The 121,896-nt window shown below is 44.0% G+C and overlaps 2 protein-coding genes across 3 annotated transcripts in view; both read left to right on the forward strand.

Moving 5' to 3' along the window:
• Lyrm7 (LYR motif containing 7) overlaps positions 1–1,242 on the forward strand; it is a 31,356-nt gene extending 30,114 nt beyond the window's left edge. The window contains exon 5 of the mRNA XM_038327302.1: positions 941–1,242. Coding sequence (XP_038183230.1) covers positions 941–987 — 47 coding nt within the window. The 3' untranslated portion in view covers positions 988–1,242. The remainder of the gene's footprint in view (positions 1–940) is intronic.
• A 50,699-nt stretch (positions 1,243–51,941) lies between these two features.
• Positions 51,942–119,847, forward strand: Cdc42se2 (CDC42 small effector 2). 2 transcript variants are annotated; one of them, XM_038326365.1, is made up of 6 exons: positions 51,942–52,054; positions 80,930–81,080; positions 96,153–96,466; positions 113,013–113,114; positions 117,134–117,249; positions 117,678–119,847. In XM_038326365.1, the coding sequence occupies exons 3-5, from the start codon at positions 96,413–96,415 to the stop codon at positions 117,230–117,232; spliced, it is 255 nt and encodes an 84-aa protein (XP_038182293.1). In that variant the 5' UTR covers positions 51,942–52,054; positions 80,930–81,080; positions 96,153–96,412; the 3' UTR covers positions 117,233–117,249; positions 117,678–119,847. The 2 variants fall into 2 exon arrangements, with proteins under 2 accessions (XP_038182293.1, XP_038182294.1); XM_038326366.1 differs by having other exon boundaries at positions 80,930–81,058.
• Positions 119,848–121,896: the final 2,049 nt, after the last annotated feature.

A 121,896-nucleotide genomic window follows, 5' to 3' on the forward strand; every position in this document is an offset into this window, starting at 1 on the left:
AGGGAGGGAGGGAGGGAGGGAGGGAGGGAGGGAGGGAGGAAGGAAGGAAGGAAGGAAGGAAGGAAGGAAGGAAGGAAGGAAGGAAGGAAGGAAGGAAGGAAACAAAAACCTAGAACCAGGTAGTGTAGTGGTGGCAGGGTAGGCAGATCTCTGAGTTTGAGGTCAGCTTGGACTACAAAGCAAGTTCCAGGACAGGGGTCTGATAATAGGCTTTCTTCTTCCCCGCACCCCCCTGTTTCTTTTTGCAACAAGGTTTCTTTGTGTAGCCTTAACTGTTCTGGGATTCATTCTGCTGACCATGTTCAAACTCACAGAGATTTGTCTGCCTCTGCACCCCCGCCCCCCAGTCCTGGGATTAAAGGTGTGTACCACCACTACCTGGTAAATTTAGGCTTTATGAATGAATGAATGAATGAATGAATGAATGAATGAATGAATGAATGATTACATGTCTCTGTGTGGACATATGCACGGATATGTATGTGGCTGTCAGAGGGTAATTTGCAGGTGTCATTTCTCTCATTCTCCAATGTAAGTTCCAGGAATCTCTCTGCCTCTTAAGTGCTGGGATTAAAGGCATGAGCCACCACACCTGGCTGTATTTCAAGACTTAAAACTTACGCTATGGGGCTGGAAATGTAGCTGAGGTAGAATGCTTTCCTGGCATATACAAGGCCTTAGTTCCATCTCCAGCCCTGAAGGAATCACCTTCACCGCCATCCCTGCCACCTCCACCACCACCACCACCACCACCACCACCACCACCACCACCACCACCACCACCACCACCACCACCACCATCACCACCACCACCACCACCACCAAACACAGTCTTGGCACAGGTTGCTCCCTGGTCTTTATTGCCTGTCTTTATTGCTTATTCTGAGCACAGCTCACTGTCCTTTCCAGATAAACTAAAAAGTCTGACTCGTTTTTCCAGGAACTGCACTTTATTGCCTCCCCCACGACAGTGACCAAGTGAACTGAATCGCCCAGCTCATGAGATCGCTCATCATGTACCCTGGGCTGCTGTAAGGTCACCAGGACAAGATGCTGTGGCTTTGATCACACGCTGGAGAGGGACTAGTTGTGGGTTCCCACGGTAATGGCAATGTGCTTGACTGTATCTTCCTAGGATCATTTAATTCTTCTATAATTTATATCACTTTGGCTGAATAATGCTTGCTACAGGAATTTCTTAGAAGTATTGAATGTCTATAAATGGAAGTTGCCGGTTCACGATGCCCTGGTTCCGTGCTTGCATTTAATCATGCCACTCAAGAATGACCCTGCTTCAGATTTTTTTTTTTGACCCCTTTCTCAGGAAATATTTCTGAGCAAGCAGCAAATAGCGCATATCTTCAGCTGTGAGGACATTCAGCTGGTGTGGCTCGGGCACCGTGATAGATGGGGGATGAGGCTGGAGGACAGCAGAGACGCATTGTTTCAGCTCCTGGAGTGAACTGGGGCACGACTATTACTGGAATTTTGCTTGGAATGAGGCACTCGCCACATGGTGTTTTGGGAACTGTGAGAAATGAGGTCATTTCTCCAGCCTCCTTCTGCCGTGATTGCCTGTGTCGATTTGACAACAGTTCACACGCACATCGTGCATACTGGCCGTGGTCTGCGAAGCAGAAAGGTCTCCAGAGACTCTCGCTGGCGACTCTACCTGGTCTTCCATCCAGTCTGCCTCTTCCGCAGATCTCTACAGAGCACCTGCCTGCACCCAAAGGGCAGCTGTGGAGATTGTGCAAAATACAGAACAAATAGGAGATTGGAGTCCACCCCAGAGCTCACCATGGAAGCATATAATTAGCAGGGTGAGGGACCTTCTCCGAAGGGTGCCCCTTCCGTTCACAGTTTCAGTTACAGACCAGGGGGTGGTGCTTCCCACCTAGCATAATGGCTTCTATTCTCCATCACACACAAAGTTGCTATTATTTTAATTTTATTTTTACTTTATGTGTGCAAGTGTTTTGCCTGAACGTATGTATACCACATGTATGCAGTACCCACAGAAGCCCAGAGAGGGCGTTGGATCCCCTGGAGTTGGAGTTATAGGCAGTTGTAAGCCACCCGACATGGGTGCTGGGAGCCAAGCTCAGGTTCTCTGAAGAAGTGGATGTACTCTGCACTACTGGGCCATCTCTCCAGCCCCTGTCCAAGGTATCTTTAAATATGTACACATGTTCTGGCTGTAGAATATGTACTGTGAAGCTATTTCATAGAGCAAAATGATGAAACCAGCCCAAATGAAGGCTGTATAATAACAATCCTGGTACAAGAGAATATTTTCACAGATACTACGATGGGAAACAGGGGTTCTTTTTTTTTTGTTGTTTTGTTTTTTTTTTTTGTTTGTTTTTCGAGACAGGGTTTCTCTGTAGCTTTGGAGCCTGTCCTGGAACTAGCTCTTGTAGACCAGGCTGGTCTCGAACTCACAGAGATCCGCCTGCCTCTGCCTCCCGAGTGCTGGGATTAAAGGCGTGCGCCACCACCGCCCGGCTGAAACAGGGGTTCTTATTTGCTAGAATAGATATACCCAGCTTAAAGTCAGGGATGAGGGCCTGAGGAAGTGGCTCAGTGGGTAGAGCTCTTGCTATAAAGGCCTGAAGACTTGAGTGAAGAGCCAGGTTCCCATAACCCCAGTGTGTGTGTCAGGGATTCCACAGACCCACCAGCCAGCCAGTCTAGTAGAAACAGGGACCTTAGGATCATTAAGAGACCCTGTCCTGAAGGAATAAGGCAAAGCCAGGTGTGGTGGCACACCCCTTTCATCCCAGCATTCAGGAGGCAGAAGTGGGAAGATCTCTTGTGAGTTCTAGGCCAGATAGGTCTACATAGTGAGAACCTGTCTGAAAGTTAAGACAAGGAGTAAAGCAGACAGATAGAAGACACTTAGGGTCTTCCTCTGGCTTCTGTCTGTCTGTCTCTCTCTCTCTCTCTCTCTCTCTCTCTCTCTCTCTCTCTCTCTCTCTCTCTCTCTCACACACACACACACACACACACACACACACACTACAAAATAAAAGAATAAATACAGAGATGAAACTTCGTAATTTATTTATTCATTCGTTTTTATAGAAACTGTCTTCCTATGTAATTCGGGCTAGCTCAGAACTGGTAATCCTCCTGCCTCCACCTCTCAGGCATGTACCACTATCCCCAGCCACATCAATTTTCCACCCACCCCTTTCCTTAGGTAAACTGTGTAACTGCAGCTGTCCATAGCTAAATGTTGGTACTGAAGGGAACGTGACATTGTTTTTCTGTTGATACACACACACACACACACACACACACACACACACAGATCCTTACACAGTGTGAGACACTAGATGAGGAGTGTTCGCTGTGCTCGTGTGTGCTGATCTTCTCAGCCACCTGAGACAGTTAACACGCAGACACCCTCACTTCCTGAGCCATCCTACACCTCTAACTCAGCTCACACAGAATTGTTTTCCTACAGCAGAGAAAAGGGTGGAGGGTGGGCATGATGTGCACACCTGCCATCCCAGCATGTGGGGGTCGGAGGCAGGAGGGTCCCAAGCTCAAGGCCTGCCTGGGCTGCATAACAGGAGTCTTTCTCCAAACAATAGCAATGACATTGTTAGGTTTCTTACTGTGAAGTCTCTGTGTTGAGATGACAGTCTCAGGAGTTGGAGACAGGCTCTCATTATGTAAGATACAGTTCCCCGTGTTTACAAGCCAGCGGGTTCTTGGCCATCCAGAAGTCCAGGTGATAAAAGCAGGCTGCCAGGTTTCCTCGTGGTTTCTCCAAGGCGCCCAGCCTCCTCTCCGCACCAGTAAAAGGAGAGTGGTGCTCCCTCGGAGAGTGGTGCTCCCTCCGAAGTTAGTGAGTGTATTTGAACTGCTGGGGTTGGAGAGGTGGCACAGTGGTTAACAGCATGTACAACTCTTGAAGAGGATGGAGTTCCCAGCACCACATTGGGTAGCTCAAAATTGCTTCTAACTCCAGCTCCCAGGGCTCCAACGCCCTCTTCTGGCTTCTGACAGCATTTGCACTCTGCGTACATTACACCCCAGACATAATTAATTAAAAATATTTTAAAGAGAGATTATTTTTAATCTTGTGTGTGTGTGCATGCATGTGTACGTATGCATGCTTGATGTCTGTGGAAGTCAGAAGAGTATCAGCTGAACTACAGCCCTACTAAAAGGATATATATTTTTTCACCCGTCTTTGCTTCTGACTGCTCTTTGCTACCCATGTCTCTAACTGCCCCAGATTAGAGTTCCTGGCTCTCTGCCCCGAAAGCCATAATGAACACTGACTGGTTTCTGAGCTAATGTAATGAAATCATCAGCACCTTATCCACTTTCTTAAAATAGGTTCTTTTCTCTCCTCCTTCCCAGCACTGTTCCTTAGCCAATTTAACCTGCTCATCCTCGCCCCATCCATTTACTTAAAATAGAAGGTGGTTTTCTACCCTCCCGTTTGTCATCCTTTCCAGTTCTAAATGGAACTCAGTTGACTGTAAAGCATAATTGCTTTTTTTCTCTGCTCTGTTCCCACCTGACATTCTAATGTAATCCGGACCACCAGTGACCTTAAGAAAGTCCCCTTCTCTGGGTATGCCTGGGACATGTGTTTAATCCTGTACCTCAACTTCCCCTCCCTGGGAAGACGGTCCTGGGGGTACAGCTGACGTTTCTGAAACCGATTTTCTGTGGGTCTGACAATGCACTTGTTGTCTGATGATCAATATTATAAATCAGATTGAACATGTGATTCCTGGCCTGGAGAGAGGGTTCAGTTAGGAAAGTGCTTCCTGCAGAAGTGTGGGGATCTGAGTCTCAATTCCCAGCAACCCAGGGGTGGGGGGTGGCTGCATATGTCTGTAACCCCAGTGCTGGGGAGAAGGGGACAGACTATGGGTAGATCCCAGGGGCACAACGGCCAGCCAGTCTAGCCAAAATGGCAAACTTGCCTGGAATGCATGAAGCCCTTGTTTCAGGCTCCAGCGCTACATAATAAACTGGGCATGGTGGCACAAGTCTGTAATCTCAGCCACTGGAGAAGGGGGAGGGGCATCAGAATTTCCTGGTCATCCTCAGCTACCTAGTAAATTTGCAACCAACCCGGGATACATGGGATCCTGAAAAGCCCTGTCTCCATTTGTCCTCGTCCTGCTGTCCTCTATCCTACACCAACAGTGTTGCCTACTCCAAACTCCCCTGCCAGAGCGATCCTGTCGATCATGCCAGTGGTCCATTCCCAGTTCTCATCTTTCCCAACCAGTGGCATTTCATGCCATTGGTCACATCCTCCTTCACTATGTCCGTTTTGCCTTTCACTTACAGAATAGAGTGCCTGCTTGGTTTTGTTTCCACCCCCCTAGCTGTTGGTGTTATGCACGTATGCTTACATGTATGTATGTGATGTATACACACACAGACACCACAGTCATTTCCTTCTGAGAGTATCAATGCATTTTTAAGAACCCTGCAGTGGAGGAAACATTCAGAGTGGAGCGAGGCCTGTACCACCAGCTGGGTCTCTGTACTCAGGGACTGGGCCACAGTGAAGACATCTAGGACAAGTGCTCGAGCTCTGTCCAAGATAAGAATGCAGCTCCGGGAAGCCTGCATAAAGGAGACGTGGACTCCGCAGATCCTGGGAGAAACCCAACATGATCTCAACGGCAGAAAACTGCCAGGCAAATCAATTTAGTAATGAGATTTCTGGACGAGTTTGAGGTGCAGTTTAATGCTTTGGAGCCAAACTCCTCAACCGCCACAGCCTCTGAGGCCACCTGAATGGCCATCATGGACCTGTGTAAAGAGAACAGGTGGCAGATGCCAAAGGCACTGCCACCTCATACTGTAGTGGCACCCTGGTCCTAGGCCACCCCTTCCCTCATAGGAGGATGGGGAAGAGGAAATTGTATCCCAGCCCATTTTAGACAAGAAAGCGGGCCAGAGGGTGGCGAGAGTGAGGGAGATCGTCTGGGTGCATGACCTCAACAAGAAGCACCAGCCAAGGCTGACAGCTGGGCAAAAAAGCGGACCCAGCAGAAGCAGTGTTGGGGGAGGGGACACCACTGTGCCCCGTCAGCCCTCATGGAAGGGCCATACAGGGCCACACGGAATAGTGCAACCACGAGGAGCAGCCAGATTGGGGATCCAGGTGGAGCAGCCGTGCTCCCAGGTAGCATAATCAGTGACCTTGTGTGAACAGTATCCCTCCTCAGGGCAGGTCAGAATTGCTGCAGTGCCAAATGGAATCTCATAAGTGGCCCTGAGCCTATAGGACCCCAGAACAAGGTAGAGGAATGTCATACACAGTGACTTCGTCTGATGTGTGGCAACTTCCACAGCACGATGTGGCTCCAGAGGAAAGAGTCTCTGGGAAGGCTCAGGGCTTTACCCTGGTGCTGAGAGTTCCCAACCTAAAGAAAGTTAGGCCTGAAGGCCAACACTCAGAAGGTGGAGGCAGGAGAATTGAAAGTTAGAGGCCAGTGTGGGCTATAGAGAATGACCCTGTCCCCAGAGCAAGGGCTGGGAAGCAAAGGCACCCTGCTTGCCTAGCATATGCAAGGCTTTGGCTATCAGCCAACACTGCCCCCCACCCCTCCCAATTCCCCCACCACCACACACACTCCTCCATGTTAAGGTGATTTTACCCCCAAGCCAGGGTATTTTAGGGAAATTTGTAATACCTTGCTTCTGACTTTCCTTTAAGAAAGCCCCATTTCATACAGTGGGTAGGCTCAGGTTTCTGAAAAACAAACCCAGGAGCTAGTTCTGTGGGTGACTGAATTAAAGGACAATGTGAATTTACAACCTCAGAGAGTCCTTTTGTTCTCATAAAGCACTGGTTGGGAAGAAGTGGGACTTTGAAATTGGTGCGGGGTGTCCATCGGCAGAGAAAGCCACCTGCCATTCTTGCCTGAGAAGGATTAGAAATCAAGGCTGGCAGATTTATAGGAATGAAGCTGGGCAGCATTAGACGTCTAAGGTGAGCCTTATGAGAAGAGAGACAGCATCAAGGCCGTAGACAGCCATGAGATCCATCTCTCTCTTCCGTTTCCAAAGAAGCGCTGCATTAGGGGTCCCAAAGGGAATCTTCAGGCCATGATGACAAAGGGCATTTCTTGTTCCAACCGATTTCTGGGGCTGGAGGGGGTCCCAAGGAGTCACAACACAGGAAGGCATGAGATAAAAAGTAAAGTCATAATTCAAGGCTGTCCTGGGCCTTGGTATGGGAGGCAGTGGCCTTGGCCTGCAAGCACCAGCGGGGAGGGAGGCCGCAAGGACACACAGGCTTGCTTATCTGTGCAGAGACAGCCACAAAAGGGGAGGAGGGCTTGATTTCTAAGACAGGTTGCTGTGTCCTTCTGAGCTGAATGAAACATTGCCTACCAGAGGGAAGCTCATTAAGTTCTAGAAATTCTATTCTAAAGCAATATTTTATGACCCCTTTGGGGATCAGATGACCCTTTCACAGGGATTGCAGAGCAGATATCCTGCATGTCAGATATTTACATGAAGATTCAGACAGTAGCAAAATTATAGTTATGAAGTAGCAATGAAAGTAATTTTATGGTTGAGGATCACTACAACACAAGGAACTGTATTAAAGGGTGGCAACATTAGGAAAGTTGTTTTTCGAGACAGGGTTTCTCTGTGTAGCTTTGGAGCCTGTCCTGGCATTAGCTCTGTAGACCAGGCTGGCCTGACAGACATCCACCTGCCTCTGCCTCCCAAGTGCTGGGATTAAAGGTGTGCACCACCACCACCCGACTGAGAACCACTGTTCTAATGAAAGGCTCTTAAAACCAGGAAGTAGCCAGATGTGGTGGCATATATCTTTAATCCGAGCACTGGAGAGGCAGAGGCAGGCAGATCTCTGAGTTTGAGGGCAGCTTGGTCTTCAGAGTGATTTCCAGAACAGCTAGGACTACACAGAGAAACCCTGTCTTGGGGGAAGAAGGGGACAAGGAAGTAAACAACAGAGAAGCCTCAGGAAGTCCCCGAAACCAGATTCACACAGTTCCTCCCTTCCTTAGGTTATACAAGCAGCAAGGACTACTCAGGAGACACTCTACAACTTGTCCAGCTGCATGCTAGTTTGGAAGCAAGCTCCAGGGACGTAGCTTTTGTGAGTCATCACTCATGCTGGTGTGACTTTTCAGTGGCCTGGCTGCCTATGAGTCAGCCATGCTTCTGTAAGTAACTTCCCATTCGCACTCCTCCAAATAACCCCAACAAACTCACTGGCTCACTAAGGCAGACTCTGGATTATCTTGGTATAGACGTTTTTCCACCTCTACCTAGGAAAAGCCAGATAATGATGCATTATCTAAAGAAACGGAGTAGCTTCACTGTTTGCTTGACTTTCACTGAATCTTTGAATTGAAGGGTGGGGGCTGAAAGGAAGAGACCTGTAGTTGTTGGGTCAAAGACCAGGCTGTCCTGGTGGATGGCAAAGCCGAAGCTATGACTAGGAAGGATCGCTTGTGCGAGTCCTGCAAACATCACGGCGGACAGGGGACAATCCAGGTGAGATAAGAATGAAATTCTGAGAACTGGAGAGATGGCTCAGCAGGTAAGAGCACTGACTGTCTTCCCAGAGGACCGGGGTTTGATTCCCAGCACCCACACGGCAGCTCACAATTGTGTGTAACTCCAGTTCCAGGGCCTCTGACAGCCCCCATACAGACACACATGGTAAAACACCAATGCACATAATTAATTAATTACTTAAAAAATGAAACCCCGATTGTCTTAGCAGCCGTTGAGCCAAGACTTCTAGAGTCTGACACCAAGCAGTTTATACTTTACGTAGTTAAACTCAGTAAAACCTTGGAAAAAGTTTTCTCATGACAGTTATCACAATAAAGCTTTAGGCGTGGCTACATCGAAACTCCCTTGCAAGCATCTCTCTTTAGCAAAGCACCAGAGATCTCTTCCAACAGAATGGGTTCTATTAACTGAGAAACAGTGCCTGGGACAAGGGCTTAGGGATGATGGGTTTGTAATGAGCACAAGAGAAAACTCTTTTGCAAAGTACAGGGGACCTCTTTCCTCTTTCATGAGGTTGAGTTCTAGTTACTGAGAGACAGTGCTCAGGATTCTGGGGATTCCATGAGGACTAGCTTTACAGACTAGCAAAGATTAGCAGGTATTAACACATCCATCCCCAGACTTCTGGATGGAAAACAGGTGTCAGTATCTTATATTGAAGAAAAAAGCCTGTGTTTAACAATGCCGGTTTCTCTAGTGTTTATCTGTGAGCTCCTGCCCACTATAGTTGCCTCCAGAATTGTCGGTGCCAGCTTATGGTGTCCACACATCTGAGTTAGATGGGCAGCTGACGGAAATCTCACTTCCATACAGTCGTTTAGTGTCATTTGGAAGTTCAAGGGTTGATGGGCAGAATGTGACTTGAGTTGCGCAACAGACTCTTAGCCACTTAACCAAGTCTTGAAAAAACAAAACAAAAACAAAACAAAGCAAAAAAACGGATAAAAGAAAGAAAACCTTTCTAGACATGCCTATTTATAAGCACATTACTGATTTTTGTTTAACCATTTAGCACTCTAATGTGAAGTTGACATGTATTCTTTCTGCTCTGGTTACAACTCTGTTGTCTTTTTAAAAACTCCATGTATCAGACATCTGGACTTCCCCCATTGGCCAGACTAAGGCTCCAGGACAGCACTCACTGGAAAGCACTGAAGGAAGTCACCTTGGTCCTATGTCTGATTCCACAGGAAATCTTCCCAATGCCTCACCCCTAAGGGTGATGCAGGACACTTGTTTTACTTAGCCACTAATTAAAAACACTGAAGTGGCTTTAGATGTTTCAAATAGGGACTTAGCTAATTATGAAATTATCATAAAAGCAAAGGAGCAAAAGATGCAAGTGCCATTGCCCGGAGCCCAGGGAACCACACCCTGAGCGGTTGGGGTGCAGCTGCTGCTGGGGTCAGGACCATCAGAAGAAACCAAATGGCTTTTTAAATGTCATGGTTGTCCCCCACTGGTGGCATCTAACTAAGGAAGCTTAGGGAACATAACTGCCAGGCTTCTAGCCCTGGTGATTGAGAAGAGAAAGCACAAGCAAAGGAATGAAGCGACTAGCTTCAGGTTGTGGGAGCGTCTGTGTTTTCCTGGTAACTGAAGAGTTTACAGCAGGGGTGGGTGGGTGTATGAGCTTGTGCAGGTGCATATGGAAGCTGGAGGTTTCTGCTGGGATCTCCTCTGCGTTCCTTCCACATTGTCATCATCGTCATTATCATCGTCGTCGTCATCATCATCGTTGTCATTGTCATCGTCATTATCATCATCATCGTCGTCATCATCATCGTTGTCATTGTCATCGTCATTGTCATCATCGTCATTGTCATCATCGTCGTCATCATCATCGTCTTCATCATCATCATCGTCATTGTCATCGTCATTATCGTCATTGTCATCATCGTCGTCTTCATCATCGTCATCATCATCGTCGTCATCATCGTCATCTTCATCATCGTCATTGTCACGTCATCATCATCGTCGTTGTCATCATCATCGTCATCATCGTCATCATCATCGTCGTCTTCATCATCATTGTCATCGTCATCATCGTCGTCGTCGTCGTCGTCATCATCATCATCATCATTTTGAGACAGGGTTTCTCACTGAACTCCTGAACTTTTGGCTAGACTAGCTGACCAGTCCAGCCCTGGTATCCTCTTGCCTCATTTCCTACCCCTCAGTCCCAGCACTGGGGCTATAGTCACATACCTGCCACACCCCGTATTTATGGGGGGTTCCAGGGATCCATACTCAAGTCCTCATGCTTGTGCAGTGAGCACTCTATCAGCTGAGCCATTGTTGTGTGACACTGTGGAGACGTGGACAGATGTCTTCTCACTCCTGATAGGGAGCTGATGACAGATTGAAGTCCAACATGTGCCGGGTTTGTTTTTTGATCTGGGTGCTAGAGATCAAACTCAGGTTCTCAGGCTTACAGGACAAGCACTCCACCAACACAACTACATCCTAAGCCCATTTTATTCCTTTAGAATTAGAAGTAAAAAAAAAGAAAAAAGAAAAACCTTGTAAAGGATTTGAAAAATTGCTCTGCAGAAATACTTCTGTCGTTCATGTTGCTCGTCCATCTGTTCTGTTTTTGTGGACTGCACTCTAATCTCATGCTTTTTCAGGTTATCGTTTTTGGTTTTTGTTTTTTTTGGGTGATTTGTCTTCTTTTGATTTTTAGCCTGCGTGTGCATGTGATGGTTTCCGTAAGAGCTCTCTCACAGAACAGTTTGGGTGACTTCTACAGGGCATTGTGGCATTTCCCACAAGTTGCAGCACCAATTTGAGGATCAATGCCTCTGCTTTGGCTTCCCTCACACTCTGGAGAAACTGCACCTTGGGTTTTTGGTTTCTTGTTTAAGGAGGAGTATGGCTTTCCATATAGTTCTGTGTGGTGCTTCTCCTATGAGGGGAACCTGGTCTTTGGGCCATTGCTTTCCAGAGAAACTTATTCGTTTCATCCTGGGCTTGAAAGGGCCAAGGCTGTCTGTTATCTTCCCCTAGGACTGGTGAGCACAGCCCCTGCTGTCAGGGTCAAAATTTGTATCCGGTAATTTGCCTTTACAGTAGCTCATGTACTTCCTGCCCTCAGGAGTGAGCTATCATTTCTTTTGCCTGGAAGGCCCTTTAAAAAAAAAGTTCCAGCCTTTAATCCCAGCACTCGGGAGGCAGAGGCAGGTGGATCTCTGTGAGTTCGAGGCCAGCCTGGTCTACAAGAGCTAGTTCCAGGACAGGCTCTAAAAAAGCTGCAGAGAAACCCTGTCTCGAAAGACCAAAAAAAAAAAAAAAAAAAAAAAAAAAAAAAAAAAAAAAAAAAGTTCCAGAGGCCAGCCTGGTCTACAAGAGCTAGTTCCAGGACAGGCTCCAAAGCTACAGAGAAACCCTGTCTCAAAAAAAGTAAGTAAAACAAACAAACAAACAAATAAAATTCCAGTTACAGATTTTAAGCATTTCTCTGTTTTATGCAATGTTTTTCTGACATAGAAATTAATCTTAAGAATTTTTATTATACCGTGGTTTAGCATCAACCCTGCTTCCCTCTCCCTCCGTTCCTTCCTTCATCAACAGTGTGGGCATCTTCTGTTTATTTTTGCTCAGTAATATGGACCAAAGCGCACATCTACAGCAGACTGACATCAGAATCTCTAAGAGGTCCTAGCAATGTGCATCTGAGCATCAAGCTGCAACTGACGGCACCCTTGCCTGCTGCCATAGACTGGCACGTGCTGTTCAGAACTGGTGAGCTCCCCAAGGTCACTTTGAGAACACAATGGGACTCTCTGTTTTTTTTCTCTACTTGGTGTTAGCCCTCTGCTCTATAAAAATGCAAATAGAAGCTCTTTTTATTGATTAAACATAAAGTAAAATGGTTTCTCTTTGTTATCTAATTCCCCTTAAATCTTAAAGAGTCTGCAGTAAATTCGTTCTAAAGATTAGGTTTGAAAAATTGTTTGTATGTATTAATGACTTTGTAAACATTCTTCTTTTCCCAACTTTAATTCCATTACATTTTATTTATTTGTTTTTATGGGGTGTGTTGCATGTGTCCCACTGTTCCATATGGAAGTCAGAGGACAAATTTCAGGGGTCAGTTCTCTTTGTCCCATGTGGCTCATGAGGGTCAAATTCAGGTTGTCAAGTTGGTGACTTCTGTCCTTATTCCATGAGTCATCTTGCCAGCCCAAGTGAATACTTAGTACTGAAGAAATCATAAAAGGATCCAGGTATGTCATATAAATAAAGATTATGGAGCAGTGGGGTTTACTGGTGTCCAGGTCACCTTTGGGCAACCATTTATTGAGAACTTCTGATGCTTGACATCTGTTTTTAATTCTCATGACAGGAGTACTGTTCACCAGGTGACGAAACCATTCCAGTGAAGTGATGGAGTATGGAGTTTCAGAGGTCCAGTCCATTATCATCATAAAGGGGAGCATGGCGGCGTAGGGGAGCATGGCGGCGTAGGGGAGCATGGCAGCACGCAGGCAGACATGGTGCCCGAGCTGAGAGTTCTGCATCTAGACTCAGAGGCAATAGGAAGTCGACTGACCGACTTTGTAAACATTCTTAGCTCAGAAAATGAAATATTAACATAATGCCACAATGTAATTTATTTCTGCTTAACTTTTTTTTAACATTTATTTATTCTTTTACACGTGTGTGGGTGTACATGGTAGGGGTCAGAGGACAACTTTTATAGGCCAGTTCTCTCCTTCCACCGTGTGGATGCTGGGATTGAATTCAATTCGCTGGGCTCGGCAGTCAGTGCCTTTACCCACCAAACTGTCATGGCAGCCCCATTCCTGCTTTTACACCCAAGAAATTTCTGTTGTATGTTAGATAACATGTGTGTTTATTCATCTGTGCATGGGAGAAAGGACTGGAGTCAGCATAAGACATACCAAGACCAAGCTCTCAGCACAAAAGAGATTTATTTACCTCGTAGGGACAAAGACAGGGATCAGAGACAAGAGAGAAGGTAGAAAAGGGGGAAGGAGAGGAGGAAGGACAAAGGACTGTCTCTTTAGAAAGTCAAGGCAAATGTGACCCGTAGGCAAATAGCAGTTTATTAAGGGAAAAGAAGAAACCCGTGTCAGGATGAGTTGGTTAATTTTGATTGGACGGATTTGGTCAGAACAGCATTTTGATGGCTGGGCCTTGGTGGTCAGCCTCAGGAGGAGGAAGTTGCCAAATGAGGGGATAAACCTCGGTGGCTGATTTCAGGACTGTAATCTAATGTTGAGCAAGGGAGAGAGGGTGGGGGAGGGTAAGACCCACCAGAGTCGTGTTTGTCATCATCTGGCCAGCTAGAGCCCTTCTGTGGGTGCACAGTTCACCATGAACACGCAGAAGTCAAAGGATAACCCTGAGTGTCCGTCCTTGGGTACCTTTTGTTTGAGACACCATCTCTCACTGGCTTGGAATTTTGCTGTATAAGCCAGGCTACCTGGCTGAGAGCTTCCAAGGATCTGCCTGTCTCACCTGCCATCCAGATGTCACCAGGACCCAAGGCACATGCACAAGAATGTCCTTGTAATACTGAATATTTTTTTTTTGAGACCAGGTTTCTCTGTGTAGCTCTGGCTATCCTGGAACTAGCTCTGTAGACCAGGCTGGCCTCAAATTCACAGAGATCCTCCTTGCTTTGCCTCCCAAGTGCTGGGATTAAAGGTGTGCACTACTACTGCTGAGCTAATGATAGCAACCACATGGTGGCTCAAATTATCTATAATGAGATTTGGTGCCCTCTTCTAGCCTATAGGCAGAACACTGTATACTAAATAAATAAAATTTTTTTGTGGGGGGCGTGTTTTGAAACAGGATTTCTCTGTAGCTTTGGAGCCTGTCCTGGAACTCCCTCTGTAGATCAGGTTGGCCTCGAACTCAAAAATCCACCTGCCCCTGCCTCCTGAGTGCTGGGATTAAAGGCATGCACCACCACAGCCTGAAATAAAATCTTTTTAAAAATTAAAATCATGGGATTATTCTGCAAAGCACCTCCTTTCTAAGTTGTCATATTAAAAATCCATTAAATTTGAATTTGTCCTTGTAGAAATATTTTCGTTTTTGTGTTAATGCACAGTAGACCCAGGGCCTGTGCACGCTAGGTAAGTTCTCCACCATTCACCCACCGCTCTAGCTGGCGGCATGAGCCTGGGAGAGCAAGGCCTAAGGATGAGGCGGACTAAAGTCTCATGCAATAGCCAACTTTATCCAGAGCCTCAGACAGTTTACATTCTGTGGGTTAAGAAGAGTCACCTGAATAAAGTGTACAATTATAAGGACAAGCCCCACCTGGCAAAACACATGTTTTTCCATAGAGGCACATGAATAGCAACAGTTGAGTAAATTCAGTCTTACCTGCTATACCTGGGAGAAGCCCAAAAACCCATTCCAGGAACAATTCTGTGTTTTTGAAGAAACTGAAGTCACAAGACTCTTGTCTTGTTTTTTTTTTTTTTGGCATTTCCTCACAAGCACTCAGAATTCCCTTTGCACGACTCCCTTCTTGAGCCGTGTTCTGACACTACCACTGAGCTACACCTCCAGCTCATAATTTCCAGTGAGCTCTACCCTTACACTATGTCCTCAGAGTGATGTTTGTGTTTGTGATAGAGTTGCATGTAGCCCAGACTGGCCGCAAGCTCCGTGTAGCCAAGGATGATCTTGAACCTCCGATCTTCCTGCCTCTGCCTCCCAGGACTGGGATTACAGACATGGGCCACACACCCAGTTTACGAGATGCTGAGGATCCAGCCCAGGATTTCAGGGTGCAAGCCCCCTACCAACATGGCTGCATCCCTGGCCCTAATGCATTTTAAAGTGAACTTCGTCTTAGAAACGACTGGCCTTTTCCTGCTGCCAGAGCCGGCCTCTGCCTTTGTCCCCCAACCCACCACCTTTCTCACCTTTCGCACCTCCACATATTCCTCGTTATTTCTTCTCTCTTTGTCAGTTTCCTTCTCCTCCCAAGCAGACTCAAATTTCAGGATTCCTGCTGCTTCTTCAAGCAAGAATTTCCTCAAACATCAGTGTTCTCAGTGAAGCCAGTTTTGTAAATTTTTAACCTCAGCAGGGAATGGAGACTCACTCCTATAATCTCAGTGCTTGGGATGCTCGAGGCACGAGGCTCGCATGCGATACCCTATCTCAGACTAAATAATAATAGTGATATGAATAAATAGGAAGTTCTTGGCCTTAGCGCCATCGTCCTTGAAACTCCTGCGCCACAAGAGGGAGGTGGAGGAAGAAGCGAATGTGCAGGCTGATTCGAGATGAGGCAGAGGTCCAGGAAAACTAGCTTGTCCGCACACGAAGGCCTAAGGAGCACAAGTAAGCGATGGTGAAGGCCGGGACGCTGGTACACACTGTTGGACTGTGTGCTACCGTCGGTATAAGTCCCAATGGACCTACAACACCACCATCTGCTCGCAGAGACCACCTGAGAGACTTGACTGCCTTCACTGCAACCGAAACAGTCCCGCTAGCCCCCTGCCCTGGACCTGTGGCTTTCTGGACTAGTTCGGTTCTCACTTGTGGCCGAGTGTAACTCGTGTACAATAAACCATTTTTCTCACTGTCTCAGCTGAAGAATCAAAAAAAAAAAAAAAATCAATCAATCAAGTCCAACCTGGGGTTGGAGCGATGGCTCAGTGGTTAAGAGCACTTGCTGCATTTGCGGGAGACCGTCAGTTCCCAGAACACTTGTAGCAGCTCATGACCGCCTGCAACTCCAGAGCCTGGGCATCTGACACCCTCTTCGGGTCTTCCCAGGCTCTGTCACAGATGAGGCACATATAAACTCATTCATACAATTCAAAGTTCAACCCCTTTCTATGCCCACTCGTTAGACCTGCTCCTCCCTACTAATGTATGTAGTGAGTGTGTGGATGTGGGGTCAGGAGTACCACAGTGCACAGGTGGAGGCCAGAGGACAATGTGGGGCCTGCTTCTCTCCTTCTGTGTAGGTTCTGGGGATTCAAACTCAGGTGGTTGGGGTTGGCAGCAAGCATCCTTACCAACGAGCCGTCTCACTAGCCCTGGACCTGCTGATTTTCTCCTTAGCACTAACCTCTGAGACATGCAGTCCTTCCTCACTCCCCCAGCGCTAAGACCAGAGGCACCGCAGTGATTAAACATTTGTTAGAGGAACAAGTCATAGCATCAATTTTCATTTGTCCAATGCAACAAAAGCAGTTTATTAGATATCTAAACATTATCAGTCGTTAACTGATGTTTGTGCAATGGGATCTCATTATACTCCCAGGCACGTCTCAAGCTCTTGAGTCCAAATGATCCTCCAGCCTCAGGCTCCTGAGCTTGTCTACAGGAGTTCACCACACAGCTCAGCTCAGTATCTAAGTGAAAACTGTGCTCTATAGTCTTGCGTGTGCACATCATAAGTTATTATTTATTCATTTTTGTGCATTATCACATTGAAAAAGATCGTGTCTATGGAAAAACCCGAAGACTGGGCTCTAGCTGTGGGAAGATGCTCAGAAAGGGAAATTGAGTTCTGGATTCTTTTCTCCTTCTGTCTCAGCACCGCCTTCCTGTGGGTAGTAATAGATGTGGTAAATAGAGCAGAAGATGCCCTTCTGCCTCTGACATATCTGCTTGTGTGTTATGGTCAGGGAATGCTGTCTTCTGCGCCCAGCAGCTGAGAGCTCACATGCTTATGCATTCTCTCTAGGAAAGAAGACTTCACGTATGTTGCAAGAAGATTGTCCATTTTTTTTCCCTTTAGAAAGTGTCTCATATAGCCCAGGCTGACCTCAAACTCACTCTACTGGCTAGTTTTTACATCAGCTTGGCCCAAGCTAGGATCATCTGGGAAAAAGAAATCTTTTTTTTTCTTTTCTTTTTTTCTTTTTGAAAAGAAAACGAACTATCTTTTAAAATTTTACATACCAATCCCAGTTCCAACTCCCTTCCCTTCTCCCATTCCATCCACTCCCCACCCCCACATCCCACCCCTCATCCACTCCTCAGAGAGGGTAAGGCACATTGCTTTGAGGAAGGTCCAAGGCCCTCTCTACTATTTCTAGGCTGAGCAAGGTATCCATTCAAAGAGAATGGGTTCCAAAAAGCCAGTACAAGCAGTAGGGATAAATCCCAGTGCCACTACCAGTGGCCCTGCAGTCTGCCCCAGCCATACAACTGTCACCCACATTCAGAGAGTCTAGTTTGGTCCTATGCTGGTTCAGGAAGAAGGAATCTAGAAAATGTCTCTCTAAGAGTGGCCTGGGCCAGGTGATGGTGGCACACGCCTTTAATCCCAGCACTCGGGAGGCAGAGGCAGGCGGATCTCTGTGAGTTCGAGACCAGCCTGGTCTACAGAGCTAGTTCCAGGACAGGCTCCAAAGCCACAGAGAAACCCTGTCTCGAAAAAAAAAAAAAAAAAAAAGAGTGGCCTGTAGGCAAGCCTGTAAGGTGTTTTCTTGATTATTGATGTGGGAGGGCCTGGCCCACTAGGATGGCAGTCCTGAGGTATAGAGGCTGAGCAAACCATAGGGAGCAAGCCTGTTAACAGCTCTCCTCCATGGCCTCTGCTTCAGTTCCTGCCTGCAGGTTCCCTGGCTTCCCTCAGGGATGGACTTAAGCTGGAAGGCAAAGATAAACCTTTACTTTACCAAGTTGCTTTTGGTCACGGCGTTTTATCACAGCAATAGAAAACCTAAGGCACACACTTGCTTTTAGCCAAGTATGGCCTTGACCTTCTGATCCTGAGTGCTGAGATTACAGCCTGGGAAAGTACACCCAGTTCAGGTGATGGGGTCTCCAACGTAGGACTTTGCGCATGCTGGGCAAGCACTGTACCTACTGGGCATGCCCCCACGCCTTTCTTTCTGGAGTTTTAGAAAACATTTGTTGTGAACACTTCTCCTTTGATTCGCTTGCAATCCCGGTGGGGCAAGTGGCTAGTACCAGAAATACTGGGCTGGATCAGCACTGGGAGTTTACCTCACACGGGGTCAGCTTCCTGTCTGTGCTTGCCTTGACAACTCGAGAACCCAAGGATGAGAAAGGGCACTATAGGTTATTGCTTTGCTGTTACTGCCTGCAGACACATGTGTGTGCGTACATGCACATGTGCATGGTCCTGGAGATGGAAATTATGCAGGGCAAGTGCTCTACCAAAGAGTCAACATCCCTAGTAGTTTTTTGACATGTGTTTAAATATTTTTAAATTATTTTTTTACTCATGTTTCAGCGTGTGGGTATTTGCATATGTGTACAGGTGTCTGAGGAGCTGAGGCAGTTGGGATCCACCTAATGCGGCTGCTAGGAGTTGACCTTTGGCCCTCTGTAAGACTATGTACTCTTAACCATTAAGCCATCTCCCCAGCATACACTCTCCCCATCTTGATCTTAATGATCTCCACATCTAAATTTCGTACAGGGCCCTCAGAATTAGCCAATTCCCCTTGGAGACTTTGGTAACTTCCGCACTGATAATTCTTGGTGAGAATGGAGAAGTTGTGAGGTCCGTAGGGGTGTAAAGTTCCTTGTAAGTCGAGCTGTGTCTTCGTGTCGCCCTGGAGCCTCTTAATCTGCCCTGACAAGTGGACTTTGATGTGGAGACAGTTGCTCTTTGTCTGCGTGCAGCTCCTGTGCCTGGCTTACACCTGCACTTTATCCCTTCGCCGGGCCCTTGGTTGTGTAACCGTCCTTGGATATCAGGCTCCTCAAACAGTGGACTCCAGGGAATTGCTATTCGCCAGGCTACAGGAGGGAAAGACTGAACCCAGTGCCAGGCAGAGGGGGAGTTTGTATCCCAGCAAGGGGTTTTTACACAGTTCTGACAACTTACAGGGACCACCTTGAAGGTCTCTGATTGGAGCCCAGGGGTGATGGGCGGGCCCACCTCTTGACCAGGACTTTTAGCTTTAAAGTCTCACGTCAGGTCACCAAACCCCCTCCCTCATCCAGTCCTCTTCCCAGTACTGGCCTCACCAAGTGGCTCTCTTTTCTCTGCTTTTCCCTATCACTTGCCTTGTGGAGTACTGGGGACAGGTGACTGAGCCCGAGCCCAGGATTTTACCCTAAAAATTCCAGTTAGATCCCGACAACAGCAATGGATGCTGGGGGACAAGGGACTGATAGAAATGAGCTGCGAACGTAGAAGTCAATGAACTCTCTTTTCTCCTAGATCTGAAGTTGAAGGCAAAAGAATGGGAAAGGTGTGCACATGCAACCTGCAAGAAAGCAGATACAGCTTAATCACCGCAGACTCTGGGGCGGGAAGCACTACCAGGGCAGTAGCCCATGAAGGTAAAGTATCCAGGTCCTGTTTACCAAGGTCATTGTAGCCACTCAGACTGTGTAAGGACTTACATTGGCCTCGATATTTAAAAAGGAGAGGTCGCAAGGTTGAGCCTTGGGGCAAAGAAATATCCCAATGAAAAGCAAAAATTGAAAATGCCACAAATACAAATCAGACAGATTATAAATGGGAAGGGTGGAAGTGATGCTAATCCACCTTTCAGCGTTGACAGAATGAGCAAACTCAAAATACCAGAAAAGAGGGTCCAAGAAGATGGCTCCGTTCATAAAGTGCCTGCCTCACATGCCCGGGGACCTGAATTCAGATCCCTGCCACCATGTGAAGGTTCAACCATGGAGCACGAGAGAGAGCTCACTGACCTGTCGGCGCCTACATCAATATCAAGCTGCTCACAAATGCCTGTAGCTCCAGCTCCCTTGATCTAGTTCATGGGAATCTGCAAACAAACACACACACACACACACACACACACACACACACACACACACACAAAGGGAGACAAATTTTTAAACAACAACAAGAAAAACTGGATAGGGCAGACACATTTGTAACTCCAGTGCTGGGGTGAGGCAGAAGCAGATGGTATCTTGGAGCTCTTTGGCCAGTCAGCTTAGCCAGATCATGATTGGTCAATCAGTTCAACCAAATCATGAGGTCCGGGTTCAGTGAGAGACCCTATTTTGGAAAGTAAGGTAGAGAGGGCTGGTGAGGTGACCTGGGGTTAAAGTGCTTGTTGAACAAGCCTGATGACGGTCTGAGTTTCAGCTCCTGGAAACCCAGGTAAAGATGGAAAGAGTGAACTGACTCCACAAGGTAGTCCTCTGGCCCCCACCCATGCACATGGCATGCAGACATACATCGCCTGCACACGTAGACCCACAAACACACAAATGGTAGATAAATGCAGAATGGCTAGAACTGCAGGTGCATGCCATTGGGCCTGGATTCACACAATAAGATGGGCAAGCTTGAATGAATGGACCCATGAAGAACACTGTGCCCACAACTGCTAAAAGTGTGTGTATATCAAGCCCATGAAGAACATCTTCAAAAATCAGAAATGAACCAGGTCAAGTATATGAAATTACAGGTGGAGCAGAAGGCCGAGGGGTCTGTTAACCCAGAAGCCAGTGGGGTAATCAGAAAGTGCCAGAATGCCGGAAGCAAAAGAGGCTGTGGAGGAATCTGCTCTGCATCCTTTTGACTTAGGTTGTAGTAGTGTGGTCTAATCACCCTCAAAACCTTAAAATCCTCGAGTTCTTTGAAGGAGGTGAGTTCACTACAAACCCACAAGCCAGGGGATCCAGGGGAACCATCAGAAGTGACAGTAAGCACTAACAGAGCAGATTTAAGGATCTGTGGCAGCGTTGGGGGAAACAATGACAAGCTAACAGACTGATGGGAAAATGTAGAGGATTTAAAAGCTACAAGAGCCAAGAGAGGAGAGAGATAATGTCTGGGAGCTAGTCTCCAACTCTTCTTCTCCCAAAGAGGGGGGTCCCAAGCATCTTCAAATCGACTGCATACCCAAGCTTACAGACGTTATTAGCTTAGGTGTATGTTTTAAAGATTCTTCTTTTCATATATGTGTATGTGAATGTGTCTGTATGTACCTGAGAAGGCCAGGAAAGGGCATCAGATCCTTTGATGCTGGATTAGAGATGGTTGTGTTGCCACCTGACGTAGGCGCTGGGAACTGAACTCAGCTCCTCTGAAAGCAACAAGTGCTCCTAAGTGCTGGACCATCTCTCTAGCCCCTGTCACAGGTTTTTCTGATTTTTTGTTTTGATTTGTCTTGCAGTTTTGGGGTATCCACCCAGGGCCTCCCCAGTATTGAAACAAGTGTTCTTCACCTGAGCTACACCCTCTTGCCTGGTCTGTTAATTTCTAAAACTTAGTTATTTGTGGTCTGTGTGGTTCTTAAGTGTTTGCCACGGTTTTAGCTGTCAACTTGACGTAAACCTCGAGTCACTTGAGAAGAGGGAACCCCAGCAAAGGGATTGTCTAGGTCAGTTTGTCCTGTGGGTATGTCTGTGAGGCGTTTTCTTAATTTCTCACTGATGTTTGTTGGAGGACCAGCCCACTATGGGCAGAACCGTTCCTAGACAGGAAGGCCTGTGCTGTATTAGACAAGTAACTGAGCAAGCAAGCCAGTGAGCAGTGATCCTCCATGGTTTCCACGTCAAGCTCCTGCCTTGAGTTTCCAACTTGGTTTCCCAGTATGATGGGCAGGAACCTATAAGCCAAACAAACCCTTTCCTCCCTCAAATTGCCTTTGATCAGTGTCTTACCACAGCCACAGAGAACAAACTAGAACAGTGTTCTGTGGCCAGGTGCAGACGTTATGGGGACAGGAAGTACTGGCAGGATCCACTCAGTGTAACTCTGGCTGAGACTTCTCTCTCTTTCTCTCTCTCTCTCTCTCTCTCTCTCTCTCTCTCTCTCTCTCTCTCTCTCTCTCTCCCTTCCTCCCTCCTTCCCTCTCTCTTCCCTTCCTTCCTTTTCTTTTTAAATTATTTTTAGTTTCTTGAGACAGGGTTTCTCTGTGTGACAACCGTGGCTGTCTTGGAACTCGCTTTGTAGACCAGGCTGGCCTCGAACTCACCAAGACCCGCCTGTTCTGCCTCCAAAGAGCTGGGATTAAAGGCGTATGCCACCACTGCCCGGTCTGGCTGGTGAGTTCTATGACAACTGGCTAGGTTCACAGACTAGAAGAGATTCTTCTTGCCATGACTGTACCTTGAAGTAATGTGTTCGACTAAGCAGGCAAAGGCACTTCTTTTTCGCACACGAAGTCTGGATGTGGACTGTCATGTGCTGCTCTGGTGCTCTGACAGCTGGGGTAGACATTTACTGTGTGTGGAGGGGGAATAGGGGGTAGGAGGGTGGGAGATGGGGTGGATTGCTGACCACGATCCACTGAGCATTAAATGGGAGAGCACATATCCTTTCCATAATGCAGTGGTTCCCATGTATTAGAATCACGTGGCTAACTCCTGAGACAATCTCAATGCCAGGAGAATTTCTTTAAAAAATTTTTTAAACGTCTGAGCTAGGATCTCAGGTATTGCAGGTTGACCTTGAACGCCTGGTTCCTCCTGCCTCTGTAAAGGCCAAATGTGTGCCAGCTGACTGGCAGATATTCTTAAATATATTAATTAGGTCTTTACTCTCCCCCCCCCACTTTGATTAAAAGTAGCTTTCTTTTAACGTCAGAACTTACGATATTTGCATTTTAAAAACTGGAACCATTTATACTCTTTCTTTTCGTTCCTTCACACCTCACTGAATTGTGGTTCACATTTTGTCCTTTTGTCATAATTGCCCTGTTCATTTCCCAGCTGGTTAATAATAAACCCTCAAATAGTTTGTTCATGAAGAACTCATGGGCCAGGGAGGTGGCTCAGCTGGTAGAGTTCTTACCTGACATGCCCAAAGCCATGGGTTCCATTCCTAGTACCAAACAAATGGGGTATGCTGGTGTTAATTTATAGTCTCAACACTGGGAGTTATCATTGGCTATCTATCAAGTTTAAGGCCAGCCTGTGACACATGGAACCCTGTTTCAAAAAAATGAGCAAAAACCAAGAAGGAATTATTGGAGTGGGAAGTGATGGTCTTTGCCAGCTTCTCCAACACTTGAAGGCAGAGGGAGGAGGACGTCCATTTGAGTCAGCCTGGACTGCATAGCCAGAGCCGAGAGAGGGATGGACGGTGGGAGAGAGGGATAGAAAGTCAATAAGATGGCTCAGTCAGTAAAGGCACTTGCCATGGATCTGAGTTTAATCCCCAGAAAAGGTAGAAGGTGAGAACCAGTTCCACAAAGTTGTCCGCATGGACTCCGTGGGGTCTATTCCCGCATCACATTCACATATAAAAAAGAAAATATTGAAAGAAGAACTTGTGGAGATTATGTTTTCTGGATTTTTCTACATTCAGAACTATAATTCCATTGCTTTCATATCTGCCCTCCCCAAGAGGGAAAATAAAAAACCATTTAAGTCAACATAAAACAATCAGCCACACTCTCTTTCCCTGGGGACTCTGCCTCCTTGGAGGTCATTTTCCTGACTGTCTCATTAGAGCTGTGTGTAAATCTGAGCTACAATGAGTGTGATTTAAACTTTTACCAAGACAACCAAAATTTCTTTCTTTCTAATGTGTGTGTGTGCGTGTGCATGTATGAGTGTAGTATGGATATGTGTCAGGGTGCATGCGTGTGTACAGGTCAGAGGTCAGCTTGCAGGAGTTGGTTTTTTTCTCTACACCATGCAGGTTCTGGGAATCAAATTCAGGCCACTGGGCATGCCAACAAGCACCTGACCTACTGAGCCATGCTGCTGGCCCCGTCTTTCTGTATTAAGTAGGTAGTTATTCCCTCCCCCACCTCAACTATGAAATATTGTTACGTAGATACTGTGATGGTTCCTCTTTCACTTTCACTCGTCTTGGTGTGAATGGGGCTCTTACGGAAGGGAGATTGTAGTGACGCAGAAAGGGCTGCTGGGACCCAGGCTAGGAGACGTTCTTCTTAGGATCTATCCCTTTGAAAGCAGTGGCAAGTGTCCCTGTGACCATGCGGCATGCTCACTACCATAAAGTCTTTTTGCTTGAAGTTAGTGCTGCTGTAATGGCTTTTTATGAGCTCTGTGCTATTTCCTGATGAAATTTGAAAGTTGTCAAAGTATGTCTTAGATAAGCATAAAGCTTGGCATAGTGGCACACACCTACAATCCCGGCATTTAGCAGGCAGAAGCAGGAGGCCCAGGAATTCAAAACTGGCCTCAGTCCACGTAGTGAGTTCAAGGCAACCATGGGCTACATGAGCCCCCTCCCTGCCCAAAGAGACATAAAAACATAAATATCACTAATGAATTACTCTAAGTGGACAGCATCATAAGAAGAACCCAAGTCAGGTCAAAAAATGGAGCAAGGGCTGGGGAAATGGTTCAGTGGATGTGAGCACTTGCTGAGCAAGCATAAGGACCTGAGTTTGAATCCTAGCACCTACTTAAAAAACTGAGTGTGGCTAAGAATGCCTGGAGTCTCAGAGCTGTGGGTGTCAACAGGAGGATCACTAGGCCTTGCTGGCTGCCAGCCTAGCTCCAAGTTAATGAGAGATCCTGCCTCAAAGGTATAAGGTAAAGACATGTGACATCTCCTTTGGCCTCTGAAAGAACACTTCCCTACCATTACATATAACACACACGTACACACACACACACACACACACACACACACATGCTGGGAGGTGGTGGCACACGTCTTTAATCCTAGCACTCAGGAGGTAGAGGCAAGCTGATATCTGTGAGTTCGAGACCTGCCTGGTCTACAAAGTGAGTTCCAGGACAGCCAGTGCTGTTACATTAGAGAAACCCTGTCTTGAAAAACAAAACAAAAAACATTACACACACACCATTAATACACACACACACACACACACACACACATACTCACACACATACATACACATACCCCACAGTCCAAGTTCAAGACCCTGTCTCAAAAAATAAAATGGATATAGACAATGATTAAGGAAAACTCCCAAAGTTGGCCTCTGGACTGCATGTGCAAGCTAACTTGCATGGGCAGCCACACCCATATACACAAGCAGACATGTAAATATACATGTGCACACAAAGGGAAGGAAGACAGACATACAGATGGAAAGAAAAAGGAACAGGCAACTGGATTCCCACCTCATGTTACATCCCAAAGCTACTTTGTTTGATTTGACTTTACTGCTCAAAACAAAATGAAATAGGGTCTCGCTATATGTCTCCGGCTGGCCTGGAACTCACACAGATTCATCTGAGGCTATCTCTTTAGCATTGAGATTAAAGTCATGCACCACCATGCCTGGCTTTTAAAACAAAATAGTAATAAAATACTTCTTAATAAGCCTTTTTTAAACTGCTCACTGGTATTATTATTTGTTCTTTTTGGTTTTTTGAGACAAGGTTTCAGGTGGCTCAGGATGCCCTCAGCCTTGCTATGTAGCTTATGGACCTTGATTCCTTCCCCTGCCTCCTTTCCCTGCTTCCCTCTCCTGAGATCTGGAACAAGGGAAATGTAGCCCTATTTTTGTTTGTTTGTTTGAGCTTTGTCTGTCTGTCCTAGAACTCACTCTGTAGACCAGGCTGGCCTTGAACTCACAGAGATCTATCTGCCTGTCTCTGCATGCTCCCTAATGTTTTTGTAAAGATGAAAATAACGCTTTAAAGTTCAACCACGTGGGCTGGGGCTTCAGAGGTGAAACACTTGCCTACCATGTTCAGTGTCCTGGGTTCAACTCCCAACAATGACTCAGCAGGGAAAAGCAACAAGCCTGACTACCTGATTGAATGCTGGGACTCAACCAGCAAAAGGAGAAAACCAACTCCCACAAGCTGTTTTCCCTGAACTCTGCCAGGGCACATGCACCCCACTTCCGCCCCCCTCCCAGAAAACTAATAAAAATATACATAATAGCAGCATCTTTTTAAAGGACATGAAAAGACATACAGGAGGCTTGAGTATGTGTTGCTAAGTGAAACAAGCAAATCAGGAAATCAAACCGTACGAGTCTGGCGCCATGACAAAGCCGAGGACACAGGAAGGCCAACAGTTGCCAGGGACTGTGGGGCCAGTCCGGGAAAGGGGCGAGCGGGCAGAGCGCAGGGAATTTTCAGGCTCGGAATCTCCTCTGGATGAGACTGCAGTGGGTGTGGGGTATGGGTGTCATGCAGTTGTCAAAAAACAAAATGTTCAACAAAGAGAGTAGCCGTAGTTAACAATAGCATGTGCTGGGCAAGCTGCCAGGCATATACTCCCATGAGGCCTGCCCACACATAGTGAGTTCCAGGATTGTGTGAGCTCTGGAGTGAGACATTGTCTCACAACACAAAATAAATCAAAACACATAGCACTCAAGAGGCAAAGGCAGGCAGGTCTCTGAGTTCAACGCCAGCCTGATCCACATAGTGAGACCCTGTCTCAAAACAAAATGAAGCAAACAAAAGGTACACACACACATTTCTTACTTTTTTTTGAGACTTTTTTTAAAATGGGGAATTGTGGCAGCAGCAGACATGTTGGCTGGAGCAGCAGCTAAGAGCTCACATTTTGGTCTTCAAGCAGGAGGCAGAGAGGGCACACTAGGAATATTGCAAGTTTTTTTTTTTTTTTTTTGTCAGCTACATAGCATTTTATTTCTTTCTCACTTTTTATTTCTTTTTTATTTTATACTTTATTGTTTTTAATTGAGTTATACATTTTCCTCTCCCCTTTCTCCCTCCCCTCTCCCCTTCCAATCTTTTCCTGTCACCCATGCTCCTAATATACTCAGGATATCTTGTCTTTTCTCCTTCCTAGGTGGATCCATGTAAGTCTCTCTTAGGGTCTTCTTTGTTGTCTAGGTTCTCTAGGGTTGTGGTCTATAGGCTGGTTATTACTTGCTTTATGTCTAAAATCCAGTTATGAGTGAGTACATATTATATTTGTCTTTCTGAGTCTGGGTTATAATACTCAGTGCGGATTTTTTCTAGTTCCATCCATTTGCCTGCAAATTTCAATGTCATTATTTTTTACTGTAGAGTAGTATTACATTGTATAAATGTATCACATTTTCCTTATTAATTCTTCAGTTGAGGGGCATCTAGGTTGTTTCCAGGTTCTGGCTATTACAAGTAATATTGCTATGAACATAGTTGAGCAAATGTCCTTGTGGTATGATTGAGAATTCTTGGGGTATATGCCTAGGAGTGGTATTGCTGGGTCTTGAGGTAGATTGATTCCTAATTTCCTGAGAAATTGCCATACTAATTTCCAAAGTGGCTGTACAGGTTTGCACTCCCACCAGAAATGGCGGAGTGTTCCCTTTACCTCACAACCTCTCCAGCATAAGTTGCCATTAGTGTTTTTGATCTTGGCTGTTCTGACTTGTATAAGGTGATATCTTGAGCATTTCCTTAAGTGTCTTTTGGCTGTTTGAGATTCTTCTGTTGAGAGTTCTCTGTTTAGTTCTGTATTTTTTTATTGGATTTTTTTTTATTGGAGTATTTGTTCTTTTGATGTCTAGTTTCTTGAGTTCTTTGTATATTTTGGAGATCAGTCTTCTGTCAGATGTGGGGTTGGTGAAGATCTTTTCCCACTCTGTAATCTGCCGTTTTGTCTTGTTGACCGCATCCTTTGCTTGCAGAAGCTTCTCAGTTTCAGGAGGTCCCATTTATTAATTGCTACTCTCAGTGTTTGTGCTCCTTGAGTTATTGCAAGTCTTTTGAAATCTCAAAGCCCATCCCCAGTGACACACCTCTTCAAGGCCACACCCCCTTATTCTTCCCAAACAGTTCCACCAACTGGGAACCAAGTAGTCAAACATCTGAGCCTATGAGTGCCATTCTCATCCAAACCACCACAACCGCCTTGCCTGCTGTTAGATGTAGCTGGGACCCAACGCAGGGCTGTGCATGCTAGGCAAGCATTCTATCATCAGAGCCACATCCACAGCTCCTTAGAATGCACTTTAAAGGAATGTATAGAAGCCCATATGAAACAAGTCTAAGAAAGTATTAAACATATGATGTGGCTACTTGTTAGATTTTGACTTTTGAAGGTTTTTAAGATTTTATTTGTGTGTGTGTGTGTGTGTGTGTGCATACAAAATGTGTGCAGGTGCCCATAGAGGACAGAAGAGGGCATCAGATTCCCTGGAGCTGGAGTTACAAGCACTCCTGAGCAATCTCTCCAGTCCTGAGATTTTGCTTTGGGTCTCATGTATCTCAGGCTGGTTTCAAACTAACTCACCATGTAGGCCAAGGCTAGCCTCTAATGGACCCTCCTGCTCCCACACATCCTGAGTCCTGGAATTTCAGGCATATACCACCACACCCAGCTCTATCCACATTCTTAACAAATAAATCACTTGTACTAGTCATATATCTCATTTATTGTTTTACAGTTTGTTAATGAAATATGAAGGTAAATGGAAATCATTTCTTGATAAGGCAAAAGAATGTGTTGGGCGGGGATTGCCCTGGGGTAGGAAGCCCTGTTGGAAGCCTCCTGTCGCCTTCCTCTTTACTAGGTCAGGAAATGCCTGTGGAGAGGGTTCTTTTCAGTATAGACAACCATTTTTGTGAAAACTCGTTATGTTTGCCCCACTAAAAAATTTCCTAGGAATTTGTCAAACTGTGAAAGTGTTAACAACCTATCAAATGAGTTCGCTTTTCTTCTCAAGGTGGCAGCTTCTTTTAAGCGGTTCTCAGATTTAAAAAAACAAAAACAAAAACAAAAAAAAAACCACCAAAAAACTCTGACGTTTTTTATATTTTTTATGGTTTATTTAACTTTATTTTATGTGTATTGGTGTGAAGGTGTCAGATCCCCTTCAACTGGATCCTCAGACAGCTGTGAGCTGCCATGTGGGTGCTGGGAATTGAACCCGGATCCTCTGGAAGAGTAGTAAGTACTCTTAACCACTGAGCCATCTCTCCAGCCCCTGTTTTTTGTTTTTTGAGACAGGGTTTCTATGTAGCTTTGGAACCTGTCCTGGAACTAGCTGTTGTAGACCAGGCTGGCCTCAAACTCACAGAGATCTGCCTGCTTCTGCCTCCCAAGTGCTGGGATTAAAGGCATGCGCCACCACTGCCCAGCTCCCCATTGTTCTTTTTAAAGATTTATTTTTGTCTTAACTGTTTGAGTATGTGTCTGCTTGTGTGTGTACCACATGCATGTTGTACCTATGGAGCCCAGAAGAGGGCGGTGGATTCCCTGGGACTGGGGTTAGAGATGGTTATGGCTAGCTACCTTGTGGGTGCTAGGACTCAAACCCAGGTCCTCTGGAAGAGCATCATCAGTGCTCTTAAATGCTAGCTATATCTCCAGTCCCAGATTCCCATATTTTTATAGTTATATTTGCCTTACTTTTTAGTAGAGTGGGATATTTCAAGAAAGGGAAAACAAGAAAAGAAAAAAATTGTCTAGGAGACTACATACACATGAAGAACTGAATACTGCATGGAGTTGACATTGTCTTGGCTGTATCTCATTTGTGTGCAATTACTGTTCATGAAGAGATAATTCCAACTCATGGCAAACTGTTCAGACTAACTAAAAACAAAGCAAAGTCCAGAAGCACCTACCTGTAATCCAAACACTTGGGAGGTAGATGCAAGAAGGTTAAGAATTCAAGGTTATCCCTGACTATGTAACAAGTTAGAGGCTAGCCTGGGTTACATGATATCCTGTCTCCAAAGTTAATAGGAGACGAATAAATAAAACTGGAGGATGGGTCTTTAGCCCTAGCATAGAACAGTCTCTCTTGAGGACCAGGCCTTGGGTTTGATCCCTACTGTGAAACCAAACAAATGAAGAAATAAACCCGAAGGAAATTTAACTTGCAGAATAACCGAGGAAAAACAAACAGAACAGCAGTCATAACCACGGCATTCCTCCCAAGTTCCCCTATTCCACCCTTTATGAATGAACGCCACGTGGAGCTTATCAAGGAAATAAGTAAAGCAATACAAATTTAAAGTGCAAAGGTTATGTATGAGACATTAATCCTGCCTCCATAAATGCCACTCTTTTTGCTATGTGTGTTGTCAGGGTGTTTAAGCATCTGCCTTCGCATGTGACCATCTGAAGCTGATGCTTGGATCTGTTTTCTTCTATGGCTCTCCACCTTACTTCTTTGAGATGAGGTTTGTCACTGAACCTGAAGCTTGCTGTTTTGGCTAGACTGGCTGGCCAGCACGACCCAGGATTCATCTGTCTCTGTCCCCCAGCAGTGGGGTTATAGGTACCTTCCACAACACCTTGCTTTTATGTGTGTGCTGAAGATCCAAATCTGGCCTCAGGCTTGCAGAGCAGATCTTTTACCTACTGAGTCGTTTCCCCAACCCTAAACTGTAATCTTCAGGCTACATCACTGGCTCCTTTGGTCTTTCAGACTCCTTAGTGTAACTTGATCTCTCTCTCGCTGAAGGCCCAGCTTTGTTTCCTGTCTGTGCACACACATGCTTTATGATCTGGACTCAGTCACTAGCTTTTGTCACACACTCTCACAGCTCTCTGAATTCACGTGCAATTTTTCCACGCTTAAAGAATTCCATCCCTACATTGTTCATTCCTCTAAATTGCCTTTTAGGAACCTTTTCTGGACTTCCATAGTCCAAGTCCAAGGTCCTTCATCAACACGTTGTCTAGAATACTTAGCACACCAACTTCCTCCGCACACAAAGTCCTAGACCCGGAAGCTGTGGTGGCAGCGTCTTGATTCAGCAGTTTCCCGACTAGAGGGAGAGCCAGAACAGGAGGAAGGAGACTTCAAAGGGTGATGGACTCCTCTCCAGGGAAGGCTGACCCCAAGTCACAGTCAAGACCGAGAGCTGTTTTCTCAATGGAGGGTTAGAAGCAGATAAGAGGCAAGACATTTGTAGGTGAGCCTGAGAGGACCTCAAAGGCAGAAGGAGGCAGGAGTCAGGTGAGGAATCAGGGATGCTGTGTTGATGCTTTTGCTTGATCTTCAGAATTCTCCATTCCCCAGACAACAAATGCCATTGAATTGAATTGGATCCTATTGGATCTTCTCTTAAAGAACATCCTTTAAAAATTGTGTGTGTGTGTGTGTGTGTGTGTGTGATAGGTGTGTGCAGGTGCTTTTGAGGGCCAGAAGAGATTGCACAAATCTCTGGAGCTGGAGTTACAGGTGGTTGCAAGAGCTGCAAAAATGGGTGCTGAGAACTGAATTTGAGTCATCTGGAACAGCAGAATATACTCTTAACCACAGAGTCGTCTCTCCAGACCCACCCTCTTCCTTCCTTCAGTTCTTTCTTATGTTGGTGTGTATGTGTGTGTGTGTGGTGTGCACTCACGACACAGTGCACACATGGATGTCAGAGGACAATATGTAGGAGACGGTTTTGTCCTTCCACCTTGCAGGTCCTGGCTATTAAACTGAGGCTGTCAAGCTTGGTGACAAGCACCTTTCCCTACACTACAGAGCCATCTCATAGACCAATAAAAAATTCTTGTGTAGTGGCCCACACCTCTAATTTCCCAGCATTCAGGAGGCAGAGTGAAGTAATTCTCCCCAAGTTCAAGGCTCTATCTCCCGGCGATCTCTCACCGTCTTTTTCATTGTCCTCCCTTGCATTATACATATTTGGATGTGGCCTATATTTCTACCTTAGTCACCTCTGGGAGAAAGGTCACTGCTCTGAATCATCCTTTAAAATCCCTTGGGCTTTAGGTGCAGCTGAAGTGCTGCAGAGTATTTGTGTGTGTGTGTGCACGTGCGTGCGTGCATGTATGTATTGTATATGTATGTATGCATGTATTATGTATGTATATATTTGTTTATTTGAGACAGGGTCTTAAAATGTAGCCCAGGCTGATTTCAAGTCTTCCATCCTTCTGGTTCTGTCTCCTTAGTGCTAGGATAATAGGCATGTGTTGCTACCTATGACAAATCTTACAACTCTCTGTGTATGTGTGTGTGTGTGTGTGTGTAAATAATGAGTACGACTGGATATGTTGGTGCACACCTTTGATCCCAGCACTCAGGAGGCAGAGGCAGGCAGATCTCTGTGAGTCAGAGGCCAGCCAAATCTATATGGTGAATTCCAGGACAGCCAGGGCTACATAGAGAGACTCTATGTAGAGAGTCTACATAGAGAGTCTCAACAAACAAACATACAAACACAAAGAAATAATGATGAGTGTGGGTGTTCGTTGTGTGTTACTTATTTGTTCTTTTTAGTCATTTTTTCATATTGATAATACCAATTGAGGCAAAAACAAACATGTGTAACTGGAGGTTTCTCTCCAGCCTACCAGTTCCTGAATAAACACTCAGAGGCTTATATTAATTATAAAAGTTTGGCCAGTGGCTCAGGCTTATTAGTACTAGCTCTTACTTTTTTTTGGTGGTCACCCACTAGAGAACCTACCAGAAACCACAACACTAAAGTAAACTGACTTTCCTCCTCTAGCAGCCATTAACTGTCAACCTCAGCTAGAGGTTGGATATTAGTCTAGGATTCTATGGTAGGAAGACCTGTGCTTCTCCTATATAAGGTGATATATTCCTTTAAAAATTATGTATTTATTTTGAGTGTATAGGTGTGTGTGTGTGTGTGTGTGTGTGTGTGTGTGTGTGTGTGTGTGTGTGTATGTATTTGGGTTCCAGAAACATAGGATGAGCTGGAATTGAAGGCAGTTGACAGCTGCCTGACATGCGTGCTAGGACTAGATCTCAGGTCCTCTGGAAGAGCAGCAAATGTCAGAACTGTTAAGCCAGCCCACCTCCCCTCCACCTTATAAGCTGATACATTTTTCTGAATCTTTTAAATGAGTTTTACTTTTTGCTTTGGAGCCAGCTATATGCTCCAGATTAAAAGTTAACTAATATCCAGAAGAACATAGCAAGTATTTTTTCCAATAAGATAACCTATTACTGAGGTTTACTTGAAAACTGTTTAGTGAACGAATTTGTATTTTATTTTAGATTATTTATTTAATTTAAAATTTAAATATTTCAATCAAAATATAATTACAACATTATTTTCCTCCTTCCAGTCATTTGTTCTCTTGATCGCTTCGTTCAACCCTTCCCATATCTCTCCTACTCCTTCTCAACTGATGGCCTTTTATATTATTATTGTTACCTATATGTAAATACATAACTATAAAAATATAACCTGCTGAATCTGTTTGGTGTTGCTTATGTGTGTGTGATTTTTATTAAGCTCTACATTTTTCTCTGCTCCCCTCCCTGCCTCTCCCTTCTCCCCTTCAATCCTCCCCCAAGGTCTCCATGCTCCCAATTTACTCAGGAGATTGTGTCTTTTTTTACTTCCCATGTAGATTAGATCCCTGTATGTCTCTCTTAGGGTCCTCATTGTTGTCTAGGTTCTCTGGGGTAGCTCTTACTTTTAAATTAGCCCATTTCTATTATTTTATATTTTACCAGGAGGCTTGTGACTTTTGCCTCACATCTTGTTTCTCCCGGCAGCTGTTGATGTCTCCCAGACTCTGTCTTCTTCCTTTATCTTTTATCTTCCTTTATTTCCCATCTGGCTCTATTCTGCCTGGCTATTGGTCAAATTAGTTTCTTTATTAACTGGCGTTGATAAAACATATTCACAGCATATAGAGAGACATCCCACATAATTTCCCCTTTTCTGTCTAATCAAAAAGGAAGGTTTTAATTTTAACATAGTAAAATTACATATAACAAGACAGTTATCAAGCAAGAATTACAGTTATAGTATTTAGTCTATCTGTATTTGGCAAAATTATTGAAAAATATTCTATCATCTATCTTATCTTTGTGAGTCTAAAGTGTCATATCTAATTTTTATCATAACTAAGGAAAACTATAATTATAACTATCTAGTCTTTAATGCCATCAAAGGCTCCAGAAGGATAAAATATCACCTGAGTAACCAGGAAGTGCATTGTAAGCAAATTCCAAAATCCTAGAAATGACAGAGACATCTGATTGCCTGGACAGTCACCCAAAGTCCTTCTGCAATGTTGGGGCATCCATCTTCAGCCTACAGGCCCAGAGTATCTGGTAGACTTTTCTTTTTTCTTTTTTTTAAAGGCTTATTTCTTTTTTATGGTTTATTTAACTTTATTTTTTATGTGCATTGGTATGAAGGTGTCGGATCCCTGTGAGCTTTGGAGCCTGTCTACTCGCTCATATAGACCAGGCTGGTCTTGAACTCACAGAGATCCTCCTGCCTCTGCCTCCCAAGTGCTGGGATTAAGGCGTGTGCTTCCAGCGCCCAGCATAATCTACCATTTTTTTAATCATTTCTACATCATATCATCCTTTTTTTATTTAGAAAGAGATTGACTATGACTAATAACCATTTATAACTAACCCCCTTTAGATGAAAACAAATATCTATAAACAATATTTTGGGAATTTGGGTATAGTTTTCTGTACTATTTCCTGCTGATTGGGGGCACTGGATATCTTATGGGTATCCTGAAAAAAATTAGAATTATGGTTAAATCTTGGTTGTAGTAGTCTGTAAGATTGTATTATCTTAGCCAGTTGCCTGGAAGCTATTTTGGATGTTGGATCACGTGGGTCATCACTCTCATCAGAGACCTCTCAGGGGGTTTTGCTTGATCAAATCATATTAGCCTGGAAGGAATCCACAGCTTATCATCTTCTGTGGAAACAAAAGCAGAACCACTTTTCCAAAGAAAGACATTCTTGGACCCAAATTTTGAAGTCAAGATACTTTATATTGGTTTCCCCACAGTCAAATGTGTCTCTGTAGTTAGCTCATTAACAGTCATAAAGATAATACAATAGTATACATAATCCAGACTCTTTGTGTATTTTCCATCTTTACATTTTTTAAAATAATACTTTTACTATATCTTTAAAGACTTTATTTTTGTTTATTTATTTAAAACTTTCTTTCACAGGCAGTAGCAGCACACAGCTTTAGAAGCAGGTGAATCTCTGTGAGTTCAAGGCCAGCCTGGGCTACAGAATGGGTACTAGGACAAGCTCCAAAGCTACACAGGGAAACCCTGTTTCAAAAAAACCAAACCAAAACAAAAACAAAACCCCCCGAAAATCTATTTCTTTCTTTCTATAACTGCCTATACCCATTTTCTTTTTTCTTAAGCCTATGTACATTTTTAAAGCACATTGTGACCCATTTAGAGATATTTTTCCTCCTTTGTCTGAGTCTGTCTTTACTGTGTATCTGTAATCATTTTTGTAATCACTGTTTTAAACTGGTAAGCTGATGCATCTAGGACCAGAAAGTCCACTTTGACTGTTGGTTCCAGCCCTGCTCGGCTTTTCAACATGGCAGAGGTAGAAATGAGTGTCATGCTTACTCCCCAATGCTGCCCCCAGGTAACAGGTAGCTGGTCCACAACCTCTTTTGTCTGTATGAACCAAAGCTACATTGGCCACACAGTGTGTAGCTGACTAGATTCACTGTACCAAGGCCCATGTGAGACTGCAGAAACCCGCCATGCAGCTTAGCTCATGGCAGCTGGTGGCCAGCTCCATCTTGCAGGCAGCTGTTGGGAGCCATGTCTCTGTGCTGCTGGCATGAGACTATGAGACTAGGAAGCCAAGTATGGCTCCATTTCTGTGTATTCAGAAATGAATACACATTTTTTAAGGTTTCTCAGGTCTTATGTGGATCCACACCCCATATTGATTGCCATATGTAAGTGGAGGTTTCTCTCCCACTCACCAGTCCCTGAATAAACACTCAGAGGCTTATAATAATTATAAAAGTTTGGCTGATGGCTCAGGCTTATTAATAACTAGCTCTTGCTTTTAAATTAACCCATTTCTATTTTATTTTTCCATGAGGTTCGTGGCTTGTTACCCCACACCTTGGTTCTCTGGCAACTGCTGGCATCTCCCAGACTCCATCATCTTTTTCCCGTTATCTTTGCTTGGATTTCCTGTCTGGCTCTATTCTGCCTGACTATTGGCCTAATCAGCTTCTTTATTAACCAATGCTAATAAAACATATTTACAGCAAATAGTCATCCTATGATGGAGGACTCCCATTGGCTAATAAAGAAACTGCCTGGCCCATTTGATTGGCCAGCCCTTAGGTGGGTGGAGTAGACAGAACAGGAAGAAGGAAGTGAGGTAGATGGCTCAGTCAGATGCCACGCCTCTCCTAAGTTAGGCAGACTGCCGTGCCTCTCCTCAGGGAGAGAGATGTGATGAAGCTCCAGCCCAAGATGGACTTACGCTAGAATCTTTCCGGTAAGACACCACTTCGTGGTGCTACACAGATTATTAGAAATGGGTTAAAGCAAGATGTGAGTAAGAGGCTGAAAATAATGGGCCAGGCAGTGTTTAAAAGAATACAGTTTCCTTGTAATTATTTCGGGGTAAAGCTAGCCGGGTGACCAGGAGCCGGGCGGCGGGAAGCCGGCCCCGCCGCTCCACACTACAGAATGGCGCCCACGTGGATAACCGAATCCGCAGAAAGCTTGAGAAAGCTTGGGAAAGACTAGAGTAAAGCATGTTTTCTTGATAACAGCAACTTCTCGGGTCTGAGCAAGCGCTCTCATCTAAGAGAGGCTTCCTGACTCAGCTTCAGCTGCAAAACCCTGCAGCTCATTAAGAGGTCCTGCCACAAAACACTTAAATGGTGTTGATGAAAAGCTTTTCAGTTTTCAGCTGTAGCAGGAAAAAAGTTGTGCTTTTTAAACATGCTGGCTTTCTGGGCTGTCCTGCCACTGCAAACTCTGACTCTTTGAGGCAGGAGGGCCGGCTACAGAGAGAGGACTTGAGTGTTGTCTGTGGACATACTTTTGCAGCTTGCTTGCTGGCAGGAACCTCAAAACGCCATAGAGTTCTGGCCATAAACATGGCTACAGCTGGTACCTCTGCCATGAGGCTGGAAAGCTAAGGAATGGGCTGGATCCAGCCGCCAAAGCCACGGCTTTACTCCTACCGATATTGTTTCATAAATTAAAGACTCATGTGGTCACAAAAAGAGAGATATACAGTAAAAGAAAGATTCAAAGTAGAAGAAAATGTCTAAATGGTTTACTATGTGTTAAAAGATATGCATGCTAAATGTTAAAGTTCTTAGGGTAAAAAAGGAAGAAAGAAAGTAGTTGGGTGTGGTAGTACACACATTTAATCCCAACACTTGGGAGGCAGAGGTAGATTGACCTCTGTGACTTCAAGGTGTGGTAGCACACACCTTTAATCCCAATGCCTGGGAGGCAGAGACAGACAGATCTCTGTGAGTTCAAGGTGTTGTAGAGCACACCTTTAATCCCAACACTGGGGAGACAGAGGCAAGTAGATCTCTGTGAGTTCAAGGACAGCCTGGTCTAAAGAGTTATTCCAGGACAAAGATACAGAGAACCTGTCTCAAAAAAATAAAAGTTAAAAAAAAAAACCAAAATAGAGGTTAAAATAAAGTTGTATAAGATGGAAAATACACAGAGAATCTTGATGCTGTATGCTATTATGTTCTCTTTGAATTGTTTGAATGCTGAGGAAGGAGCAACAGCTGCTAAAAGATATTTGTTTATAAATGCTGCTGAACTAATCCAAGAAAGATATCTTGAAAATACCTTGACTTTAAAATTTGGATCTAAGGACATGATGCTTTGGAAAGGAGTTTCTTCTTTTGTTTTCACAGAAAATGAGACCCTGTGGATTGCTTCTATCCCAATATGGTATGATAGACCACGCCCTCCTGAAGGTTGCTGTGAACACCCTCAAAAAATTACTTTATGCAACTGATGACTGAGATGAACCTGGCACACAGTTTACACCATAGAAGATCAGATTAACAGCGCCCCCATTCAGCAGGAAGCAGTTTGGAGAGAAATAACTGCGCCCATATTCCCAAATATTGTTTATAAATGTTCTTTTACATTTAAAGGGGGAGATGATATAGATATAAGTAAGTTGGATTGTTGTGAATCTTGGTTAATGATATTAAGGTCAATCTTGTTATATGTATTTCTGATCTTGATTAAGGTATTGTGATTGTGTAGTTCTTTTAAAAATGCAATGTGTTATTAGGAAATATAGGTTGTTAATGGATAATCGTCGATAATAGTAAAGCTTTTAGTCATGTTAGTTAGATTTTCTAGATATATAGAGATATATTTTAGTTAGATAGGCATTCCTAATATCTTTCAAAGACTACAGAATATTCCACTTAAATGTTTTAATAACTTAAGGCTTTTCATGACAATGAGACATATCTGCTCCTGGCAGCATTAGCTACTTCAAGAGGAAAATGGGCATCGAAGAGGCTCCTTATGGAGTTTGATAGCCATTTGGACAAGAAACTGCTCTTGCCTGGACTGATGCATAGACTGGACACAGAGAACCCTAAGAGAGAGGACTGCTGAACTTGCCTATAGGTGAGATGATCTTTCGGGGTTCCTGATTCATGAAAGAGTCTCCAAGACATTCTGCAGGACACAGCAGATACTGACTGAACTGCCTTCGAAATTTCCTGCATCATGGAAATGTCTCCTGGAAACTATGGGCCTGTAGGCCGAAGATGGATGCCCCAACAGTACAAAAGAACTTTAGGTGACTGTCCAGGCAGTGAGATGTCTCTGTCATTTCTAGAGTTTGGAAGTTGCTTATTTCTTGTTTACTTAGGTAATATTATATCCTTCTGGAGTCTTTGATGGAGTTGAAGAATAGATAGATAGTTATAGTTTTCCTTAGTTATGATAAAAGATAAAGTAGATATAAATATTGTAACTGTAATTCTTACTTGATAACTGTTTTGTTATATGTAATTTTACTATGTTAAAGTTAAAGCCTTTCTTTTTTTGTTTAAACAGAAAAAGGGGAAATGATGGAGGACTCCCATTGGCTAATAAAGAAACTGCCTGGCCCATTTGATTGGTCAGCCCTTAGGTGGGTGGAGTAGACAGAACAGGAAGAAGGAAGTGAGGTAGATGGCTCAGTCAGATGCCACGCCTCTCCTAAGTTAGGCAGACTGCCGTGCCTCTCCTCAGGGAGAGAGATGTGATGAAGCTCCAGCCCAAGATGGACTTACGCTAGAATCTTTCCGGTAAGACACCACTTCGTGGTGCTACACAGATTATTAGAAATGGGTTAAAGCAAGATGTGAGTAAGAGGCTGAAAATAATGGGCCAGGCAGTGTTTAAAAGAATACAGTTTCCTTGTAATTATTTCGGGGTAAAGCTAGCCGGGTGACCAGGAGCCGGGCGGCGGGAAGCCGGCCCCGCCGCTCCACACTACAATCCTACACCACATGTGGGCTCTCAATGTCTAGTCCAAGGGCTCTGAGGAGCATAAATGTGTAATCATTTACTAGTTACTCAAAAGGCACTGGTGTATCCTCCCATGTAACACAAGACTTCATGATTGCTGGTACTACTCTCCTTTGCTTTTATTACTTTGTAATATAAGATTTGAAATCAGAAATCATTGTATCACTTATGTCTTGATCCTATGATTGAAGTGTGAGCCTTTATAACTAAGAACTGGCACATGCCTTTAATCCCAGTACTCTGGATGCAGAGGCAGGCAGATCTCTGTGACTTTGAGGCCAGCCTGGTCTACAGAGTGAGTTTCAGGACAGCCAGGGCTACACAGAGCAACTCTGTCTCAAAAAACACAACAAAACAACATAAAAACGTAAGTTTGCTATTTATCAGAGTGTAATGTATATGCATAAATATTCATATATCTACAATTATCCATCCTTTATTTATCCTTATTTTATAATTAATGAACAATGAAAGAATATTGATTAAAATATTTCTTTAAAGGTCTAATACTGAACTGTCGAATCTCATGACCATAGCTTCATGTTGTCATTGAACCTTTGAAGCATAAATATTCCAAACTGAGATATGTTGAAAGCAGAAAAAAAATACATACTGGGCAAGTGATGGCTCAGCACATAAAGGAGCTTTCTGCCAAGCCTGATGTCATGAGTTCAGTCCCTGGGACTTACATGTTAAAAGGGGAGTACTCATTCCCATAAACTGTTCCCTGATGGCCACATCTTTACGTTGGCGCACCAGTGCACCAGCATACACACTGTTGTCATTCACTGTTCCCTTGTCACAGTCTAGGATCACCTGGTTGAGTAACTGCCTTACTCATGCTGGTCTGCGGAATTGCCTGTGAGGCACTGTCTTAATTGATGCAGGAAGGCACAGGCCACAGTGGACAGTGCTATCCCTAGGCAGGTCCTGGGCTGTGTAAGGCAGCTAAATGAACAGTTGATTTCCGTGGAAGGGCGAGTCAGTTTTCTTTAAGGATATATATAACTCCTGGCAGGTCAACCATGCCTCAGTGGATGGCTCCACACCCAGGAGTGTATGGGAAGCACATATTTGAGTTGATGGGCCATTTAAGAAAAAGACAAGAAGTTGGGGGTTAGAGGCATGAGGGTGGATCTGGGAGGAGCTGGGGGTGGTTGGGGATGAATATGATTAAAATATGTTGTATGATATTCCCAAAGATTTCACTTTAAAAGGCGGCAGGGTCTACCTAAGTATGAGAGTGAGCCTGAAAGAAAGCACCCTCCTCCTTCGTTCCTCTGTACTGCCTTGGCCGTGAGAGAGTTTCGTGGTCAAAGGTGATGCTGCCTGGAGTTCCTGTCCTGACTTCCTCCAATGGTGGACTGTGGCCTGGAAGTATAAGCTTGAAATGAACCTTTTCCTCCTCTAAGTGGCTTTGGTCCGATTTTTTTTAAAGTGCAGAAACAGAAAACAAACACTAGAATACACACATACAAACACACACACACACACACACACTTACATACAATAAATAAATACAATTTTAAATGCGTGCTGAATTTTGAAGTCTTATTTTTAAAATGTAAGATGTATCTGTGTGGACGGAGGGCGTGGCAGCTCCTGGGTGTGGCTGAGGAGAAGGTTTCTATTGTAGATGTGAGGGAGAGAACAGCCAGAGGCATCTGGAAGGGTCCAGACTAAACCAAATCAGGCAGGAGATGGGAGGGGGAGAGCAAAAGAGGAAGAGAGAGGGAAGAGAGCCCAGAGTGCCTGGGAACCAAGAGAGGGAGTGAGTAGCCAAATGGTTGAGTTAAGTAGCAATCAGGAGCTGGGACTGGGAGGTGAAGCCCATCCCCCTGGGAGGGAGAGGTTCAGGGTGGGGGTGGGGTGAGAAGGGCTGGGAAGAGCCACCAGTACTGAGACTTGTCCTGGGTTTCTTTGATACCCAACAGTGTCTTCAGTACATTCTATATGGATTGCATGTTGAATGGTAAACGTTTGAGATACTGGGTTAGATAAACTGTATTTCTAAAATTTATTTCACATTTCTTTGTACTTTTTTTGACGTGACTTTACAGAGATTAAAGCTAATTCTGTCGCTTGCCTTTTGTAGAGCCTGTCTTCTGTCCTTCCTCTTTAGAGACCTGCACCATGTATTACCAGAAATTTTACCCGCCCCTCCTCCCCCGCCACAGTTTTGAAGCCTCATTGGCCTGTGACTTCAAAACAAAATCCCATTTGATTATGCATTTACCTAGATGAAAATAACAAGTTAAATCCAAATATGTCATGTTGTCAGGAAACACTTTGCCATGAGTTCCTCTCTCCCGCATACAGATAACCCAGGTTTGTGGGTTGATGCGTGAGCATTGGTACACCCATTCTTGTGGCTTGACTATAGTTTGGAACTCAGATGCTCTTGAGGCTTTAAACTGCCTCCCCACTGCCTAGAGAAGAATCGAGTCAATACCAGTGGCTGTGTTAGTTTTCTGTTACTGTATAACAGATTAATGCAAGTTTAGTGACCTGAAACAATACCCACTTATTAGCTTATATTCTCTGTTTGTTAGAAATCCAGTCCCCATGGCCAGAGTCTCTGCTGGTGGCTTCCGGCACTTGGTGTCACAGAGTGACATCAAGATGTTTGCAGTCTTACCTCACCTGACAGCTCCAGGTGGAGGGTCTACTTCTTTCTCGTTAGCACGATCCAGTTCCTTGGGGGTATAGGACTTAGGTTCCTGTTTCCTTGCAAGCTGTCAGTCATTGACTGGCCAGTCTCTGCTCTTAGGTAGTTTGCATTTTTTTGCTCAGTGTCCCACCCCCATCTAACCAGCAAGCCTAAATATCTCCAGGTTCTCTTCCTACCACCAGCCAGAGAAAGCCCTCCACTTTTAAGGGCGCCCGCCATTAAATCAGACCCATCATTCAAAGAACCTCTTTTCGTGGTCAGCCATGACTACATAACATGGATGGGAATGACATCCCCTCCTAGTCATAGGCTCTTGGGACTGAGGCATGGAATGCTGGGGATACGGGACAGCACGTTTTTAGCGGTCAGCCCACCAGTGTCCTGGTCGTCTGATAATGTGAGGAATGACCAGAGCGGCAGCAGTAGGGAGCAAGGTGCCAGAATCCTCCCAGCTGTGCAGCCTGGCTTGCGGGGAGGACAAAAGCTAGGTGCCTGTGAGGCAGTGGCCCTTTCTGGGTTGAGAGTGCCAATGGCACGAAAAGGAGTCGGGTTTGTCATCTTCTTTAGGAGTCTGGTTTACCATCTTTGTTCCCAGTGCTTGGAGGAAGTGACAGCATTTCCGTCTTTCCTTGTAGGAAACCGATCGCTAAGTGCTTGAGAGACACCTAATGCCCTTTGTCCTCATGCTGGGGCTCTGGTACCTGGAGACGAAATCCACTACCCCTCACTTCTCACTGGCCCCTGTGCACACTGACCCCCAGTACCCACTGGGCCCTGCTGCCCGTTGCCCCCACTGCCCACTGCCTATTGTCCTTGTAGCCCACTGCCCCTACTGTCCACTGACACCTGCTGCCTACTGCTCTCCACTGTCCACTGCCCCCACTGCCCACTGACTCCCACTGTCTACTGCCCCTCACTGTCCACTGACCCCTGCTGCCCACTGGTCCCCCGTCCACTGATCCGCACTGCCCAGTGACCCCTGCTGCCACTGGCCCCCACTGTCTACTGTCTCTCACTACCCACTGACCCCACTGCCCAGTGGTTTCTGCTACCTGACAACACTGGAATCAGTTTTGCTGGCTCCTGTGCGCCAAGGGGCGTTCTCCAGGTGCAGGCAGGAGCATCTCTCCCTGGGCTGCCTCCCTGAGCTGCGTGTTATGGCCAGCACAGCCTTCCCTCCTTTTGACTTCACTTTTGGGCTTCTTTCGTCCCGTGTTTAAATACTCATCTTGCTGGGCGGTGGTGGCGCACGCCTTTAATCCCAGCACTCGGGAGGCAGAGGCAGGCGGATATCTGTGAGTTCGAGGCCAGCCTGGTCTACAAGAGCTAGTTCCAGGACAGGCTCTAAAAAAGCTGCAGAGAAACCCTGTCTCGAAAAACCAAAAAAAAAAAAAAAAAAAAAAAAAAAAAAAAAAAAAAAAGAAAAAAAAGAAAAAAAAATACTCATCTTGTTTCAGCTTCCCTTGGTTCCGTGCAGCTCCTTGGGAACATTCCTTCAAGGTGCCAGTTTCTGCACCTTTCTCATTAAGTTTGCAGTGCTATGAGCTGCCTCTTCTCTTTATTACCATTATTACTTATTTGTTAGGTTTCTCTTATATTTCTAAATGTTTAAAGATGATGATGTAAGATCACATGTTGCCCAAATTGGCCTCAAGCTCACTTGGGAGTGCTGGCATTACGAGCGTGTTCCTGCTACCCCACCTCACCCCCACCCTCACTCCCACTAATATGGTGCTGGGGGTTGAACCCAGGGCTCTGTGCAAGCTAGATAGGTATCCTACCAACTGAGTTACAATTCTCAACCATGATTTACATTTAGTGTGTGTGTTTGTTTCTGTGTGTGTGCATGTTCATGTGCATGGGGAGGCCAAAGTTCAATCAAACCACAGGTATTGTTCCCCAGGACTCATCCACATTTTAAAAAACTTACTAAATTTTACTTATGTGTGTATGTGCATGCGTGCCATGGTGCTCTTGCGGAAGCCAGAGAATGGCTTGCAGAGTTGCTTCTCTCCTACCATGTAGGCCTCAGAAACCAAACTTGGGTCTGAAGGCTTAGCAGATGGTTCCTTTACCCATGGAGCCATCCCTCGAGCTCTGAAGATTTATTTACTTTTATGCATATGAGTGTCTTGCCTCATGCATGTATGTGCACTACATGTGTGCCTTGTGCTTTTGGAGGCTAGAAGAGGCATTAGATCCTCTGGAACTGAAATTACAGAAGGCTTTGAGTAACCCTTGTGAGTTCTGGGAATCAAACTTGGGTCCTCTGCAAAAAAAGCAAGTGCTCTTAAACCCTGAGCCATCTCTCCCGTCCCTCACCCTGTTTTTGAAATAGGGTTTTCCCCTTTTACCTGGAACTGGTCAATGCACCTAGACTGATTGGCAGGTGATTCTAGAGATCTGCCTGTCTCTTCCTCCTGTCCTCCCTCCTCAGTGCTGGCATCACAAGTTCACATCCGGCTTTTTTACATGGGTTCTGGGGTGTCTGTCAAACTCAGGTCCTTATGTTGTTTGCCAACTGAGCTTTCTCCTTAGGTGTCCCCAAGTTATATTTAACTTAAATTTTTGTTAAGAATCCATACATGAGAGGCTATATTTACAACATTTCCATTCTTCCCTCTTTGCCTTACAACTTTTCCTATGTTTCTTTCAGTCCCTCTCAAATTCAAGACCTCTTCTGTAATGATACTGTCACATATATCCATATACATACACACAGGCAGATAGATACCACCTATTGAGTCCATCTATGTGTGTGTTTGTGTGTGTGTGTGTGTGTGTGTGTGTGTGTGTGTGTCTGACCAACTGGGACTGGATAACATATCAGAGACCAAGTCCCTGAAGAAAACTGATTTTCCTTGCAGCACCATTGGTTGCCCATAACTACCCATCTGGGACAAGGCCTTGTGAAATTAACTCATTACGTAGGTTTTGTTGAGATGTCATGGGCAGAGCATCTCTATTATGTTCAGAAGACACTATTTAGCAAAAGACATGTTGGTCCTCTGGCCCTTAGAATCTTTCTGCCTCCTTTTCCTAAGGTGTAGGGGTTGCAATATAGCTGTACCAATTAGGGTTGGGCACTCCACAGGCATTTATTCTCTACACTTTGACCGGTTGTAAATCTCTATAATAGTCTTTGCCTATTGTGAAAGGGTTGTTTTTTAATTCCTAAAAATCATTTTATTATTTTATGTGTCTGAGTGTTTTGCCCATGTGCATATATGTGCACCATGAGTGTGCCTGGCACTTATTGAGGTCAGAAGAAGGTGACAGATACCCTGGAACTGGAGTTACAGATGGTCGTGAGCCTCCATGTGGGTGCTGGGACTTGAACCCTGGTCCTCTTCATGAAGAGCAAATGCCCTTAACCATGATTCAACTCTCTGAAGAAGTTCCTTAAGGAGAGGTGAGAGCTACACTTTTCTGGGAGGGCTGGTGCCCCCATTTAACTCACATTTAACTTCTTTTCTTTTTCTGAGACAGGGTCTGTCTATGTAGCTGTGGCAGGTCAAGAACTCACTATGTAGAACAGTGATCCTTAACCTTCCTGATGATGCAGCCCTTTAACACACTCCCTTATCTTGTGGTGGCCCCCAACCATGAAATTATTTCATTGCTACTTCATATCTGTAGTTCTACTACCGTTCTGAGTTGTAATGTAAATATATAACATGCGACCCCCAAGGTCATGACCCACAAGTTGAGACCTGCTGACACAGACCAAGCTGGGCTTGTAATAACAGAGATCCACTTGCCTTAGTCTCCCAAATGCTGGGATTAAAGGCGGAGGCCACCACACACAGCTCCTTATTTTTTGCTCTAACAAATGTATAAAGAAAACATTGCTATCCATTGGGAGAATCTGCAGCTCTTCCATATGTAGGTGTTAGCAGGAAGGAAGGGAGAGAACTGTAGCGCTGTAGAAAGGCACCTGCCTCACATGCTAGGTTCAGTCCCCAACCCTGCTCTAAGAGAGAGAGAGAGAGAGAGAGAGAGAGAGAGAGAGAGAGAGAGAGAGAGAGAGAGAGAGAGAGAGAGAGAGAGAGAGAGAGAGAGAGAGAGAGAGAGAGAGAGAGAGAGAGAGAGAGAGAGAAGTTTCTAGTTGCTGGTGAGCTCTGATCTGACTCAGCATAAAGCCAACCTCCCACCCCCACCCCTTTTCTGACTGTTCCCAAAGGCATTTTTATTACAGTTCCCAGCTTTTTGCTGGGCATGACGGCATAGACCTTTAATCCCAGCACTTGGGGGACAGAGGCAGGGTGATCTCTGTAAATTCAAGGTTAGCCTAGTCTATCTACTTAGTGAATCCAAGGCCAGCCAGGGCTATATAGTAAGATCCTGTCTCAAACAAAACAAAACAAAACAAACAAAACCCTCCAATAACAATAACAAAAACCTAACTCTGAACTCCTCCTGCCTTACCCCCCTGGGTCCTACAATGCATTTAGGTTGTAGGCTACACATGGTATTGAAACTACTTAGGCTGTACGGACCCTAACCCACCCTTCTCTGTCCTTGCCACTCAGGCAAGGACATCACATCATCTCACACAGCATCCCAGGTGTGTTCTCTATAGTACAGAGGTTGCCTCTTCCATATGAAGAGCTGACTGCCTCCTTTACACCCTGAATTCCTGTCCTGAGAAACCTTTGCTACCTGTACAGACACCCGCTGTCTCCCTAAGGCTATGGTGTCCAGTTATGTGATGTTGCCATGGGATATTCTATGGAGGAAAAAGGCCAGGGTCTATCCAGCTTTCCCCAGCACTTGGTACCCTACCTTGCACACAGTGGGCCTTCAGTGACTACTTGTGGTCTGATGTGCAGTAAGGATTCAAGCAAGTCTGAAGCAAAGCTAGTTATGGGTTCCCATCACAGTGCTTCAGGCAGGAAATGTCTTCCAACATGGTCATTTCTTTCTGTCCTTATTGAGTTCCACAAGTTTTCTGAGCTTTTTCCGTCTTCTCAAGGCATGATTCATTCAATGTGCATGTATCCATTATCCTGTCAGTTAACTGGCTATTTGATGTTTGCTATTTGCCTCTATGTTTTTTTTTTTTTTTTTTTTTTTTTTTTGGTTTTTCGAGAGAGGTTTTCTCTGTAGCTTTGGAACCTGTCCTGGAACTAGCTCTTGTAGACCAGGCTGGCCTCGAACTCACAGAGATTCGCCTGCCTCTGCCTCCTGAGTTCTGGGATTAAAGGTGTGCGCCTCCACCACCTGGCATTTGCCTCTAGGTTTTATGTCGTTTGACTGAAGATACAGCTCAGTGATAGAGGTCTTAGGAAGCGTGAGGTCCTGGGCTCCTTCTCTAGCACCAAAAAAGAAGAAAGTCAAAAAGCTACTTAAGTTTCTATAACTTTACATAGATTGATGGAGTATTCTCTTTGTCCTGAACAGTTTATACATGCTCCTAACTAGAGAGTGGCTATCTATATTAGAGAGTCACTAAAGCTGGATACAGCAGATAGTAAAAGGGGGCAAAATAATGAATAAGCCAGGACTAGAGATGGCCCTGACAAACTCCGAAGTATGGTCATTATTATGATTGTAGTTATATATTGAGCTATTCAGCTGATCTAGGCTGACAAGAATCTTACTTCTCTTTCTTTTCTTTATTGTGTGGGGCTATGTCTGTCACATGTTCCTGTTGAAGGACTTTTGGTGCCTCTTTGAGAGCATTCTTTTGCTCAGTGATTGAGCCCTCGCCTAGCTTGTGAGAGGCCCTAAGTTCAATTCCCAGAACTGCACATACACAGCAAAGTTCATTTTATTGGTTCTGCTATCTTTAGGGCTCAAACAGTTCCACACAGTGCCTTTAATGAACCTCTTTCTCAGTGTTGTTATGAGCCAGGAGCTTAATTAGATACTTGCATAGTGATAATAGTTAATATTTTCTTGTTGGTACTTAGCTTGAGCCTGAGAGTTCTCTCAATAATTTCCCACAGCAGTTCTCAAGGTAGACATTATTGGTCCTATTAAATGAAAACGTAGGTTTAGAAAGAGCTTTGATCTGAGCCACCTTGCTAATTATGCGCCAGAGTCTGGATTGAACTCCAGATTCTGATTCCATACACCATCTCCTTTCTAAATGTGGAAATATTGCTGCTATCAAGTTTTGGAAAGCAGTTTTAAAAAAATATAAATAGCACACTTGTCAGAAAATTCATTTGCTTTGAGTCGTGGATGTGCATGCCTGCATGTGCAGTGTCTGGATGTGGATGTATGCAGAGGACAGAGAATGACATCACATATCTTTCATCATTCTCCGTTCTGCTTTAGAGACAGGGTCTTCATTAAACCTGGGACTTGCTGACTGGGATAGTCAGGAATTCTTTCTGTCTCTGCCTCCCAGTGCCGGGATGACAGGCTTTTTCCATGGGGCTGGGATGGAGCTCTGTTCCTACGCTTGCTCAGCAAGTCCTTTCCCCCACGCAGCCGTCTCTCCAGCCCCAGCTTTGAGCTCTTCAAAAGAATATTTATTCAGTTTAGTAAGATTGCAGAATCAGGCCAATGTGGCAGCTATGTGAGCTCAGAAGCGATTAGGAGCTGGTTTGGCCAACGTGTTGCTTCCTGCTGTCCTTGGTGTTTCCACTTGTTGTGGATTAGGAAGTGCGCAAGACAGCTCCTTTTGTACTTCAACAGCTGTGGTACTTATCAGTATCTTTAGAGGCAGGCAGGTCACCGTGCGAGTGGAGAACGGTCCTGTCTGTTTTCAGTCCTTGTCCTTCTTTGGGAACAAGACTGTACTTGGGAACAGTCTTGAAGACAGCGAAGACACATCCTGTCTCTGACTCCAGAAAATTTAGTTTCTGGTATTATTATAATTACAACCTATATTTTGACATGATGAAATTCATTGATTTTTTTTTTTGAAGAAGAAGAGCAAAATTTAATCTCTCTCCCCCAACAGGGCCTCACTATGTAGCCCTAGCTATACAGCCTCACTATATAGCCTGGTTGGACTTGATCTCACATAGATTTGTTGGAATTAAAGATGTGTGTCATTGTGCCTGGCCTAAAACTTAACTTTATTTTAAAAAACCTGAATCATAAGGTATAATTTGTAGCTTTGTTTTCAATCATGAAGGCTAAATTAAATATGTAAAGAGACTGCTACTAATATTGAGCAAACTATCATGTATACATATGCTGTTAAAACAACAGTATTATCTAAGTTAAATCCATGCATTTACTCTCATCCCATGAGAAACAGAGGCAGGAGGATTGCCGCAAGTTCAAGGTTACCCTAATTTACAAAGTGAGTGCCAGGCCAGTCAAGTCTATGCATAGTGAGACTTTGTCTCAAGAAACCACAACAACAACAATAACAACAACAATAATAACAACACAGTAGTCATCCAATTAATCAGAATGGTTTCCCTAGCAACTAAAACTAAATGTTGTTCAATAACAGACTTTTATTATTTATTTTTTTATTTGCTCTTTTATTTTTTTCAAGACAGAGTTTCTTTGTTTAGCCCTGATTGTCCTGGAACATGTTCTGTAAGCTAGGCTGGCCTTGAACTCACTGAGATCTGCCTGCCTCTTCCTCCCTAAAACTGGGATTAGTTCCTGTGCCACCATCACCTGGCCTCACACTTTTATAAAAGTATGAAATAATCTGTAACCATTCCCATAAGGATTGTTACCTTTTATAGATAAGTAGTAGAAAATATTGTATAAGGTGACCACATTTGCATGTCAAGAGCAATGCAAGCACATGTATGATACTTGGGAAGTTTTGGGTTTTTTTTCCTTAGGGAAGTTTCTTGAAACAATGTGTTTTTAAGTATTATATCAAAATTTCTTTACTCTATCACATTATTCTTACTCAGTGAAATAGGATACAAGGTTGTCACTGGCCAAAAATTGTATCAAATGTTAATTAAATGGTTACTGAACATGGAAGAACTGGGAAGCCCAGATGATGTAAGTTAAGACCTAATGGTTGGTTGACGGGTCAAAAGTGGAAAATAAAAATGGTTGTTTTTGTTGTTTTAAATTTGCTACTATCTTGGGGATGTTTAATTTTTTCATTTTCTCTAGGTGCTTGGGACGCATCAGTTGATTAAACAGCTATCCCCAACCTCAAAGGTCTGCGTTTGTAGCTTGGGGTAGCATCCACCAAGAGCAGGTCCCTGGGTTCTGACCATACCACCGCAGAAATTAAAACCAGCCAACCCAAATACCCAGCTTCTACTGAAGAAAATAGCCACACAAAAACAAAAGTATGGAATAAATTGTGAAGCTTGTTCCCGGGAGAAGATAACGGGGGCAAGATGGGAAGGATTGAGCCTGTAGCAATTTAAAGTAGTATATTTAGGCTAAGTGTCATTGCTAAGGGAGATCTGAGTGGAGTTGTTGGGTGAAGGTAGACATTAAAGAATGTTCCAGTCCCTGAGTAGCAGTCTGGAATATGCAAGCAGCAGTTGGAGATGAATTCTGAGACCTATAGTGAAAAACCAAATCCCAGGGACTTTGTTAGCCATTGTAAGATCTTATCTTCTACAGTAACTGGAACTCTGGTGGATTTTGATCAGGTGAGACATGAGCTGACTCTCCTTGAGGGAGGATATTCTCCCTGTTGTTTTGACAACAAGCTGGGTTGATGGTGGCCAGGGGGCCACTTAAGAAGGCCACTGAAGTATGACTGGGGACACGGATGACAGAAACAATGTAGGTGAAAAGTTGTCTCATTTTGGTTTATTTTGAGTGTAGAACCATACCAACTTTTCTTATCGACAGAATGGATGTAAAAATGAGAATGAGAGGAACCAAGGGGTACTCCAGTTTTGAGACTGAAGTGCTAGAAAATGCCTATCCATCGTGATGGGCAGCTGGCTCCATCTCTGAGTACGTCCCGCTGGATCTCAAGTGAAAGACGTTCCACTCGTTTCTTGCTTCTGAGTACATAAAGTGTACAACTAATGTAGTCATAAAGCAGAATGTGGGGGCTGACACAGGAGGACTCCTGTGAATTCCAGTCAGCCAGGATTCTACCCCAAAAGACTTTGGGCATGTGACACACTCTTGTAATCTCAGCATTTGGGAGGAGGCTGCAGGAGGATCACGAGATCCAGGCCAATCTCAGCTACTTAGTGAGTCTGACGCCGTTCGGGGCCACAAAGAGACCCCGTCTCAAACAACAAAACAAAACCAAAAAATAATCCCACAAGAAGTCATTGGACACTTTTCACATATTTCAAATGACAGGTAGATAGATGTTCTTGTCTCTAAGCCCGCCAGTGAGTCAGTGATTCTGATTCCTCAAAAGTAACGTGACCGAGGGTTTCAGGCAAAGAATTCTCAACTGCTACCAGCTGAGAGACACCTGGTGCTGGCCGGCTCTGCCCCGCAGCGCCCTCGCTTGCCCGGCGCGTCCATTTGCCGCACCTTGATGGGAATGGGCTGTGGCCCGTGGCCGGGTCCTCCATCTTCCCCACCGCCCACCCAGCGGGTCACTCTGTGCGCGCGCCTGGCATCCCCTGGGGTCTCACCGCTCCCCCCCATTGGGCGGGGCCTCGCTGCATCCAGCCCGCCTACTAGGGGGGCAGGGCGTGTCCTTGCGGTGGGGGCGTGGCCGCGCAGCCGTACACACCGCCTGTGGCTCCGCCTCTGCGCGCGCGAGCCTGGGCGGGAGGGCGGAGCCCGAAGCAGGGAGCGCAGCTGCGGGTGTGTGGAGACCCTAGGAGCGGCGGAGCCGGGCGCTCGGAGCCGCGCGGCCGGAGCTGGCGACCGAGACAAAGGCGACGGTGAGTGTGGAGAGGGCCCCGCGGTGGCCCCGCGGCCAGAGGCGCCAAGTGCAGAGCCGCCGTCCGGAAGGCTGAGAGCGAGGGCGGCCCGGGCCTCCCCGCGCTGCGGATCGGGGCTGCGGGTTGGGGCTGCGGCTGCGGCGGCTCCATTTTCCAGGTCTGGGCGAGGTCCTCACGCGAGGACCGGCGTGTGGTGCTCTTCATTCTCTGGGAGGCCGGCTTCCACCGTAGCCTGTACCCTTCCGACGGGGGAGGCTCTGCGGACCCCTCCCCCAGCCCCGCCAGTCTGGACCGGCGCGGAGCGGCCGGGCTCCGGGACCCCGACTCCCGCCCGGCCTGCCGGGGACCCCGGGAGAGGAAGCCGGGCCGCCGCCTCGCAGTCGCCGCCGCGACTCTTACAGGTTGTTGCACCGGGAGCTCGCAGCCGTGGTGGTGGTGGTGAGCATTACTAACGGGTGTGGTAGGTAGCGGCTCGCTGACGTCGCGTTCCGAGCTGAGGAGCAGCCCCTGGCCGGCTGATTTCGCGTAACCCCGGGAATTCCTCTTCAGCAGCTGTGATTGCTGCTGATAACCTTTCGCGGAGGAGTTTGGTGATAATGCGCGGAACTCAGAATTGAAAGGTTCTGGGGCTGGGAGTGAGGCTCAGTGGCAGAGAACTTGCCTCGCACTCCGGAGGCCCTGAGTGGTTCAATGCTCAGTACCCCCGCCCGCCACAAAGAAAAAAGAAAAAATGTAAATGCTTTATTAAAGGACCTAGCGTATAATACGTGCTCAATAAAATACTGGTGCAATGAATGAATCTCGAGTCACCAGGCAGAGCAGCTGATCCTACTGGTAAGATTAGGCACACAACTCTTGACTCAGGTGAAGGACGATGGTGGCTCCCGCTCCACGCACACTATTGGTAACTTTTTCAGTCATTATCACCAGCTTTGTAGACAGTATGCTTGGGGGAGTTTTGAGGGAAGTTGATTTACAGTTTTCTGTTGCTTGACAGGCCCTATTTCTCATCTTCTTTGAAAGTGAGAAACACCTTCTGTAAAGGTGTTGGGGTGTGTTTTGAGGCCTAGCTTTCTGTTTCGTAGAAGTAAAGAAGCGTGTGTGCTTTTGAGGGTCTTGAGAATCTGAACTTGCCAGAGAGAGCTCTGACCTTTAGGGGAGGTACCGAATGTCTTCCTGGTGGGTAAACATCGCTGAACACATATAAAGCGCAGAGACTGCTCTTGGATGCTCTTTGTGGAAGGGACAGAGCCCAAAGCCATTTCTCTCTTAAGCTTGAGCATGGCGTTCATTCTGTGGTGTCCATGTAGCAAATGAGGACTGCCTCAAGCCTCGGCCGCTCTTCATTTAGTCAAGATGGCTGGTGAACTTCAGGAAGTGTTAGTTCATAGCAGTCTGCTTGAAAGTTAATAAGTAACTCTTTAAGGCTAAGATTATTGGGTTATAGTTTCATTTGTCCGCTTAATAAAAATCCGTGTAGATTTTAAAGTGACAGGAAGAGTGGTTTCAACAAGATGGTGTTTTTTTTTTTCCTCCTCTGAACTAGATTTGGATGCAGTGTTTTCATTGATAGTGTGATTTCAGATGTGTTTCAGTAAGAATCTTTGTCATAACATTTTCTTTAATTAAAAAGAAAAAAACCCGAAACAACCCTGGGTGGTGGTGGTGTCACATGCCCAGCACTGAGGAGGCAGAGTGGGTCCGTGTGATTTTGAGGCCAGCCTGAGCTACAAAAGGAAAAAAAAAATCCCCATCCAGTGGTTAAACAAGCACTTACTGGTCTCCTAGAGAACTGGAATTAAGTTCCCAACACCCACACTGGATGGCTCACAACTGTCTGTAACGTCATCTCCAGGGAATATGACGCCCTCTTCTGCTCTGTATGGAACACTTGAACATAGGTGACATATAGACACGATTCCAAAACAGTGATTAAAAAAATCTTCAAAGATGGGCAGGAATGTGGGTTAGTTGATATGAAACCTCATTCAGTCACTAGCACTGCAAACTGGTGTGATAGTTTGAGCCTTAAATACCAGCACCTGTGAGGCTGGATGAAGGATCACGAGTTCAAGGCCCTCTCTCTTTGGCCTGTTTGGCAAACTTGAGGCCAGCTTGAGGTATAATCGACTAAAACAAACAAAAGCAAAAAAACCCAAGCGCTTGAAGACAAATTGGTAGCTTTATTTTCTTTTGGATATTTTAGTCACTATTTTAGTTCATTTCTTTTCAACAACGCTGGTATCGTGGCTTACACTTGCCTAGCATGCACGTACTATGCTCTGGGTTCCATCTTCAGTACCACAAAAGAAGGCGTTTGGCTCCCTGTTAGCCAGTTAAAAAGACTATACTATTGACCAGGTAGTGTTGACAGGAGAAGGATTCCTAGCAATAATACGTGGTGCTGTTTGGACTTCCCTGCTAGTATGACAGCTAGGAATGATAAAACTGCTCTTTAAAATGAGGGTGTGGGCTCGGCATCGTGGTGTGCACCTTTAATCGTAGCATTTGGGAGGTAAGAGGTAGGTGGATCTCTGGAAGTTTAAGGCCAGCCTGGTTTACATAGACAGTTCCTGGCCAGCCAGAGCTGGAGAACAGAGCCCGGGGACTGGCGACAACAAAGGATGTGGGCTGAGGATATGACTTAGTTGCCAGTGTGTTTAACATGCATGAGGCCTTGAGCTTGAGCCCCAGTACTGTGTAAATTGGGGTACATATCTGCAGTCCTAGCACTGAGGAGGTGGAGGTAGAGGCGGGAGGATCAGAAGTTGTTAAAGGTTATCCTTAGCTGCTTGTCAAGTTCTAGTCCAGCCTAAGCTACTTGAGACCCCATTTCGAAATAAAACCAACCAACAAAATAGCCCCCTCAAAAAACCAAACCAAAACAAACAGACAAAAAACCAACCCCCTCCGAAAACCAACCCAAATGGCGAAGACTATGCAGCCCAGTTGGAGTTTTCCTAGCACGCACGAAGCCCTGGCTTGGATCTCTCAGCGCTGTGTAAAAGAAGGGACGGTGGTGTGTGATGCACTGCCGCATCGCCGTGAAGAAGGAGGTGGAAAGTAGCATTGCCTTCCTTATGAACGAAGTTTCTGTTGTCTGTTGTTGTTGTTGTTGTTTTTAGGTGAGATCGAACCAAAGCCTCATGTATTCCACCTTAGTTGCAGCTCTAACTCGTTTTCATTTTGTTTTTATATTTTCATGTAGAGTTGAAAAACAGTGAAATTATGTGCCACATTATGACTTTCTGGTAAAAAGATTTGAATTTTATGACTGTTCCTAGTAACAATAAGTGAGGTGTATGTTCGATTTGAATATATGTTTGATTAGAATGTTTTGATTTTAGGTATGTAGTGATTCAGTTTCCAATGGGGGCTTTTTTTTGTAGCAGTAATACAAGTAGCCCCACATATTATTGGTAGAATCATAATAGTTTTCTCTCTCTCTTTTTAAAGATTTAAAAAATTTATTCATATATTTTGTGTATATGAGTGCTGTATTTGTATATACCCATGCATGCCAGAGGCATCGGATCCATTATAGATGTTTGTGAGACACCATGTGGTTGTTGGGAATTGGACTCAGGTCCTTTGGAAGAGCTGCTGATGCTCTTATATGCTGAGCCATCTCTCTAGCACCTTTCTTTTTTAAAAATTATTTTTAGATTTTATTTTGGGTATAAGAATGCTTTGCCTGCATGCATGTATATATACTTGTGCCTGGTGCCCATGAAGGTTAGAGGGGGGGTGTCTTTTCCTGGAAGTGGAGTTTTGGATGGTTGTAAGCCAAGCCATCAAATAAGTGCTGGGAATTAAACTAGATTCTCTGAAAGAGCAACCTGGTGTTCTAAACAGCCGAGCCGTCTCCCCAGTCCTTAGTTTTTCTTTTAAAAACAAACAGACAAGTAAATAAAAATTAAGATTTCTGTTTTTATTTATTTTTAATTTTTTTAATTTTATTTTTTGAGACAGGGTTGTCTGTATAGCCCCAGCTGTTCTGGGAACTTGTTCTGTAGACCAGGTTGACTTCAAACTCAGAGATTCCCCCTGCCTCTGCCTCCTGAGTGCTGGAGCTAAAGAAAGGTGTGTGCCACTACTGCCCGGTCTCTGTTTTTATTTTTAATTATATGTATTTATGTGTCTGGGTGTGAGTATGTGCACATCAGTGAAAGTAAGTGCTGGCAGAGGCCAGGGGAGGGAATGGAATCCCCAGGTAGTTGTGAGTTACCAGATGTGGGTACTAGGGATCAAATTTGGTTCCTCTGCAAAAGCAATATGTGTTCTTAACTGCTGAGCCATCTCTCCAGCCCTGTCAGTTCTTTAAATGTTATATTTCTTGTAGGAAGAGTTATATGGGGATATACACTACATAGTCTCGGTCTGTAGAATGCTGTAGTGCCTGGGCTTTCATAATGTATACTCTTATCATAGTCATATGGTGAGGGAATCACCTAATGATACATTTTGCAGAATGTCTCCATCATTGAATGATGTTTGACTCCGTCAGAAGTTTAAATTAATGTTCTGCAAAGTCCCTCTCCCTCATTACAAGGTAATGAAGATTTAATACGGCTTTTACAGTTAGCTTTTGAAGTTAGTTGGCCCTTGTGACTTGCCAGTGCCTGAAATTGTGTAGACTGTGCAGACATTCAAATAGGACTTTCCAAGTTTAGACATTGGCTGTTAGCTTTTTATGGCTATTCTTAGGAGTAACAAAGGAAGTCGTGAGTACCTGAAAACAGAACTTTCTGACTTTTGACTTACTGGCTGTTCACTCTTTCATTGTGGTTGTTCTTAGGACCAATAGAATAAGTATAAGTAACCCCTCAAGTTTTAGTGGTAGAGAGTTGTGATAGTTTTAGAAGGGTTATTTCTTGTAGGAAGTTATTAGATAACATACCATGACTGCCCTGTAGTGTAAGAAACATTAAGGTAAGTGATTACCGAGCCAGTAAAGAGCATTGAACGGACTGTGGTGATGTCTGATATAAAATGTCTGAGCTTCTTGCTCAGGCCAGGCGGTGGTGGTGCATGCCTTTAATCCCTGTGCTTGGGAGGCAGAGGTAAGCGGATCTCTGTGAGTTCGAGGCCAGCCTGGTCTACAAGAGCTAGTTCAGGACAGGCTCCAAAGTTACAGCAAAACCCTGTCTCAAAAAACAAAAACAAAATGCTTCTTGCTCAAGGGCTGATCCACAAGAGTGTGGTCTGCATTAGTTCCCCATGGCCGATGGAAGGAGGACTCTCGTTTGGTTATTTAATAATCCCACAGAGATCTGAAACCAGTGATTGTTACTCAAGAGATTTCTTCTAGATGCTTTTGAGCCTGAGTCTCCTTCCTGTCTGAGAGTTCCAGATGGACAGTCACCTGGGCTGGTGGATCACTGTGGCTTGAACAGCAGCTTGTATGTGTGCGTGTGTGGGTTGTCTTTGTGACTTATGCTATTTGCATTTCTTCTGTAAATGTGAGCAGTGTTCAGAAAGAGAAGGTGAGGGTCATGAGGTCAGAGGATGAACTGTTCTGTCTGAACGTGTCTGTGTACTTATATGCGTGTGCGTGCATGCGCGCGAACAGAGGGAAGAGGGAGGAAAGGGTGGAGGTGGAAAAGGTAGAATAAACAGGAGGTAGAATTCCTTGGCAGAAAGTACTTATTAAATATAGATGTGTCTGGTTCTAGAGCACTGACTGCTCTTCCAGAGGACTCTGGTTTGATTTCCAGCGCCCACACAGCAGCTACCAACTGTCTGTAACTCCAGTTCCAGGGGATCAGATGCCCCTCTCTCTTCTGGTCTCTGAAGGCACTGCACACACGAAGGCAAAATGCTCATACATGTAAAAATAACAACAAGTAAGTTTGAAACAATAAATAAAGTAATTAAATATAGATGTGACTGATGAAGAGTAACTTGATGGGTAGGGAATTTCTGTTTTGCAGATGAAAAGTTCACAGTGCGATTGCTGGACATAGCTCCCAGTGCACTGAAAACGGCTAAGATGCTGAATAAAAAATTAAATTAGTGGAAATTTTGTATATACACATTTTTAAAAAAATAAGTGTTTCGATTTATTGACACAGCATTGAAACATGGTAAACAACTTTGCTAAGAATATAAGAATTCATAATTTTTGGTATATTTAAAAAATACTGTTTTCAAAGTACTACCCTATCTTTGAGCTTTTCTTTGAGTTTCAGGATGATCTTATTTGTAACTGTTAGAATATTTGAAATGTTGAAATGTTAGTGGAGAGTTTTTCCCTTTTTTCTCCTCCCTTCCCCCTCCTTCCCCCTCCTTCCCCCTCCTCCCCTCTCCCTCCCTCCCTCCCTTCTTCCTTCCTCCCTCCCTCCCTCCCCCCTCCCTTCTTCCTTCCTCCCTTCCTTCTTCCTCCCTTCCTTCTTCCTTCCTTCTCTACCTTAATTGGTTCTTTGAGAATTCTGCACGATTGAGTTTTGACATATTCACTCCTTTCCTCAGTTTCCATGCCCACTCCCCTTCCCAACCAATGCAACTTTTTTCCCTCCCCACCAAGTCTAATTTGGGTTGCCTCTATAGTCATGGGTGTATGACCTGCTGGATTGGTGACTAGTGACAATACTTAGGGGAAATTGATTCCCCTCTCTTAGAAGCTGCTAGGAGTGGGACTTCACATTCACCTCCCCTCCCCATGCTGGGATTTTGTGCTAGTTTGAGCTTGCACTGGGCTTAATGAATGTGGTGGCAGCTACTGTGAGTTCATGTGTGGAGCTGCTTGCCTGTGTCTGATGGACATGTTTCCTTGTGCTAGCTTACCACCTCAGGCTCTTAGTCTTTCTACTCGTTCCTCTGAAATGGATCCCTGAGCCTTGGGAGCAGATGTGTCTTTTAGGGCTGAACATTCTGTAGTCTCTTATTATCTGCACCTGGGTCACTTGTGGGTCTCTTAGTTAATCATCTACTGCATGAGGGTTGAGAGATGCATTAATGTATAGGTGTAACAATATGTCTGTTTAATACTTTGTCCATTTAGCAGAATAATAGTGGTGGGTTCTCCCCCAGCGCCTGTGAGCAGCCACAGGTTCTTAACCCAACAGTAGTGATGCCAGGTACGGGTTTCATCTTATGAAGCAGGACTTATATCCAGTTAGAAAGTGGTTTGTTGCTCCTATAATGTCCTTGCCAGACTTGTTATTGTTGTTTGAAAGGCTCACAGCTGGTATGATTGATGACTACTTTTTTGTTCCAGTAGCATTCATAGTACCTTCTGGAATTATGAAAGCTAACTAGTAGTGATGAAATGTTCAGATTAATACCAACTTAATATCTCCATGTTCTGTGGCTCATCAGCAATAGAGTCTTAACATCAAGTTCTGGAGGGTAACCAATAGCATTGGCGATGGTGTTATTTATTTTCATGTCTCATAGTTCAATGTGGATCTTTTTTATAACATTTATTATTTTTTGCATGCCAATCCCAGTTCTCCTTTCCTTCTCTCCTCCCACTCTCCTCTTCCTCCATCCCACCCCCCACCTACTCCTCAGAGAGGGTAAAGCCTTCCCTGGGAACGCAACTAAGTGTGTCCCATCACCTCCTTGTGGCAGGACCAAGCCCCCTCCCCTCCCCCCTGCACTGGGTTCTTTGTTAGCTTGAAGTGTCCAGTAGGGGCATTGTTGTCCTGTTATAGGGACATTCTCATTCTCTCTCTCTCTCTCTCTCTCTCTCTCTCTCTCTCTCTCTCTCTCTCTCTCTCTCTCTCTCTCTGCCCCCCTCTCCCCCCCCCTCTGTGCGTATGTATTAGGAATCTTCTACAATAATAGGCTTTCTTATGACTTTTTGAAAAGGTTATTTATCTACATTTTTCTCCTCTACCCTGCCCTTCCACCCTCCACCCATTTCGGTTTAACCCTTCTTTTTCCATTAATCCCTTTTAAATCTTTATACACTTGTTTTCAAGGCTTTAAAGGGGGTGTGTATCGGTTGGGGGCAGTAGTTCATTTTTTGTAAGAGTGGTTTTTATATTTAGAAGATGTTTCTTTTCTCAGTTGTTAGCCCTAAAATAATTAGAGATCCATCTGCCTCTATCTCCTGAGTTCTGGGAATAAAGGTGTGTATCACATGGCTGGCCTAAGTTTAGGTTACATTTAATCATGAAAATGTTTATTTGCTTGAGGATGAGACTAGAACATTTTGTTAATTTTTAAAAAATTTAATAATTTTTATGTTCATTAGTGTTTGAACTGCATGTATGTCTGTGTGAGGGTGTCAGAGGCCCTGGAACTGGAGTTGTGAGCAACCATTTGAGTGCTGGGAATTGAAGCTGGGTCCTCTGGAAGGAGCAGCCAGTGCTGTTAACCACTGAGCCATCTCTCCAGCCTTTTATTAAGGTTTTATAAGATAAATATATTTAGATTTATTTGATATGTTTGAGTGTTTTGCTTCCATGAATGTTCATGAACCACGTGTGTGTGGTGCTTGTGGAGGCCAGAAGAGGGCATTGGATCCACTGGAACTGGAGTTTTAGATGCTTGTGAATCTTCATGTGGGTGCTGGGAATTGAATTCAGATCCTCTACAAGAGCAACTAGTGCTGAGCATTTTGCTAGTTCTCTTAGAGGATTTAAAAAAAATTGAAATGTTTATTTTTGACTTCTTATAGATTGATTGATTCATTCATTTAGTTTTGAAACAGGTCTCAATGGTGCCTAGGCTGGCTTACAGCTACTCATGTAGCTGAGGATAACCTTGAATTTCTGGTCCTCCTAGCAGATGTTAGCTGAAGCTGGTTTGTTGTCCCATACAAAGGAGATTCTTTTTTCTTTTTTTTTTTTATTTTTCAAGACAGGGTTTCTCTGCAGCTTTTTTAGAGCCTGCCCTGGAACTAGCTCTTGTAGACCAGGCTGGCCTCGAACTCACAGAGATCCGCCTGCCTCTGCCTCCCGAGTGCTGGGATTAAAGGCGTGCGCCACCACCGCCCGGCTTACAAAGGAGATTCTGAACTGGAGTCCTGACCAATTTTGTTTACTGATCTAGAGATTCATGCTACAATTTCTTATGATGTTTTTATGGTAGAATTTTTGAAAGTGTGTATCAAAACTCATTTTTTGGTTTTATTTGGTTTATCAAGTCATTACTTTGACTTTATTATTTTTTCCCTTGTTGGGGATGGACCCCAGGGTGCCCTGGGTGTGAAGCAAGCGCTTGCTATTGAGCTGCACCTCTGTCTTCTGTTGGGACCTTTTGCATAGGAAAGCAGAGTGAATCTGGACTCTGTGCAGCACTGTGTGTGTTTACACCTCCCTGCCGTGGGGAACCACAGGTCTCTATGCCGCTGGTCTCAGTGATGGCACCTGATATGGTTTAAGTAGAAGCAAGGGTTCTTTCTCACTGGGCCATCAAGCCTTCCATGCAGATTGATCTCTGGGTCTTGTGAAGAGTGTGTAGCTTTTCTAGGCACTTAGATAATAAAATCTTCCAGTGCCTGTTAGTCAGCACTAAGCACTAGTCTTACATTCTTTTCTTCCGAGACAGGTTATCACTATGTAGCTCTGGCCAGTGTGTACCCGGCTGACCTTGGACTCACAGAGATCTGCTTGCTTCTGCCTCCTGAGTGCTGTGGTTAAAAATGGTCACATCGGTGGTTTTATTTTTTGTTTGCTTGTTTCTTTGTTTTATAAATAATGTTGCCAATTGTTCAGTAATGGTATCCTCCCCAGTTTAGAGATTGGGGGAAAAGATGAGGTTTTAAGTAGTTGGTTCAATTGTCAAAATTGAACATTGCCATTTTTGTTGAGTAGTTTGTTAGATGAATATGGCCCTAGGAATATAGTTAAGTCTTGGATATTCCATGCCCAGGAACCACCCTCTACTGAGGCTGGGATTAATTATCCAACGTACTGTTCTCAGTATAGACTCAGTTTGCTGAAGGAGTTTTATGTTAGCTTCTAAATTAGCTGATAGCATGTTAATAGAACTAAGTATAGTCCATTAAATTGACTTCATACAGCATAGATCTCAGCATTTCCTGGGGTCTCAACATCCTCCCTTCCCACCTTCTTGGTAATGCCACTTTCAGGGTACTTCTTTGTGTGTGGAACTCACAGTCCATTGCTGCTAGCGTCGTTGTGCTGTCAAGGCCCCTTTCTCCGTAACGTCTCTTGAGTATTCATCTGGTTTGAACCCAGCGTGTCCACTATTGTTTTGTTTTCTCTCTACACTCCATCCTTCTGTTATTGCACTCACCCGACCACACTCACCCACAACCTTTATAGCAGTTTTCTTACCTGGACCATTCCAAGTTCTTCTCAGTTCATGCCCACTGGCCCCGCCAGTCTTACATGCTCTCACAACCTGTAATCCCAGTGCTTTCTTTCTCCTAAACAACTGTTTTCACCTCTGCATCATCTCTTGCACCCGCCCCCCCCTTTTTTCCGTTCCAGCTGATGACCTTGTTTTTGTATACTCAGAATGAAAGCAGAGAGAAAACATTTCCTAGCCATTTTACATCTCTGCGCACATCTACATCTTATTTTGCTTTTTTCACCCTTATGTTCCTTTTTTTGGTCAAGAATACTAATTGCTCCACTCTTCCATCTTATCCAGCTTGTATTTCTTTGTCCTAGTTCTACTGGGTCGCTCTAATCATATGTAGATAGTGCTGAAAAATCTCCCATCTTCTAAAAAGCCTTTCTCAACAACATGTTCATCTTTTTCCTTAGTTACTGCTCTAAAAAAGTTGTGTTTCTTGGTTAACAGTAATTGCTTGTCTCTCCCGGGACCTCACCTGTTCAGTCTGCCATAGCTGCTGCTCTTTTCAAGGTTGTTAGCAGTAGCCTTAGTGGTAGGCTCCCTAGTCAGTTCTCCTTTCTGATTTCAGTGGAGATGGCCGTATTTGGTTTGACTGATAATCCTGTTTTTGAAGCCTTTCTTTCCTTTGCTTTCTGGATAAAACTGTGTGTTTTCAGCTTCTTCTTCTGGTTCCTTTTTATTGCCCTAGCTTTTTAAAAAAAGGCAGTGTTCCCAGGCTCTATGTTTAGACCTCTGATGTATTTATATTTAGACTCTTGTGATCTCATCCTATCTAGTGAGAATTGCTATGTATTCCAATCCGAGAATTTTATCTTTAGTCTGAATCTTTTTCTAACCTCCAGTCTTGTACATCCATATGGCTACTCAACATTTTTAACTAGGTAGCTAATAGGTTTTTCTTGTTTAACAAACATCACAATTAAACTCATTTTCCTTCCTCATCTTCCCTAATCATTGTTTCCGTTCTAGTCTTCCTCATCTTGCTAAATGTCATCTTTGTTAGTGCCTGTGGCTGAAAACCTAGCAGACCCTCTTGGTACTCTACATTGAATTCAAATACGGTGTTGTGAAATACATGCATTTTATCTACCTTCAAAGCCATGTTAAGAATAAATGCAGGGCCTCTAGGGATATGCAGCTTGGAGGCTGTGCTTGCTAAGCATGTGCAAGGCCCAGTGCTTGATCCTTCTCAAAAACAGGCACATGCCACTCAGAAATAAATGCACCCAGTTTGCCATCTTCAAGTCCTGTCACTCTCTAAGCAGCCATTCTCTTCCTGCTTCTCCTGCCCTGTTTCCATCAGAGCAGCCAGGTCATGTTTTTAAACTGAAAGCCTAGTTATTTTACATCTGTGTTGAAGGGCCTTCAGTAGTGTTCTAGTTTCCTTTGTGTGGCTATGATAACATTTGGACCAGAGGTAACTTGGGAGGAGGAAAGGACTTATTTGGCTTATACTACCAGGTCATAGTATATCACTGAGGGAAGTCAGTTCAGAAACTCAAGCAGGAGCTGGTAAATGAGCCAGAGTTGCTTTTGGACGGTGCTTTATCACAGAACAGAAGCAAATTGCAACAGGTGGCTCTCTATGTTACAGAAAATGAAAACCAGAGTAACTGCAGCGGTTCTGAGACCCTCTGTTGTTTGTACTACCCTGAGCTCAAGTTCTGGTTTTTCCTGGGCAGACTCCTCTCTAGTCTTCTTTGAATTCCTTGGCCATAGTAAACAGTTGTGCTGTCTGTGCACCTAGGGATACAACTTCGTTTTATTTTCTGGAATGCATCTTAGTATCTGGACAGTGGGTGGCTGTGGAAGGTGCTCACATTTGCTAAATAAGAGTGGGTTTCTGTAGCTGAAAGGTTAGTCCTGTAAAGAATTGGTGGAAATAAACAAGATACAAGAGGAAAAAGTAAGTTTGAAACTAGTTATTTTTGATATGAAAGTGAAAACACACTGAGATTTACAAATGGTAAGGGGCAGAAGAAATGAAGAGAAGTGGGACAAAGAAATACAGAGATGAGAACGTGATCTGGAAGGAGGTGACAACACTTAAATGGTTTTGTTTGTTTGTTTGGGTTTTATTTTTTTGAGACAGAGTCTCACACTGTGTATGTAGCTCTGGCTGTCCTGGAACTCACTATGTAGACCATGATGGCTTCAGACTCCGAGATCCTCATGCCTCCACCTCTTGAGTGCTAAAATGAAATGAGCCATTACACCTGGCTCACTTTAAACTCTCTGAGGGTACTCACTGCATATTTCGATGTAGTACTTTCTCATCAGGATCGCCAGTCTGCAAATAATGAACCGGAGACTTATTATTAATTATGAAAGCTTGACCTTAGACTAGACTTGTTCTCAACTTGCTCTTATAACTTAACCCATAATTTTTAATTTACGTTCTTTCATGAAGTTCATTACCTCATTTCTATACTGTTCATCCTGCTTCCTCTGCACCTGGCTGGCAACCCTGCCTTTCTTCTTCCCAGTCTTCTCTGTGTAATTGTTTTTTTCTCCTTCCCTCCCCACTTCCCTCCCTCCCTCCCTCCCTCCCTCCCTCCCTCCCTCCCTCCCTCCCTCCCTCCTTCCCTCCCTCCCTCCTCCCACCACTCAGCTCCCAAATAAAAACACAGATGGAGATTTATTACTTACAAATGCCCAATCTTAGGTTAGCTTTTCTCCTAGCCAGCTTTTCTTAAATTCTCCTGTCTACTTTTTATCTCTGGGCTTTTACCTTTCTCTTTCTGTATAGCTTTTCTTTCCTTCTTATTTCATGTCTGGCTGGGTGGCTGACCCTTGGCACAGCCTCTCCTCTCCTCCTCTTCTTGCTTCTCCTCTCATGGTCTTTTCCTTCTGTTTATTCTCTCTGCCCACCAGCCTCACCTATCCCTCTTCTGCCTGGCTATTGGTCGTTCAGCTCTTTATTAGAGCAATCAGGTGTTTTAGACAACAAAGTAACACAGCTTCAGAGTTCAACAAATGCAACATAAAAGAATGCAACACATCTTTGCATCATTAAACAAATATTCCACAGCATAAACAAATGTAGCATATCCACAGCTTCTCTGTCCCCAGAAGCCCCATCTAACCTCTTCCTGCCTAGCTGTTGTCCAATAGGCTCTTTATTAACCAATCAGCAGGTGCTTTGGCAAAGACACATCTTCACAGTGTAAACAAATATTCTGCAACATTTGTCCTTTTCCCCCTTTGTTTTGTTTTTTGAGACAGATCTTTCTCTGTGTAGTCCTGGCTGTCCTGGAATTTCCTTTGTAGGCCAGGTTGGTCTTAAACTCAGAGATCTGCCTGCCTCCCGAGTGCTGGGCTTAAGGGCGTGCACCAGCACTGCCCTTAATTCAAGATGCAGTTCTTGAAGGCTGAGTGTTGGTGACTTACACATTCCAGCTTTGACTATGTTGTACCATGCTTTTTACCAGAGCTGTGGGCTGAAATGAGATTGAAAGCCAATACATCACCATTTTTCTACTTTTTGGTAAACTTTTGTTAAAAGCAATTGCTGTCACTTATATAACCTTGGCAGTAGTCTTTTGTATGTTCATGTGTGTAACCCTGAAGTTACCCTCGAGATGTTGTTCCTTGAGCTTCTTTCTACTCCCTCCTGTTTGAGATAGTCTTACTGGAACCTGGGCTTTGCAGATTCACCCAGGTTGGCTGGCCAGGGAGACCCTAGAGATCCTGTTTCTGCAGTCCCTGTGCTGGTGTGTGTTACTGCATGGATTTTATAGGTGCTGGGAATTGATGGGACATTTTACTGGACTACCTCACCAGGCCCTTCTTGCAGTATTGTTACCATTTCTTGTTAAAAGCTCAGGCAGTTCTCAGAGTTTTAGGGGGTAATTTCAGTGCACTGAAGTTGAGTTGATGACTATACATGTCAGACAGCACTTCCTGTTTACTCCTCTCTCAAAAGCAGAGTGGGGACATGAGGGCGGAGTGGTGGTGTGCCACCACATAAAAGCCCTGTGTTTTCATGGTGTATTAGCTGCTAGTTACAGTAATGTATGTGACTTTTGAGTAGTATGTAATGTATGGATCTACATATTTGTGTTCTTAAATGAAAAATGCTGGGATGTCTGTGAGTGCTTTCTTTTTTGGACTGCTGGAGACTAGCATTTGCATGGCAGTTACCCTACTGAGCTACATCTCCAGTCTCTGAAATGCATTTTAAACTGCAGCTTAAGTTTAGTGAGAAAGGAGGATGCCAGTGGAGCTAATTACATGTCAATTTTCAGTGTTCTGCTGAGACAAGAAATCTTACTAAAGCTACAGGCATCATTTTCTGTTGAGCAAAGCAACTTTTTAGGTAAAAGTTTGAAATAGGTGGCTTAGAAATTCTTGAATGAATTATTGTGCAAATATAAATTCTCTTAACTAATTTAAACATTTTTGTATTTTTAATTTAACATGTAATAACTCATCTTTTCACTGATTTCTTTTGTGGAACTAGTATGTGGACATAATTTGGACTTGATTTTCATAACCATATGAGGTATAACTGGTTGTTTCCCTCCTGCCAGTTTCTGAATATCCACTCTGAGGCTTAATGTTAATAACAAACTGTTTGGCCTGTTAGCTCAGGCTTATTATTAACTAGCTCTTACAACTTAAATTAACCTATTTCTAGTATTTAATATTTTACCATGAAGCTCATGACATGTTACCTCACAGCTTCCCTGGCAGCTGCTGGTGACTTTCCAACTCTGCCTTCTTTTCCCCTTTAACTTTGCTTGGATTTTCCACCTGGCTCTATTCTTCCTGGCTATTGGCCAAAATGTCACCACTGTAAAAGGCATTTTTTTTTTTATTCAATGAGAGAGGATCTGTTGGACATGGGTAAAGCTGCAGGTAAAGTTGTGTTAGACTGGTGCAGTGCTGAGGCAGAAGCATCAAGAGTATGGGGAAGGAGGGGAGGCAGGGTCACCTTGGAGGGGCTGGGTAGGGTTCAAAGTGTATTTCATGGTGTGGAGATGTGGATCAAACGTCTCCCTGGAGCCGGGTGGTGGTGGTGCACGCCTTTAATCCCAGCACTCAGGACGCAGAGGCAGGTGGATCTCTGAGTTCAAGACCAGCCTGGTCTACAAAGCTAGTTCCAGGACAGGCTACAAAGCTACAGAGAAAGTCTGTCTTGGGGGAAAAAAGAGTCTTCCTGGCCTCACCATAGTGGGCTTGTGTTTGGTCATCCCTGGAGTGTCCACTGTGTATTTCTGTGGGTTCAATAGTGACGGTAAGGAAAAAAGAATTGCCAGACTTGCTTTCATGGAACAAGATAGGCATGACTGGAGTCAGTCCCTGTTATGTGTCCAGGGACTTGGAGAACATTAGAAAACATTTTCCTGACTCATAGAAGAACTCTTAGCTATGGTCCTCTACTATTCCATTGCATGCAAATATTCTGTAATACTGAATGAAAATGAAGGAAAACCTTACAAAAGAGAATGGGGGCAGTGTAGGCTATATAGAGAGACCCTGTCTCAGGGTTCTCATGTTTTTTCTCTTCTCTTCTCTCTCTCTTGTGTTTATGGAGAGAAGATTGTGACTAACATCTCAAGACAAGAATTAACCTAAAAAGCCTTTTTTTTTCTTCTTCAGAGGGTGACTTTGAACTCCCTATGTAGTGCCTGATCTTGAGCTTCTGGTTCTCCTGCCTCCACTTAGCTAAGTGCTAGGACATCAGGCCTGACTAGTAGTGTTATTTTTTCTTCTTAAGGACACTGTTATCACACAGTGGCTTGATTATATTATGTTGTATAACAAAAATTATGATTCCATATACAATAGGATTACTTTAATAATAACCCTAGGATAAAATAAAGGTTGTAAGATAAACTCATACGTTTTTGTCTGCCTGAGGTCTGATGTTGCCTTAATGTTAAAATAATTATAGTTGGCCTTTGAGATGGCTTAATAGGCAAAAGTGCTTGCTGCCAAGCTGACAACCTGAGTTCAATTCCTAGGACTCACAGCGTGGAAGGAGAGAACCGTCTCCCACAAAGTGCTCTCCAGTTTCCACATTTCATCATGGTGCATATATGTGTGCATATAATAAATAAGTAAATAAATGTGACAAAAAAAGGTAATTTTAGAAGACCCCCCTCACCTCCCGTGCTGGGGATCAGACTCTGGCAGGGTCCTGTGCTTGCTAGGCAAGCACTCTACCATTGAGTCATACATTTCAGACTCAGAGATGTATTTAGTGAAAGACCTATAAGTCTGTATTGGAATGCACTTATCTACAGTTGACAGTTTCATTAGTTACTGCTATACTTTTTATGTCAGGAGTTCTTAGAAAAACATTTAGCATGTAAGAATTGTTACATTAGAGTTTGGTTTGTTTTTCTTTCATACATGTAGAAGTACCTGTGGGAGAATCACTGGTGTGTGTGTGTGTGTGTGTGTGTGTGTGTCCCTGCACGCACGCGCGTGTGTGTTGTATTCTCAGGAAACCACTGTTCCAGTCTTGCAAACATCTTGAAGATGTTTGCATGTTTAAGTAGCAGTGGTTACAGCTATACAAGAACCCTTAGGGTTGTACGATTTAAATGACCAGTCTTTTACCAGCGTGATTAATTACTTGGGATGGACTGCTAATTTCTTGCTCTGATTTTATCCTCCCTAACCATCTTTTTCTGTGTTGCATTACAGCCTGTTCACAGTCCTGCAATCTTTGTCTTCTCTGTAGCTGTTTTCTCACTCTCGTGCTACTTCCTTGGTTGTACGGATGTTGCTCAAACTATCTCTTATGTGGTAAAGAAGAATAAAAAGTGTTGTTGATGTGGCTTTTTCTACTGAGAAATAGTGCATTTCTTGTCTGTAGTAGGGACTGACAGTCCCTTGAGAATGTCCCTAAAAACACAACATGCTTGTGAACACATATGCAATTGTCTGTTTATTGGAAGGCACAGACAACTAACTAGCTAAATTTAAGAAAAATGTTGGGAATTATTTCATACTTTTTGATGCTTAAAATACTGCTGTTTTTTTTTTTAAAGTTTAAATTCAGAGTGAATTTTGGCCTGTTATTTTTTAAAATTGCTCTTACATACTCCTTGACAATTTTGTACATAAAAACAATACATCTTGATCACATGTTCCCCGTCTTTTTTCATGTCCTCTCCTTTTTGTGATAATAACCCACTGAGTCCTGTTAGTGTTGCTCCGTGGGTGCTCACTGGCCTTGTAGAGGTGACCACAGACGCAGTGAGTTTGTATTTCACAGCACGCCTCCCCCCCTCCAGCTCTTACATTCTTCTATGTTCTTCGAGCCTTTTAACTAGTACGATCAAGACGTGTGCACACGCATGCATCTGTGTTGTACTCCCTGGAAATCACTGTCCCTTTTACATTTATGTGATGAGTTTTTGTGAAACTCATCACATAAACTAGCCTTGTTTTTGTGAAAGTGGTATGTACTGTATAGAGAGAAGTGCTTCTCAACCTTCCTAACGCTGGGACCCACTCAGTTTCTCATGTTTGTGGTAGTCCCCAACCATAAAATTATTTCATTGCTACTTCATAACTGTAATTTTGCTATTGTTATGAATTGTAATGTAAATATCTATCTGATAAGCGACCCCATGAAAGGATTGTTTGACCCCCAAGGGATCTCAACTTACAGCTGAAAACCCCAGTATAGAGGTTTTTCACCAGTCGCACAGCAAGTGGTAGGACGGCTATTGAAGGCCAGCTGTTTTTAGCCAATGAGCTTGGGAGGCGCTGGGACGTGGCTTGGCAAGTCCTCTTACCCTGGGTGGTTTCCATTTTGTTTTCAGTTAAGAAAGGATAATAGGTTTCTTGGGAATGAGGTGACACCCAGTGCACTTGGCTTGTGGAAGATGTTAATAACATTCTATTTCCTTTCTGTTGTACCTATTGTGTTAAAATGTCTTGGCAGTTCTTGAAAGTTCACTGGGGTCAGGAAACTAGAAGCATGTGAAATTTATGTGAGCTCATAGGTATTTGTGATGACTGTTTAATCTCCTTGATAATGAGAATGGTTCTTGTGACTTAAAAAGTATCTGACTTTGGCTGGGTGGTGGTGGCACATGCTGTCTTTAATCCCAATACTGGAGAGGCACAGGCGACTGGATCTCTTGAGGTTGAGGCCGCCCTGGTCTACAGAGAGTTCTTGAACAGCCAGGGCAATACAGGGAAACCCTGTCCCCCCAAAAAATAAAAAAAAAAATAAAAAGTATCTGATGTCAAGCTGGGCGTGGGGGTGCATACCTTTAATCCCAGTACTCAGGAGGAAGCAAGTGGATCTCTGAATTTCAGGTTAGCCTAGTATACTGAGTGAATTTCAGGACAGCCAGGGCTACAGTGTTGTGGGAATTTAGTCTGACAGTCATTCGTATTGGGGTGTCTTGACACAATGGGCGTGGTCTTCTCTGGTGGTACGTGACCCAAATACCCCAATAAAAGGCAGGAGTTGTGGGGAAGTCTCTTGCTCTTGGACTGTGGAGGGTTCACTGTCAGTGGTGGCTTGGTGACATTCCCTGGACCTCCATGATCTCCTGTGGGAATGAGAGGATCGGCAGCTGAAGCAGCAGCAGCGGTTAGGGCTTCGTTCTGTGTTGTGAGTATACTTTTTATTGTGCGCCTGTTTAATAAGCCAGACTTAATCACAAGAGTTCATTCCCACATTTCCTGGCATCCCACGTGGGGCTCAAATCCACAGTCCTGAGATTCAAAGCTGTGCTGCTGGTCATAGACAGGTATAGAACACACAGTTATGTAAGGTGCATAACAATTGCTAACATAAACTGTATATTTATGTAACTATAAATTATACTTTTCTTTTTTTTTTTGTTTTTTGTTTTTCAAGACAGGGTTTCTCTGCAGCTTTTTTTTTTTTTTTTTTTAAGAGCCTGTCCTGGACCTAGCTCTTTTTTTTTTTTTTTTTTTTTTTTTTTGGTTTTTCGAGACAGGGTTTCCCTGTAGTTTCTAGAGCCTGTCCTGGAGCTAGCTCTTGTAGACCAGGCTGGTCTCGAACTCAGAGATCCGCCTGCCTCTGCCTCCCGAGTGCTGGGATTAAAGGCGTGCGCCACCACCGCCCGGCTAAATTATACTTTTTTTTAAAAATATTTATTTATTTATTATGGATACAATATTCTGTCTGTGTGTATGCCTTCAGGCCAGAAGAGGGCACCAGACCCCATTACAGATGGTTGTGAGCCACCATGTGGTTGCTGGGAATTGAACTCAGGACCTTTGGAAGAGCAGGCAGCGCTCTTAACCTCTGAGCCATCTCTCCAGCCCCTAAATTATACTTTTCATCATGAGGAGTATTCCTTCTGCTTATATGTAAAACATGTAAAGTGTAAAAGAGCTTTAGGTCCTCAGATAGATTCCAGAAGGCATTGTTTTAATCAGAACTGACAGCTGTGTGCATGTTGTTGCTCCTAAAGACCCTCAGAGGGAGACTGTGCAGACCCTGCTCACCATCCTGTAATCCTAGTACTTGGTGGCAAAGCAGGAAGATTGCTGAGACACCAACTCAGGCTGCATAGTGAGACAATGTCTCAGAAACAACAAAAATAGCCCAGTATGTTTTTTAAATTCACATTTATTTGCTTGTTTGTTTGTTTGCTTATGTATATGTGTGTGCACTCATATACGTGGATGTCAGAGGATTCTAGTAGGAGTCATTCTCTTCTTTCACCATGTGGATTTCTGGAATGGAACTTGGGTCAAATGCCCAGACCCACTTAGCTGTTTCATTGGTCTGGTGTGTGTGTGTGTGTGTATCTTCCACATGTACCACCCCCCCCCCCCCCGCCCTGAGACAGGGTTTCTCTGTGTAGCCCTGGCTATTCTGAAATTCACTCTGTAGGGTAGGCTGGCCTCAAACTCCAAGATCTGTCTCTGTCTCTGCCTCCTGAGTGCTGGGACAAAAGGTGTACACCCTTACACTTGACATTCTTTTTAAACTTTTAGTTGAAATAGAATTAGATCACTCCTCCTTCCCTCCAGCACCTCCTAGCTACTCTTATTCAACCCCTCCCACTTTCAAGTTGATTGCCTCTTTTTTATTATGTTACACACACATGCGCACACACACAAACCAACAACAAACAGCAACAAAAAATCACCTTTGAGGCTGTTTTTATGTATATGGTTTCAAAGCTGACTAATAACTTCAAAATTTACCCCTTATGCTTAACCTGACCATTGATATTGCCAGTGTTTTCATCTTGTTTATGCAGCCATTTCTGGGAGAGACTGTTTCATAGCTGACTTCCTCATATTCTGACTCTTACATAAGCTTCCCACCCCCTCTTCCCTGGTGTTCTGAGCCATAGAGGTGGGAGCGGTGACATAGAGAGTACCCATTGGGGCTGGGTTACTCATAGTCTCTGGATTGTGCCCATTTGTGGTTTTCTGTGATGGCCTCTCCTTGCTGTAGAGTGGCCTCTTCCATGAAGGGCGGTCACTACACCTACCCAGGAAAGGAGGCTCTTGCTCAAAGAGGCTTTGCAGGTGAAGAGACTGGTGGTCTCCACAGGACACCCCAAGGCCAAGTTCTCAGCACAAAGCAGATTTATTTGTTCCAAAGGGACAGAGGGCAGGGGATAAGAGACAAAGACAGAAAATAGAGGACAGGTAGGAGGGGAAGGGAACAAAGGAGACTGGGAAAGTATTTGTCCAAGGTGTGTGTGTGTGGGGTGGGGAGCAGGCAGGACACAAAGGACTGCCTCTGGATAGAGAGGAGACACACATGGCCCATAGGCGAATGGCAGTTTATAAAGGTAAAAGGGAAACCCCATGTTAGGGTGAGGTGTTTAATTCTGGTTGGGCATGTTTATTAGGGCAACCAAAAGGGGGCTTTTGATTTCTTCACTTTTTTTTTTTTTGGTTTTTCGAGACAGGGTTTCCCTGTAGTTTCTAGAGCCTGTCCTGGAGCTAGCTCTTGTAGACCAGGCTGGCCTCGAACTCAGAGATCCGCCTGCCTCTGCCTCCCGAGTGCTGGGATTAAAGGCGTGCGCCACCACTGCCCGGCTTAATTTATCTTTGTGTGTGTGCCTTTACCTTAGGATGGATTTGTAAGATACTGATCTGTATGCCACCTCTTTTATACTTCTGAAGTGCTAGACTATTGACCAAACGACTTCTTTGTTGCCAGTTCCACTAACAATGTAGAACCCTTTGTAATTGGATATTTTCACTTCACTTAATTTCTTTTTATGAGTGCATAATATTCTGTTGTATAGATGTGTCATATTTTAATCTTAAAGTTTTCTATGGTTAGTGAAATACTTTTTTTTTCTTTCTTTTTTTTCTTTTTTTGGTTTTTCGACACAGGGTCTCTCTGCAGCTTTTTTAGAGCCTGTCCTGGAACTAGCTCTTGTAGACCAGGCTGGCCTCGAACTCACAGAGATCCACCTGCCTCTGCCTCCCGAGTGCTGGGATTAAAGGCGTGCGCCACCACCGCCCGGCTAGTGAAATACTTTTTGATAGAGAAATGGTGAAGTGTAGCTTATTTATTTTTTAGATTAAATTAGAAAAATTTTTTTGTTTTTTAACTTCTGGGCCCTTACTATTTAGCCCAGGAAGCTATCAAATTTTGATGTTCCTGATTCAGCCTTACGTGCTGCTGGGGATGTAGGCATGCACTGGTCATGCATGCGCTGGTCATATCCAGCATTCCTCTAGCAATTTAGATTGACCAGAGAGAATGATGATCGGTGCAGTAGCTGATTGGGATTGTTCATGTGTAGCCATTGGCTGAGTAGTCTGGAGCCTGGAGATTATTGAGTTTTTAAACATTTCTGTACTTTTCAGAGAAAAAAGAACATTTTATTTATTTGTTTTTTTTTGTTGTTGTTTTGTTTTTTTGTTTCTGAGTCTGGGTCTAACAGTGTAGATCAGATTGGCATCAAAACTCCTGATTGTTGCTCCAGCCTCCGGGTGCTGGGTTTACACATGTGTCACCAAGAAATTTGTAAAAACAACAACCAGCTGTCTCTTTATGTTAACAGAAATGTATTCAACTTAGAAAAGCAGGATCACACAGTCTTAAGGAGTGTTAGTATTTTACATCAGTTCTTTTCATTGGCATGCGTTATACATAAAATAATTCCAGATTACATCTGACAGAACTTCGTTGTCTTGTTTTTTGAGTTAGTCCAAGTGTTGGAGTTTCAGGCATGTGTCACCATGCTAGGTATAAGAGAACCTTTAATTCTTCATACTGACCTCGCAAATTTAATTGATAATACTAAATCTTGCTCTTAGGCTTCTAAGATGGGATGAAGGGATAAATACAGGCAGTGCCCGTTTTAAACATAACAGACTCCAACCATAGCTTTCAGAATTCCTTCTGTGAAACAAACTCCAGTCCCTGTTTCAGAGAGGCCATTTATATAGGACATTTGGTGGTGATAAAATATTTGGATAGGTGGAGACAGGAGGATCAGGATTCAGGGTTATTCTCAAGGTGTATAGATTGGGGGACCAGGAGTTTCAGGCTGTCAGGACCATGTGAAACTGTCTTAGTGTCCCCAGCTCCCCGCAAAAGGTAACGGGTGGTCTGGAAGAGTTAGAATCGAGGTCACTCTTCAGTTAATATGTTCAAGAAGACAGGCCACAGTTGTGTCCTGGAGGTCAGGAAGCTGAAACTGGCAGGTGGCTGTAAGAGCTGAGTCTGCTGCTGGTGGCAGCAGCTTCTACACACTCTGCGGATCCTCCCACTCACGGGCTCACTTCTGCTCCTACCTCTAAGGAGCTGCTCCGGCAGAGCCCTGTTTACGTTCCACTTGTTAACTACCAGAAACAATCTGGAAAATGTAGGGGATTTAAAAAAAAAAAAAACAAAAACTTCTGCCCCTGAAGTACAGGAAGGAATGTATAGGAGAATGTGAATATCCTTCTGTCATTTTATTTGATCACATGGCTTTGTCGTATATTTTGAAGGTGGTAATATTAAAAATTTTTCAACTTTGATTTGATATGTTCTGAAATGTTATACTAAACATGAACAATTAATTTTGTTGTTTATATAAAGTGGTTTGTCAGGCCTCATGTTTTCAGTTGGAAATAAGTAAGCATTTGTAAAAACCTTTCATAATGTGTTTCCTGTCTGTAGTGAATGGTTGAAGTATGGCAGTGGATGTAACTATAAATCTTTATTTTTCTGTCTTTCTGCTGTTTTTTTTTTATAGAGTTGAATTAATGCATACTTTAAATGTACTGTTTGGTTTTGTAACTTGGTTGCAGACTTGTGTGTGTGTGTGCCACAGCTTGTATAAATAGGTGAGAGGATAATCTTGGGTATCGCTCCTCTGTCTTGTTTAAGACAGGGTCTCTTGTTCACAGGCTGGCAGCCTTGTGAGTTTCTTTAGCTTCTGTCTCTGTAGGAGCATTGCGATCAGAGATGTACTACCATTCTTGGCTTTACATGGGTACTGGGGATTGAAACTTATGTCTTCATGCTTGTGCGAAGACTTTGCTTGCTGACCCATCTCCACATGCTATGTATTTTTTTTAAAATTCAGTTTATCTTTATTTATTTTGCTGAAATGAGATAGGTTGTGATAATATTCAAAAATAATGTGTGACAGGTTAGACATGGTAGCATATACTTTTAATACTCTGAGGCAGAGGCAGGTGGTTTTCTGAGTTTGAGGCCAGCCTTGTCTATGTAGCAAGTTCTAGGACAGTCAGGGATATACAGAGAAACACTGTCTCAGGGGAAAGAAAGCTGGGTGGTAGTGGTGCATGCCTTTTATCACAACACTGGGGAGGCAGAGGCAGGTGGATCTCTGTGAATTCAAGGCCAGCTTGGTCTACACAGTGAGCTCCAGGATAGCCAGGGCTACACAGAGAAACCCTGTCTCTGTCCCTTGTCTCTCCTCTTCCAATAAACCTTGTTGCATGGCGTGACTTTTCTTCATGGCGATGTTAAATCAATTACAACAGTATGCATATGTGTATGTTTGCCTCTCTTAGGGAAGAGCCGTTTTGAGTGTGTCATAGCATACGTGTGGAGGTCAGAGGACAATTTACAAAAGGTTCTGTTCTTCTACCAAGTAGGTTCTGGGGATGTAACTCAGATTGTCAGGTTTGGTGGCAATCACATTGTAAAAATAACTAAGGGAGATCTTGGTGGTGTCTGGCCTTGAACAGCAAAGCAGAAAGGAAGGCGTGAAGAACGATGCCCTTGTTTTTTGCTTGGGAAATAAGTAGAAGAGAAAGAATGGAATAAAATAAGATGGGCGGAATTGAGGTGGGAAAGTGTAAGGAAAAAGTGGAGTTAAGCTGAAGGCAGAGGTCACACGTCTCGGTGGAGATACGCTGCTTGTGGTAAGCTGTGTGCATTCAGACTGAAGGGCACCAGGGCAGAGGAGCTTTGGGCTGGGAGTGTGGGTTTATATACGTGTGCTTAGTGAGCTCAGCTGATGGAAACAAGCCGAGGAGCCTTATGGAGTGAAAGACAGAACTCAGAAGTCCAGGATTAATGTGCAAACAAGTAAAAATCTGCCCAAATTATGTGATCTGAAGAGGGAAAACTGCCCCTCAGCAAGCTCCATTCACCTTGTCACAGTGCCTGAAATCCCAACCGGTATTATCACTTTCATAACCCGTCTCTCTTTTATGCATGATGATTGGACATTTGCATCCTTTCCCATCATGTTTTGAAACGTCAACAATTAGAAGTAGGCCTCCTCTTATAAAACTTGGCCTCATTTACGCTATCCTCACTTATATGGATTTTGAACTATAGAAACGATTCCTAGAAGTCTAACCTTTGTATACTTTGTCAGTAAACCTACTACATCTAGGAATGTGAACAGCACTACCAGATACAGCAAAATATATCAGGACTAGAGTTAACAGTGTACCTCTGCTACTTGATTATCCAGATTACTTCTCCCTTAAGCTATTTATGTGAATGGTTATATTTTTTGTAGTTTATTTACAGAGGAAGTAAATAGCAGAGGTTCGTTGCTTAAATGTGTCAAACTTAAATACATTGAAAGGGTCCAGCTTTCCATGTAAATCAGCGTTGCTACAAATCAGTGTTGCTACAAATTATCAGTCTGCAGTGAGTTATTTTGTTTTAAGCAGAATAATTGCACATTTTAAAAGTGTTCAGTTTGATAACTTTGCCATACATATATGCCTATGAAGGGATACCACACTTGAGCTACAGGAAATCTGAGACTGGGAACAGACAGTGGACCAGAGCTTGCCTGGGGTGCCCAAGACAGTGGTGTGACTCCAGCACCACAAAACCACTATAACAAATATAATTGAAAATATCTGTCACCCCAAAAGTTTGCTTTTAGCCGTTTGTAGTCCTTTTCATTGCCTACCCATACGTATTTCCAGGCAATTGATACACCTACTCTTTGTTACTAGAAATTAGTTTTTGATTTCTTCCTCTGTCTCTGTCTCTCTGTCTCTCTTTGAGACAGTGTTTCTCCAGTCTTGGCTGTTCTAGATCTCACTCTGTAGACCAGGCTGGCCTCCAATTCACAGAGATCCGCCTTCCTCTGCAACACCTCTGGGTGTTAGGATTAAAGGCGTTTGTCACCATTGCCTGGCTAGTTTTTGTTTTCTAGAATTTATATAAATGGCTTTTACAGCATACTTGTGTTTGTTTGTGCATGTATGCATGTGCGTATATTTTTGTTTCCTCACACTGCTGAAGATAAAACTATGGTTTTTATGTATGCTTGCCAAGTGCTATACCATAGACTTACACACTCAGTGTGAGTGGGTTTTCAATGAAGCATAATTGATAATTATTTTTTGATTCATCCATGTTGATGGATGTATGGTAAATTATTTTTGTATGAGGTGTGTGTGTGTGTGTGTATGTATGTGTGTGTGTGTGCTTATTCATGTGTGGATATGTAAAGACCAGAGGTATGCTATCTTCCTTTGACACTCTATTTAAAAATTCTTTACATTTACTTATTTATTGTATGTGTGTATGTATGTGTGTATATATGTGGGTGTATAGATGCATATGTGCGGAGGTCAGAGGGTAGTTTGAGGGAATTGGTTTTCTTCACTGTGAGGATCTCTGAGGTTGAACTTAGACTTGATAGCAAGCGCTCTTACTCAGTGACCCATCCCACTGGCTGCCTCCCTTGTATATTTTGAGGCAGTTTTTCTGTGAACCTGGAGCGTGGCGTTTTGACTATACTGGCTGACCAGCAGATCTCCAGAATCCACCTATTTTGGCACCCTCATCACTGGGTCACAGATGTGTGCTACTGCATCCAGCTTTTTATGTTTTTGCAGGGCATCCATACTCAGATCTCCATTCTTGTATGGCAAGCACTTTACCTACTAAGCCGTCTCCACAGCCCCTAGAGTAGTTCATTCATTGCTGCAACCAGGCATGTTCATGTTGTTTTTTATGTTGTCCTCTAAAAGTACACCCTTGAGAACCAGGTAGCTAAGTTACACACACACACACACACACACACACACACACACACAAGCACGCACACACGCACAATATCACACTGTTTTAAGTCAGTTTACAGTTTTATATTAGGTTGCATTTGTAGTTCCCACATGTGTGGTGCATGGCTGTAAGTGCCTCCCAGAGTGAAGGTTATGCTCCTGTTTACCCGTTCACCTATCTACAGGCAGTTGCAGTTGTTGCCTTATTTTTTTTAAATTAAAAAAAACCACTTTAGGCATATTTAAATAAAGCTGAATTTGAGTAAAGAATGATTTTTATGAATTAGGCAATGTTCATAATCATAAAAGATCCAGAGAGTTTTGTCTAACTGGGTATTAAGTCTTTCTAGATCTATACAAAAAAGGGAAGTAAAGTAAGGTTCATCTCTTTCTTTACCTTTTGGGTGTGGTCTGGTCTTTTGGCAGCCTGTGCTTGGCTGAAGTTTGACTGCTTGTGATTGGGTGAGACTCAGCTGTCTGTTCTGCCAGTCAGTTAGGTTTTCTGTATATTTACATAGTGAGTTAGGTTGCATTTCATTAAAAAATTTTAATTTTATAAACTTTCAGTTATAAAAATTTGCAAATAAATAAAAACATCACATGCCAAAATTAACCAAACCCAAACACTATACAACTTAATGTATTTCATAGTGTAGGGACTGAAAGTATAGAGAGAGTCTCAAGTCAGTGACTTTCTGCTTCTTTATCACCTGTTGCAGTAAATTGCTGTGAATGTTTTACAGATGTACTCTAGGGATGCAATAGCTGTGTTGTATGACACTGTTGGAGTGGGGGTTGGTTTTTGGTATGTGTGTGGGTTTTTGTTTGTTTGTTTTGTTTTGTTTTTCAAGATAGGGTTTCCTTGCTGTCCTGGAACTCACTTTGTAGACTAGGCTGGCCTCAAACTCAGAGATCCTTTGACTGTGCCTCCTGAGTGTTGTGATTAAAGGCATGTGCCACCGCTACCTGGCTTGTGCATGTGTGTTAAAGCAGCTACAAAATTAAAAAAAAAAGACTATGTAATTCAAATTTGTACCAGCAGCATTTGGAGGACACAATTAGTTGTTCTATCTTTGCCATGTTTTTGGTGCTAAGGATTAAGCCTGGGGCATTGTGCACGCAAGGCAAGCAAGCCTACCACAGCTTAAACAGTTGAATATACAGCTTCAGCAAAGCAGCGGATACTTAGGGAAGAGTTGCCGTTTGTTTCTTTGGCTGGAACTGGAGGACTGACTCGTCCTGGCAGTGCTTTTAGGGGGTGAAGACATTGGATAGTGCTGACATGAGATACGGTGTGGTCCCTGAGATGAGCAATAATGAGAAAGAAGTGATTAGGATTACCAATTGAGCTTGTGCATGCTAGATTTTAGGCTCGTTGTTGCTTAGTGTGTTAAGTGTTTGTTTGTTTGTTTGTTTGGATGTTTCTATATGAAAAAATAGCTTAGCTTTGATATGGGCCTGATCACACAGCTACTGATATTCAGAATTAGAACTCAAATCTACAGCTTTCTGACTCAAACCTAATGTTTCTATTTCATGTTATTTTGTACTCCTAAATCAAGAAAACATGTTTGAATTTGACAATAATACAATGTTCCCTGTGAGCTATTAAAAATACATACCAGAGTTTGAAAGCTCAGATGCTTATCGGGTCCAGACAGGTAACTGTGAACTAGGTTACATTGAACTAGGGTAGAGTGGCAGCATCTGTGCAGAGCCAGCCAGAAAGCCCACACCCATCCAATCTGATAGTGCTCCATGTAGGAGTAGACCTCATGTTGTCTGATTTTATTTTTTCAAGAGAGCAGAAATCTGAATTTTTCTTGTGAAGTGTTTAGATTTGTCAATGTAGGAACAAGTTCTTTAACAGTGTGTAAGCCAACCTTGTGTATATCCACTGAAGACTTGTTACCTGGATTCTGCTCAGTGGGTCATAAGTTGTACCTTGCATACCATGGAAGCAACGATCAATTTATATGATGAGAAAAGGGTGTAACTTTGTGTAATAAGCATGTTACAGGCATTGAAAAGTAGGTTGTTTGTTTAAACATGGTGCTTAGTGAGTCTAGCATTTGAGTTTAGTTTTCATGTTGTATCATTTAATTATATAGATGGAGGAATTTCTCCTGCCACTTTTGCCTCCTAATTGCATGCTTTCGTTTGCAGGTAGGGCCAGTTTTGAGTGAAACGGGAAAACTAAATGAGAAGAAATCTTCCAGGAGCAACTTCTGCTGCTGCCGCATCTGCAGTCGCCTGTGTGTCCGTGTGGGACAGTCTGCACTCAGAGATCGCTGAGTAAGTGGCCGCATTGCGAGTGGTAAGTCTGGCTACTGATGGCTAGTTATTGAAGTGATTGCCACAAAAGCAGTCTGCTTTCTTTGCGTTCTTAACACTAACCATTAATAAGTTCACTGTGTTAGAGTCCAGAGTGTGGTTTTGATCTTCAGGTTAAGCACAGCCGTTCCATTGCCTATGTGACGGTCATGACAGTTGTCATCTCATGGCCATCGTTCAGTTAGTTACAATACATTCCACATTTTATCAATAAAAGCAGTCAGTAACGGTTGTCTACTCTTCAAAGCCATTTAAAAAATCTACTGGAAGCGCTGGGTGATTGTGGCACCTTTAATCCCAGCACTTGGGAAGCAGAGGCAGGTGAATCTGTGTGAGTTCAAGGTCAGCCTGGTCTACAAGAGCTAGTTGTAGGACAGTTAGGATTGTTACACAGAGAAACCCTGTCTCAAACAACACCACCAACAATGATGAAACAAAACATACAAGCAAACAAACAAACAAAAGGCATGGTGGTGCATGCCTTTAATTATAGCACTTGGGAGGCATAGGCAGCCTGGTCTATATAATGAGTTCCAGGATAGCAGGACTATACAGAAGGACTCTGTCTCACACAAACAACAACAACAGAAATATGTACATTTTCCTCTATCTAGAACCATATTTATCCTCTCTTCATCATGTAATCTAGTACATTAAAAAATGAGGATTGTTGAGGCGTGTGTAAAAGATAGCATCCCCTTCTTCCATCACAGTCTCCGGGTTAAAGAACACACACCCTTCTGAGAGGAAGGGATGGTGTTTCCCACCACCCAGTCAACACTAGTAGGCACAGGGGATTTAAGGGTTCGATAGATTCTTTTGGCTATCCACTTTAAATAAAATTTTAAAAATACAGTTCTCTAAAATAAAGGGGGAACCTAAAACTTTAAAATTGAGCTTTTAAAAAAAATCGCATGTACTAAGGGCAAAAACCTATTAGAAAAATCATAAAAGTATTTTAAAATTCTTTTGCAAATGCTGAGTGAACATTTCATGTAGAGCTTGACAGCTGCAAGAATGGAAGGATCTAGGAAAATCAGTTGTTTAAAACGCATTTAGTCTTTTTTTCTTGTATTCATGTTTGTTAAAAACACATCACTGATTCGGTTTTGATTACGACAGATAAAATGCCAGTAATTGTGCACTTTTAGGACTGGGTCTCGTGTCTTTCTCTGAAGTGTATGTTGTGTGGTCAAGTCCTCAAGGGAGAGTGTCCCTACCTCTCTTTTACTGCTTTCTTCCACTGTAAGTGCATCACTGGGGAGTAGACTACAGTACACTCCAAGGGACGTTTCCAGCCTGAATTCTTGTCCCTAAAGTCATTGGTATTCTTAAGTTCTTTGTGCTGCAAGAAGTCTAGTGTCCTACGAACATTGAAAATACTTTTTAATAAAATTCTGGCCTTGGTTTTTACTTTGACTTTGAGTATTTATCTGTTTACATTCAGCTGAAAACAACTAATCTTTATAGATTTGTGTTAATGTTTCTCATCAGATAGATTAACTCATAAATTGTCTCTCGGAGCAAGGCCAGCAGTTGTTATGGATTTTATTGAGAGAGCCAAAGGGCATGTGTTCCTAATGAAAATGGAGGACAGTAACCCATCCATAAAATTCTCCAAGCAGCTGTTAGGCCCTCAGTACAATAGCAAAGAGTGAATCCTTTCAGTTTTCCCAGCTTTGTCGGTGAAATTATTCTTGGTTGTTGTTACAGAGTGCGGAGTCTTTCCCCCAAGTGCTTACTCTTGAGGAGTGTTGTTTCTCAAGTCACGGCCGCCACTCATGACCACAGCACTCATTTTACACTCATTTGAAAACAACCAGCTAGACGTTGACGCTGCTGCGCAGTGCTGTCTGTCATGACTTCTTGCATTGTCTAAGGCTGAGCTGCTGCCTTTGTCTTGGTGTTTAAGTTGGCTGAGAGGGATGTGAGTGGTTTTGTGCCTTGGGAAGGGTGGAGCGCAGCCCTCCCTCACTGTGAGTTTTGAGAAGAGATAATGAGATCCTTTATATCCTTCTCCATAGACCAGCATTTCAAAGACTCATTTTAATAAGAATTGGTTGTGCAGCTGCAGCCCTGGCAACAAGGCCTGGGTGAGAAGAATTGGGGCGGCATTCCAGAAACAGGGCTTCAGTGGTCTCCTGTGGAGCTGTGCTAATGAAACAGATGAGAACATAAAGCATTTCATAGAAATAAGCCCAGTACTTTGTGTTGGTAAAGAGAATTTTGAAATTTTCCACATCTATTTTATAAAAATTGTCATAAGCCATTTATTCATCAAGAGGAGTTATCTAAGTATATTTTTAAAACTGTATATTCTTGAAAGTTAATATTTCTGTGAATTCTATTTTATCTAAAATGTAATTGTTGTTGCCCATTTTTGGTGAAGTCCAGGTGTTTTCAAAACATGGTACCAGATACATCAGATGTTTTAAAGACAAAATTTGTTGCTGAGGAGATGGCTCAATGACTAAGAGCACTGGTTATCTTGCAGAGGATCTTGATTCAGATCCCAGCACTTACATGGAAGCTCGCAGCCATCTGTAACTCAAGTTCCAAGAGATCTAGTGCCTTCTGGTCTCCATGGATACCGGGCCCATGTGTTACACAGAAACACATACAGGCAAAACATTCATACATATAAAATAAAAAATAAGTATCTTAAAAAATAAAAATAATTAGGTTTATTTTAATAATGTTAGATTTTAAATGGTCATCTTATTTTCATATAAATTTCCTGTGATTGTTTTACTATTACAATGCTTTTAGGCAATACAACTTGTTAAACATATTCTTTTTGCATTGACATGGCTATAAAAGCTGTAATTAAACCATAATTAAACAACTACCTAGCCATTTGACTTTACCTATTTTTTAAATTCTGTTTTAAGAAGTATTTCCATTATAAATTTTTGTGCATATAGGTTTTTTCTTTCTTTTGAGTTCTTTATAGATTACTAATTGTGGAAATTTCAGATTACTTTCATAAAAGGCCTGAAACTCACATATATGTGGTTGCCAGTGTCTTACTTTTTTTTTCCTTAAACTATTGCTCTTATGAGAGATCATGACCATGGCAGTTTATAGAAGAATTTATTTGGGGCGTATGATTACAGGAGGTCAGAGTCATAAAGGTGGACTAGATGGAAAGTGGGGGTGGCTGAGACTCACATCCTGAACCCCCAGCAGGAGGCAGAGAGCACACTCTGAATGGCACTAGTCTTTTGAAATCTCAGAGCCCCAGTGAGACACAACTTAATCCTTCCCAAGTAGTTGCACCAACTGGGGACCAAGTATCCAAACATGAGCTTCAGACCACCACACTTTCTCTGTTCCCTTCCCAACACTGAATACTGATACATTTTCAAATAGAATAGTTATGAAATAGTAGTTGCTGGTTTGGGCTTTAATTATTTTATGTGCATTGGTGTTTTGTCTGCATGTACGTCTGTGTGAGGACGTTGGATCCTCTGGAATTGGAGTTACAGACAGTTATGAGTTGCCATGTGGGTGCTGGGAATTGAATCCCAGTCTTCTGGAACAGCCAGTGCTCTTAGCCACTGAGCTGTCTCTCCAGATTATATGTGTGCGTGCTTATAGGTTATAGTTTATTAAAAATGATTTTAATATATATTTAACCACAGCATTAAAAGAGAGTGGAGAATAGAGGAGTACATTCCCCATGGGCTTCTCTAGAGTCTCCAATTTCCATTTCTTTAATTAGAAGCAGTGAACATTTTAAATTTGTCATCTTCCACTGTGGCTTTTCACACTCAGTCCTTGTTATTCCTCTCCTGAAATCCATTAGTTTTATTTTTAGCTAGTACTTTGAAGAATCTCTCTCAAAAGTTAAGTTTCCATTTAGTCTTTATGTATATATAGTTTAATGTGTTTCAGGTACTGTTTATAGCTGACCAAAGCAGACACGATGTGGTTACCTGATGAGGTCCTTGAGCCTCCCTCTTCCAGCACTGCACCTACCTTCCTGCTGTGCTCGGATTCCCATGGATGAGGCAAGTCAACCTTGTTCAGCCTCTTGGTTCAAGGAGCCAATGGTTCATTTCATTGTTTGGCCACAATAAGTGGTTCCAGTGACCATGTCAGACAAGTTGATCCAATTAAAGTGCAGCTTTAATTTTTTATTTATTTTTATTACCATTATGTTGTATTTAGTCCTTTCCTGCCTTGATAGGACTCCCACCAACCCCTTACCCCCAAACAGGGTCTGTATGCAGATCTTACTGGCTTTGGATTCTGATTCATGCTGACTCTGCTCCCCTTCACCCCTCTACCCTCGCCCAGTACTGGAATTACAGGCATAGGCTACCACGTCTAGCCTGTTTTCTTTGAATGGTTTAAAATTTTTAAAAATCAGTGTTTTTAGTAAATTCCCTTGTAAGACAGAAAACTCCAACTTTATTATAAGCACTCCCTCAAAGGAGAAAAACAAACATTTGAGTATAATCACACATTACACTTAATGTACTTTGACAAAGACTCTTGTCTTATTTTAATTTTCATAATCCTAAGAGGCAAATACTGTCTTTACCTTGGGAATGAAGAATCACAATTCAGATATATCAGGCAAGTTAATAAAGTCTAATTCAATTCTACCTTAAGTTATAATCATATATGACACATTTTGTCTAAAACTAGATTTCATCAACAGCCTGTCTAGATGGAGATCTTCTCTGGTGGAAGGAACTTCAGAGTTACTATTCATGTGCTTTGAGCTTTAATCTCCCTCCATCAGGGACTGTGAGGCAGGTGTCCATGCTATTGTATGGTTTCTACTTGTGCAGCTTAATGAATATGCCCCAGCCTGTGGGCTGTTTTGTGCTCTAAGGATCCTGGCTGAGTCCTGGGACTGGGTAAAGTCTCCAATAGTGAACCGCCACTTCAGCAGACAGTGAAATGGAAGCCGACCCGAAGTTGGCTACATGCTACATTATGTGCAGTATGGCTACCGAGTAATTGTTGAACAGTGTCTAGTACTGTCTAAATCCAAGTAATTTTTTCTTGATTTTTTTAGTAATACATGGGCGTGTGTGTGTGTGTGTGTGTGTGTATACGTACATTTGGAGGATGTCAGGTGCCCTGGTTTCTGTTTCTCCCTTAGTCCCTTGAGGGGAGAGTCTGTCACTGAACTTGCTGTTTTGCAAGGTTGGCTAGGTCAGCAAACCCCATCAGTTTGCCTGTCTTCACTTCCCACAGTGCATAGGTCACAGGTGTGTGAACCTTTTCTGAGGGTGTAGGTGATCATTGCAGGTCCTCACGCTTGCACAGCAAATACTCTTTCCCTCTGTACCCTCTCTCTGGCCCCTAAAAATGATAAATGATGTTTCTCTTTCTATAGCTCTGACTGGTCTAAAGTTCACAGTCCTCCTCCTCAGCCTCTGGAGTACTGTCACTCCCTTCTGATTATAGGCATAAACTCTCATGCCTACCTCATATACTAGTCTCCCCCTTCCTCCCTCCCTCCCTTCCTCCCTCCCTTCCTCCCTCCCTTCCTCCCTCCCTTCCTTCCTCCCTTCCTTCCTCCCTTCCTCCTTCCCTCCCTCCCTCCCTCCCTCCCTCCCTTTCTTCCTCCCTTCCTCCCCCCTCCCTCCCCTCTCCCTCCCTTCCTCCTCCCTCCCTCCCTCCCCCGTCTCGATTTAGAGGCCACAGTAAGTCAGATGCCAGGCACTCTGTGAACACTGCTTGATTGTCAGTTATCTGTTTCAACTGTGGTGTTAATTTTGGTAATGCAGTTGGATGCAGATTTTTGTTAAAATAAAAATACAATATGTCAAATGTGGTGGCGCACGCCTTTAATCCCAGCGCTCAGGAGACAGGGACAGATGTCTCTGTAAGTTCGAGGCCAGCCTTGTCTACAAAGTGAGTTCCAGGACAGGATCCGAAACTACACAAAGAAACCCTGTCTCAGCAAAACAAACAAGCAAGCACACAACACGGCCTGGTGTTGTGTGTGTCTATAGTCCTAGCTACTCTGGAGACTGAGATGGGAATGTCACTTGAGCCCAGGAGTTCAGGTCAGCCTAGGCAAGACAGTGAGACTAAAGAAAAGCCTTCCAAGGAAGGAAGGAGGGACAGAGAGAGGAGGGGGCGGACCGTGAAGGAGTTTAAAGTAGGAGACAGAAGAGTGGGTACGGAGGACCCTAGCACCCATGTCGTAGCTTCCAGCTGTGTCATTTCCGTTCGAGGAAATCCAATGCCCTCTTCTGACCTCCCAGGAACCAGGCATGCTATTGGAACACAGACATTCAGGGAAAACACTCAAATACATAAAATAAGTAAGCCTAAAAAAAAAAAAGTTTTAGTGAACTCCTTATAGAGTATGGTATAATTCTATTGTCACAGCATATTTATTTTTTTTAAAAAAGATTTCTTCGGCAGGGCAGTGGTGGCACATACCTTTAAGATGCAGAGATGGGCAGATGTTTATAGAGTGAGTTCCAGGACAGCCGAGACTGTTACATGGAAAAACCCTGTCTTGAGAAACCAAAAAAAAAAAAAAAAAGTTTCCCATGCAAAAAAAATCATTTGGCAACTGAAAATGCCTTATTTATTGGAGGAAAATAGCAAGTTAACAAGTCAGGCACTTGGCACCAAGCACACAGGAATGAGCTGTAGACCAAGTGATCTTTTGTCGCTGGAGTAATCTGAAACAGGACTAAAGCTGTCCTCCACCGCGCCTGTTTACACCCAGATAAGCCACTACAGTTTGGGTTGAGCTGGCTTTCCTGTCCCAGGGGACTGATAGGGACTTCTTTGCTTGGCCAAGAAGCATGGATTACACATACAGCTCATTTACTAAGCCTTCTAAATCTTTATGCCTCCGACACTCAAAGCCTTTTGTTTAAGAGGAGAAAACTTGACAGATCAATATAGTATACAGTTGTATTTTTATTGACACTTATTAACTGATAAAGTAACCAAATTAGAGTTACTAATTCAAGTATCTACTGAAAGTTCTCTGTTGTATACAGTATGCCATGGACATATAAATTATGTATACATTTAAACTATTTTGGAGGATATTAGGACATTGCTATAATAGGAAAGAATTAATTTAATTGGTTTATATGTTTTTTTCTGTACCTTGATACCAGTTCTGCTCCATTTCTCTTTTAAATATAAATGTAAATAGACACTTTTTTATGTGTTGCTCCATCTAAGAGGGAGCCTGACTAGAAAAGTCTTTTTCCACACACTGCTCAGGTTAGCGCCAAAGAGGCCATCTCTGTGACGGCAAAGGAAAGATGACTAGGGCAATAGTAGTGGCATAGCGACTGCAGTGAGAACCAGTTACTTAGGAGAGCTGGGGAGACGCGCCGCTCTGTGGACTTCCCAAGCACGTTCCTAGACAGTTTATATCTACTCACCGAAGGTAGACGCTAATGTGAATCCATTTCTAGAACAGCAAAACAGGATGTTCAAAGGTCAAGTGTTCTGAGTCAGTTGTCGTGACAACATCTTGACATGTAGTCCAGGCCTACACTACAGGCGTATGCCCATGGGCAGCTGTCACAATCTAAACCAGCTTTCCCTGCTGCCATACTTAGTGAGGGCCATGCAAGACCCCGCTTCCAAAGACGTAAAACCAGGAGCTGGGGAGATGGCTCCAGTGGTCAAGTGCTTACTATGGAAGCATGAGGACCCAAGTTTAATCCCCAGCCTGGGTCTAAAAGCTAAGGACATAGTAGTGCACACCTGGAACCCCAGGCAGAGGATCCTACTCTTTTGGGCCCCTGGCCAGCCAGTCTATTTGAGTTTGTGAGCTCCAGATTCTCTAAGGAACTATACCTCAAAGAAAAAGAACTAAGGATAGAACATGAGTGAAGGCCCCAGCATAACTTGGCCTTTCCTGTGATGTGGAAAGCAAGAGGCTGGGGAGATAGTTTAGTTGGCAAAGCAAGGACCTGAGTTTGATTCCCCAGAACCCACATTAAAAATATGGAGAGAGGGCTCAGGAGGTAAAATCATTTGCTGCTCTCCTAGGGGACCCAAGTTCAGTTTTCAGCACCCACATGGAGGCTCATAAGCATCTGTAACTCCAGCCCCAGGGATCCAGTGCCCTTTGCTGGCCTCTGTGGGCTCCAGGCAGGTCTGTAGTCCACATTCATACATTCAAGGAAAATACTCATACATAAAATAAGTAAACCTTAAGTATCTGTGTGGGCATGGTGGTGCCCTAGTACTGGGGTTTGCTGTCCAGCCATTCTAGCCTTGGGAATTTCCATGCCAGCTTGAAACCCTGTCACACACACACAAAGAAAGGGTAGGTGGCACCTGAGGAATGACCCCTCTGACCTCTACAAACACATCCATGCAACGTGTATCCACACTTAGCGCACATAATGAGAAAAAAACAAACCTGAAAACAAAACCATTTCAAAACTAATATGGGACAGTTCATGTTGCTGTGAATAAGCTGCATTGATAATTCATATTTGTCATTAATAATTTAGTAATTGTGTAGGAAACAACTTTGGCCTTTGGTAGAATTGACACCCTTCTCCCATAATTTTACCCAGCCCTTCAGTGTCATTAGTAAAGGTGTTTATTTTCACTTGATTATCTGCATTTTCATTCCTGATGGTTAACAGTTCGTTATGACCAACTGCTAATTGTTAGAATTTACTGTTGTTACTTATATCTTATTTACACTTTTGGTCATTAAAAAATATGGAGGAGCCGGGCGGTGGTGGCGCACGCCTTTAATCCCAGCACTCGGGAGGCAGAGGCAGGCGGATCTCTGAGTTCGAGGCCAGCTTGGTCTACAAGAGCTAGTTCCAGGACAGGCTCTAGAAACTACAGGGAAACCCTGTCTCGAAAAACCAAAAAAAAAAAAAAAAAAAAACCCAAAAAAATATGGAGGACTGGGAAGGTGGTTTGTTGATTAAGAATGCTTGGTGTTCTTAAAGAGAGTTGAGTTTGGTCCAACACCCATGTCTAGTAGCTCACAACTAGTAACTTCAGCTCCAAGGAATCTGGTGTTTTCTTCTGGCCTCCATGGGCGCCAGGCACATCTTACACACAGGAAGAGCAGAGCAAGTGGGACTGGAGAGATGGTTTGGGGGTTCGGAGTATTTACTGCTCTTATAGAGGACCCAGGTTTAGTTCCAGCACCCACGTGGCAGCTTATGACCATTTGCCTCTCTAGTTCCAAGGGATCTGATTTCCTTTTCTGGATTCTGTGGGCATCAGGCATGCACATGGTGTATACACACATGCAGCAAAATACCAATACACATTAACACATTTTTAAATTAAAAGATAAACCTTTAAATATATAGACACTTGTGTTTAACAGATACTTTTGTAACTAGCACCTGCTAGAGCAGGGCTGGGGCTGTGCTGATGATGGTGGAGTGCCTGCCTGGCTTTCACTCCAGCCCAACTGGAGGAGGGAGGTAGGACATTGTCAGCGTTCCAGGAGTTTTTATGCGACTTTTCCTGTTTGGAATCCTGCCCTTGAGTGCCCTCCTGGCTGGCTGTTAAGAATTTTACTTTGACCTATTTTTGTTTCTCTAGACAAAAGTTGTTTAAACTGTTTTTGAAATTTGTGGCAATGGTTCTCTGAGTGATGTTTTATATAATGCTTTCTAAGAATCTATAAAGCTGCGATTCATTGTTCTTTTGTATGAATATGCCGGTTTCATTACCACCCCCCCCACTCCCGGGGCTAGACAGATGACTCAGTGGTTAAGGGTGCATATAGTTCTTGCAGAGGACCTGAGTTCTGGTCCCAATAGCAACATTGGGAGGTGCATAAACTTACACCCCCACCCCGTAACACCAGATTGAGGGTGTCTGACACCCTCTTCTGGCCTCCACAGATATTTGCATGCATATGCACATGCCCCAACACATAAAACTGAAATAAATATTTTTTAAAAATCGCTTTTCTTCTTGATAGGCTTTCAAACTGTGTCTTAATTTACATTAAGGCATGGTAGTGTGTGATAGTAGGCCGAGCTACCTAGAAAGCTGAGACCTGACAGTACTTGAGGCTAGGAAGTCAGAACTAATCTGTGCAACTTAGTGCCATCCATCTCAAAAAAGGAAAAAAAAAGCTGTTATTGTTGCTTTATTCTTGTATTTGGTGTTTTAAATTTTGATAACAACTAAGAGCATGTAGTATGCAATACCTATATATACAGCATCTGATTTTAGCTCTTACTTTAGATCTGGAAACTGAAACACATTATTCTGTTTTATAACAGAAAACCGATGGGTTCTAGGGCCTGTTACTTCTCCATACTAGCATTTCTAAAATTACTGGGATACTTAAACTTCTGAAAGCCTTTGGCTAGTTAGAGGAATGCCACTCTGCACTAGCAGTGTCTAAACTTGGCTTTAAACACAACACATGCCACATATCTTGATTTCAAAATCTAAATTCTGAACTTGAAAGTGTGCCCTGTTCCTGAGCTGTGCAGTTCTTCCTTCTCTAAGATGGAGTCTTAGGAGATGCCTCTTCTGCTGCAGACCAGTCTGTTGTTGACTCGTGTGCAGAATGTGCTGAGCTGTGTAGCTCTTAGAATTCTGCTCCCTGGGTATAGCTTGCTTTTTTAAGTGTAAGGGGTTTGTTTTGGTTTACATTTTGTTGAGAGGTCTCATGTTGTCCAGGCTGGCCTCAGACTTGCTGGAAAACTGAAGATGACCTTGAACTCCTGGTCCTCTTGCCTTCAGTGTGACGATACTTGGCTTTAAAAGTATAAGATTTTGAAAATGAATATATTTTAAGCAACTTCCAGCTCAAGTGAAAGTAACTGTCAGTATAGTAGCAGTGTGAAATATTTTTGCAACAGATTCAAATTATATACCTGAAATCTAAAAATACAGTTTGATGAGGAAAGCAAGACGTTGGATATTTCCCGAAGCAGCCATGTTAGGAAATATCTTAAGGTCCATTGTTTACTTAACAAATAAAAACCTGTGGGGTTGCAAACACTCTTGGTTTGAAAATACGTTCCAGTAGGTTTATTGTGTTGTCCAAATACGCAGTTTACAAATTACTGTGTTTTAATAATTTGTTCTTGAGCAAAAGCATTGTGAGTTTTTCCCTTATTCCTCTCCCTTTTCCCCTTCTCTCTCATCCCCATGGCTTGGAACTCACAGAAATGCACCTGCCTCGGCCTCCTGATTGCAGGGATTAAAGGTGTGTGTTACCATTCTCATCGAGCATTGTGAGTTCTTAAAGTAGTGTATGGGAATGAAAAGAAATAGCGTTGCTGGAGATGTGAAGAAACTTAGAACTGGGGAAATGTGGGTTGTTAAAGCAGTTGTCAGGGCTGGAGAGATGGCTCAGCGGTTAAGAGCACTGACTGTTCTTCCAGAGGACCTGAGTTAAATTCCTAGCAACCACATGGTGGCTCACAACCATCTGTAATGAGATCTAGCACCTTCTTCTGGCCTGCAAGCATACATGGAGGCAGACTATTGTATACATAATAAATAAATAAAATCTTTAAAAAAAAAGCAGTTGTCAAAGATGATACAGTAATCAATCACATGGTAACTTAAACAGAGTAGCCAGTGAAGACGAGCAAATAAATGTAAAACACTACTGCTTGAAATGTGAAATTAATATTTGCAGGTAGGGTCTAGCTGTTTATATTTGAACCAGAAAATGCGACATACATGAACCAAGCCAAATAACAGAGGTGGAAATGCTGTAGTGGCTGCACCATGGTGAGCAGTGGGGTGTCTCCACAAAGACAAGCTGTCTTCATGCACTGGCTACTGGAGATTCCGATTCTCTATGATTTCTCACTGGCTGAGGCCTTAGATCCAAGGGCCGTTAAACCTGTTTGGAGCTATGCTTAATCATTGGGCACTAATTCACAGTTAGGGTGGTGGTTCTGCTGTGTTCTCCTACAGTAGTAAGGTTGCTTAGTCACCTTTGGGCACTAAGTTACAGCTAGGGTGCTCTCATGCAGTAGTAAGGTGACTGCAGTGACGCTGTGCTCATGTCCTTTCCAGAAAGCTAGGAGACAATTCTCAAAATTGTTACCATAAAGAAATAATCCATGTCTAAGGATATAAATGTATTTTGGAGACACACACACACACACACACACACACACACACATACATTTTTACATTTAGAGAGAGCACACACTTTGACACTTTGGTTTTCATGTGTGGTGGTCAGAGAATCATTTTCAGGAATAAAGTCTCTTTTTTATGTTTTGATCCAAACCAGGTCCTCCAGTTTGGAAGCCAGTGCTTTCCCACTATCTTGTCAGCCTTATGTACAGCCTTTTTGCTTATCCAGTTTTTAATTTTTCATTTCCTCGTATATTTCTTATAACAAGATTGGGCAGAAGAAATGAGTAAAAGTTTCCTTTTGTCTTGTTAAATCTCAGAATATTTCTCAGTCTCAAGGCCAAACCTCTCTACTTCTTATCTCTAAACTTGGGCGAAATAAGGAGTGTTTGTTTCAAGTCTGTATTTTAATTATAGCAGGACTGTGCATTTCTCTTCCTTCAGTCTTCCTTGGATGTTTGTTTACTGCATGAATTGTTCTTCCTGAGGCATGCTAGCCTTACCCTCTGGACTGCAAACTGAGGTCTGGGATTGTATGTGCTGCAGCTTATCAGGTCTGTGACTTGAGTACACTCACCATGAAAGTGGCTCAGTGCCTGTCTCAGCAGGGTTAGTCTTCCTGCTTTGAAGAAATCAAAGGGAGGAATTTTTTTAAAATATGTCTGGTTAGGGTAAAGGGTACTTAACTTATGATATATAAAATAATACTTTTTAAAGTAGTCACATTGGTGAGAATAAAGGAGAATTTTCTGTTATATTTACATAATATAATGTTAGAAGAGCAGAGCTTTAGTCTGGTCAATCTTCAGGGTTCTGTAAGATGATGAGAACAATAATTCTCAGATGCAGTGTTTCCTCCTCCTCCTCCTCCTCCTCCTCCTCCTCCCCCTCCTCCCCCTCCTCCCCCTCCTCCTCCTCCTCCTCCTCCTCCTCCTCCTTCTCTTCCTTTTTTTTCAAGACAGGGTTTTCTATGTAGCTTTGGGGCCAGGCTGGCTTCGAACTCACAGAGCTCCTCCTGCCTCTTCCTCCCAAGTACTGGGATTAAAGGCTTGTGCCACCACCACCTAGCTTATGAGTCTTCTTTAAGAGGTTTAAATACTCGATTTATATTTTACCACTTAGAGCAGCAATGTTTACATCTTTTTGTATAACCAAATGAAGTCATCTTTGGCCTTTGATATTTTCATTTCAAGGGTGGCTTTTTCCTTCACTCTCTACCACATTGTCTTTTTAAGCTTTGTATTTTTCTTGCAAACACTGCCTTCACTTGTTGGCTCCACTGGTTGTCCCCTCTTCTGATCGTCCTTTATCAGTGCCAGTTACACTCGATGCCACATTTAATAGCTTCTCCTTTCTCTTGTTCTGATAATAGCCAGATGTCCTTAGTAAACTTCTGTACCTCTTATATCATTACAGTTGCTCTGATCCATGCTGCTGCTTCTCTTAGATTCTCACTGTCTGTCTTTGTTGGCTGATTGCTAAGACTTCCTTGACTTCCAACTTGGTGTTCAGTATTGGGCATCTTTAACATGCACGGTAGGTTGCCAAGAGTATGAGCCCATTTAATATAACTTCAGGCCTCACCAAAGCAAACTTGTGTACAGGAAACACTGGTCCTAAGAATGACTCGAACCTACCTCAAGACCCAGCAATACCACTGTTGGATATATACCCAAAGGATGCTCAGTCATACCACAAGGACATGTGCTCAACTTTGTTCATAGCAACATTATTTGTAATAGTCAGAATCTGGAAACAACCTAAATGTCCCTTGACCGAAGAATGGGTAAGAAAAATGTGATACATTTACACAACGGAGTACTACACAACGGTAAAAAAAATGACATCTTGAAGTTTGCAGGCAAATGAGTGGATCTAGAAAAAAATACACATGTAACCCAGACCCAGAAAGACAAATATCATATATACTCACTCATAAGTGGCTTTTAGACATAAAGCAAAGAAAAACCAGCCTATAGTCTCATAACCCCAGAGGATCCTAAGAGAGACATATATGGTTCTAATCTACACAGGAAGGAGAAAAAGACAAGATCTCTTGAGTAAATTGGGAGTGTGGGGGTCACAGAAGAGGGTAGAAGGGGAGAGGGGAGGAAGGGAGGGGAGCAGAGAAAAATGTTTAGCTCAATAAAAACAATTAAAAAAATGACTGGAACCTCCCTGGTTCCCCCTCACTCCTTTGCTTCTCCTGACTGTCCAGCATTTGGAAATCCGCAGAAAGTCCACTCTATTCAGCGGCAGCTAGGAAGCTGCCCGACAGGGGTTTCTTGGTCTCACGCTGGCTTGCAGTGGTGAGAGATGTTTAGTGTCTCCACTCAGTGCTAGCTGTTGTGCATGGTTCTGTTCTGTGGATGAATGGTCACTTTAAGGTTTCTGGTGTGCTATACCTCCTTTTCTTAGAGCTAATTGATCATAGTTACTGTGGGTTGTTTGAGAACAAAGGACTCGGTTGAAACATGAAAATGATGATCAACATTTCTTTGTGGAATTTACGAGTTTTAAGAGTGGCAGCTAAACTGGGCGATGGTGGTGCACGCCTTTAATCCCAGCACTTGGGAGGCAGAGGCTGGTGGATCTCTGAGTTCGAGGCCAGCCTGATCTACAGAGCAAGCTCCAGGACAGGCTCCAAAGCTACACAGAGAAACCACATCTCGAAAAACAAACAAACAAACAAACAAATAAATAAATGGCAACTTATGTTTTAACTGGTAATTTTTAAATAAAATGCCTATTAAACTAATTCATAGTTATAGACTATTCCATGAAAACAAGGATTTTTCTGTTTTCACTATTACAACGTCGACCCTTCATATAGTCAAGTGATAGCTCAATAATTGGTTAAGTCACTGAGTTTGTGAAATTGTTGACTTTCAGTATTTGCTTTTTGGGTAATATTTATTCTTATTGTATTACAGATTTTAAAAGATAAATGATTCCTAGGATAGAGCTGTGACTCATTGGCTTTTCCTCCTCTCCCTAGACCCACTGCAGGCTCTGGATCAAAGTGGTTCTTTTCCTCCCCACTGACCTGGAACCAAGTCTCTGCAGAACTGGAAGCAGAGAAAAGAAACAATCAGACTTTCCTTTTAATCAACTTGAGACCCTGACTCCAAGGACAGAGACACAGTGAAATAAAGTATTTTGACGGCCATTCCTCACTCGGAGGGCGAACGTTGTGGAGCTTCTTGCCTGGAGACTTGGAGCCTTTGGTGGTGCTTGCTCAGGCCTTGGACTGAAAGTATGAGTGAATTCTGGTTGTGCTTCAATTGCTGCATCGCAGAGCAGCCTCAGCCTGTAAGTATCTGTGTGAATTGGACATTGGCTGTCAAACTGAGCAGTTGTGTTTCTAGGGCTGTCACAGGGAATAGTTCAGAGCTGGAACTCTGAGCATCTGTTAAAACAAATGGACAAACAAAAACAGGCCCTTGGGCTTGGTGACACACACCTATAATCCAGCACTCTGCTAGGCTGAAGCTGGAGGAATGCTATGAATTTGAGGCTAGCCTGATCTACAAAGCAAGTTTAGGACTAGTCAATGCTTTATAGCAAGATTTTGCCTTAAAAAAGGCAAAACAAAGGATAGTATATTTTGAGAAAATAGTGAGTATGGAACTGTGCTAGGAGCTTGGTGTGGCGCACACCTTTAATCCCAGCATTTGGGAGGCAGAGGCAGGTGGATCCTTGAGTTTCAGAGCAGTTAGATCTGCATGGGGCTGCTGCCCACCCACCCCACCCCATAGGGCGGGGAGCTGTTGTATGCCCCATTATGCATCCCCGAGAAGCTTTTCTCAGCCCTCACAGATGGAGGGACAGGGAGGAAGAGAAGGCCTGTGTTAAGGACCACATCAGATATTAGACTGGTGCTGGGGAGGTGTGGCAGCCAGGCCCCTGCAAGCTCGTCTCCACTCATCTGCTGATTTCCTCCCAGCTCTTGTTTCCAGTTGGGAGGACCAGTTGTTTTGCTCACAGTCACACAGGTGGTAGGTGGCACTGGGTGACTTCTTCACACAGTCTATGCTGCCTGGCTTATGTCAACCTGATACAAGCTGGAGGCATTTGAGAGGAGGAAACCGCAACTGAGAGATTGCCTCCATAAGATCAGACTGTAGGCAAGCCTGTTTGGTAGCGGCTAAATTATGGGGAGGGCCCAGCCCACTGTGGTTGTTTGTGTTACCCCTAGGCTGGTGGTCCTGGGGACTATCAGAAAGCAGGCCGAGCCAGCCACGGGGAACAAGGCAGTAAGTAGCACCCCTCCATGACTTCTGCATCTGCTTCTGGCTGCTTAGGTTCTTAGCCATGTGTTCCTTCGATGGTGGACTGTGGTGTGGGAGTGTAAGCAGATAATAACCCTTTTCTCCCAATCGCTATGGCCATCTTTTATTACAGCAATAGAAACCCTAAGACAGAAGCCCCCCTTTTTTTGCGCCTCTTAACCTTTATGCAGAGGCGCACATCAATTCATCTCTGAAAGGCTGGGGATACAGCTCAGTGGTGCAGGGTTTTGGTTTTAAGATTGAGTCTTGCTGTCTAGGCTGGCCCAGATCCTGTAATCCTCGGGAGGCTGGGTTATAGGGTGCTAAACCATGGCTTTTAGTGCCCATTCTGAATTCTGTAGAGGCTGGACTATGTTCCTTTGTGTCCTTGGGGAATGTGTGTATACTTGCTAGCTGGTTGATTGAATAAATGAATCTATATTTTATTCAACTTTGTAACTATACAAGGATGATGAGGATTAAATTTTAAAATATATTTTCTTATCAAGTTATCAGTCTTTGAACTTTTGCTGTTTCAGACATGTTTTTCAGATTGCAGGTATTATCAGTGTGTTGGTTTTTAACTTACTTTTGTTATAGCAGGATTTGTGGGAGGTGGTCTTCACTTCTGTGCTCTGTAAACAAGTTATGCGCTGTCTTCCACTTTCACACTTAGCTTTTTTATGGAGGAAAGGTGAATTTACTGATGTGCATCAAGTTGGGTGTACCTGTTCATGCTAATCAGCTAGCTAAAGACACTTCATTAAACAGTCATTCTTTGTATTAGCGATTTGATGTCACCTGTTATCTGTTAAATACGTGAGTCTAGTTTTGAGAAATGCAGTGTTATGTTCTTTTGACACAGTTGCTTCTGCTACTTTTTGGTTAATTTTGTTTTCTTTACTGGTGGGGCTGAGATTGAGCCCAGGCAGGTGCCTCCTTCAGTAGTTGCTGCTCTTCCTTCATGCTTTCTTACCTCACAGGGCAAAGTCTTTTCATAGCTCTTCTTTGTCAGTGATTTTTGTTTTTAAAGTGGATTGTGGTTACGTTTCCTTATGTTATCCCCTCTATCCCCTCTCTCTCTCTCTCTCTCTCTCTCTCTCTCTCTCTCTCTCTCTCTCTCTCTCTCTCATCTAGATATATCCCTTTAACTGCACTCAGAGCCTTGCCCATAGTACAAGGAAAAGTATTCTACCGCTAAACTATATCCCAGCCCTGTTTATATATTTTTTGGGTTTGTTTTTTTTTTTTTTGGTTTTTCAAGACAGGGTTTCTCTGCGGGTTTAGAACCTGTCCTGGAGCTAGCTCTTGTAGACCAGGCTGGTCTCGAACTCACAGAGATCCGCCTGCCTCTGCCGCCCTAGTGTTGGGATTAAAGGCTCCACCACCCGGCTACCAGGCTGTCCTTGAACTCCAGATCCACCTGCCTCTGCCTCCTTCAGCAAATCCTACCGGCCTGCGCCACCAGAACCGGCCGTTTATATTTTTATATAAAGTATTGTATGGTGTAGATTCTCAGTCCTGTGAGCATTTTAATATTACCCTGAGTTTAAGGTTCCAGTTGTGTGAGAATTGACATCTTTAGAGTTTTGAGTAAAGTAATTGTGTTGAGTAGTGGATTTCATTACCTAAGTTTGTATATTTCCCATTCAGTTTGCTCTAGATATTGTATGAACTTTAATCCTGTTCTTAAATTCTGTTTTCCTGTTATATTTTCCTAATGGTTATTATTATAAGACTTTAACAATTGTATGTTAGCTTTGTAATATATAGTTGGAAACACTGAAATTAGTTTAACAATAATTTAGTGTTGGAGGAGAGCCAGGCTGCTTGTTCATCCCGGCCGCCCAGCTAGCTTAGCCCTGAAATAACCACACAGAAACTGTATTAATTAAAACACTGCTTGGCCCATTAGTTCTAGCTTCTTATTGGCTAACTCTTCTATTAATTTAACCCATTTCTATTAGTCTATATATCGCTACGTGGCAGTGGCTTACCGGGTAAAATTCCCAGCATCTGTCTCCAGCAGATCCATGGTGTCTCTCTGACTCTTTCCTTCTCCCAGCATTCAGTTCTGTCTTCTCCACCTACCTAAGTTCTGCCCTATCAACAGGCCAAGGCAGTTTCTTTATTCATTAACCAAGAAAAGCAACACACAGAGGGTACTACCATATCAGTTTAGTTGAGAAATTTTTATGTACTAAATATCTCTGAATACTACCTTCCTTTTCAAAACTGTTAATTACATTTTTATTTTGTGTGTGGTAATGGGGGTGGCATGCCTCAGTGCTCAAGTGGAGGTCAGAGGACAACTTGTGGAAGTCGGTTCTTCCCTTCCACCATGTGAGTCCCAGGATCAAACTCAGTCATCACACTTGGTGACAGACACCTTCACCCACCGAGTCAATCAGCTCCTGCATGCAGACTGACTTCTTTATTTTTGGATATTTAATTATTTTCTCTTTCTGAAGTCCCTTTTTAAACAGAATGTCTTCTATTTATTCTTTACCATTTAATACATGTAGACAGTGATCTGTCCCAAACCCTCTCCTCTCACCTCTTACACCCCTTCATGTCTCTCTTGGGGGAGACTCCCTTAGTGCTGCCTCCTGGAATGGTGACTGATCCTGTCGCAGGCACCGACAGTGGCCTTGTCATCTACGGGACAGCGCTCCTCAGCGCTCGCCTCACCCTCCAGCTTTACATTCTTTCTGCTCCTTCTTTTTTCTTTCTTTCCTTTTAATTTTTTTTTCCTGGGACAGGGTTTCTTTTTGCCTGTCCCTGACTGTGCTGGACCTGTCTTGAACTCACAGAGAGATCCACTTGCCTCTGCCTCCTGAGTGCTGGGATTAAAGGCGTGCACCATCACTGCCCAGCTTCTTTTCCTTCCAGCAAGTTCCTTGAGCCTTGTCAGTGGGTATGGCAGGACCTGATAAAGATGCCCCCATTTAGGGCTGAACACTCAGTAGTCACACGTTCTCAACGCTTGGACCAGTTATAAGTCTAAGCAGTAACTCTGCCACTGCTGAGGAAAGCTTTGGCCAAGGTTGAGAGGAACACTAATCCATCTTCCTCCCTCCACCCCATCCTCACCCCCACACGGTCTCATTGTGTAGTTCTGGCTGGCCTGGAACTTGCTACATAGACCAGGCTGGCCTCAAAGTCACAGATCTGCCCGTCTTTTAAAGGTATGTGTCACCATGCCCAGCCTAGCAGTAATCTCTTTAGGGACTCTTGCCTTCATTAAGACCCACAGTGTTGATAGGTTGATAGCTGACTGCCTTTGCTTGACTTGAGTGGGATCTAGGGAATGGAGGTTTAACTCGGGCTTCTCCCATGACATGCTTTTTCTGTCTCAGGGCTGCTGGATGCTATGCAGGTTTTGTTCTGGTGTTTGTAACTCTGATGATAATTTTCTCTGAGTCGCCTCTTGTCAGTGGATAAGGAGAGTTGTAGATTTCAGTTTGACCAGACTTTTCTTGCATGGTTTTAGTGGCAACGCCCAAATTCCTTACAAGTCAGCCCAGAAGCAAAGTCACATTGCCATACATTTTGTTCCTTTTCCATTTTGTGTGTATATGTGTGTCCTTATTTTGTGCATGTATAGGGCACCTACGTGTATATATGCACATATCAACACTGTGGGTCTTAATGAAGGCAAGGGTCCCTAAAGAGATTATTGTTAGGCTGTGCATGGTGACACATACCTTTAATCCCAGCACTTAGGAAGCAAAGGCAGGCAGATCTGACTTTGAGGACAGCCTGGTCTATGTAGTTCTAGGCCAGCTAGAACTGCACATATGTGCATGTGCGTGTGCAGGCCCAAGGTTGATGTCAAGAATTATCCTCATGCCGGGCGGCGGTGGCGCACGCCTTTAATCCCAGTACTCGGGAGGCAGAGGCAGGTGGATCTCTGTGAATTCGAGACCAGCCTGGTCTACAAGAGCTAGTTCCAGGACAGGCTCTAAAGCTACAGAGAAACCCTGTCTCGAAAAACCAAAAAAAAAAAAGAATTATCCTCAGCTGTTCTTCCACCGTAGTCATGGAGGCAGGGTCTGTCTGTCATACCCAGACCAGCTTGTTCTGGAGAGGTGTCTTTCCTCTGCCTTTGGAGGCTAGAAGTACAGGTGGGCTGCCATGCTCCCGACTCTCACAGGGGTGCCGGGCATCCAAACTCCAGTCCCCACTCTTACATGGCAAACACTTTACCCAGTGAGTTATCTCCTCAACCCCATGTTTTAAGAGTATACATAATAAATTGATCATGCTGTTTGAGCCCAGGCTTTGGAGTTACAAGAGATGGACAATGGAAATGGATTATTTTCTTTCCAAAAAGACTTGTGTAGCATTTGGCATGCCAGTTAACATAATATATATTTATGTGAACTACTTCACAGAAACCCTTAGCCTTCTTTACTTTGGGAGAAAACATATACAACAAGCTATGTGGTCACCATAGTTGAATACTTTGCTGTTGGCTTCAAGCACACACTTAAAGAGCAGTTATAATCTGGCATCCTTCCAAAATTCACAGAACTGTATGTTTGCTGTTATTGTAGCCTTCTCTGAAAGTTAGTGGGTCCCTCGTAGTGTTTTCTCAATTATTTGCTAGGGTAGAGTGCCACACGCCAGCTCTCCCACTCCTTAGCCCTGCTTTTGCACATTCCATGGGTGCAGAGTGAAGAGCCTTGTACAAGAAGGAAAATAGGAGGCAGTTTCTACAGTCCTTTATGTTAGCACAGTGCACTGTGTAGCATGACAGCATCCCAGTATTTCCAGCTGGGCCACAGATGTTGCGGCTGCTGTCAGGGAGCACTAAGGCTGTAGATTTTTAATTGAGCGCTTACATCTTGTAACTCAGTTTAAAAAGTGTTGTCAGCAGCTTTCACGGGAAGTGGTTATTGTGCAGTAGACTGCTGGTGACTTCTCAGGTGTGGCATGGGTTCTTAGGGAATGCTCGTTTGTTTAAACTTCTTGCCTTTCCTTTCATATCTCCTCACGTGGCAAATGGTGTAGTTTGTTCGAGTTTCGATGTGTCAGTGCCTTAACAGCACGAGAACAAGCTGAGTACTGATGGTCCAGCCGTGAACAGACATTGCTGCTGCCGTGGACTCACTTTGGTGGGAGAGATGCTTACTCTATAGATAAGTAGTTATGATGTCATGGTGATAACTGCTCTGTGGGAAAGGAAAGCTGGGAAAGAAGAAAGATGTAGGAGAAACAGGGGTATGTATTTAAATAAGTCCAGAGAAGGCCTCTAAGAAGGTGAGAAGCAAGAATAAGCTGCACCCATACTCATGAGACGGAGTTTAGTTAGAAGAGCCTGGAGTAAGCAAAGGCAGTGCAGAGGGAGAGGATGCCCACGGAGACAGTACGTGGGGAGCTGAGAACACTGGGGCCGAGGCCAGAGACGGCCAGAGCTTTTCCAGATTATAAAAACTGTGGATTTGATTGTTTGCAAAGTAAAAACACCGTTGCATCTTAGAGCCAAGGTACTAGCTGGAGAGCGTTCACCCTTTCTGAGCCGTTTAGGTGACCAGCCATGCTTCCACAGAGCAGCATTTACTCCGCTGTCAGATGAGTGTGCAGTGTATTGGCTTTCTTCTGCCATTGTTGTGCTCTAATGTGTAGTTTTGAGCCATGATGCAAAGTGGGAGGAGGCTGCAGATGACTGAGAGTTGTGGATCTTCAAGGAATGGGCTTGGGATGGACTGCTGGACTGCGGTGTTCTGTTCTTTAGTGCAGCTGGAGAGGAACAGCTGAGTCCCGGGAAGCAGTTGGGGTGTTTGCCATTCCAGGGAGCCATGTGAAGCAGCAGGGTGGCTACTGAGGTGCTCTGGCTTCACAGCTCTCTTTCTGAAAGCAGAAGTGCCGGTTCTTGATTCATTTAATCTCACATAGAATCATAATTATAATTAGATTTGCTTTAAAAAGTTACCTTTATCAATTAAGATGGGGGATGGCCATGTTTTGGAAGGGCATTGAAGAGGACTAAATATATTAGTGTGACTGAACCCAGAAATTCCAAAGACTTATTTATGGTAGACTGAAATTGCCTGTTTCCTGAGGGGCTGCAGTGCGTGTGCATCAAGTTTGGATCTGCAGTTAAAGGCTTGTTCTCAGTTCTGGGTGGTGCTGGAACCTCAGGTCAGACCTCACTGGAGTCTTCAGTCATCTGCAGGATTTCTTCTTGAGAGGGCAGCTTCTGTGCCTAGTGTGCTGCCGTGATGTGTCCTCAGGTGATGGGACAGCCAACCGTGTGCAGAAGCTGCCAAAGTCGACCTTTCCTCATTTTAAGACAGTAGCAGAGTTGACCAATACAAGTGTTTCCTATAGGATGCATTTCTTTCTTTTTTTTTTTTTTTAATTTATTTCACTTTATTTTATGTGCATTGGTGTAAAGGTGTCAGATCCCCTGGAACTGGAGTTACAGACAGTTGTGAGCTGCCATGTGGTTTCTGGGATTTGAACCTGGGTCTTCTGGAAGAAGAGCCAGTGCTCTTAACTGCTGAGCCATCTCTCCAGCCCTAGGATGCATTTCTTACTGCAGATGTTGGAGTTGAAGTATAGAGAAAGTGACATTGTCTTCATTTGCAGGCCCTTGAGAAACTAGGAAGCCTCTTGACCAAACAGCATAGATGGGTTTTCATGATCCAGCCCTGTTATTTGTACTCTTAGCCCACTGGGAGCTGTTGGAGAGCTAGCTGCAGAGTCAAGAGGCAGTAGAAAGCCTTTAATTGATTTAAGAGAGGACCCCTCCGTTGTGGCTCGCCTGGAAGTTGCACTGCCCTCTTGCTTCAGCTTCCTGAAGGTGTCTTGTAGACACCAGCTACTGTCTCACCTTTTAGTGCTTAAGTTGATCTGATCAGTTCACATTGGGATCTCTCTGCCCTCCCTCCTGCCCTCTCCTTTCTTTCCGTATCCTTACAGCTGCCTTGCAGTTATAAATTATAGGTACCTCAAGGTTACAGCTAAAAAACTAATCAATGAATTAGTATTTAAAAGACAGAATCAAAGCCGCTTTGATTTTGTGAATCTGTAGAATACATTTTATGCCAGAATCATCATTGCAGCGATGCTAAACAGTTCCAGGGATAGCATGGAATGGTTGTTTTGTTGGCGGACAGGGTGCCTTAGACCTGTCCCTTGGTTGGGCTCTCGTCCTGTCTGAATGCTCTTGCCCTTTCGTGTATTGGAATCTGAGCTGTGGGGTTGTGCACAGTCGGTCTCACAGGATAGGGACAAATAGCTCCTGTAGCACGCTGGCTAGTTTGGCTGTTGCGGGAGCTTCATTAATGATGTTTAACAGTCTAATGGGTAAAACGAAATTCTGTTTATACTGTTTTCTTTGATTGCTAATGAGGTTAAACTTTCCCTTACTTCTCACCCTTCCTTTCTTCTTTCTTTTCTATTTTATTTTATTTTTTGAAACAGGGTTTCTCTGTGTGGCCCTGGCTATCCTGGAACTCACTCTGTAGACCAGGCTGCCCTCAAACTTAAAGAGGTCCACCTGCTTCTGCTTTCCAAGTGCTGGGATCAAAGGCGTCCACCACCACCCAGCTACTCAACTCTTTCTTAATTTTTTTAAAAAATATTTTATTTATTATGTACACAGTGTTCTGCCTCCATGTATGCCTGCAGGCCAGAAGAAGGCACCAGATCTCATTGTAGATGGTTGTGAGCCACCATGTGGTCACTGGGAATTGAACTCAGGACCTTTGGAAGAGCAGTCAGTGTTCCTAATCTCTGAGCCATCTTTCCAGCTCCCTTTCTTAATTTTTAAAAATGTTATTACAGAATATATTTAGTTGAGGGAGGCATGTGTGTGCCATACACATAAGTGGAGGTCAGAGAGCAACTGTGGGGGTCAGTTCTCCATCTCTACTGTATGGGTCCCTGGGCAGGCTTGGCCGCAAGTGTTTTTACCTACTGAACCATCTTGCTAACCTCATGTTAAGAGGCATCTTTCGTATGCCAGACTAGCTTCAAAGATGACCTTAAACTTTTTTGTTGTTTGTTTGATTGTTTTTTAGAGACAGGGTCTCTCTATATAGCCCTGACTGCCCTGGAACTCAATATGTAGAACAGGCTGGCCTTGAACTCATAGAGATCTGCTTGCCTCCAGAGTGCTTGCATAAAGGCATGCACCACCAGACCCAGGGCTGACTTGTGTTTTTGTTCTTCCTGCCTCTACCTCCCGGATGCTAGGATTTCAGGTCAGCACTCACACACTTAGCGCTCTGCCTATTGAGCTACATCCCAGCATGAAGTTAAGCACATCTTGATGTTTTTATTGATCAGTGTGATTTTCTGTATTTCATATTCTTAGTTTTAGTATTCTGAATACAAGCTGTTGACAGCATGTGTGTACACACTTGTGAGAGCCAGAAACCGATGACAAATGCCTTCCTGTGTCCTGTACTGTCTGCCTCACCAAACTTAAGTCCCTGATTTGGGAGTCCTTTGCCCCTTAGTATGAGGCCTGTCATAGTGTATTGTAGGCATGCTCCATAAGTGACTTTGTTAGCAGCAGGTACTAAAATATTTGGAAATACTCATCTATATCCACACATCATGCGTGAGTCACAGAGTCTGTTCATTCTGCTTTTCATGAGCTCAATATCATGCAGATGTCATGGTCTCTTTTTTCTACTTAATGTTGTCCTGGTGTCTGGGAGGGCAGATCTGTCCTTTTATTCTTATTTTATGTTTTGGCTAGTCTTAGTGGAATTTTCTGTGCAAGTTTCAAAGTTTGTCAGGGTTTCTAAAAGACTTACTGAGATTTCAGTTAGATTTGCATTGTTTATAGATTGACAAAACTGGATGTGTCTTCATGTGAAAGCTTGTTTATTTAGAGGCAGGGTCTCATCTAAACCAAGCTAATCTTAATGTGATTTTGGTTTCTGGTCTTCTGGATTCACCTCCCTCCCCAAGTGTTGGGTTACAGTTGTGCACCACCAACCTGGTTGTATGTGGTGCTGGGGACCCAGCTGGGGCCTTGTGCATCTAGGCAAGCACTTGACCAGCTGAGCAATTTTCTCAGCTTTTCGGCTCCAGTGCATGTGTGTGTGTGTCTCTCCGTCCTTATGCACAGATAGGCATATGTGAGTGTATGCTTGTGTGCCAGAGATTGACACTAAGTGTCTTCTTTAGTTTTCCATTGTTCTGTTTTTTTTTCCTTTGATACAGGGTCTCACTGAATGAATGTTATGGTCTTGTATTGAATTTTAGTCTTGTGCTGTCAAATTTCAATATGCATTATACTGACTCATTTGACTATTAGGGTATGAGTTTCATAACAAATTAGAAATTTCTTGAAATAAAATCCCCCAATTCAATTCTTCCATACTTTTGTTTGTAACATATGCAGCAGAAAGCCAGTGTCTTTGTCACCATCTATTGCTGTGAAGAGACAATGTGACAAAGGCCACCTTTTATAAAGGAGAGCATTTAATTGGAGGCTTGCTTACAGAGTTGGTCATATGATGGTTCATTGCCATCATGGCAGCATGCATGGCCCTGGAGCAGTATCTGAGAGCAGCATCCTGCCCCTGGGGGGGGGGGGGGAGAGGGAGGAGAGAGAGAAGGGAGAGAGAAGGAGAGAACTAGGTCTAGCATGGGCTTTTGAAATCTCCGTGTCTCAAAGCCATGACCCTCTGCTTCCCCACATAGCTTACTCCAACAAGGCCTCTCCTAGTCCTTCTCTAATCGCCACCACTCTAGGTATTCGATATTGGGGCCATTTTTATTCAAACTACCATAGTCAGTCATTCTAGCATTTTTGAAAGGCATGTGTCTGTGAGCGGAGTCTATCTTGCAAAGCTGTGCTGTGCATCTTTCATTGGTAGATTTTGTTTCAAGTGTGGTTAAGTATTAATATAATGCAACACTTTTTGTTTTAAATAACTTTTGTAGAAATCAGTGCACTTAATAGCCTCATGGAAACCTGTATACTAAATATTAGTAGGACTTAAATCTTTAAAACTAATGAAAAATAAAAATAGTTTTTGTATTTTCCTCCTCTATTTCACCAGAAAATTTTTAGTGCCCTTGAGGTAGGTGTAGTCCATGCTGTACACTTGAGTGCACAATTCAGAGACAGAGTCACCTTTGGGGAGGTGTGGGACAAGTCGGGGCTTATATGTATCTTAGACTGTTCTGGAACCTGGATTCTTCCTGCTTCATCCCCCAAGCACTGGTATTACAGGTATGTGCGGCCACACCATGGCTGTACTATCTGCTGGCACAAACAATTACCACGAAAAGAAAAGTCAGAAAACCCCTTTTGGTGAATGAGAAGAAAAACAACTGTTGTTTTCAAATAATTAAGAAGAAAAGTTGGCAAATAAGTGCCAGCTTTATTTCCCTGTGCTTGTCCCGGTTGCCTGACGTCATACCGTGGTCCTCTATCTGCAGGCCACGTGAAGAGCTCATGCTAACTGGCAGCTTTCATGAGTAAAACATTGCTCAAAAGACCTTATTGTTTATAAATCATCTGACCACATCTGGGAGATTGTTGTGTTTAGGAAAAAACAGTCCGCAGTTACAAGTTCTGTTGTGCAAGGGCATGAAAATCTTTGCCTTTCTTGGTCGTGAATTTGTAAATGGCCAAAGTGAAGTTGCTTCTCCAACACCAGTAGTATGGAATTATTATTTTTTAATTCTTGGATTTTGTGAACCTGCAAGAATGGAGAACCAGGCCTTTGAGGTTACTGTGGTTGGGTTCTGACTCTCATGTGACTTTGATACATAAGCAAAAAACTTCCATTTCATTCCTTTTAAATCAGTAACAGGGCCAGGTGGTGGCGCGTGCCTTTATTCCCAGCACTCAGAGACAGAGGCAAGTGCATCTCTGAGTTTGAGGCCAACCTGGTCTACAAGGCGAGTTCCAGGACAGCCAAGGCTACCCAGAGGAATTCTGTTTTGAAAAAAGAAAAGAAAAGAGTAACAGGCTGATAAAGTTTAGGATGAAATACTTATGACACACATTTTCTGTAACTGAAGATTGTTAGAGTTTTTACTTATCCAAAATTAATAATACATCGATTTTATTAAGAGTACTGGCTATTCTTTCAGAGGATCTGAGTTCAGTTCCTACCACCCAAGTTGGGCAGCTCACGAGGGGATGACCTGCAACCCAGTTCCACATGATTTCACATCCTCTTCTGTCCTCTGGGTACTTGTTTACACATTTTATAAATACATGTATACACAAACATACATCATTAAAAATATTTTTAATGAATCTTTCCATCTGTAATATTAACACATAGTGAGAACATTCTCCTGCTCCCAAAGGTAGGAGTAGGGAGAGGCCCCACAGGCTCAAGGCCAGCCTGGTTTGCTCAGTTATTAATTAGTCACTGAAGAAAATATACACAACAAATCCCAGCTGAGGGCCTAGCTCTCTTCACAGGAAAGAGGACAGATTGGATGTTTCTGTTAAGAGAGGAGCAACTTCATCATGCTTACCTTTTAAAAGGAAAATCTGGCAGTGTGGGGAGAGATTTTCTTTGCTATAAGGATCTAGAGACATGAGGCAGGGTGGAGCTGCCGGCAACCAGGGCTGAGTATAAATCTCCTAACTACAAAGTCAGGTGTACTGAGGAGGCTGAGGCAGGAGGATTGCAAATTCCAGGGCAGCCAGGGCTACACAGAAGGACCCCTCTCCCTGTCAACCACCAACCACACAGTATTTTTCAGGCATAAAGTGAACTTTTTCCCCCCTAAGGAACAGCACACTTTTCAAAGTGCAGAGTTTTAAAAATTCAAGACAAACACAGATGGAGTGTCAGCAGCCAGGGGAATTCCAGAGCTGGGCCTCAGCAAAGCAAAACAGGAAGCTTGAGAGGGCGCTCTCAGCCCCGCTGTGTAGGCTTTGAGTAGAGTCACTGTGCTTCCTGGAACACGTCACTCTTACAGAACACTTCGTTAGCTGCCAGCCATCCAAGTAATCCCTGCCGTTCTCAAAATGCTTTTCATTCTGCATGAGGTCAGAGGAACAAACGTGAACAGTTGTGCCTAGAGTAGAGGTGATCAGGCAAAAGCCTTTTCTTGGACTTTCTGCAGCATTACATCATAGCACGTCAGTAATGGAGTAAACACAGGTCTTGTCACCTGTGAGCTTTGCCATCGTGGGCTCTGTACAGCTGTAAAAACGCATTTCTTCATACACTCTGTGGAACTTTAACAGTTTATTTCTGGGACAGTGGGGAAAGTCAGCTGAGATATGGTAGTAAGGAGTTCAGATTTATTTTGGTTTGTTGCAGTATAAGCTATCTCAGAATCCTGTGATTAAGAGGAGTGACTATTAGTATATACTGTGACAGTCGCCGCTCCCAAGATTACTGCACGGAGCCAAGGGAAGCTCACACTGTAGGAATCCTTTCTGTGAGCCACAGGGAAACATCCAGAGACATGTGCTGACCGTGGATCAGTGACTGCATGGAGAAGGAACAGAGGATGGCTGCGCTCACTTGTGTTGACTGGTGTGGGCTCCTGTGCTTGCTCCATGACCCTCCTTCTCCATTGCCTCCTGGGCCCTCACATCCTAGGACTCTCCGTGGACAGCCATGTGCCTTTGTGAAGAGTGTGCTGGTGGCTTCCCACCTCGCTTTGAGAGTGGCCCTGTGGAGTGTACACATCCTGCCTTAGGACTCGTATGTGCTGGAGGGCACCGAGCTCCCCCGCCGTGCCTTAGTCACCCAGCAGCTGGAGCGAGTCACTCGGTGGGGGTGGGGGCCATGTGTGGTCCCTTCCAAGCACGCGAGTGTTTGGTGGGCATAGAGAAGGTCTTGAGGGCAGGGTGCTAGAACCTAGGGGTGCCTGGAAGGTGTGACTCCAGAGCGCCAGATCTCTGTCTAGCGGCTGCGCTCACAGCAGAGGCAGTTGCTCCTAGAAGTGTGTTTCCTGTGAAAGCTCGGGAGAGGCCCCGTTCCTACAGGCCGCTGCACCAAGACACGGCTGCTGCCCTCTTCTCCTCGTGACGGTGCTTGCCAAGAACCTAGACGCCCCCCCCCCCCATCTCTGCCCTCGCTGGTAATGGGTTCACTTAAGATGCTGGGAAACTGATCGGGATTTGAAGTATGTCTATGTGGGTGAACTGGAAAGAACAGCTTCTGAAGGCAAATTTAATGAAAATTTAATAGTTAATAGCAAAAAGAAAAGGGGAACGAGGCCATTCCATATCCTCTTTTGCTTTGGTTCGAAGGCTCATTTTCAGAGCCATGCTCTATTGCCCCAAACAGGAACAGTGGGAGGGAAGTAGGGTGAGCGTGGTGGTACAGACAGACAAACTGGAATTGGGTGAGCCAAGTATAGACACAGGGTCTGGCCCCTCTCTTGGCTTTCTGTTACCTTTTAAATCTAAATCTCAAGTAAGGACACTTCTACTACAGGCCTGGAGGTTAAATTTAGAGAAATAAAGCACAAATGACCTGGGTGTGGTGACACACACTTTTAATCCCAGCATTTGGGAGGCACAGGTGGGAGGATCTCAGAGTTTGGGGCCCTGTGTACATAAGGAGTTCCAGGACCACCAATGGTCATTAAAAAAAAGACATGAAGCTAAGAGTGAGGGGGCCTTGGGGGGAGGGTTCAGTGTGGTGGGGGTCTAAGAGGGTGATGGGCCTGCGTGCAATCAAAATACACTACATACACATAGAAAGTCCTCAGAGTAAGTTTTAAAAACATGGAAGACAGCGTCACGTGGGCTACATGTAGTGCATGTGTGTGTTGTAGTGTTCTAGTTGCTTGCACCCTGCTGCAGAGCTAAGTCAGAGCTGGCTGGCTTGTGAGCTTGAAGCGCTCACACTCCAGCCTTCAACTTTGGAAGGGAGCGAGTTATTTTCCTTTAAACTGTTATGAAGAGACAGTGTAAAATAGTGGATGAAAACAAACTCTGAGATCTGCCTCCGCCCCACACACACAGAGCGAGCAAGTGAGCGTGCATCCTCTAGGAACAGCAAGAAAGTTCAGAATCCCTGTTGTTGAATAGTTACTGGGAATAAAGCCTGTCCAATGCAGAGAAGGCACATGCCATCACTCAACTCTGGGGAATCAGACATTTCCAAAGAAAAGTATCCTGCTGCTTTTAGGCTTATTCTGCAACGATAAAAATCAAGATTGTGAGGCAGTTCTGCCATGTACATGTGAATTCTCCACTCTGTGTGTTTATAGCAAGTCATGTTTAGACAGAATCTGCCGTGTCAGACTTTAGGACTCACTGAAATGGCAGCAACATCGCAGTTTTGTGGACTGGAGTGTCGTTCTGAGGTTCCACTCCCTACAGTTCAGTTTGCTGCCAGTTTTGGAGTGGTGTGCTCTCACAAGGGAAGTGTGTGAGCAGGTTGCTGTGAGGACAGTGACCCCGCTACAGTGTTAGCCGCTCTTAGTGTCCTATCCGTGGGATCTGTGCAAACCTCAGATGAGCAGCAGGGAAGGGGCAGTCGTGATGCAGGGAGCGGGTGTCAGCTTGGCTGCTCCCTGGGAAACTGTCCGGCACTCCAGCCAAGAGTGGTGACACCTGTGATCTCAGCACTAGCACAGTGACTTCTAGACAAGCTTCACTGTGTAGATGAGACCCCGTCACAGAACTGAACTGGAGCTGTCAGATATTAAGTGGCAGGCCCCAGCCTTGTTGAGTTTGGACATGGCATCAGTCACCGTGCTGCAAATGGACCAAAACTAATGCTGACCCTCACCCGCAGGCCGGCTGAATGACAGATTTATCCCGGTGTGGAAGGGTTAGGGTATCCAAGTAATGACACCAGAGTGTAACCAACTTGTTATAGAGCTGGGAAGTTGTGTTTCAAGTCAAGAGCACTGTGGTCAAATCACACATGGTCTTGGTTAATGGGGAGGGTAATTTTACATTTGTCATATAAGTTATTTCTGACATAAACATACATATTAGTGGTGTTATATGATGTATGGTGTGTCAGACAGATAAAATATTTCCTCAAACATCTGTTATTTCAACTAGTCATGGCAGTGAATGCCTTTAATCTCAGAATCTGAGAGAGAGGCAGGATGGTCAGGAGCTGAAGGCCCATCTGGGCCACAAGAGACCCTGTCTTTAAAAGAAAAACCAAAAATATTTTTTTTAGTTTTGTTTTTGAAAAGATCTCATAACGTAGCCCAGGCTGGCCTCAAACCAAAGATCCTTTTGCCCCAGCCTTCTCAGTGTTGGGGTTGCAGGCACATGTTACCATATTATTATAATATTAATATATGTGTATATTAATAATTATCTTATCGTTATATTACTAACACACATATATTAATAATATAATATTAATAATTAAGCTTATTGCCTACTCCATGCTAACGTTTCCAGATGCTCCTTCAGATAAAGCTGTACTTGTATGGCTGCATACATTGCAGCATCACTGGGAGTCAAAGGGCAGCCTTTGGGATTTGGTTCTCTCCACCACGAATTCCATGCACAGGTTTTGTGACGTGCATGGCAAGCTTGGTCAAGCCATCTTGACTACTCATCCTTAAGAGAGAAATTAGTATGAGGACTGGATTTTCAGACTGTTGTAGAAGAAGGCCATTTTCTCAATATGTTATTTCTCATATTTTAGAAAAGGCGACGACGGATTGACCGAAGTATGATTGGAGAGCCAACCAACTTTGTGCACACAGCTCATGTAGGATCCGGAGACCTGTTTAGTGGGATGAACTCAGTAAGTATGTTGGTGGGACATGGCCCAGTGGGACTATCTTGACAGACTCATACCTTTGAAATGATTTTTTTATACTTTTAATAACATCATGTCAAGTGAGTTTGGAACTAGATTATGCCATTCATTGAAAACAAAATTGCCTGCACAGACCTTTGCTGCCGTCACTCCCTAAGCAATAGCATCTGGTTATCTAGCAGTTGTTTGTATGCTACTAAATAGAATACAGATGACTTAATATTCATGGGAAATGTGGTAGCTGATATGCAAAAGTCAGGCTACATCATGCAGGAACAGCCACACTCAGTGTGAACATAGATCTTAGATTTAGAATGGGTTAATGATTTGTTCTTAGTGCACCGTGGGACTCCCAGGTGAGCTTTGAAATTATTATTTAAGCCAAGCACAGTGTTTAATCCCAGTGCTCAGAAGGAAAATCTCTGAGTTCGAGGTCAGTCTGGTCTACATAGTGAATTCCAGGACAGCCAGGACTGCATAGAGACTCTGTCTCTAAAAACCAAATAAGTAAATAAATATTTACCCTCTTGTTGTGAACTGCTTTTTACATACTCTTTTAAAGATTTAGTTATTGTGTATGTGTTTGTATGCATGCGTCACCCATGACCAGAGGCCAGGAGGGGGAGTGTGATCCCCTGGAGCTGGAGTTACAGGAAGCCACCTGACATGGTTGGGTCCTCAGAGCAGAGCTCGGGTTAAGAACTACATCACCCTTAACCACTTAGCCATCTCTCCAGCCCCACATTTTTTTTAAACTATAAACTGATTGGCCCATTAGCTCAGGCTTCTTATTAACTCTTATAACTTAGCCCATTATTCTTGTCTATGTTAGCCACGTGGCTTGGTACCTTTTTCGGCGAGACAGTCACATCTTGTTTGCTCTGTTCCAGCCCCACATTTACTCCATAAGATGTCAGTTTTCCCTGAAGGATGATGTTAGAATGCTGGAGGTGTTGGCTTCTGGGGTGGAGGTCTTTCCTGCTAAGCAGATAGTTGGGATTTGCACACATCTCTTCAGGGCAGCAGACATTTGCCATGTTGGGCCCTTGGTTATAAAGTACCTGAAATGATGAAGGAGAGCTGCTGTATACATAGAGAGATTTAGTGCATGCCCGAGTAGATCAGTTCTCTCATCTGGACTCTTCTGTGGTGTTCATCTAAGGGTACCCAGGCGGACCCTGCTGTTACTGAACTGGCAGTGTTGTAGAAGCAGAATTAGATGTTGTCTTACTTAGGGTTTCTGTTGCTGCGAAGAGACACCATAACCATGAAAACTCTTATAAAGGAAAGCATTTAATTGTGGCTCAGCTTACAGTTCAGAGGTTCAGTCCATTATCCTCATGGTAGGCAGCATGCAGGCAGACGTGGTACTGGAGAGGGAGCTGAGAGTTTTACTTCTGGACCAGGAAGGGAAACTGAGACAACACTGGCCAGGCTTGAGCATCCGAGACCTCAAAGCCCACTCCCAGTGACACGGTTCCTAATAGTGCCAGTCCCTGTGAGCCTATGGAGGCCATTTTCTTTTGGTCTGTCACAATTGTGTTCAAACTTCCCAGCCAGGATCAACAGAACTGGGCATAGTGGGTAATGAGTGTCTGGTAAAATGCAAACCCCTTGTCCCTCAGTGACCAGAAAACAAGGGAGCTGTTTGTCGCTCCCATTTTCAGTCTGTGGAAGGCCTTGTTTTGCTGACTGCCTTGTTGAGTGTCACAGTGTCCAGAGAGGGACAGCTGCCCGTGTGCTGGATAGCAGGGAGGAGAGAGCACAGGGCTGCGATCCTCTCTGGGTGGTGTGCGTATTTATCAGATGCTCATTATTATCTTTCTCACCAATACGTATCCTTGGCTGTGGTGTTTGGTAATCCTTGTTTTTCTTTAAAATCCATCTCAGCACCCTGCTGCTGCTGCGTCCTTAGGTCTGCTGCTTGCTCCAGCTCAGGTGGAGCCTCTTGTGCTGACAGTGTCAGGTGGCGGCAGGGTCCGCCCTGCAAGCCACTGGAGTCTTCTCTGGGACTGATGTTCTTTCTGGAGAGCCAGTATGTCCCTTTTTTGGTAGTGGTTTCATTGAATGAGCCTGCTGTTCCCCTGCAGAATGCTGAACTCTTACCGACAGTTCCCACTTGATAAACCTGCCGGAGAGAGACTGTTTTCTTGTATGAGCAGTGAAATAAGACAGAACCGTGAGTCGATGTTATTTCCCCAGAGACATCCCCACCCCATCCGTGTTCTGAGGCTGGAGCAGGCTCGTGTGTGCAGGTGCCTCCCTGGCCCGCACTGCATTACTGATGGACCCACTGAACACACGGCTCTTGCCAAGCCTGCTTTGTTGACTTACTTAAATAAACATATATAAATATACGCGTATATTATATATACAAAAGTTAATTTTATGTATATATGAAATATGTTTTAATTTTCTGTGCATTGTTGTTTTGCCTGCATGTATGTCTATATGAGTGTGTTGGATCCCTGGAATGAAAGTTACAAACAGGCATGAACAGCCATGCGGGTGCTAGAATTGAATCTGGGTCCTCTGGAAGAGCAGCCAGTGCTCTTAACCCCTGAGCCATCCGTCCAGCTCTGATTTACTTACTTTTTTTTTTTATTTATTATGAATACAGTATTCTGCCTGCATGTATCCCTGCAGGCCAGAGAGGGCACCAAGTCTCACTGCAGATGGTTGTGAGCCACCATGTGGTTGCTGGGGATTGAACTCAGGACCTCTGGAAGGGCAGGCAAAGCTCTTACCACTGAGCCATCTCTCCAGCCCTGATTTACTTCCTTTTGATGTGTTGGTGCTGTGTTTACAGGTATGGACTGCCCTACCTGCAAACATACTTTTTAATTTCAACTTCTTGCTGCAAAGAGTTCTGTGAGCTTTTAGCAGTAGTTTTAAAACACAGTAGGTAACACCTGCAGTCACGTGACTGCTCTCAGCACTGATAAATTGATTATTAGGAGATCCTGACCCTTTAGTTGGACACCACAGAATTGCTTTGCTTGAGGAAACACATCTTTTTCTTAGACTTGTGTGCTTTATGAGTTTGCAAGTCTTGGTCTGGGGCATCTAGAGAGCCTGTGCGCATGTCGGCTGCAGACTAAGGGGCTGAGGGACAGTGGTGAGTACAGGTGTTCAGGGGTAGTGTGTGCAGTGCTGTTGGGGTGAGTGCTCCACGGAAGTCCGTGTCCCAGAGTAACAGAAGTGGGGCCTGTAAGGCGGAGTCCTAAAGCACCCATATGTTCTCATCTAGCGTATTTAAACCTGTTACTCCAGAAATAACTTAGGCAAGCCTCATTACTTAAACATGAAATATTGATTTAGGATACCTAGAGAAAAGGGCCTGTGCTTCCCTTATGCCCCAGTAAGTGCTCAGTAACACTCAGTAAACTCTGATTTATGAACATGGTCCAGGAATCCACAGTGCTTCCCCCAAGTCTCAGCTCTGGGAAGTAACTTTCATGGTCCCCACCATTCTGGGGGAGTCATCAGTGGGCATCACCTCCAAACTTCCTGCTTGGGTTCCTCCTTCCAGCAGGGTGAACTGCTTCCAAAATGTTTCTAATTTAGAAGAACTTGGCTGAAATGGCGGTGACGAACTAAAAGATGGCGTGTGCATTTGCTCCGTACCATGCAGTCCACGAGAATGTGACTCTGGTTTCACCACAGAGCAAAGGCTGACAGGATTAAAAAGTGAACATGCCTATAGTGTGTCTTTGATGAAGTGAAGGTGGCTAAGATGCCAATCTACTAGGGTTCTGCATCAGAATGAGGTGGCACATTTGGGAGGCTGAGGCAGTCCGACCACAAGTTCAAGGCCAGCTTGGGCTACAGGAGACCTTGCTTGGAGAAAAACCCAAGCAACAACAAATCATTCCATGCTGGCTCACCATTTGCACTCCGGTGGGAAAAGCTAAGGTGTCTGTACTTCCCTGTGTGCATGTCCTGGAGACAGCGGGGAGATCACTGGTCCTGCTGAGCCTCTCTTTTGTCCCTTTCTGTTTTAGGTCAGCTCCATTCAGAATCAGATGCAATCCAAGGGAGGCTATGGAGGCGGCATACCTGCCAGCGTGCAGATGCAGCTCGTGGACACGAAGGCGGGATAGCCCTGGTCCCATCACCCGTGAGTACCTCAGAACTGGGGCGAGCCTTAGTTAAGTCTTAGTCGGATGATCTTTGTGGCCTGGGCTCATGCTCCATTTTAGGTTTAGATGTCCGGCTTTCTCCTGTCGGAAGGCCTCGAGGAGCAGGCAGCATCTGGGGAGAGGAGGGTCCAGCCTGAGTGTCCTCTTGGCAGCAGCACTGATACTGTGCACGCCAGCCTCATGATTTTAGTATAAGCTTCTCATGAAAAATAAAAAGACTACATAAAAGGATTTACCTAAGAGGGTAAAAATAAATTTAATTTTTGGCCAGATGGCTTATGCCTTTAATCCCAGCACATGGGAGGATTTCTGTGAGTTCAAGGCCAGTCTAGGCTATAGAGAGAGACCCTGTGTATAAAAAAAACAAAAAACCCAAAAAGTAATAATCTGAATTTTTCTTTTATAGGTCAGAATTTCTGTATTTTTTCTGTCCACAGTTCTATAATATTTTTGTCTTGTGATTGGATTTCCTTTATTTTAATTATAAAAAAAAAGAAGTGTGGCGGCAACCTGTTCACCCTGTGATCTCCAGCAAGACGTTCCTGCTCCGAGGAAGGCAGCGTCAGCGACCTGTCTTGCCGCCAGCGGCCTGCATGCCTGGACTCTGACAGAGTTCTTTGGATCGTAGCTGAATTTTCAATGTTTAATCGACATGGATCGGATCTTAGCATGGTCTTTTTGTGACTGCTAGCACTGTTTTATAATTTTCCCATTTTAAACCTTTTCATTGCGCCTCCAGCCCCTCCGCCTATGGTTTCACTGGTGAGCAGAGGCCTGTCGTTACCGCCACTGTTTGTGGATATTGTGAAGGCGTGAGGCCACAAGCACAGCAGTCCCTTTCGTCTGCTGGAGACTTGAGTGCGCGTGTCCACACACTCCGTGGTGCTGCTCAGAGGGGACCCCAGGGGTCCCCAGACTGGCCTGAGCATGCTCTTTATAGATAATCACACCTGGGCTCTGGTCTCATTAGAGCAGTGATAGAAGCCTGTGTTCCAAAGGCAGTCGCGTGGCTGGAGATGTCCGGTGTATTTATTTGGTGTGTAAGGACCTGTGATTGTGAACAGATGGTTGTGTATATGAGTGTTGTGGTGAAGCCCATCCAGTTTCCCGGCATCTTTGTCCTGTTAGCTCTTCACTCTGTGTGTACTGTCTGTTTCTGTTTAAGTCTGGCCTCTGCTACCAGCTCTGACTTGCAGAGCCCCTGGCCTTCCAGTGTTCCACTTACTAGGGAGGCAATGGCAGCCTCCAATAGCAACCTGCTGCCTGGCTGATTCACTGGCAGTGAGCAGCCCTCACAGTGACTTTCTGTGGTTCGCAAGAGGCCTTTGCTCAGGTCCTGTTCTGTCCTCTTCCCAGTTAAGTGTAGGTAGCTGGGCCCTGTGGCCCATGTTCCTATCTAACTGCCTTTGAGAGCTGAGCATGCATTCGGAAGATGGGCGTAACTGAACTCAGAGTGCTTAAGGCAGTTAGGTCCTTGTCTAGAGAAACTGTGATCATTTCTACCTTCTGCCTTCGTCTGTCCCGTCCTGAGAATGCTGCCTGAGGAGCCAGGAGGCCAGTGCAGGCAAAGCTGACACATTTCTCCTGCATTTCTCCTACATTAACTTACCAGTAGGGTGGGACACTGGATGACCTGATCCTTTGATTTTCTGTTCTTACCATTGTCAGTCCCGAGCACAAGAGAACCTGTCAAGGAGAAACATTTAGTTCGCTGTTGTCTTTGACTCACCTCGTGGACACTGCACTCCTGAGTTTGTCATTTCGCTTAGCCAGGGTGAGGCTCCTGCTAGGGCACTGCTGTGTGCACACTTTCTGTAGGACAGGGATTTCTTGGCATCTTCAGCACTGACGGATGGGGACAGCACAGGGAGCCTTTGTCCCCTCCCCCATCACTCTGCTGCTCCAAGGCCAGTCATTAATAAGCCAAAGGCTTTCGGAGCCTGTGCTGGTCCTGCAGCTGCCTCAGACCTCTTCTCACCACAGTGACACTGTACACAGTGCACCAGCCAGGTGCCCTGGAAGGTTCCAGTAAAGTCAAGAAAATGTACACGGTAACTAACCTCGTACATGATGTTTTTTTATGGAGGCTTAAGGATGCTGGCAAGGATGCAGGGAGGCAACCTTCACACCTCCCTATATGGGATTGTAAACCTTGGGAACTCATTTGTTCCCTCATAGTAATGCATCTCATTTTTGAATTGGAGCTAATAGGATTTTGTACCCAGAATTTATTATATTGTTAATACTTTTCTGAAATACATGGTAACAACTTGTAAGCAAGAGAAACAGCAGGTTGCACCACGTGGATTCTGGTAGCAACAATGTGCTGGGCGCAGCTTCTCCAGTGGGTTGGGGAGTTTGTCCGTTAGCTTCCCTGTGGTGGATGTAGAGCGGCCTCCATGTGCTCAGTGACTTCTGCTCAGCACCGGAAGACAAGATGGACGTATTTTTATAATAGAAGCATACTTTTTTTGTACATTGTGTTCATTCTTGAATAAAGTGAGCTCACTGTTGGCTTGTAGATATTAAAAAGAAAGTATTGATTTTGATTCAATAAATGTTTTCTTTTAGTCCTGGTTTGGATTTTTCCTTTCTTTTAATGAAATTTTATTCACCAGAACTAATATAGAGAGAACCTTTCAGCACTACTACCTCTCCAGTGGCAGTCCACGGGCACAGACAACTCGTCATTCTTTATGGAAGCTGGATGACGAGGCTGTAAAACCCTCTAGTCTGAGGCTGTATCAGGAGAACGCTGTGTTCATGCCTCATGCCAGCTTTCAAGACTCTGCTCCAAAGAAAGTTCAAAGTCCGTAATTTAATCTTTTTAAGGTGGGTTTCACTACGCGTAGTCTTTGCTGGCCTGGAACTTACTGTGTAGATCAGGTTGGCCTGAAACTCCTACACCAAATAATCCTCCTGCCTCAGCCTCTGAGGGACAGTAAGTAAGTTGCTTACTGCCAACCAGAACATGTAAGAGGACAGACCTTACCTGGACTCGCAGAGCTCAGGTCACCAGGCTTGACACATCTCCGGCAGCAGCGTCTCCTCAGTCCCGTCAAAGCATCCTGTTGGAATGGCATCACCTTCCCTACTCCGTGTGGAAGCCTTGACTTCATGGCTTCGGGAAGGGTGACAGTGAATCTGGTGGGCAGGAACTAACAAGCTAGCTAAATGCCCTGTGATACAGGTCTACGGTGTCATTTTGATGGGAGCCCTGCAGGAGCCAAGGGCGGGTGGGTCAGGTGGGTTCAGAGCTGTCACACAGAATTCCTTAAATAAGAAAGTCAGAAGATTTTTTAAAGAAATATTTGGGCCGGGCGGTAGTGGCGCACGCCTTTAATCCCAGCACTCGGGAGGCAGAGGCAGGCGGATCTCTGTGAGTTCAAGGCCAGCCTGGTCTACAAGAGCTAGGTCCAGGACAGGCTCTAAAAAAGCTGCAGAGAAACCCTGTCTCGAAAAACCAAAAAAAAGAAAAAAAAATATTTGTTAACAAGCTTTGATAACTTGTCCTCTATGTCCTAAGACACTGAAAGAGTTCACTCCAAGGTCTTTTCAGTGGCAAGATGGCACAGCGGGTACAGCTGATGCCCTGAGTGTCAGCCCCGGGATCCAGATAGTAGACCTGAGAGTGAATTCCTGCCCTCTGACCTCCACAGAACACCAGTCTATGCCCATGCCTCCCCGACAATCTGATTTTAAAAAGCAAAACCAGGACAAACTCCAGTTCCAGCTGTCACCGAGTGACCTAAAGTGCGTGAGAATGGTTCCCAGGGCTGAGAGGCTTAGTGGAAAGAGCACTGGCTGCTCTTGTGCAGGACCTACGTTTGGTTCCAGCACCCACATGGTGGCTCACAGTTGTCTTCAGCTGCAGTTCTGGGGGAATCCAGTGCCGCCACCTGACCTCCTTGGTGCCAACACTCATTTGCATGTAGTCACATACACATACACACAAAAAGAAAGATAACAAGATTGCCTAATAATGAAATATGTATCAACAAAATTAGATAAATGTTGAGGGGGTAAATATAATACAGCTGGGAGGGTGGCACATACCTTTAATCCCAGCATCCAGGAGGCAGAGGCAGGATCTCTTGTGAGTTCAAGGTCATCCTGGTCTACATAGTCAGACCCTGTATTAGAGTCAAGAGAGAGGGAGCATTAAGAGAAAAAGGGATATGACTAGGGAATAAGTCAAAGTATCTATTTATAAATGATCAGATCTTATAATTAAAAAAGACCACATTTGAAAACAGGTCTGGTAAACAGCATACAAAGATCATAACTTCTTTATAATCAGCTAGAGTCCCAGTCAAAACAGGGGAGGTAAAAGATCTCTATAGCAAAAACCTTGAAAGAATGGGGCTGGGGAGGATGCTCAGTGGTCAAGAGCACTTACTGTACTCATGGGATCCATGTCTTCCGGCCTCTGCAGGTATCTGCTTACAGATGTGCATACACCTGATTAAAAATAAATCTTTGAAAAATTATACATAAGCCAGACATGGCAACACACATGAGAACTGGGAATCCAAGTCTGCGCTAAAAAACTGAAGCTGGGGCTGGAGAGATAGCTCAGAGGTTAAGAGCAGTGCCTGTTCTTCCAAAGGTCCTGAGTTCAATTC

Source organism: Arvicola amphibius, chromosome 4 (assembly GCF_903992535.2).
Source record: "Arvicola amphibius chromosome 4, mArvAmp1.2, whole genome shotgun sequence".
Lineage (NCBI taxonomy): Eukaryota > Metazoa > Chordata > Mammalia > Rodentia > Cricetidae > Arvicola > Arvicola amphibius.

Bases quoted from the DNA above. Each gene is read 5' to 3' on its own strand.
- Cdc42se2 (XM_038326365.1), top strand. From the start codon at position 96,413: ATGAGTGAATTCTGGTTGTGCTTCAATTGCTGCATCGCAGAGCAGCCT. The intron at 96,467-113,012 runs GTAAGTATCTGT...CTCATATTTTAG, and splicing joins TCGCAGAGCAGCCTCAGCCT to AAAAGGCGACGACGGATTGA. The intron at 113,115-117,133 runs GTAAGTATGTTG...TTTCTGTTTTAG, and splicing joins TGTTTAGTGGGATGAACTCA to GTCAGCTCCATTCAGAATCA.